This window comes from Vulpes vulpes, chromosome 3 (genome assembly GCF_048418805.1).
Source record: "Vulpes vulpes isolate BD-2025 chromosome 3, VulVul3, whole genome shotgun sequence".
NCBI classification, from domain to species: Eukaryota; Metazoa; Chordata; class Mammalia; order Carnivora; family Canidae; genus Vulpes; species Vulpes vulpes.
The window spans coordinates 115,979,360-116,123,538 of record NC_132782.1 but is presented as its reverse complement, the minus strand read 5'-3'; the positions used below and the strand labels follow the sequence as shown (position 1 = coordinate 116,123,538).

Genomic DNA, 144,179 nt, shown 5'->3' with positions numbered 1-144,179 from the left:
TGATACCTATTCAGTCCCTGTTTTGTGTATTTTTCCATTGGACTTCTATTAAAGAGGAATTTTAACAGTCCCCTTGGGCAGCCCCAGTGGTGCAGTGGTTTGGCGCCGCTTGCAGCCTGGGGTGTGACCCTGGAGATGCAGGATCAAGTCCCACATCGGGCTCCCTGCATGGAGCCTGCATCTCCCTCACCCTTTGCCAGTGTCTCTGTCTCTCTCTGTGTGTCTATGAATAAATAAATAGTCTTTTTTTAAAAAAAAAATTCCCCTTTAAATTTCTTGCAGAGTTGGTTTGGTGGTCACATATTCTTTCAGTTCCTGCCTAACTGGGGAGCTCTTTATCTGTCCCTGTATTCTGAATGAGAGCCTTGCTGGATAAAGTAGTCTTGGCTGCATGTTCTTCTCATTTAGGACCCTGAATATGTCCTGCCAGCCCTTTCTGGCCTGCAGGTCTCTGTGGAGATTTCGGCTGTTAATCTGATATTTCTCCCCATATAAGTTAGGGATTTCTTGTCTCTTGCTGCTTTAAGGATCTTCTCTTTATCTTTGAAATTTGTAAGCTTCACTATTAAATGTCGAGGTGTTGAACGGTTTTTATTGATTTTAGGGGGGGGGGGATCTCTCTATTTCCTGGATCTGAATGCCTGTTTCCCTTCCCAGATAAGGAAAGTTTTCAGCTAGGATTTGTTCAAATACATATTCTGGACCTCTGTCCCTTTTGGCGCCCTCAGGAACCCTAAATAAACATAGATTTTTCTTCCTCTGGCTATCACTTATTTCCCTTAATCTATCCTCATGATCTTTTACTTGTTTGTCTCTTCTTTCCTCAGTTTCCCTCTTTGCCATCAACTTGTCTTCTATGTCACTCACTCGTTCTTCCACCTCGTTAACCCTCGTCGTTAGGACCTCTAGTTTGGATTGCATCTCATTTAATTGATTTTTAATTTCTGCCTGATTAGATCTAAATTCTTCTGTCATGAAGTCTTTTGAGTCCTTTATGCTTTTTTCTAGAGCCATCAGTAGCTTTATAATAGTGCTTCTGAATTGGCTTTCTGACATCAAATTGTAATCCAAATTTTGTAACTCTGTGGGAGAGAGGACTGTTTCTGGTTCTTTCTTTTGAGGTGACATTTTCCTCAATAAAGGTCAATAATTTGTTTTTCCCCTATCCGTCTAGCTGGTCTTCTTGGGGAAGGGCCTGCTGTGCTGATTTTCAGGTGTTAGCCCCTGGGGGAGCTGCTCAGCCCCCTGCCTGATGCAGGGCTTGGTGAAAGTTGTTTAACCAGTTTATCCGGTGTGGCCACTGTGTAGCTCAGTGGGTTTTTTTTTATCCTGTGAGGCCCCAGGAGGAACAACAACAGTAGAGGCGGCCAGCTCTCCAGCTCTAGAGTCAGTGCCTGCAGTAACAATAGAGCTCTCAGTCTGCAGGGGCCTGGATGCTCCGGGGCCGACCGCTGATCTGCTCAGCTCCGGGCCGCCCAGAGGCTGGAGCATCCTTGCTGTCCTGGGCCCTCCTGGCTTCTGCCCGTCCTGGGAGGAACGAGGGATCCTGGGCTGTGTCTCCGGCACCCTGTACTCCCGGGCCTGTGCTGTTGGAATGGCGCTCATGGCGCAGCTCCCTCTGTGCGGAGTCTCTACCCGGCGTCTCTGCCTGGAGCCTCTGCCGGAGCCAGACCCAGCTGCTCCCAGGGCCGCGCAGCTCCCTCCACTTGGAGCCACCTCCGAGCTGCTCCCGGGTCCAGCAAGGTGCATGCTGCAGCCCTTTAGGGAGCTCGGCCGTGGGTTGTGGCCCGCTGGCGGTGGGGCGCAGGTGTCTGTTAGCGTCCCAGGGAGCCTGAGGGCATCCCTGCCCTCCTGGGGTCCTGCTCCAGCTCCCTGCGAGCGCCTTTCCGTCTGGGAAGGTTGGTGAAGCTCCTGCTTCTCCAGGCGGGGCTCTCCTGTCCTGGGGATACTTGCCGCGGCCTTAGCCCGGCTCCTCGGGGGCTCCTCCCCCTTGGATGCTTTTTGTTTCTTTATTTCTTTTTCCCCCGTCTTCCTACCTTGATATAAGTGTGAACTCTTTTCACTGTAGCATCCAGCTGTTCTCTCTTTAAATCTCAAGCTGAATTCGTAGGTTTTCAGGATGATTTCAAGTTATCTAGGTAATTTGGTGGGGACACGTGAGTTGGGGACCCTACTCTTCCACCACCTTGCCCCGCCTCTCGCTGCTACCAATTGTTAAACAACAAAATTTCAAGTAAGTAAATTTAAACATCTAGTTCGTTTTATTCAACAATTCCTGAGTCAGGTGGAATCCCATCTAGCAAATAAAAGGCACCTTTGATGAGCTGTATAAAATGGAAGGATTTTATAAGCAGAAACTGGGCAGGGCAAGGAGGTTATTAGCAAAATAAAGAATTGTTTCAGGCAAGGTCATCTTTCTGTAGGGAAAAAGCAGGGAGTCTCATTATACAGATGATCTAATAGTGGTACTCAGGAAATTCAGGATGATTGGTTTAAAATTCCACTCCTGGGAGAAGCTGAAACTGAAATAGGTCTTGGTAGGGCTTAGCACAAGTGACTCCATTCAGGGTCTGTTTTTTTTTTTCTTTACACTGTAAATAGTTATTATTTATTATGTGCTAGTTATTATCTACTTAATGGAGATATACACAGTCATCTGGATCCAGCTACAAACAAGATCCAGCTGGATCTTGCACTTGGATCCAGCTGCAAACAAGAAAGAGTTTCCTACAGTTCTGTGGGTGAGATGGTCAATAAATAAGTAAGCAAATAAACTGAATTCAAATAAAGATACCCAACACATCGACATAAAAACAGTGTAGAGTCTAGGCAGAGTTAATAATTACAAAGCCTCTGAGATAGAATGGGGCATGGGGTTCCTAAGGATGGGGACAAAGCAGAAAAAGTAAAAAGTAAAAGGCAGCCAAACATGCAGTTAATTTTATATTAGAGCCAAAAGTTACATTCCCAATTATGTTGATTATATAAGTAAAGTGAATACAGTAGGCTCAAGAATGCTTTATTTCAATGTTTTCTTTTTAGAATTTTTTTCACATTTTGAAGACTTATAGTATATAGACATTATAATTTAAGTCCTTCTTGAAGTCAAAGGATTTGAGTTAAAATTGCTTCTTGTGCTGTATTATACAGCTGAAGGTCTGAATCTGTACCAGCTGTAGAACATATTTAAAGTTTGCAGTCCTTTTACTTTGAAGTAAAGTTGATGATGTTACATTAGTTTCAGATATACAACATAGTGATTCCACAAGTCTATACACTATGCTATGCTAACCACAATATATCACTATTACAATACCATTGGCTATATTCCCTATTTTGTACCTTTTATGCTCATGACTTATTCATTCCATAACTGGAAGCCTGTATCTCCCACTCGCCTTCATAAATTCTGCCCATCTCCCCACTCCCCACCCCTCTGGTAACCACTAGTTTGTTCTTTGTATTTATGGGTCTGTTTCTGATTTTTGTTTTGTTTTTAGATTACACATATAAGTGAAATAATATGGCATCTGTCTTTCTCTGTCTGAACTTATTCATACATGTAGATGCAAATGGCAAGGTCTCATTCTTTTTGATAGCTGAGTAATATCCCGTTGTATATGTATACCACATCTTTATCTGTTCATCTATTGATGGACACTTGGGTTGCTTCCATATCTTGGCTACTATAAATAATACTGTAATAAACATAAGGGTGCACTATCTTTTTGAATTAGTTTGTTGTTTTCTTTGAGTAAATACCCAGTAGTGCAATTACTGAATTGTATGTTATTTCTATTTTTAAGTTTTTGAGAAACCTCTATACTCTTTTCCACAGTGACTGTACCAATTTATATTCCTACCACAGTGCACAATGGATCCCTTTTCTTCACATCCTCACCAACACTTGTCATTTCCTGTTTTTTGTTTGTTTTGTTTTTGACTCCAGTTATCTGACAGGTGATATCTCATAATTTTGATTTGTATTTCTTTGATGATTAGTGATGTTGAGTATCATGTCTGTTGGTCATCTATATGTCTTCTTTGGGAAAATGTTTATTCAGGTTTTCTGCTCATTTTTAACTGAATTTATATTTTTTGGTGTTGAATTATGTAAGTTCTTTATATATTTTGGCTATTAACCCATTATCAGGTATATCATTTGTGATTATCTTCTTCCCTTCAGTATGTTACCTTTTCATTTTGTTGATGATTTCCTTTGCTATGCAAAAGCTTTTATTTTAGTGTAGTCCCATTAGTTTATTTTTGCTTTTGTTTTCCTTATCTGAGGAGACTTATCAAGAAAGATGTTCCTAAGCCTAACGTTCAAGAGATTACTGCCTATGTATTCTTTATGGAGCTTTATTGTTTCAGGTTTCACATTTAGGTCTTTAATCCATTTTTATTTTACTTTTGTGTACAGTGTGAGAAAGTAATCTAGTTTCATTCTTTTGTATGTAGCTGTCCAGTTTCCCCAACACTATTTATTGAAGAGACTGTCTTTTCCCACTGTATATTCTTGCCTCCTTTGTTGTAGATTAATTGACAATATAAGTGCAGGTTTATTTCTAGGCTCTCTATTCTGTTCCATTGATCTGTTTCTATTTTTGTTTCAGTATCATTGTTTTGATTACTATAGTTTTGTAGTATATCTTGAAATCTGGGGTTGTGATACTTCCAGCTTTTTTCTTTCCCTAGGTCTTTTGTGGTCCTATAAAATTTTTAGTATATTTGTCCTAGTTCTGTGAGAAACATTGTTGTTATTTTGATAGGGCTAGCATTGAATCTATAAATTGCTTTGGGTAGTATGGAATTTTTACAATATTAATTCTTCCAATCCATGAACATGGAATATATTTCCATTTTTTGTGTCATCCTCAATTTCTTTCACCAATGTTTATATTATTGGTGTTTATATTATAGATCTTTCTATAATCCAATGTTTAGATTATAGATCTTTCACCCTCTTGGGTTACATTTATTTCTATTCCTAAGTATTTTATTCTTTTTGGTACAATTGTAAATGGAATTGTTTTCTTAATTTCTCTGTCTTTTACACTTATTTATTTATTTATTTATTTATTTATTTATTGAGGTTCAATAAAATACCTCAATTGAGGTATTTTTTTATTGAGGTTCAATTTGCCAACATATATTATAACATCCAGTGCTCATCCCTTCAAGTGCCCCCCTCAGTGCCTGTCACCCAGTCACCCCATCCCCTGCCCACCTCCCTTTCCACTACCCATTGCTCATTTCCCACAGTGAGGAGTCTTATGTTTTGTTTCCCTCTCTGATTTTTCCCACTCATTTTCTCTTCCTTCCCCTATAATCCCTTTCATTATTTTTTATATTCCCTGTATGAGTGAAACCATATAATGTTTGTCCTTCTCCAATTGACCTACTTCACTCAGCATAATACCCTCCATTCCATCCACGTCGAAGCAAATGGTGGGTATTCGTTGTTTCTAATGGTTGAGTAATATTCCATTGTATATATTGACCACATCTTCTTTATCCATTCATCTTTCAATGGACACCAAAGCTCCTTCCACAGTTTGGTTATTGTGGACATTGCTGTTATAAACATCGGGGTGTAGGTGTCCCGGCATTTCACTGCATCTGTATCTTTGGGGCAAATCCACAGCAGTGCAATTCCTGGGTCATAGGGTAGTTCTATTTTTAACTCTTTGAGGAACCCCCCCACAGTTTTCCAGAGTGGCTGTACCAGTTCACATTCTCACCAACAGTGCAAGAGGGTTCCCCTTCCTCCACATCCTCTCCAACATTCGTTGTTTCCTGTCTTGCTAATTTTCACCTTTTTTTTTTACTTCATTATTAGTGTATAAAAACACAACTAATTTCTGTGTATTAATTTTGTGTCCTGAAACTTTACTGAAATAATTTATTATAAAGCTTGTATTCTTGAATATTTTTGGATCAGTGGCTTGATTGCCAAAAAATAAGTATCTTTTCAAGAGTAGAAAATGGGTTCAAAATCCCGTTAGGGAATTAAAAAATCCCTTAGGGGTGACTGGGAGGCTCAGTCGGTTAAGACTCAGGTCATGATCCCAGAGCCCTGGACTGGAGCACTACAAGGGGCTCCCTGCTTAGCGGGGAGGAGCCTGCTTTTCCCCTCCTCTCTACCCTTCCCCCCTGCTTGTTCTCTCTCTCTCTCTCTCTCTCTCTCTCTCTCTCTCTCTCCCTCTCCCTCTCTCAAATAAAAAAATAAATAAATAATCTTTGGGGAAAAAAAACCTCTTAGAAACTGTAAAGTAGGCTTCCTGGCTTCCTGCAAAATAACTAATTGGCTTAAATACTGAAGCAGGCTTCTTCTAAATGACCTCATTCTAAATAAAGTTATCTTTGCTGTTTTTAATCAGTGGCCTTTTACTTTTTTAGGTATAATTTGCCATTTAAAAACAATCGAACTCCAACAAAAAAAAATATACACCCCCCCCCCCAACACACACACACATTTTTAGCATCAAGAACCACTTCCATAACCTATTCACAGTCTCAATTCAGGTACTAGAGCACCCTCCATCCCCATCCTTTCTTTAAGATAGAAATTTATCGAACACACCACCAGGGGGCAGCGGGAAGGACAGCAAGGGAGAGACTGCCCTACAGTCCCTTTTAAACTTGAGGGAGTAACAGCACCATTGCACAGTCTGGAGGAAGGGGCTTCCTAAAATAGAAAACCTTATATTTGAAGGCAGACATTTGCTCACATATTTATTCAGTTTGTTTATAAATATTATCTATATTTTATATTAAAATTTATAAATATTAATATAGTTGTTATAAATCTTAGTATATGTTAGGTTCTGAGGTATATAGAAAAGTGAAGACTCCACTGCTTTCATGGAGCGTTCAGTCCAATCACAGCCTCCTCATATTCTTCTGCTTGGGTAATTTTGAACAAGTAATTTCATCTCCCAAAGCCTGGATTTCCTCATTTGTAAGATGGGCAAAACACACAAAGGTTGTAAGGATTATAGGGAGTACAGGCTTAGCTGAAAACCTGGCATATATTGGTAGGCTATAGATTTCTAGGCAGTAGATTTCTATGAGGACATCCTAGCCAAAAGCCTCATATAATCAAATATGTGTTCATTCATGAGTTCAAATAGTGGCAAATGCCAAGGTTCAGGAAATCTGGGTAGTAGTCCATAGAAAAAATACTTCAGTTCTAAAGAACAAATGAGGTCATTTCAATTCATTGATTGTTTTATCATTTCATTTGTTATACTTATCAGATAGCTGTATTAATTTGTTAGCTGGAACAAATCTCTCTTCAGTTTGTGATGCCTGTCAGTAGATGATAATTTTAATTCCATAAGGTTGTCAATCACAAACTTACATTTCCCAGAACAAGGCTAGCCTTAGTTACAACTTTGCATAAATAACAAGTATCCAAGAGGACACAAGTTCTTTAGAATCATAGTTACTGGCTTTGACAATAAATGTTTGCTATTGTAGGTATGTCTCACTTCTCTACCAAATCTACATAATAAGGACATGCCCAGCAATTTTTTCCAGAGGATAGAAAAAAATTAAATACTTCTTTCAAAATATTGTTTTAACCCATTCTCCAAAGCATAATTATGCATTTTAATCACTAAATTAAAGCTCTTTTTTTAATAAATTAATTTTTTATTGGTGTTCAATTTACCAACATACAGTGCAACACTCAGTGCTCATCCTGCCAAGTGTCCCCCTCAGTGCCCGTCACCCACTCACCCCCACCACCCGCCCTCCTCCCCTTCCACCACCCCTAGTTCGTTTCCCAGAGTTAGGAGTCTTTATGTTCTGTCTCCCTTTCTGATATTTCCCACACATTTCTCCTCCCTTCCCTTCTATTCCCTTTCACTATTATTTATATTCCCCAAATGAATGAGAACATACACTGTTTGTCCTTCTCCGATTGACTTACTTCACTCAGCATAATACCCTCCAATTCCATCCACGCTGAAGCAAATGGTGGGTATTTGTCGTTTCTAATGGCTGAGTAATATTCCATTGTATACATAAACCACATCTTCCTTATCCATTCATCTTTCAATGGACACCGAGGCTCCTTCCACAGTTTGGCTATTGTGGACATTGCTGCTAGAAACATCAGGGTGCAGGTGTCCCGGCGTTTCATTGCATCTGAATCTTTGGGGTAAATCCCCAACAGTGCAATTGCTGGGTTGTAGGGCAGGTCTATTTTTAACTCTTTGAGGAACCTCCACACAGTTTTCCAGAGTGGCTGCACCAGTTTACATTCCCACCAACTATGTATAAAGCTCTTTATACAACTAATAGTAATACAAATAGTCATTATTAAAATAGAAGCTTAAAGGAAAGGAAAACAAAGGAAAAAAGATTTCCTTTAAGGTAAAGGTAACCTGGTTTCACACAATTTGCAAAGTAAACAGCAATTCCCCACTAGAGTCATTTGGGAAATGCCCATGAGCACCAATATCAGGGGAGGTGATGGCTTTGCCCACAGAGGAACTCAAGTTTACACAGAGAAATGTTGAGATGGGAGCAAAATTTAAGCGGCCTCCTAGGTTCATGTGGAAAGACAGCCCCAATTTAGTTTTTGTCAAGGGAGGTAGCTCTCTGGATAAAAGAAAGATTTCAGTTGTGTAGCCCAATTCTCTGAATCCAGGGGAGGTGGGTATGCCATTGTCTCTGTGGCCTGGCTCCCCAAAGTAGGAGTGGACCCCTCTGAGGCACAGGTAAAGCTCATCTATTCTGCTGGTATACACTTCCGTGTTTCCTGTTTTGAGTCTCTTCTTTGCTATATGAGGCCAGGGGTACAATTCCCTAGCACACTAAATCCATTATCAGTTTAGTAACAAAATCAAACTGTCTGTCTGGTTGACCAACTGATCTCCTGAATTCACCAGCAGCTGGCTATAGTCAACACCCTTATCAAAAAGCCAAATGTTGGCTGAATTGGTTAATTGACCACTTAATTTAGCTAAGAGAAAGGATCCCATTCAGATAGCATCTGAGTCACTTCCTGTTCCCCTTGCTTTTTTGTTTGTAGATTCCTTACTGAGTGTTTTTGCTTTATGAGAACGCTCTTTCCTACAAATTTGCTTTGTGTGTATCTTGGGGGAATGGAATGTTTCCCAGTTGGGGGGGGGGGGACCTCAACTCTGGAAGGGACGGAAAAATCATCAAATCACAATAATTCTCCTTAAGTCTTGTTTAATTGTCTTCATAACTTGAACATCTCCAGTGAAGGGAAGCAGATATCTTTCTAAAAGAGTTCATCTACATTTAGATAGCACTAATTGTGCTGACATAACTGGGGAGAAAAGAGGGAATAGCAGAGAAAGAGAGGAAGAGGAGGGAAGGGAAGGGGGGAGGGAGAAAGCTCTACCACTTACTGAGCATTGACTCCAACCCCAGCCCTATGCCAAAATGAATTACAGGTATATTGTGTTGTTTGGGCTTGTGGCTCTAGAGTCAATCAGTATATAGAAGCAGAGTTAACAGAGCATGATTTCCTCACTTCTGCTAAGGAGACAGAGCAAGAGATATTAGCCGCATGCTAGGGTGGGGAGGCCAGGATCACAGACCTCTCTGCTGCCCTATGAATCCTCATTTGCACCCCCTGAGGAGCATAAGAGCAGAGTTTCTCTTCCCTTAAAGGTTATAAAATGCCTTTGCTTAGACGTCTCTGTGGTTGGCAGGGATTGGAATCCAGGCCTGTTTACTGTTAGAGCCTGTGAGTTTAATAAGACATCACTAGCTAGTTCTGTCCTGCCTTTGCCTAGCTTTCTTTCTTTCTTTCTTTCTTTCTTTCTTTCTTCTTTCTTTCTTTCTTTCTTTCTTTCTTTCTTTCTTTCTAAGGATTTTGTTTACTTATTCATGAGAGACAGAGAGAGGCAGAGACACAGACAGAGGGAGAAGCAGGATCCCTGTGGGGAGCCAGATGCAGGACTAGATCCCAGGACTCCAGGATCATGCCCTGAGCCCAAGGCAGATGCTCAACTACTGAGCCACCCAGGCATCCCCTTGCCTGGCTTTCCATTCTTCCTCATGTCTCTGCACTGCATCGACTGGTGCAGCATCGTGGCGGCAGAAATGTAATGGTGTGGTAGAAGGAAGTGGTAATTCCCAGTGCACACATTCAAAAGTGTTCTTGGATTGTTTTCTTGAGGCAATAGGCTGACCTGATATATATATTTTTTAAGATTAAAGAAAAGACAAAAGTAGTAGTGTGAAAGCAAGTCCAGGTGACAGGTAGAGAAGATTATTCTATCCCTGTAAGGGATGGCTCCTTCAACAGCCGACAATGTAGACCTCTCTTTGAAGTTTAAACCATGATAGGCAGCGTTGTAGAAGCTTTCCTCTTCCAGCCTCTGTGAGACAATGCAAACTAGCTTATGTACTCAGGCCCCATGAAAAGCAGTGTCCATGCTTAGGAGTGAAGGATTGAGGGCAAATCTGAATCTCATCTCTGCCACTTTCTAGATGATGACCATGGGTAAGTCATTTAACTTCTCTGTGACTTCATCTGGGAAGGAAGGATAGGAAGTAAGGGTACTAACCTACCAGAGGGTTGTTGTGACGATGGAGTGACATTTTTTTCAGCACTTATGACATGCCTGGGATCAAATAATATCCTCATCACTGGTAGGAATAGCGGCAGGAACCAGAAGTCTGGCTGTGATCTGTCAGAACCAAAGCCCTCCCTCTGAGATCTCAGATCCTCATTTATGTTTTTCAGGGATGGAGAGAAGTTCTCTCCATGCTCTACTCCATGGGCTCAGAATCTGAAATCACCAGTTGCCAAGTGTTCCCTGGGCACCAGGACTCTCAGCACAAATTCCAGGTTAGTTCTGTGAAAACCACTTGGAAAGCCAGAACTAGGGCCCCACAGAATGATACCCAGGACACTGAGTCCATTTGAAAATGGGGTTAATGTACTGCCAAAAGCTCTTAGTATGATTAAGAGATCCGTGGAGGGCAGCCCTGGTTGCTCAGCGGTTTAGCGCCGCCTTCAGCCCAGGGTGTGATCCTAGAGACCTGGAATCGAGTCCAACATCAGGCTGCCTGCATGGAGCCTGCTTCTCCCTCTGCCTGTGTCTCTGCCTCTCTCTCTCTCTCTCTCTTTCTCTGTGTCTCTCATGAATAAATAAATAAAATCTAAAAAAAAAAAAAAAGAGAGAGAGAGAGAGAGATCAGTGGAAGAGCTTAATGACTCACACAGTTACATCCACAAACACTGGCAGGATGTGGCAAAACGAACTGGGGGACTCATTGCCAACACCCCCTTCAAAGGAAAGGCAATTTCTTGGTAAATTTACATAACGTGGGCAGCCTGGGAAAGCCAGCCATCTCACAATCTTTGTGTTTATGTTTTTGCATAATCTAGGCACATGTTAAGTTCTTCTCCCCCCTGGTATCCTATTTTATGGATGAGAAACTGTGTCTCAAAGATGTCAAACAACTTGTTCAAAGTCTGACTCTTATAAGGCCTCACCCTAGGCTTTGTATAGGGCTCTCTGGCTATGCCCTGCTAACTACCTCATTATTACCCTGGCCCGGTGCTTTCTGTACCTGCACCTGGGGTTTCCCATCTCTACCTGCAGCAGTATGCTACCTCCACAACTATCTAAGAAGGTAATGAATGGATCCAGTATAAGGTGGTTGAGAATAGTCAAATGGTTTCAGCCTCTGCCCTGTGGGAGGATAGCAGTATTTCTTGGGCAGGTTCTCTATCTGTCCTGAATTTCAGGGTAGGCCTATGGCTTGGACCTTGGATGGAACTAAGGAGGAGGCCTGGGTCTTCTTATCTCATTCAAAAGAACCTGAAGCTACCTTATACTCAGTTGGTTGGTTGCACACAGTGCCTTAGGCCACTTGGGTCTGACTCTTCTTCCATTTACTGCTGCCTAACATTAAATAGTTTTTTAAAAAAGATTTTATTTATTTATTTGAGAGAGAGATAAAGAGCTTGAATATGAGCACAAGCAGGAGGAGGGGCAGAAGAAGCAGCAGACTCCCAGCTGAGCAGGGAGTCCCACTAGGGGCACCATCCTAGGACCCTGGGATCATGATCTGAGCTGAAGGCAGATGCTTATAACCAACTGAGCCACCCAGGTGCCCCTCAACATAAAATTTTTTTAATGACCTGATTTTTAAAAAATATTTTATTTATTTATTTATGAGAGACACACAGAGATAGGCAGAGACATAGGTAGAGGGAGAAGCAGGCTCTATGCAGAGAACCCAATGAAGGACTGGATCCTGGATCCTGGGATCATGACCTGAGCTGAAGGCAGACACTCAACTAACTGCTGCGTCACTCAAGCCTAATGACCTGATTTTTAAGATTGTGAGAATGCACTCCTGCCTCTGAATTACACCAGCATGAGCACTCACATGATTTTCTCTTGCTATTGTTCTGGAAACTGTAACAGAAGTAAGAAACTCACTTCTCAAATCACTGAGAAGCTGAAAGGAGAAAAATTCATAGTAGATATGATAGGGACCATTTCCCTGCCCGTAACCAGTGTTTAAGGAGGGAGGGGAGGGTTCTTTGTCCTGGGCCCTTGATTGTCTAGGTTCTAAGAGTTCATACTCTTTGGAATGTGCCTATCTCCCTTTCAGACCTTTTCATTCTGTAAGTCCTCAAGCTACCACAGGATGAGCACAGAGCAGATGATTCTCCTTCCCTTTCCTTTTCCTTTGTCCTTCCTCCCAGTTTGTATTCTTTTTCCTCTTTCTTCAATTTCCTGCTTTCCCCAAAGCCTGACACTGCTCCTGATAAAATGAAAATACAGGTCGGAGAAGGAGGATTGGGATGGTCACAAGTTCTTACCGCAAATTCTTTTCTTTCCCATTTCAGGCTTAGGAAAAAAAGATGATACTCCTCCACCCAAATAAAAAAACCTTCCAAAAACATGAGTTGGGAATGAAAATCACCCACTGTCAGCTGCCCATTGATGGGTAAGCTAAGACTTTCTGCATTTAGCACTTCTGATCACTGGGTGTACTAGGGAAGCCAAGGCATGGTGATCCTGCCCTGGGAAAACCAAACAACCATAGTGGAATTTATGCTTCAAGGATTCTCCTCTATCCGACAGCTAAATATCTTTCTCTTTATAATGTTTTTAGTTTTCTATGTCTTAGTCATTTCTGGCAACATCCTCATTGTTCTGCTAGTTTTGTTCATCCATCACCTCCACACCCCCATGTACTTCTTCCTGGTGAACTTGTCCTTTCTAGAGATCTGCTATACCTCCAATATTGTCCCCAAGATGTTACTGATCATCATAGCTGAACAGAGGACTATCTCTGTTGCTGGGTGCATGGCACAGTTCTACTTCTTTGGGTCCCTGGCTGCAACAGAGTGTCTTCTGCTGGCTGTGATGTCCTATGACCGATACCTGGCCATCTGCCAACCTCTCCACTATCCCATCCTCATGACTGGCCCCCTTTGCATTAGGCTAGCTGCCAGCTCTTGGCTCTGCTGCTTCCTTCTTACAGCAATCACTATGGTCCTACTATCTAGATTGACCTTCTGTGGACCGAATGAAATTGATCACTTCTTCTGTGACTTCACCCCTCTCGTCCACCTCTCCTGCACAGACACCTCACTGACGGAGACCATCGCCTTTGCCACCTCTTCGGCAGTAACTCTGGTTCCGTTTCTCCTCATCGCAGCCTCCTACTCCTGCATTCTTGTTGCTATCCTAAGAATTCCACCTGGCACAGGTCGGAGAAAGGCCTTCTCCACCTGCTCCTCCCACCTCACCGTGGTCACAGTGTTTTATGGGACACTGATTGCCATGTATCTTGTGCCTTCAGCCAATTCTTCACAACTCTTGCGCAAAGGATTCTCTCTTCTCTACACCATCCTGACACCCATGTTCAACCCCATCATCTACAGCCTAAGAAACAGAGACATCCATGAAGCCTTGAAGATGTGCTTGAGTAAGAAGCCAGGATTCCTCCTTAGATGATACAAAAAGGAAAACTTTGATATTTGTTCAAGGGATGACGAACTGGATTGAGTAATTTAGATTCTGTGCGAAAGTACTACCTGTCATCAGGAGTTATTTTAAAGCCAGATCACCAGATGTCTCTGAGCATGGCTGTGAATGCTGCTGAGTTCTGACAGCCTTAGGTGAACTAGCGTCCCAGGAATGGCCTCAGTGGGTCAAAGTCTGATCCATAATCTTTAGTAGATCTGGATCCTTGTGTAAAAGCTCACCTGCAAAATGAGCTGCTAAGGCTGGTTGCTCATTTACTCAAATATTCATCAAGGTCTACTATGTCCAAGGCACTGTACTATAGATAGCTGATAAAACAGACAAAAAACAGAGTCCCTGCTTTCACTGAACCCACAGTCTATAGGGGGTCACAAACATTAATCAAATAACTAACATAAAACTACATATAAAATATAAAACTACACTTGTGTTTCAAAATCAAAAATGATAAGATGACTAGTACTTATCTAAAAGAATGGCCAGAATCTAGAACACTGACAACACCAAATGCTGGGGAAGACGTGGAGCCACAGGAACTCTCATTCATTGCTGGCAGGAATGTAAAACAGTACAACCACTTTTAAAGGACAGTTTGGAAGTTTCTTACAACTACATGGACTTTTAACGTACAATCCAGTTATCACACTCCTTGATATTTACCCAAAAGGGTTTAAAAGTTATGTCCACACAAAAAACTTCACATGGATATTTATAGCAGCTTTATTCATAATTGCCCAAACTTGGAAGCAGCTGAGATGTTCTTCAATGGATGAATGGAAAAATAAACTAGTACATTCAGACAGCAGAATTTTATTCAAAGTTAAAAAGTAATGAGCTATCAAGATCTGAAAGACATGGAGGAAACCTGAAATAGACATTTTTAAGTGAAAGAAGTCAATCATAGACATCATATGGTTGCAACTATATGATTTTTGAAAAAAGGCAAAACTATGGAGTCAGTAAAAAGATCAGTAGTTGCCAGAGGTTAGGGTCAGGGGAGGGATGAATGGAGAGCACAGCACTTTAGGGCAATGAAACTATTCTGTATGATACTACAAAGTGGACACTTGTCATTATACACTTGGAAGAACCAACAGAGTATACACACCAAGAGTGCACTCAAAAGTAAATTATGGACTTTGGGTGATAATGATGTATCCATGTAGGTTCACTGATTGTAACAAATGTGCCACTCTGGTGGGAAATGTTGATAATGGGGGGAGACTGCAAATGTGGGGTATTACCTGAAAACTAACACTGCCAATTGTCTTACCAGCAAAAATGGGTTTATTTGAGAAGAGCAGAGAATTGCAATCTAGATCAACCAAGCTATGGCAGAACTGTAGGCAAGTGTGCGGAACAGGAGAGGAATGCTTTTTTACAGAGGAAAGGGGGAAGTTGGAAAGGTTGTGAAAAACAAAATGTCCATGACAGTAAACTGGGAGCTCAAAGTATAGAGGCTTTTCATTAGCTGGACTGTTGCAGGAGAGGAAGAGAAGCTTCCTTCCTCCTGCTGAAGTAGTAAAGTAGTATCCATATGCAAGATCCATCTCTCCCTGTTGGGTCACCAATTGATGAGTGGTAGGGCATGAGTGCTCCCTCTGCTGGTTTCCCAACTCCATTCTAAATCATATTTTCTTTTGTTAATTTTCACCTTTCCCCCTTTTGATCAAGATCTCTCTTTGAAAGCATTGCTGATCAAGAGTCAGGTTTTCCATATTTAGTGGTTTTGTCCCTCAGTGTCAGGAATGACCTTTCCTGGTTGTCACGTCCTATATCAGAGGAAAAGTGCACAGCAGTTGGAAACCACATAAGGCCACATTTGAGTAACAAGGAAAGTTAGGAGGGAAGAACTCAGGTACTCCAACTTAAAGCCTGTATCTTGTCAAGGTCATACGTTTTGGAGATCATCTCAGAGCACTGAGATAGCTTATTGGGTACATCATTTTTTAGAGAGTTTGACGGCAAAAAAATATAAAATGTAAAATAATTATGAAAAATAAGAGACATAACATAACAATGCCAAACTGTGTGATGGTTCTAAACCAGGAGTCTAAATTTGAAAAGTAGCCAACTGAAATATTTATTGGCACTTATTCTGACTTATGGAAGAAAAGGTTCTCCTTATTTTTTTTTAAATTAATTAATTAATTTATTTATTTGTGAGTGTCACAGAGAGAGAGAGGCAGAGACACAGGCAGAGGGAGAAGCAGGCCCCCTGCACCGGGAGCCCGATGTGGGATTCGATCCTGGGTCTCCAGGATCGTGCCCTGGGCCAAAGGCAGGCGCTAAACCGCTGTGCCACCCAGGGATCCCAAAGGTTCTCCTTATAAAGGCAAATTCCCATAGTATGCATCCTGAAAGTCACAAAAGAAGAATAGTAAGTATTGTGAAAACACACTGAAAGAATTAACCAAGGGCATTTGGGAAGACACAGTATAGGTGTAAACATAAAGCAGCAGCTGATGAGCCTTTCTGAAAACTTCTAAGACATTTTAAAGAATGATGTTATCTCAAAAGAACTGTTTAGGACCAAATATATTATCAATAAATACAGTCAGTAAAGTTGAAAATCCAGAGACCATGAGTATGGAAAAGACTTTTAAGTCAGTTAATAGTTCAGATGAAAGAAAACTTTTGTGAACTGTTAACTTTCTAACCCTTCAGAGAAAGTAAGTGAAAGGTTAATTAGTCCCAGGATCACGAGGCTATTTCCAAAAGGCTATAATCAAAATAAAAGGTTTCCCCCCTTTGCAAGGGCTTGGGAAATGCAGACAGGGCACTGTCTTCTCATAAAGAAGAGAGAGGAAGCATAGGAATAAAAGGTATACAAGCCTGGTCTGGACACCTTGGAAAAGCTCTCATCAGATGCCTGCTTCAATTCCTAGGAATCTTTACTTCCAGATCACCAGATGGCATGAAGTTCCAGTCAGGCTTTGGTGCTTTCTTTATATGCATCACAGGGATCCATGATTCTATTCCTTGGAGTTTGGTGGCACAAGGGTTGGTTAGCAGTTCCTGGTAAGGACCACGTCCAGTGAAGTTGAAGAATCTTTCTGGAGGTATCTTTTCCAACAGATGAAATCTCCAGGTTGCAGGGTGTTTAAGTTCATTGTCTTCTAGGAGTCCAGTATGAATAGACTGCTCCACCAAGCATGGCTATTTTTTTTTTTAAAGTATGCTCTATACACAGGATGGAGCCCAATTTGGGGCTTGAAATCATGACCCTGAGATCAAGACCAGACCTAAGCTCAGGAATTGGATGCTCAACTGAGCCACTCAGGAACATGACTATTTTTAATAGAACCAATTAGGCCCTTACATTGTTGAAGTATATTCCTATGTTCTTTTTATCAACTGTGGGTTGAAGGAGGCAGAGACAAGTGCATTGGACACTCTGTGACTCTCTCAAAATAGGAGACTATAAGTTCCCAAGGGGATAAATCTGAGATGTAAAAGATCCAATGGCAATGCTTGCAGCCAAGGTATTTGGAGGGTCTCTACAAATTTCGCCAGTTGAATCCTAGCACATAACTTAGTGCATATATGAATAATTCTGAGGATTGAGGATGATATGCACAACAAAAGTGTAAAACCAGCCAAAGAGCACAGAACTGTCAAAGCACCTGACTAGTCAAATGGCTTCTGTGATCACTATGAGTTCTGAGAGAGTTTCCTCAGGTAAGGATAATCTTCTCTAACAGAAGCAGCATTGTCATGTCTATAGAGAAAGCCTTTTTTTTTTTTTTTCTTAAATCAAGTTTCCAATGTTGTTTTTTCTCTCTGGGGCCAACTGTTGGGTATCTTTTGTGAACTTTTCCAAAATTTATCATTTGGGAGGATATCACTTTTGACCATGACAGAGATTTGGCTATTGATTTCCTTGAGAGTAGTCATTTTGGTGGAAATATCAGTGAGATAAATTACTTTCAACGACTTTAAAAGGAGCTAAAACAGCATACCTAACCTATTGTTTAAGATTTTTATCCTTTAAATAAGAACTACCAGTAAACTATGAAAAATTTGCATTGGTTAGAGGAGTTTCCTATAAATTATCACAAGGATTCAAAAGGTAATCTGGGGATCCCTGGGTGGCGCAGCGGTTTGGCGCCTGCCTTTGGCCCAGGGCGCGATCCTGGAGACCCGGGATCGAATCCCACGTCGGGCTCCCGGTGCATGGAGCCTGCTTCTCCCTCTGCCTGTGTCTCTGCCTCTCTCTCTCTCTCTGTATGACTATCAAAAATAAATAATTAAAAAAAAAAAAACAAAAGGTAATCTGTCAGCATTAAGCAGTCGTAAGGGATTTTCATCTGAATCCAAATGCAGTCCTTATTCTGAGGTGTCATAGGAATCAAACCTGAGGTTGAGCAAACTATAATTTTTCTTTGGAAAAGAAAGGCCAAAGGTTTTAGCAGATGGAAGCTATCTTAACTGTGCACAGGTTTGAGAAGGGGAGCAGAGAAGCAAATCATGTAGTATTATAACCAAGTACAGCCTGCAGAAAACTTTCTATCATCCAAATCAGCTCCTAAGGTTTATGAAAAGTGAGGAGGATTCTTGGTCAAACCCTGAGCAACTACTGTCCAGGCTTATTTCCATTCTTCCCAAGTGAAAACAAAAAGATATTGGATATCTATATCAACTGGAATACTAAAAATGTACCACATAGATCAATTACAGTGAAAAATTTGCTTTTAGTGTGAGAATATTTGTAGCATAGAGTAGTTAGGAAAAAGAGTGCCAATGGATAACAGCAGTATTTATTGCTCAGCGGTCCTGGAAAAATTTCCATCTTCTGACACTGGGTTATTTCACAGGCAAAACAGGGCTATTACTAGTGCAGGGGATAATGAGGGCCTGAGACTTATAATCTTCTATTATGGGTTCGATGCCTTGAAGAGCTTCTTTATTTATAGGGTAGTGATCAATTATGGGAAGAAGTTTAGAGGGATCTATTTGAATCTTGATGGCAGGTGTGCCGTGAGTTCTGCCAATATCAGTTAAGTACTTTGCCCATAAAGAAAATGGTATCTAATTCAAACAGGAATAAATAATCAGTGTCCCTAGACTCAGCTATAGTGTCATCAGAGACATAACAAATAAAAGATGTCAAAGGATTATTTAATTCCCCTCATTGGCTATTTTGATGACTTCTGTCAAATCTAGAATTCCTTCCTCTTTCTGGGAGAAAGAAATTCTGGCATGATATATTCCTGAGAAATCTCAGTCCAATACTGGAAGGAGGTAGAGCAACTAAGGAGAAAGGGGGATGTATCTCTCAAAGAGTCTACACAAAAGGGAATCGTTTCAGAGACAGGAACTTGTTGAAGTTTATTGGAGAACCCCACAATTTGTTTTTTTTGTTTTGTTTTGTTTTGTTTGTTTTTTTGTGTTTTTTTTTTAAGATTGATTTTATTTATTCATGAAAGATAGAGAGAGGCAGAGGGAGAAGCAGGCTCCATGCAGGGAGCCCAATGTGGGACTCGATTCGGGACTCCAGGATCACGCCCTGGGCCGAAGGCAGGCGCTAAACCGCTGAGCCACCAGGGATCCCCGAACCCCACAATTTGAACTCCTAATACTTTGAGGCAGGGGCTAATTTATAGCAATGGGGTTAAGCACCAAGATGTAGCTTCCATGTCAATAGGGATAGAAACTAATTTCCAATCCAGAGAGTGACTTCTCTGAGCTGACTGAGAAGGAGGATTGGGAAGAGCCCCTGTAGCCCCATCACTGAGAATTGCGAGGCCACCAAAAAGGCTAACTAGCAGGTGGATGGTGCCTTGAGCACTTAAACTCATAATAATCTTTTTTTCTAATGCCTTGGCTTTTGTCTAGGGGCCTTCATTTACCTGAGTTGAAAACTGAGAATTTTTGCAGTCTTTCTTTTAGGTGACTCACCGAGGATATAAGAGAACCAGTTTGCGAAATGAACTTAATCTGGAGTGGGTAGTTTCCCATTCCATCCTGGCCCTTCTAACTAAAAGAGAATGAACCTGGTTCAGGCCATTAAAAAACACAGAGTTTGCTTCGACATGGATGGAATTGGAGGGTATTATGCTGAGTGAAATAAGTCAATCGGAGAAGGACAAATATTATATGGTCTCATTCATTTAGAAAAATTAGTGAAAGAGAATAAAGGGGAAAGGAGAGAAAAAGAGTGAAAATATCAGTGAGGGTGACAAAACATGAGAGACACCTAACTCTGGAGAACAACAAGGGGTAGTGGATAGGGAGGTAGGTGGGAGGTTGGGGTGACTGGGTGATGGGCACTGAGAGGGGCACTTGGTGGGATGAGCATTGGGTATTATGCTATATGTTGGCAAATTGAACTCCAATAAAAAAATTTTTTAAAAAACCCCACAGAGTTAAATGCCACCCGGGTGAATTCAACATCTAAAGGAAGACAAGAAATTTCTTAAAAGACAATTTAGAGTTGATCTAATAGTTATGGACAGGTTCATCAGACTTTTGTGTGTGTGTAAACCTGAATTTTGTTTCCATCAACAGGCTTAGGAAAAGCTCCTGCAATTGCTCAGTGTTTTCCAGCAAGTATTCTAACATACTGCCAAAAGTTAGGGGTTTGTTTCTCTAAATCTCCTTCAGGATGTTTCCTTCAGGCCAGTTTCATCCAATGTTTGGCCTGGTTCTCACCAACAAGCATGGAGACTAATGATATAAATCTGAGAAAACAGGTTGCTAAGTCTGAATAATGAGTTTCAGTTCTTGAAACTCTATGACTCACAATTTGGTCTTACTCCAGGGAATGTACAAGACTTGAGGTTTATCCTTAGGAGACTTAACTTTAATAGGCTCAGAAGAGGAGGGACCGGAGAAAAATTCAGTGGAAAACAGATATTTGGCAGAGATGGTGCCAGGGATGGGGCCTGAACGCAAGGTAACTGCTACCTGCCTGCAGATGAAGAAGATAGTGTGGTGGGGGAAGCAACGGGGGAAGCCTCAGAGGTCATTTTGATGTCTTTCAATTGTTTGCCTCACTTAATTTAGAAATAGTATTTTGCAGGAGGCAGACTTAGAATTCTGAAAGCATCTGGAAAGCCTCAAGGCACCATTTAAAATAGACACCCCATTCAGTTTTCTGTTTGCTTGATTGTTCTGAAACCACAGCTTTTCAATGTAATTTTGAGTAAAACAAGTTTGAGGAGACTGCAATTTTCCATAATGGCCATTGAAGTTCTAAATTATTTTGGTGAAGTCAATCCACTTAAGCCATAAATGTGTAGGAGGAGCGACCATAGTTTTTTGTTTTTTGTTGTTTTAAAATACTTTACTTATGAGAGACACACAGAGAGACAGGGAGAGACACAGGAAGAGGGAGAAGCAGGCTCTCTATGGGGAGCCCGATGTGGGACTCGATCCTAGGACCCCAGGATCACAGCTTGAGCCAAAGGCAGATGCTCAACTGCTGAGCCATCCAGGCATCCCAGGGGACCATAGTTTTTAAACATAAAACCAGCCAGTGCCCAAGGGGGCGAACACCCTCAAGACATACAGTGGGATGCTATTTGTCAGAGGTTTTTCTCTAGAGTAAAGAGACATTCCTAAACAGCACAGTTTCAACAGGTACAACCTGGTCCTAGAAGGAATCAGACCAATCATCAGCACAGTTCCCATTAGGAACAGTCTGATTCCTAAAGAGTCATCCTAAAGGCCAAGTGAGTATTCTCAGAGAAAATGTACACACACACACACACACACACACACACACACACACACACACCAAAAAGCAAAGCCTTAAAACAGATCCCAAATAAGGTTTTACACAGAGCAAGATGGAGTCACCCTTGCCAAGCAGTTACTCTTGTCAAGCAGTAACACAAGCAGCCAAACATGTTGCAGCTTTGGCTGGTCAGATATCACAGACCCCACACTGGATGGCAGCATCCAGACCTAATGATAACCAGCAAAGCCAAGAGAGCCTGGAAGACCTGAGAGTGATAATCACTAGAACCAGAAGAAACCTGCCAAGGCCCAAGACTGATTAAACCCCTTTAAAGGTGGAGGAATAGTGAAAGGGAATAAAGGGGAAAGGAGAAAAAATGAGTGGGAAATATCAGAAAGGGAGACAGAACATGAAAGACTCCTAACTTTGGGAAACGAACTAGGGGTGGTGGAAGGGGAGGAGGGCGGGGGTTGGGGGTGAATGGGTGATGGGCACTGAGGGGGGCACTTGGCAGGATGAGCACTGGGTGTTATTCTGTATGTTGGTAAATTGAACACAAATCAAAAATAAATTTATTATTAAAAAAATTTAAAAAATAAAAAGAAATAAAATAAAAAGGTAAAGGCTTTTAAAAGCTGGTAGGAAGTGCCAAGAGGTCATACACTATTACTTTGTATAGAAGACCCAGGGTACTCCATGGAGTTGGAAATCAGAAAGAAGCTCACAAATAGGACCCCTATGAGATGGAATCATAAATCTAAAACTCAGTGTTCTGAGTGCCCCCTTCACAGGTTCCCATCTTACTGATGAAAATCTTGCAGCAAGACTAGGACCAAAAAAGGGGCAAAGAGCTAGCTAACAGAGTGATAAGGAAGGCCAAATCAATGAATAATTTCAGTTTAAAGGACAAACCACCCTAGGGATCACAGGATCCCCATCCTGAGAACCCAGGAGACTGATGATAATCCTGAGTGTGTGTGGCAATTATAACACCATCAGGGACAGAAGAAATGCATCAGGTATCTTCTTTAGTGGAAACTCCCTCATTAAACCATGCAGTTCTGGAAATAACAGTGAAATACATCACAAAGATTCTATCTCTTTGGGACTGGATTGCCTTGGCATAGAAAGGGGTGAACTCCTATCTACATTCCACCAAATCTGGAGATAAACTAAATTAAATTGGACCATCTAGAACAGACCTGGTTACACTGCTGAAATTGGCTATTCTGGCAAAGATACAGAACACTCAGGAAAGATGACGACACTATTTGAGGTGCCGGTTACTGATGAGATCAAAAGAGCTCTTCTGTTAGGAGCCCTTGGGAATTAAACATTTCAATTATGAATGTATAACATGCATTTATGCAAGATGCCACAGGATGCCATAACATGCAAGATGTAATAGATACATTTAGATTGTCAGCTGAGCTATCAGGCACACTCAAGATAACATTATGGCCCAGAAAACCCCAAATACACCAGATGAGGACTGTAAGAGATATGAGAACATATACAGACTGTCACTGATACTTACATGCCTTGCTCATACAAATGAACATATACTCAATCATCCACTGAGAAAGACCACACTAGAAGATTTACATTTAACACTACTTGCAAGTGTATGGGAACAAAACAAACAGACCATTTGATAGATATAGAACACAGAATTATCAAAATAATCACAGAAGAGGGAATAGAGAGTATAACCAAAGGTATCCAGGGAGAAATCAACAAAGAAGCACAGGAAATAGAAATCAATATAGAAACAGGAAACAAAGAAATGAGAAAGTTACCAGAAATGCATGCAGAAATCAAGACAGAAGAGAGAGAAAAGAAATGTCTCATCTAAACCACCAAGAGAGGAGGAGAATTACTGACAAAAGGAACAAGAAGAATTTTCCCAAAACCTTTTTTTTTTGTAAAAACAAACAAACACTAGAGGATGTTCCAGGGTGGAACAGCAGGCCACCAAAATCAGAGATAATAGGCCATGCTTACAATTAGCATTGAGATTAGGAAAAGAACAGATACATTTTCAGTAGATACAAGATCTCAAATATCAAACATTATTAAGGAAAGAAAGACCCAATAAAGGAAAAACTATTAACACTGGAGAATTAGGAGGAAAAATAACCAAAGGAATACCCATAGAAAGAGAAGTGCTAATGTATGATGTGGAAGCCATAAAACACATCTTTGTGAATGTGCTGCTACTGGAAAGCATTATAGGAAGGAATCTGATCCCAAAGTTATATGAAGAATGTGCACCATTGAAAATAAATTAAAAATAAGAAGGCATGCTTAGCACAAGTGAAAATAGATCCCAAAGAACTCTCAAGACCTAAGAAAAGATCATTTGTTAAACAATACCCATTAAACAATAAGGAAATAACAGAAAAGATAATGGAATTATTAAAAAAGGAAATAATCATTTCAGGGATAGTTTTAATAGTCCATAAGACTAGTATTAAAATCTAATGGACATATGCTACTCAAAGCAATCTACACATTCAATGCAATCCCTCTCAAAATGCCACCGGCATGTTTCACAGAGCTGGAACAAACAATCCTAAAATTTGTGTGGAACCAGAAAAGACCCCAAACAGCCAGAGTAATGTTGAAAGTGAAAACCAAAGCTGTAGGCATCACAATTCCAGACTTCAAGCTGTATTACAAAGCTGTGATCATCAAGACTGGATGGTCCTGGCACAAAACAGACACATAAATCAATGAAACAGAATAAAGAACCCAGAAATGGAATCTCCACTCTATGGTCAACTAATCTTGGATAAAGCATGAAAGAATATCCAATGGTAAAAAGATAGTCTCTTCAACAAATGGTGTTGGGAAAACTGGACAGCCACATGCAGAACAATGAAACTGAACCAATTTCTTACACCATACACAAAAATAAGTTTAAAATGGATGACAGACCTACATGTAAGAGAAGAATCCATCAGAATCCTAGAGGAGAACACAGGCACCAAACTCTCTGACCTTGGCCAAAGCAACTTCTTGCTAGACATATCTCCAGAGGCAAGGGAGACAAAAGCAAAAATGAACTATTGAGACTTTCTCAGGATAAAAATCTTTTGCAAAGCAATGGAAACAAGACTAAAAAGAAGAAGATACTCACAAATGATGTATCAGATAAAGGGCTAGTATCCAGGCAGCCCAGGTGGCCCAGGGGTTTAGCGCCACCTTGGGCCCAGGGCTTGATCCTGGAGACCTACGATCAAGTTCCACGTCGGGCTCCCTGCATGGAGCCTGCTTCTTCCTCTGCCTGTGTCTCTGCCTCTCTCTTTCTCTCTCTGTCTGTCTCTCTCTCTCTATGTCACTCATGAATAAATAAATAAATAAAATCTTTAAAAAGGGTGGGGGCTAGTATCCAAAATCTCTAAAGAAATTCATTACCCCCAAAACAAGAAATCCAGTCAAAAATGAGCAGAAGACATAGACATTTCTCCAAGGAAGACATACAAATGGCCAATAGACACATGAAAAAATGTTCAATATCATTCACCATTAGGGAAATATAAATCAAAACCACAATGAAATATCACCTCACACCAGTCAGAATGGCTAACATTAACAAGTCAGGAAACAACAGATGTTGGTGAGAATGCAGAGAAAGGGGAACCGTCTTACACTGTTGGTAGGAAAGCAAACTGGTACAGCCACTCTGGAAAACAAGATGGGGGTTCCTCAAAAAGTTAAAAATAGAACTACCCTACAACCTAGCAACTGCACTACTAGGTATTTATGCAAATGATACAAACACAGTGATTCAAAGGGGCACATGCACTCCAATATTTATAGCAGTAATGTCCATAATAGCCATAATATGGGAAAAAAAAACCCAGATGTCCATCAACTGATGAATGGATAAAGAAGAGGTGATTATACACACACACACACACACACACACACACAAACACAAATGGAATAATAATAATTATTCAACCATCAAAAAAAGAAAATCTTGCCATTTGCAATGATGTGGATGGAACTGGAATATATTATGCTGAGCAAAATAAGTCAGTCAGAGAAAGACAAATACCATATGATCTCACTCATATGTGAAATATAAGAAACAAAACAAATGAACACAGGGGAAGTGAAGGAAAAATAAAATAAGATGAAAAGAGTAAGGCAAACCATAAGAGACACTTAACTATAAAAAACAAACAGGGTTGGTGGAGGGGAGGTGGGTAGAGCTGGTGATGGTCAGTTAGGACAGCATTTGATGTAATGAGCTCTGGGTGTTATACGCAACTGATGAATCACTAAATTCTACCCCTGAAACCAATAATATACTATATGTTAACTAAATTGAATTTAAATAAAACATTTTTACAAAAACCTAATAGACAATAAAGTAAAGGGTAATGGTAGATTATAAAATTATAAATAAAGCAACACCAAAATTAATGGGTACATTACTTGTCACATAAGAAGAGATGAACAAGATAACTAGTAATAATGGAAAATATCATGTGACCATAGATATGTCAGATACATTCTTTGCAATACGTATTACAGAAGAAAGCCAGGAATATATTACATTCCCATGGGAAGGCAAAAAATACCAATCCGTGAGGCTGCCTCAGGGTTATTTAAATAGTCCAATAACAGTATATACTCTATTATCCACTCATATAGATGAGTCACAGTACAATTCTCTAGTGATATCTTATACTGATAATATAATAATGGTAATAATAAGGAGCAATTATAACAGGAAGAGTAAAGACTGATAATCTATTTAAGGGAATAGGATGGACCATTAATAATGAAAAAACATCAGATTCAGACACTCATTGCAAGTTTCTAGGAATCCAATGGTCTTCTGAAGAAAGGAAAGTGCCAGATAAGGTAATAGATAAAATACTAGCAATAGGATCATCTAGAGATCAGACAAAATGATTTATAAGGCTTATTTGGATATTGGAGGCAACATATACAATACTTAAATATAATTCTAAAACCCATATACAAAATAAGTAGGAAAGCACAAGATTTTGAATGGATAGAACAAACAAAAGGCATTAGATACATTAAATTATTTCATCAAAACATTCCAAACAATACACTATCCAGTGCCAGGAGAGCCATTACAGATATAAATACTAATAAGTAGAGAATATGGCTCATTGTCCCTTTGGACAAAAAAATAACATAAGCCTAGTTTTCCAACAGTGGGTTTTTGGTTATAAAATTCCCATATTCAGAACATAAATATTTAATATTTGAGAAGTAAATATGATTGATATATGAGGCTTTAAAGAATACAGAACCCCTAGTGGGAACCCAAAAAATAGTATGGAGTCATAAACCTTTGTCCCATTGGATAAACTTGAGCCCAGAAGAACAAACAGCTACCTGAACATGATCCCAAATTGCCTGCTTGGAAATGGTATATCCAAGGGAGAGATACCTCTTTCCAGGGACAACCAGGACTTGTCACCAAGGGAATACATACGATAGAAGTGGACTTAACCAGAATTTATTCTGAGGGAAGGGCAAATCCATACTCAGAACTTAGGCAAATGGGGCTCATCCTGGTATAAAGATTTTTCAAATACCTGGTTAACAGATCAACCTCCTTAGTCTCTGGAAAAACAGAATGGACAGGCATGGCATTGACACCCTTGGACAATCTGATCCTTAAAAGAAAGGAAAGACATGCTTGGCACCACATGTGGAATTAATTGCTGTAATATTGGCTGAAAGAAAATCAAGAGGAAAATCAAAGTACCATATATATTGACTCATATGCAGTAGCAAATGGAATAGCCCCCATGGTCAGGAAAATGGAAAAGAAATGACTTTAAAATAAATGGCAAAGACTCATGGTCAAGAAAATATTGGAAAGAACTATATAAAGCCTCAGAGAATATTAAAATACATGTCACATGTGTATCAGCACATCAAAAAAGACAATACAGAGGTAATGAAATATAACAATGAGGTTGATGCATTGACAGGAATCACTAAGGTGACAGAAACAAAGAGGATTTAAAATTAAAGTTTAAAAAGGATAAAAAAGAATGGAGACACACTGCCACCAATAATCTTAAAAAGGGACATGGATGCATTCATCAGTTGATGGACAATTGGGCTATCTCTATACTTTGGTTATTGTAGACAATGCTGCTATAAACTTTGGGGTGCATGTATCCCTCTGAATTAGTATTTTTGTATTCTTTGGATAAACAAGATGTAGTATATACATACAATGGGATATTACTTGGCCATAAAAAAGAATGAAATCTTGCCACTTATAACAACATGGATGGAGCCAGAGAGTATTATGCTAAGCAAGATAAATCAGTCAGAGAAAGACAAATACCATATGATTTCATTATGTGGAGTTTAAGAAACAAAACAAATGAGCAAAGGGGGAAAAAAAGAGAGAGGCAAACCAAGAAATAGACTCTTAACTATAGAGAACAAACTTGTGGTTACCAGAGGGGAGGTGAGTGGATGAATGGGTCAAAAAGGTGATGGGAATTAAGGGGTGTGCTTGTTATGATGAGCATTGGATGTTGCATGGAGGTGTTGAATAACAATATTGTACCCCTGAAACTTATATACTGTAAGTTAACTAACTGGAATTTAAATTATAATTTTATGAAAGGGGATAAAGATGGAAAATGGGAAGTACCTAGAGTATCACTATTAAAACTAGAAAGAGGGACACCTGTGTGGCTCAGTGGTTGAGCATCTGCCTTCGGCTCAGGTCCTGATCCTGGGGTCCTGGGATGGAGTCCCATCAGGCTCCCCGCAGGGAGCCTGCTTCTCCCTCTGCCTATGTCTCTGCCTCTCTCTGTGTGTCTCTTATGAATAAATACACAAAATCTAAATTTAAAAAAAGGTGAAAGGTTAAAAAAAACTAGAAAAAAAAAGAGACCAATATCACATAAATAAGGAAACAAGTACAATTAACTCCACAAATCATTGTGGTAATGCATACACAGAAAGATCTCATGGAAATATATGCCTTATACAAGTGGTTCACAGAAATCTCAAGGCTACCTTTAAAAAGGCATTACATTGATTTATGTGTCTGTTTTGTGCCAGTAGCATACTGTTCTGATTACTACAGCTTTGTAATACAACTTGAAGCCTGGAATTCTGATGCTTCCATGTGTGCTTCTCTTTTAAAAATTTTACTTATTTATTCATTTATTTATCCACACAGGGAGAGAGAGAAAGGCAGAGACATAGGCAGAGGGAGAAGCAGGCTCCATGCAGGGAGCCCGATGTGGGACTCGATCCCAGGACTTTAGGATCATGCCCTGGGCCGAAGGCAGGCGCTAAACTGCTGAGCCACCCAAACGTCCCTATGGTTTTCTTTTTCAAGCTTGCTTTGGCTATTTGGGGTCTTTCATGGTTCCATAGAAACTGTAGGATTATTTGTTCTAGCTCTGTAAAAAATATTGGTGGTATTTTGATAGGGATTGAATTAAATGTGTAGATGGCTTTGAGTAGTATATACATTTTAACAATATTCTTCCAATCCATGAACATAGAATGTCTTTCTACTTCTTTGTGTTGTGTTTATTGTCTTTCATAGTGTTTTATAGTTTTAAGAGTACAGGTCTTTCACCTCTTTGGTTAGGTTTATTCCTAGCTATCTTATGGTTTTTGATGCGACTATAAATGGGACTGATTCCTTAATTTCTCTTCCTGCCACTTCATTACTGGTATATAGACTACTCAGTCATAAAAAAGAATGAAACCTTGCCTTTTGCAAGGACATGGATGGAGCTACAGAGTATTATGCTAAGTGAAATAAGCCAGTCAGAGAAAGACAAATACCATATGATTTCATTCATATGTGGAATTTAAGAAACAAAACAAATGAGCAAAGGAAAAAAAGGAGAGAGAAGAGAGAGAGGCAAATCAAGAAACAGACTCTTAACAAACTGATGGCTACCAGAGGGGAGGTGGGTGGGGGCTGGGTTAAATAGGTGATAGGGATTAAAGGGTGCACTTGTGCTGAGCACTGCATATTATATTAAAGTGCCGAATCGGGGGAGGGGCAAGATGGCGGAAGAGTAGGGTCTCAAGTCACCTGTCCTCAACAAATTACCTAGAAAACCATCCAATCATCCTGAAAATCTACGAATTCGGCCTGAGATTTAAAGAGAGACCAGCTGGAACGCTACAGTGAGAAGAGTTCGCGCTTCTATCAAGGTAGGAAGACGGGGAAAAAGAAATAAAGAAACAAAAGGCCTTCAAGGGGGAGGGGCCCGCGAGGAGCCGGGCTGAGGCCGGGGCGAGTGTCCCCAGGACAGGAGAGCCCCGTCCCGGAGGAGCAGGAGCTGCACCAACCTTCCCCGCGGAAAGGCCTCCCGGGGAATTGGAGCAGGATCCCCAGAAAGGCGGGGATGCCCTCGGGCTCCCTGGGACAGTAACAGAGGAACTGCGCCCCGGGAGATGCGCCGAGCTCCCTAAGGGCTGCAGCGCTCGGCGGGACCCGGAGCAGCTCGGAGGGGCTCGGGCGGCGGCTCCGCGGAGGGGGCTGCGGGGCGGGAGCGCGAATTCAACAGCGCAGGCTCCGGAGCACAGGGCGCCGGGACACAGCCCAGGATCCTGCCTCCCCCAGGGACAGGCAGAGGCCGGGAGGGCCCAGGACAGCAAGGACGCTCCTGCCTGGAACTGAGCAGATCAGCGGCCCCGCCCCGGAGCCCCCAGGCCCTGCAGACGGAGAGCCCCGGAGCTACTACGGGGGCTGACTTCAGGGTCCCAGAGCTGCCCCCGCCACTGTGGCATCCTCCCCGGGCCTCACGGGGTGAACAACCCCCACTGAGCCCTGCACCAGGCAGGGGCGGAGCAGCTCCCCCAAGTGCTAACACCTGAGAATCAGCACAGCAGGCCCCTCCCCCAGAAGACCAGCAAGACGGACCAGTTCCAAGGGAAGTCAAGGGACTTAAAGTATTCAGAATCGGAAGATACTCCCCCGTGTTTTTTTTGTTTCTTTGTTTTGTTTTTGTTGTTGTTGTTGTTGTTTTGTTTTGTGCTTTTTTTCCTCTTTCTTCTTGATTTCTGATTGCTTCCCCCACCCCACCCCCCCCCTTTTTTTCTTTTTTCTCCTTTCTTTTTCTTTCTCTTTTTCTTCTCTTTCCCCCCCCTTTTTTATCTTCTTTCTCTTTTTTCTTTTTCTCTTTTCTTTCCTTCTCTCTCTTTTTCTCCTTTTCCCAATACAACTTGTTTTTGGCCACTCTGCACTGAGCAAAATGACTAGAAGGAAAACCTCAGCTCAAGAGAAAGAATCAGAAACAGTCCACTCTCCCACAGAGTTACAAAATATGGATTACAATTCAATGTCAGAAAGCCAATTCAGAAGCACTATTATACAGCTACTGGTGGCTCTAGAAAAAACCATAAAGGACCCAAGAGACTTCATGACTGCAGAATTTAGATCCAATCAGGCAGAAGTTAAAAATCAATTAAATGAGATGCAATCCAAGCTAGAAGTCCTAACGACGAGGCTTAACGAGGTGGAAGAACGAGTGAGTGACATAGAAGACAAGTTGATGGCAAAGAGGGAAACTGAGGAAAAAAGAGACAGGCAATTAAAAGACCATGAGGATAGATTAAGGGAAATAAATGACAGCCTGAGGAAGAAAAATCTACGTTTAATTGGGGTTCCCGAGGGCGCCGAAAGGGACAGAGGGCCAGAATATGTATTTGAACAAATCCTAGCTGAAAACTTTCCGAATCTGGGAAGGGAAACAGGCATTCAGATCCAGGAAATAGAGAGATCCCCCCCTAAAATCAACAAAAACCGTTCAACACCTCAACATTTAATAGTGAAGCTTGCAAATTCCAAAGATAAGGAGAAGATCCTTAAAGCAGCAAGAGAAAAAAAGTCCCTGACTTTTATGGGGAGGAATATTAGGGTAACAGCAGACCTCTCCACAGAGACCTGGCAGGCCAGAAAGGGCTGGCAGGATATATTCAGGGTCCTAAATGAAAAGAACATGCAACCAAGAATACTTTATCCAGCAAGGCTTTCATTCAAAATGGAAGGAGAGATAAAGAGGTTCCAAGACAGGCAGGAACTGAAAGAATATGTAACCTCCAAACCAGCTCTGCAAGAAATTTTAAGGGGGACTCTTAAAATTCCCCTTTAAGAAGAAGTTCAGTGGAACAATCCACAAAAACAAGGACTGAATAGATATGATGACACTAAACTCATATCTTTCAATAGTAACTCTGAACGTGAACGGGCTTAATGACCCCATCAAAAGGCGCAGGGTTTCAGACTGGATAAAAAAGCAGGACCCATCTATTTGCTGTCTACAAGAGACTCATTTTAGACAGAAGGACACCTACAACCTGAAAATAAAAGGTTGGAGAACCATTTACCATTCAAATGGTCCTCAAAAGAAAGCAGGGGTTGCCATCCTTATATCAGATAAATTAAAATTTACCCCGAAGACTATAGTGAGAGATGAAGAGGGACACTATCTCATACTCAAAGGATCTATCCAACAAGAGGACTTAACAATCCTCAATATATATGCCCCGAATGTGGGAGCTGCCAAATATTTAAACCAATTAATAACCAAAGTGAAGAAATACTTTGATAATAATACACTTATACTTGGTGACTTCAATCTAGCTCTCTCTATACTAGATAGGTCTTCTAAGCACAACATATCCAAAGAAACGAGAGCTTTAAATGATACACTGGACCAGATGGATTTCACAGATATCTACAGAACTTTACATCCAAACTCAACTGAATACACATTCTTCTCAAGTGCACATGGAACTTTCTCCAGAATAGACCACATACTGGGTCACAAATCGGGTCTGAACCGATACCAAAAGATCGGAATAGTCCCGTGTATATTCTCAGACCATAATGCCTTGAAATTAGAACTCAATCACAACAAGAAGTTTGGAAGGACCACAAACACGTGGAGGTTAAGGACCATCCTGCTAAAAGATGAAAAGGTCAACCAGGAAATTAAGGAAGAATTAAAAAGATTCATGGAAACTAATGAGAATGCAGATACAACCATTCAAAATCTTTGGGATGCAGCAAAAGCAGTCCTGAGGGGGAAATACATCGCAATACAAGCATCCATTCAAAAACTGGAAAGAACTCAAATTCAAATGCTCACCTTACACATAAAGGAACTAGAGAAAAAGCAACAAATAGACCCCACCCCCAGCAGAAGAAGACAGTTAATTAAAATTCGAGCAGAACTAAATGATATCGAGACCAAAAGAACTGTGGAACAGATAAACAGAACCAGGAGTTGGTTCTTTGAAAGAATTAATAAGATAGATAAACCATTAGCCAACCTTATTAAAAAGAAGAGAGAGAAGACTCAAATTAATAAAATCATGAATGAGAAAGGAGAGATCACTACCAACACCAAGGAAATACAAACGATTTTAAAAACATATTATGAACAGCTGTACGCCAATAAATGAGGCAATCTAGAAGAAATGGACACATTCCTGGAAAGCCACAAACTACCAAAACTGGAGCAGGAAGAAATAGAAAACCTGAACAGGCCAGTAACCAGGGAGGAAATTGAAGCAGTCATCAAAAACCTCCCAAGACACAAGAGTCCAGGGCCAGATGGCTTACCTGGAGAATTCTATCAAACGTTTAAAGAAGAAATCATACCTATTCTACTAAAGCTGTTTGGAAAGCTAGAAAGAGATGGAGTACTCCCAAATTCGTTCTATGAGGCCAGCATCACCTTAATTCCGAAACCAGACAAAGACCCCACCAAAAAGGAGAATTACAGACCAATATCCCTGATGAACATGGATGCAAAAAATCTCAACAAGATACTAGCCACTAGGATCCAACAACACATTAAGAAAATTATTCACCATGACCAAGTAGGATTTATCCCCGGGACACAAGGCTGGTTCAACACTCGTAAAACCATCAATGTGATTCATCATATCAGCAAGAGAAAAACCAAGAACCATATGATACTCTCATTAGATGCAGAGAAAGCATTTGACAAAATACAGCATCCATTCCTGATCAAAACCCTTCAGAGTGTTGGGATAGAAGGAACTTTCCTCGACATCCTAAAAGCCATTTGCGAAAAGCCCACAGCAAATATCATTCTCAATGGGGAAGCACTGGGAGCCTTTCCCCTAAGATCAGGAACAAGACAGGGATGTCCACTCTCACCACTGCTGTTCAACATAGTTCTGGAAGTCCTTGCCTCAGCAATCAGGCAACAAAAAGACATTAAAGGCATTCAAATTGGCAAAGAAGAAGTCAAACTCTCCCTCTTTGCCGATGACATGATACTCTACATAGAAAACCCAAAAGCCTCCACCCCAAGATTGCTAGAACTCATACAGCAATTTGGTAGCGTGGCAGGATACAAAATCAATGCCCAGAAATCAATGGCATTTCTATACACTAACAATGAGACGGAAGAAAGAGAAATTAAGGAGTCAATCCCATTTACAATTGCACCCAAAAGCATAAGATACCTAGGAATAAACCTAACCAAAGAGGTAAAAGATCTATACCCTAAAAACTATAGAACACTTCTGAAAGAAATTGAGGAAGACACAAAGAGATGGAAAAATATTCCATGCTCATGGATTGGCAGAATTAATATTGTAAAAATGTCAATGTTACCCAGGGCAATTTGCACGTTTAATGCAATCCCTATCAAAATACCATGAACTTTCTTCAGAGAGTTAGAACAAATTATTTTAAGATTTGTGTGGAATCAGAAAAGACCCCGAATAGCCAGGGGAATTTTAAAAAAGAAAACCATATTTGGGTCATCACAATGCCAGATTTCAGGCTGTACTACAAAGCTGTGGTCATCAAGACAGTGTGGTACTGGCACAAAAACAGACACATAGATCAATGGAACAGAATAGAGAACCCAGAAGTGGATCCTGAAATGTATGGTCATCTAATATTCGATAAAGGAGGAAAGACTATCCATTGGAAGAAAGACAGTCTCTTCAATAAATGGTGCTGGGAAAATTGGACATCCACATGCACAAGAATGAAACTGGACCACTCTCTTTCACCATACACAAAGATAAACTCAAAATGGATGAGAGATCTAAATGTGAGACAAGAGTCCATCAAAATCATAGAAGAGAACACAGGCAACACCCTTTTTGAACTCGGCCACAGTAACTTCTTGCAAGATACATCCACAAAGGCAAAAGAAACAAAAGCAAAAATGAACTATTGGGACTTCATCAAGATAAGAAGCTTTTGCACAGCAAAGGATACAGTCAACAAAACTAAAAGACAACCTACAGAATGGGAGAAGATATTTGCAAATGACATATCAGATAAAGGGCTAGTTTCCAAAATCTATAAAGAACTTATTAAACTCAACACCAAAGAAACAAACAATCCAATCATGAAATGGGCAAAAGACATGAAGAGAAATCTCACAGAGGAAGACATGGACATGGCCAGCATGCCCATGAGAAAATGCTCTGCATCACTTGCCATCAGGGAAATACAAATCAAAACCACAATGAGATACCACCTCACACCAGTGAGAATGGGGAAAATTAACAAGGCAGGAAACAACAAATGTTGGAGAGGATGCGGAGAAAAGGGAACCCTCTTACACTGTTGGTGGGAATGTGAACTGGTACAGCCACTCTGGAAAACTGTGTGGAGGTTCCTCAAAGAGTTAAAAATAGACCTGCCCTACGACCCAGCAATTGCACTGTTGGGGATTTACCCCAAAGATTCAGATGCAATGAAATGTCGGGACACCTGCACCCCGATGTTTCTATCAGCAATGGCCACAATAGCCAAACTGTGGAAGGAGCCTCGGTGTCCATCGCAAGATGAATGGATAAAGAAGATGTGGTTTATGTATACAATGGAATATTACTCAGCCATTAGAAACGACAAATACCCACCATTTGCTTCAATGTGGATGGAACTGGAGGGTATTATGCTGAGTGAAATAAGTCAATCGGAGAAGGACAAACAGTGTATGTTCTCATTCATTTGGGGAATATAAATAATAGTGAAAGGGAATATAAAGGAAGGGAAAAGAAATGTTGGGAAATATCAGGAAGGGAGACAGAACATAAAGACTCCTAACTCGGGGAAACGAACTAGGGGTGGTGGAAGGGGAGGAGGGCGGGTGTTGGAGGGGAATGGGTGACGGGCACTGAGGTGGACAGTTGACGGGATGAGCACTGGGTGTCTTTCTGTATGTTGGTAAATTGAACACCAATAAAAATTAATTTAAAAAAAATAAATAAAGTGCTGAATCACTAAGTTGTACACCTGAAACTAATATTATACTATGTTAACTAATTGGTATTTAAATAAACCTTAAAAAAAAGAAAATTCTTACTGGAAACAAAAAGGGATGGAAATACTGTCTCTCAAAAAATAATTTTGAGAGTATATAATCTATCTTTGAAAAAAATAAAATTTTCAGAATCAGAAAAAAATTAAATAGTACCATCCTACATAATTTCACCACACAAGCATATGTACCCAACATAGAGCTATACACACTGCAGGATGTCCAGACATCACATGCATTAACTTTATAATACACTTGTACAAATCTTCATCAACACATGGTATGAATTTGGGTACTAACCAGGTATGGGACAAAGGATATATATAATGAATATAAATATCCTGAAAATACTCCTAGTATTAATGAATATGATAAATATGAATATCTTGAAAGTACTATTACTACTAAACCCTCATTATATCATTTACCATACTTTAACCCACCTCTAGACAAGGTTCCAATGCCAACTGGAAACCCAAGGATTACAACATCATATCCACAAATGAAAACATTGCATATTATGATTATTATTTAACACATTTTCCAGGTTTTCCATCTTTTGGCAATTTTTGTGTGAGACATAAAGGTACACAATGTAACAACACACATGGCACTTGATACCCCAAGGCTTCATCAACCTACTTAACATCTGAAGAATTTTAGAAAAGAGGAAATGGAACATTTGTACCTACAGAATTAGATTGGAAATTAAAAATAGGACCAACTTGCTTACATAGCCAGATCACTTCATACATCAAGCTAGACCTGATTTACATGTACCAAAAACACACATTATTAGATGAAGCCATTATGCCATAATTGGCATTGCCTAAGGGGCTTTAAAGGTAATTTTACCACCCACTTACACAGGGAAAATGCTACAAGACCAATGCTTTTAAAAAACCAATTTGTGTATGCTTTCTATTGAACCTCACAACAGGACACATGATGGAACACTTTTATGCAGCATATTCAGAACCAGCACCTAAGCTAACCATCTGGAACAATTCACACTTTAAAACATTGGTTTACAGGGCATAGATATTACCCTGAAGGATAAACTGCCCTAAAGTAAGAAAGATAACCTCAAAGTCAGTCTTTGAAACTTTCTGCATATCAAATCATAATGGGACAGAATCAAAACTCTTGAGCAATACCATGATTGATCAACTTCTGCTTAATGGGATAGCTGAATTTGTTACACTTCATTAACATGGAATATAGTACACAATGGCATGATGACACAAACAAAGGTTATACATGGATACCAAATGACACCTCAATCCTTTTTTTAAATTAAATTAAATTAAATTAAATTAAATTAAATTAAATTAAATTATTAAAGAGAGAGAGCAACAACACATAAGCAGGGGGAGTAGGAGAGAGAGAGAGAGAGAGAGAGAGAAGCAGGCTCTCCACTGAGCAGGGAGCCTAATGCAGGGCTAGATACCAGGGCCTGGAATCACGATCCTAGCTGAAGGCAGACACTTAACCGACTGGGCCACCGAGGTGCCCCAACACCTCAATCCTTGAAGACATCCTCACAGGATATATCATTATTATACCACACTCTCATGGAGTTGACATCTCTTCCAATGATAACACTTCTAGATATGATCCAAACTTATCAAAAATTGAATGCAGTATTACATAGTGGAATATTTCTAGAGATAATGTTTATGGCTTTAGGGATTACTTGTTATGGAGACCCCTACTACAAGCTAATATCACAACTTACAAACTACCAGTTGATAAAACTAATTATTGGAAATCTGGTCACCCTGTAATTAAGGCAAAACAGTTCCCAAAACAGTCTATGACACCTATACAGTCATACCTAAATAAGTTTCAGTACAAGAAAGGTAAATGGGGTAATACAGTTTTCACCTGTGATCACAGGCTAGATCATTTTAATAACCTTGTACCTATGAGTCCAGTCATCTTAGGTCCTTTCACACCTATGTAGTATAAGATACAGCTCAACTGCCAACACTATAATGCTATCTTAATATCAAAATCTAAAGTCAACCTATATAAGAAAGGAAGTCATCATATTTTTATGTCCATTAGAACAATTAGATTCAATATATTTTTTATTATCCCTTGGTTAATAAGACTCAATTATACATGGAAGATCATAAGCATGGTGGGAAACATTAGGAACTGATCTTAATGCAGACCTAATGACACAGATTGATCCAGGTATACAACAGTATTACTTTTCATTGATCCAACCATCAGATGCACAATGGGTAGAATACACATGGCTGGCACAGCACCCTATCTATGAGAAATAACCATAAATGACTCATCAATACCAATCTACATAGTGAAAGGAGTTACCTTTGACCAATGTGATGTATCACCCAATGGTGCAGGCCCATCCATGCATTATTGAGAGGGGATGTTGGAATACTACACATCGTATGAAAACTTTTCAATGGAAAGCATAATGGCCATGGACACATAGCATTAGCAACCCAACACCAAAAATTCTCAAACCAAATATGTTTGAACCCATATTACTTAATGCTAGGAGAACTGCATACAAACCTATGCCACAGAAAGTTAAAATAAGCTTCCAAAAGGAACAATTCAATTTGCTCTATATACAACCTAAATGTAAGATTTGTGCAACAGAGGTGGGAACAGCCACCCAGGAATTGCCCGACTTACCACCCATTGACAGGATTAGGTTTAGAATACCCCTACAATCCTGGTAAGACAAGGCATCATCTCTAAATTATTTCTAGAACTCAAGAAACAAAAATTTAGGCCATTAAAAAGGTGCTATTAAAAAGGAGCTAAAAAAATTAAAAAATAAAAATAAAAAGGAGATATTTGCATTTTTAAAAAAAACATACGAACCCTCTACTTAATGCAGTAGGAAATTTGAGTTTCAAAATCTCTCCAGCGCTCAGAGAACTACATCCCATTGTCTCAACTATGCATGGTTACTATGCCTACCAACTGGAGTTTAACTATAACATTGACCATAAGGTTCAGGCCCTCCAACAGAATTTACTCTATCTTAGAAATTTCTACATAAGAAAACAATTTAAAAATCACTGCTACAAAATCAATAACCTACTGGAAAGAACACGGAATGATATGAGAAACATTATTTTGACAGGTAAAATGTGTTTTTTAGACTGGTCTCTCTGACAGACACCTCCAGACTATCCGGTTGTGATAATACAGGAGTTTAATTGTTAAGATTTAGGAGGAAGTCAAAGTCTATTAGCATATGACACATACACATAGGATGAGTATACCAGCACAGCTCTTTTGGCAACCCACACACCCTTATGAATTGATGGATATTTACTACCCAAAGAGATGATATTTCAACAGTCTAATGACATGTATTATGCCCGTCATGAATTAGAAATCAATGCTAATCTATATTCTTAACAAGAACATCCATGGAAAAGTTTTTCTTAGACATGGGACATTTTAACTGGACAATGTATGCTAAGAACTTCTCACAGGTCATGTACTTTAATCACATTAGGATGAAGGATGTCCCTCACCATGCAGTGTCCATCACCATGAGTGTATAAATATATTGTATGCTATTAAGGTGATATTTAATGTTACCAAGATGGGTACTTTTATCTCAGAATATTCATATAAAGATTTCCCAACATCCTATCATAATTAAATAACAGAACTACCTTGAGTAAAAACTGACAGAATAAACTTTCAGATGAAAGCTTCTAAGGGCTCAAAGTGGCTCATGAAACCTGACCTGCAAGCTCACCCACTTTGAAAGGGCTGCACAAGCTACTCATGCGGCCTAGGCACTCGTCAACACCAACCTAGCTGCAGGAAACAGAGATATACAAAATTTACATAAGAAATGTTCATTTCTAGAATTGTCATTTTAACATGTGATTTGTTCTGGCTGATGGTCGACTAGAATCTTCTAAAATACTTAGATATGAGATGGAATTATTTCTTGCTCACGTTTGGGAATCCATTAAGGAAATCCTTCTATTGCTTTTAGCTATTATTTATACCCCATATATTATTAAACATGCTATTAGAATGCACCCTCAGGATAAGAAAGGAAAATTACAAAAAAAACCCAAACTATTTTTTTTTTTTAAAAACCAAACTATTTTTAACCACACTCTTGCCATTGTTTTCTGTATGCACTAAGAGCCTATGCTGAAGATTTCATATGAATTTTTGGACTTCTACCTACCTGTACTTGATAATGATTCTCATTTGATTTGATTGCTTTGTTGATACCTTACCATAATTAAGTTCAGATTTAGTTCGGCTTTTTTTACTTGACTTCTTATTAAATGTGACTTTGGGTTTGAGTTTTGATTCTTTTTTTTTTGTATGTTTTTTTTTTATTAGAGTTCGATTTGCCAACATATAGTATAATACCCAGTGCTCATCCCGTCAAGTGCCCCCCTCAGTGCCTGTCACCCAGTCACCCCATCCCCCTGCCCACCTCTCCTTCCACCACCACTTGTTCATTTCCCAGAGTTAGGAGTCTCTCATGCTTTGTCACCCTCTCTGATACTTCCTACTCATTTTGTCTCCTTTCCCCTTGAATCCCTTTCACTATTTCCCCGTATGAGTGAAACCATATAATGTTTGTCCTTCTCCAATTGACTTACTTCATTCAGCATAATACCCTCCAGTTCCAACCATGTTGAAGCAAATGGTGGGTATTAGTCATTTCTAATGGCTGAGGAATATTCCATTGTATACATAGACCACATCTTCTTTATCCATTCATCTTTCAGTGGACACTGAGGCTTCTTCCAGTTTGGCTACTGTGGACATTGCTGCTATAAACATCGGGGTGCAGGTGTCTTGGCTTTTCACTGCATCTGTATCTTTGGGGTAAATCCCCAGCAGTGCAATTGCTGGGTCTAGGACAGATCTATTTTTAACTCTTTGAAGAACCCACACACAGTTTCCAGAGTGGCTGCACCAGTTCACATTCCCTCCAAGAGTACATGAGGGTTCCCCTTCCCCCACGTCCTCTCCAACATTTGTGGTTTCGTTTCTTGTTAATTTTCCCCATTCTCACTGGTGTGAGGTGGTATCTCATTGTGGTTTTGATTTGTATTTCCCTGATGGCAAGTGATGCAGAGTATTTTCTCATGTGCTTGTTGGCCATGTCTGTGTCTTCCTCTGTGAAATTTCTGTTCATGTCTTTTGCCTTTTTCAGGATTGGATTGTTTCTTTGCTGTTGAGTTTAATAAGTTCTTTATAGATCTTAGATACTAGCCCTTTATCTGATACGTCATTTGCAAATATCTTCTCCCATTCTGTAGGTTGTCTTTTAGTTTTGTTGACTGTTATTTTTGTTGTGCAGAAGCTTTTTATTTTGATTAAGTCCCAATAGTTCATTTTTGTTTTTGTTTCCCTTGCCTTCATAGATGCATCTTGCAAGAAGTTACTGTGGCCAAGTTCAAAAAGGGTGTTGCCTGTGTTCTCTTCTAGGATTTGGATGGATTCTTGTCTCACATTTAGATCTTTCATCCATTTTGAGTTTATCTTTGTGAATGGTGTAAGAGAATGGTCTAGTCTCATTCTTCTTCTGCATGTGGATGTCCAATTTTCCCAGCACCATTTATTGAAGAGACTGTCTTTTCTTCAGTGGATAGTCTTTCCTGCTTTGTCGAATATTAGTTGACCATAAAGTTGAGGGTCCATTTCTGGGTTCTCTATTCTGTTCCATGGATCTATGTGTCTGTTTTTGTGCCAGTACCACACTGTCTTGATCATAGCTTTGTAGTACAACTTAACATCCGGCATTGTGATGCCCCCAGCTCTGGTTTTCTTTTTCAATATTCCCCTGGCTATTCTGGGTCTTTCCTGGTTCCACACAAACCTTAAGATAATTTGTTCCAACTCTCTGAAGAAAGTCCATGGTATTTTGATAGGAATTGCCTTGAATGTATACATGGCCCTGGGTAGCATAGACATTCTCACCATATTAATTCTTCCAATCCATGAGCATGGAATATTTTTCCATCTCTTTGTGTCTTCCTCAATTACTTTCAGAAGTGTTCTGTGATTTTTAGGGTATATATCCTTTACCTCTTTGGTTAGGTTTAGTCCTAGGTATCTTATGCTTTTGGGTGCAATTGTAAATGGGATTGACTCCTTAATTTCTCTCTTCAGTCTCATTGTTGGTGTATACAAATGCCACTGATTTCTGAGCATTGATTTTATATCCTGCCACACTGCCTCCGAGTTGGGGGTCTCCTCTGGATCCTGCTGCAGATCAACAAGTAATGTGAACCTTAAATATAAAACTTCCAGTTATCTTGCCAGTAAACATGGGTTTGAGACTAGTGCGGAATTGACATCCCCTACGAGCCAGATACGACACAACCATGCATGGGCAAGTCCAGAGAACAAGGCAGAGGCAGCCTCTTCTATAGAGGAAAGTGGGAAGTTGGGAAGGCCCTTCTAAACAAAAGACTCATTTAGGGTAAACTCGGAGTTGGAAGTGTAGTGACTTTTCATTGGCTGCCTTAGCATAGTCTGTCATTGGGTGGGCTGTTGCCAGGCGAGGGGAGAGCCTTTTTTCTTACTGCTGGAATGGTAAAGTATCCAAGCGCAAGTATCCAAGTCTTCCTGTGGGGGCGGCAGTGGACAGAGGTAGGGTGTGAGAGCTCCTCCTGCTGGTCCCCGACTCCGTTCCAAACAAGGTTTCTTTTTCCTAATTTTCACAGGGGCCAGGAGATAAATAGAGCTCTCTGTACTTTCCGCGCAATTTTGCTGAGAACCTAAAACTCCTCCAAAAATCAACTTACTTTAAAATAATAATAGCAATAATTATAAGAAATCAATTATTCATCAAGAATGTGGAGCTTCAATTTCTTTCTCTAGACAGCCACAGTAGATTTGGTGGATGCAGAGCATTTTCTAATTCCTTGCACTCTAGAACTTCACAGTGGGAAGTGAAGGTTTGGGGAGATGCGGCTACGCAGAGGATCCACAGCACCTTTCGCAGCGCAGCGTCTCCCGTGGCGCTCTAGTGGCAGGTTTAGGGGAAAGCTGGGGCTTTTCTTTGAGTGCCGCCTCCCCTGCCAGGCCCTCTGCCAGGCTCTGGCCCACACTCCCCTTTCTGCTGGCATGTGCTCTGAGTACTTAGAACATAGGGTGTGGTGAGCATGTGTTTGTCCTTCGGTCTATGCAGCTCTAAAGAGCTGAGTTGACTTCAGAGTAGAAAAACTGAAGTCAGCAGCACACTCAGATGCTGCCTGCCTCTGGCTCCTCAGATTATGCTTCCCCAGTGCTGAGGATACAAATATGTCTTGCCTGAATCTTTCTTTTGAAGCATTTTGGGGTTTCTTTCTGACGTGAGCAAAGAGATTATGCTCACTATTCATTCATGGAGTTTAGTCAAAGCCTAGGAAATAGCACAGAGGAGTCTGTGTGGGGTGTCTGAAAACATCCTCAGGCTTTGCTTTATGAACTGCTTTATGGAGAGAATTGCCCTCTTCTTGCTCCTCTTATAAACCTGGGAAATACTGAGAGATCACCTTACCGGGTGTTCCTGGTGAAAGTAAACATTGTAAGCTTGCAATTATCCACAGGTGCAACAAGGGTTACACTGATTAGCTCCCGCGCCAGCTGGGTTGCTGGAGAAGTGAGCAGGCTTTTGTGTCATGGGCATGCTTTTCATTCGGGCTTTGCCATTTTATAGCAGTGTGCTTTGGACAGGTTAGGGGGACTCACTGATCCTAACCTTTCTCTAGTAAAGGAGGAAATGCCATGTTTATTCCCCGCTACTGCTAAATAGGAACATGTAGAGCACACTGTCTGACCCACAGGAACAGCTCCGTAAATGGTAGCTCTTCTAACCCTGCTTCTAGGCTCCACTCTCTGCACCAAATGCTAACCAAACCACTATATTTTAGGTATTCATATTCGATATTATAAAGTAATAAATGTGCAGAAATTTTAAGGTCCAGAGAGAATGTGTGGATTACCTAGTCTATTTTCTTTCACAGACAGGGAAGTGATCCCTTAGGGGATTAAATGGACTTTCCCTGAGTAATTATAGAACAAAGACTAGAATCCAGCACTTCTGTTTCTGAGTCCAGGCCTCTCTCCCCTGTACCACACCACCTACCAACTCTGGCTTTTTTCCTTGCCCTAGACCAGAAGGAGCCTCCTGCTATACGCCAGAATTGCCTGTAGGAATACCATTTTGCTATACTTGGCGAGGAGAGTGTGGTGTATCACAGTGCACATAGCTGTTGACATCCCACACCAGCCCCAAGCCCCACCTTGTGTCTGCTACAAGTTCATGGCCTCAGATCAGGTGAGGAGGCCTCAGGGTGTTTGTGGCCAGTACAATTGCTGTCAGCTGAGAGAAACATGTCCGCATTATCCTTTCTGCAGGCAGCCACAACTCCCAGCCTTCCCATAGGGAATAAGAGCTGTAGAGTTAGAACTGGCCTCCTATTTGCGTTGAACCTTGGCAATGGAACTTTCTCCAAGCTAGTGAGGTCCAGCAGGGCTGCAGGAACAACAGCCCTGGTCCCACAACTGAAAACAAACCCCAACACTGGCAAGAGAACCGGGGACCGGTGCTTTTCTATCCTTAGAGTTGGTCAAAGAAGCCAAGAAGCCACCAAAGGGGGAGAAGGATGAGCCCCACCCCTGTGTTCTCCAAGCAGTTCTGCTTTCATCTCTCTGAGTTATGGCTGTTCCATTTTCAGCTTTATTTGAATAAAGAGTTTTGCTGCTATATATGTATACTCTACATACACATATATATACACACAACTTTTTTTTCGGCTAGATCTTTTCATTTTAGCTTCCCTTACTTTTCCTACTGGAAAGATACACAAAAAGAAGGAGCTCACAGTTGGAATAATTTATGCCCTGTAAAGCCAAGGGCAGTTGGTGTACCCTGAGAGGAGAATAAGGGGAGAGTATTTAGAGACAGCCACAGCTTCTGAGGTAACCAACTTCTATAGATGATTTTGTGTCATTGTTACTGGCCCTGCATTTTTTAAGCCTCTAAATATCTGTAACTGACTTGTCATCTACAAGTCAGGTCTCAAAGCAACACTTGCCAGTGACACCTCCAGGCTTATCAAGGGATGCCTGTCCTTGTAGGGCCCTGGATACCCCAAGTTAGCATGCTGACACCCTGACACATTTGTCCTTCTAGCCTCAGGAGTTAATTGGCCTGCAAAAGGAGTCTCTTGTCACTCTGATTTAGATCATTTTGGAGGAGAAGGGAAGGGAATGCTGCACAATGAGCTGATTCTTGGCCTAGGGCAGCGCAGTCCTTTGCTGATGGATAGGAAGAGATATAGACGTACAGTCAGGGTTGGATGAGGGGTCAGGAGAGGAATTCATAGCCACTTCTGACAACACAGAGAGTAGCTATGTTTTCAGAGAGACCTGTCACCCTGCTTTCTCTGAGGTCAGGCAGGAGGGCAAGAAAGCCCATTTTGTCTGTGCTACAGTGTCATACAATCTTGGTAGGTTCTCATTTATCCATACTCACTTGAACTCAAAGAAGATAGAACCTTAGCAAGAGAGTCCTTTCATGTGGAAATTATGAGTCTTCAGCAAAAGATGCCACTTCTGATGCATCCTCCTGGAGCCCAACCTCAGAGTGAGCTAACAGTTGTGATATCTGCTTAGTTCCTATCTAAGGAACTTTCCCACTGGCAGAACTGGGACAGGAAACAGACTCTTACCAGACACCAAGTCTTCTGGTGCCTTGATTTTGGACTTTCCAGTCTCCAGAACTGTAAGAAAAATATTTATGTTGCTTATAAACTACCCAATCTATGTGGTATTTTTGTTATAGCAGCCAGAATGGACTAAGACAGTATGTTATTTTATTATAGTTATAATACCAATCATGATATTGCCTTGCTCTTGGAGCTTAATGTAATACTACATAGATTGGCAAGCTTGCATGCAGGGTAGCCCCCCACTGATATCATTGTCCCACAAGCCATACTGCCAAACGGTTACATAATGCCTGTGATATAGCTACTTAATTTAAACCCTAGGAATGATATGGGCACTGATAATATATATCCAATTGCTGAAACCCAGATTTTGAATTTGCTTCTCAGTATGAATGATTTTTTGAAACTCCAGAAATATCCAAAATATATGAAGCCAAATGTTAGAATTTTGAGTATTTATATTCACTTCTAAGCTATAATAGCAATCAAATTGTATGAAGAATTCTCTTTCTATAAGTGATATTCTGTTGTACTGTCTTCAAAACTCTAACCTGAGTTCATAAGCAAAATCCACTGTGCCACTAGTTTAATCCTCCATTTGGAGGAGGATTAATCTTATAATTCTCAAGCATCTATCCCTCCCAAACTCTAATATTCTTGCATATCTGAGTAATTTGAGGAGAAAAACTTAGGACTTTCGTTTTCCTCTTCTATTTTAATAGTGACTTTTTTCAATAATAGCAAACTTACTCTGCTAGAAAGTTAAGGGAAAAAAAAGCCCAGAAGAGAACCAGTGATTTCTCTCTGTCTATATGAGATTCAGCATACATTTTGGCAGGTACTATTGTGTGATAATGCAACATTCATAATTTGTATTCCCACTCATTGGCTGGCTGAATGCAGGTCTCCTAAACTCCCAGGCACCACTGTTACTCCGACACTTGATCCAATATACCATGCATCAAGAAGACCAAAACATGAGTCTAGGCTTCTGCAAATCCCTTTCCTGATTTCATTTTTCAAAGTGTTGGAGCATTCTCTAGGACTATTCAACAACACAGTCTGCCCTGACATTACCTTATTCTTGTTTTTTTCCCCCTTGTCTCCCCAAATGGATTGTCAACAGCTGATGGTCAGAAATAGCGTTGGTTCCCAATAGAATCTTGTAGATTTGGGTCTAAGCAGATATGCAATTCTCTACTCTTACCTGATACCCGATATCCTGATTACCTGATATCCTGATATTCTCAGGCACAGCAACTTCTGGTTGTCAGGCACTTGGACCAGCCCTTCATTGGGATGCAGAGAGGAGTACGTTAAAGGAAAAAGTTTTCTCCATTAAAACAGTCATCCAGTTCTGTGAGCAACTCTTATCTTGAGATATTCTTCCTGATAATCCTAAAATGCCCTCTTCTCCCTCAGATGTTCACTCTACTACGTCTCTCTTTCTGCTACTCTCTCCTCCCATCCAAGTTTCCAGTTCCCCTAATTTTCAGACCTTACACTACCAGAAGCTATTCAAATATGTATAATGCACCTCTGATGCACCAGACACCATCACCCAACATCCACAGAGCAACACAGAACCTACCTTTGGAACTTTGTGTCAATATGGAAAGGAGACAAGTAGGAAAACAATGAATGATAAAAGGGTGTATATGGGTATGAGAGCATGTAGTAGGAGTATCTAGTCCTGTTTGGAGGGCTTCCCAAAGGAACTGATATGTGGAGAATGTGGAGGAATTAGTCAATTGAAGAGTTGAGAAGATATTCCAGAGAGAGATAGAGAGAGAGAGATACTGATTTGTTCAAGCAACTCAAAGTAATTCAGTATCTAGTGTTGCAGGGCCTTGGTGTTGGGAGTGGGCAAGGAGAGGCCAGCTATGAGTACTAGGTATTAATGGGGCTGCTTAAAGCCTAAGGCAGCTCCTGGCTGGTTCAGTTAGTGGAGCATGAGACTCTTGATCTCAGAATCATGAGTTTGAGCACCTTGCTGGGTATAGAGCTTACTTAACAAAAACAAAACAAAACCAAAAACCTAAAGGGAAACCATTGAAGAGTTGTAAGCTGGGGAGTGACATGATTAAATCATCACTTTTAAAAGGCTTTCCTTGTCTGAGCTGAGTGAAAAAATATCCAAGCTGATCTTGAAAAAGGCTGGGGTGCAGTGAAACAGGTGAGAGATAAGGATTAATGTGTGGCTTTCAAGTTAGAAAGAAGTTGCCCGATTTGAGAAGTATTTAGGCAAAATTACAATCTATAGGACTTGGTGGTTTGTAACATTCCATGATGTGGGTAGCCTAAAAGAGTAGCCCAAGAGGATACAACAGGGAAGTAGTGGGGCCTTTCCCTGTGATGGCGAATATGGGAGAAGAGCAGGTTTCAGCAGAAGAATGCCCAGTTTCCTCAGTTGAATATTGTGTACCGGATTTAAGGTAACTGCATGGAGCTCAATGAGAACTCGAATTATGTATATAGATTTGTGAATCTTTGGCACAAAGAGATACTAATGGAAGCCACAGAAAATGTGAGCCAAGCAAGAAGTCTTTCCTCAGTTCCTCTATATCAGGGACCTGTCATGGTGATAACAGCCTGAGTGAGGGGCCCTGACTCCTCAAACTGATGCCACACGAAGATAGGAGAATTTACAAGAGCATTGCCTAAGGTGCAGTTAGGCTGAAAAACTGTTCCCCGAAAAAAAATCATACACCCCCCCACACACATGTTGTTCAATGATCAAATAAATTTGGAAAAATCTGTGCACTTAGAGAATATTAATGACTGACAAGTTCTTCAGTAAAGATCCATTTCCTCTTTAATTTAGCATTTTCCATAAGCCAGCCCTGGTCACAGGTGATTCCAGAATCTGAGTGTGTCAGGTTGAAGGAAGACAGAGAAAGCTAGCTTTTCTAGATACATGTTTCTTTTCACCATTGTCGTCTTCTTTCTTTCTTTCTTTCTTTCTTTCTTTCTTTCTTTCTTTCTTTTTCTTTCTTTTTAAGATTTTATTTGTTTGAGAAAGACAGAGCAGAGAGAGAGCACATGAGAGGTGAGGAGGGGAAGAGGGAGAGGGAGCAGCAGACTCCTCACTGAGCCGGGAGCCTTGACGTGGGGCTCCATCTCAGGACCCTGGGATTGTGCCCTGAATCAAAGGCAGCCACTTAACTGACTGAACCACCCAAGTGCCCCCCCCTCCCCGATACATGTTTCTAAGTTGAGGATTGGGGAGAATGTCTAGTTCTTCATTTATCAGATAAAAAAATTGTGACTCAGTGGTAGGTTCCACATCTCACAGCTGGCTAGGGATTTGTTGGGGTTATCACTTAGCCCTTTACCATTTCAATCTAAGAAAATCCCAGTAGGCACAGCAGAGAGAAAACTGGATATATAATTTTCAAAATCTACTGGATATATAATTTTCAAAATCTACTGGTCATAGGTTTTTTTAAAAATAGCAGTCTCTATGACATTTTTTTAAAGATTTTATTTATTTATTCATGAGAGAAACAGAAAGAGAGAGGCAGAGACACAGGCAGAGGGAGAAGCAGTCTCCATACAGGGAGCCCGACGTGGGACTCGGTCCTTGGTCTCCAGGATCACGCCCTGGGCTGAAGGCGGCACTAAACCGCTGAGCCAACTGGGCTGCCCCAATTCTCTGTGACTTTGAATTTGAGTCCCAACTGCTGTTTTTTTCATTTTTTTTGTTTATTTATTTAAACTTTTAAAAATATTTTATTTATTTATTTAGAGAGAGAGAGAGAGAGAGAACGCACAAGTGGGGGAGGAGCAGAGGGAGAGGGATAAGCAGACTCTGCACTGAGCATGGAGCTGACATGCACTCCATCCCATGATGCTAAGATCATGAACTGAGTCAAAATCAAGAGTGGGTTGCTCAACTGATGGAGCCACCCAGGCACCCCCAACTGCTATCTCTTAGCTGTATAATCTTGGGCTAAATATCTAACCTATTTGAGCTCTGTTTTCTCATCTATTAATGGGGATATAACAGTAACTAGCAGGATTATTATTAGATGTTACTATTAATAAACTGAAGCTGAGAGGTTGAGATTTGCTCAGTATCACACAGCTAACAGAGATGAAGCTGGGATTGAAACTCAGAACTTTGGGGCTCTCTTTACTAAACAAATCATTTTTACCAGTGTCCCTTGGATTGTACCTTGGGGTTTATCCTTGACAATATCCTTACATAAGTAAAATCCAACTGTGGAGACAGAAGTCTGAAAATGGTATCCCAATCCAACAGGAAACCAGAGATCTTCTGGAAGGCAGCTGGAGGGAGGGTGGGGAGAAGGTCAAATTAGGCTTAAAGACATTCCTGTCTTAGTCCTAGAAAACCTTTAAAAATAATTATTTTGGGGTTCTACTCCAGTTTCCAGCTACCAAATGGGGGGCCAGGCATACTTATTCTTGAAAAGACCCACAGGTAATTCTGAGGCACCACTTTGATTGAGAAGCACTGCCTTTTACTAGACAGAAATCAAGGCTGAAATCACCCCAGAACCTACCAGTGCTCACTGATTAGTACCTGAACCACTTTGGTCTTTGACTTTTCCTATGTTTCATAGAAGCAAGTTTATCTTTTTGGGTGGGTCGTGGGAGTAGATGTTTAAAAAGCCACAGGGGAAGGATTGCACCTCTAAGGCTAAAGAGGGCAGGCCAAGCCTCACTTCCTCCCTCTCTTCAACTGGGCTTCCTGTTGTCACAGTGTGAGCACATTTATTTTCCCTTCACTTCTCCTTTTACACAAATAGCCCCTGACATCCGTGTTACCAGCCTTATTGTGACCTCCTCAAGAATAATCACCAAGCCTGCCTAAGGAACTGAAGAAAAGTGCCTGCAAAAGGTAAGATTGGCTTGACAATCTGGCTTGACAGCAAAGACCTGAACCATATTATGTAAGATAGAGTATTTTAGGATTGTCTGCATACCTCTTAGTAGGCCTAAAATCTCCTGCAACTTCTATTTTTCAAATATTTAATGCAGGAAAGTAAAAAGATCAAGATCCTAGAACCCTTCTAAAGACAAGCAAGCCCTAAAGACTTTTCATTAACCAGGTTCCTGTTGTCTGATGCCTCACTGGGCCAAGGCATTCGTGCTTTAGAACCTAATTGCTTAATTGCCTCAGAACTTGAATTTCTGTGAGTTGTCATTTTTGATGCCTGGAGCCTTCTGTGTGATATGATATTGGGGAGATTTCATACATGCTCAGGTCTCTTAGAAGCCTGATTTTGTGATTTTAAAGTGAGGAGAAAACCAACAGCCAGAGCCATTTAGAAAGGCAGCTGGGAGATGGCAGTTCTTAATTCAACAAGTTTTCATGTTGAATTCCTCACTGTGATTCCTCAGAGCCACTAAAATAGGACAGCTGCAAATGACAACACCGAGTTCAGAGTCAGGAACATAGGGCATGCCCACTGCCTGTATATCAAGAAGTAAAAGCTGAACACCCCTAAAAAGATGCGTAGATTGTTTTCAGACAGAAAGAACATTGTGGTCCTAATGGTTCTGCTGAATAAGCTCGTTCTTGGTATACAAAACATAAATATTGATAAATGTATTATGACATGCACCAACCAACAAAATTTGATATTGTAATGAGTTCTAATTCATGCCCTGTAACTAGTGACTGGGGTCTTATGGACTCAGAAGGTCATAGTCAAGCTTTTGGTCTTGACTTTCTGTGACCACCATAGTCATTACTGGAGGTCAGGAGACCACGGGAAACACTAAATCAGAGCTTTCTCCTTCCAAGACTTGCAAGCATCTCAACTGATTATGCCCTGGGGGAGAGGAAAATCCTCCAGAAAAATACTTACACACCTAACAATGGAGGATGGCAATGCCACTGGGGGCTCTAGATTCCCAAAGTATCTCAGGGACCATTGAGCCATAAATTTAAAAATAAAGACCAGACTTTTTATTTTATTTTTAAAAGATCTTTGAAAAGATTTTTTAAAATTTATTTGAGAGAACAAGAAGGAGCATGGGGAGGGGGAAGGAGCAGATAGAATTTTAAGCAGGGGTTGAGCACAGAGCCGGATGTGGGGCTCTATCTCAAAACCCCAAGATCATGACCTGAGCTGAAACCAAGAGTCAGATGCTTAACCAACTGAGCCACCCAGGTGCCCCTTAAGATTATATTTTTAAGTAATCTCTACACCCAGTGGGGGTTCAAATTTACAACCTCCCCATCAAGAGTCCTATGCTCAACCATCTGAACCAGACAGGCACCCAAAGACCAGACTTTTTAATGAATTCATTTACTAATCCTATGTTAAGTGCCTCCTGGGGCCAGGCACTGTGCTTTGGAAGATTCTGGTGGAGAGACAAAATAGCAAGGTAGAGATTTGTCCCGAAAATAGTCCTGCCCTTAAGGAACTCCTGTGAAAGATAAGAGGTATTGGTGTTTTGGAAGAGGATTGAGCAAAAGCATTCTTAGCTGCTGGCTGAACAAAAGTTTTGCTTTCTCAATCTCCACCGGAATCTGCACTGTTTTGAAATTGTGGTTGGTTTGGAACAGAGACTGAACTGAAGATTGATTTCCTGTGTTTTCTGTGTGGGCCACAGAAAGAGTACTTAGCTTATAATGAAAGGATCGGACACCTTTATACCCAAAGGGAATGATTCAAAGCCCATTCTGTCACAGCTAGTGCTGCCTAAGCCACTTCACCTTTGATAATTTTCCAGCATAAACCAGCAAAGTCAAACTCCAATGGTCTTTGGTTTCTGATGTCCTCAGGTTGACTTGTGACCACCCAGAGGGCTTCAGACTCCAGATCTGAAGCCCTTCCTCAGTCCCAACCCACAGCATTTGAACAGGAAGGCATTGTGCTGTGTCCCAGAGAAACAGGGATAACCGATGTGCTTATCAATCTCAAAGCATTTGTAGATTCTGGTGTGGAGTACAGACACAACACACAAATACAGCACAATGCGATCTTTTCTATAATGGAGGTAGGATGTGCACAAAATGTCGGAGATGTGTAGGAGTGTGCCTTGGAGAGGAAGTGACTGCTTTCATTCATTTACAAAGTACAAGTTTGCTATAGAGACTGGAAGTAACAGCATTCCAGATGGGGCACTGTACATACACTCAAAGAGTGTGAGTTGCCCCCTAGACTCCTTTGAGATGAGAATAAGCAAGCAAGACCATAGTACAGGCTTTGGCTGCAGGAGCACAGGAGGCAGAAATCTCTTTCTCCTGCTTGGTTCTAGAAACAGCACCTGAAAGTGAGAGGAAAGATCAAACAACCAAGCGGGTCCAAGGTCTAGCCCTGGCTGTGGCTATGCCTGAGACATCAGAACTGATGAGGTGTGGCTTGAAATGAGAGTGAAGGGGCAGATTTCTTACTCCTTAATTTCAATTTCCCCCAGATTAGGGTAAAGATTGGAGCTCTCTGTGAGGTTATGATCACTGTCTCTCAGCTTCTGTTCCAGGAAACGCTGTATTGATTTAGTTACAGTGGTTTGGTTTGTGTTCCTACATTAGTCCTCCCCCAGTACCTCCTGTACTGAATGAGCATCCAGTGTGTGTAGATCACCCTGGGCCCACAGACTGGGTATCTGCCCTCAGGAAGCTCTGGGACTGAGCTGCCACTGCAGGTACAGAGCACTGAAGCAAATTAACAGAGAAACAAGACCACTACACAGAGCAGGCCTCCCAGGGTGGCTGTTGGACTAGAGGAGGCAAGGATTGCAGCTAGAGTGTGAGTGTGGGAAGGCTGTCTGGACATAGGCTTTGGGAAGAAGGAAGCCATTTCCAAAGGCACTGGGGGAGCACTCAGAGTAGAGACCATGGATCTCTGTGTTGGGATACAGAGGCAAGTCCTCTATTCATTCCCCACATCACCAGCACACAAGACCCTTCCTGCCCAAGCAGGAACCTCAATACATCATAGCTTCAGCCATGAACTGTTGTAAAGGAGAAAGTGCCGCAAGGACATATTTCTACAATCATTTAAAATAAGAGCACTATTTTCCAAGTGTTAGAATGCTGTTACTTAAATAGAATTTGGGATTATTTAGGTTCAAATAAAATGTTCAACTTGTAGTGAGAGCCCAGAAAATATCAGCTCTTCATAGAATATTCCAAACTGCTTATTTCCAGGTAAGATGAAACTTGTCCAAAGTCATAAAACTAGTTAAATAGTAATTCCTGATTCCCTATGGAATGCTCTTTTCTCTCCATTATACTATATTCTCTTTTCTTATAAACTTCCTATTAAAAGAGCATCATCAGACTGTTCTTTGTCCATAAATTTTCAGTGCATTTTAACATATGCAAACATTTAAAAATGCAACTTAGTCATAAATCTAATTGGTCTGAAGTCAATATGCTAGCAAATGAAATATTTGAAATATATTTAATTTGTCACACTTTCATTTGACATTTTATATTTCAGGAGAACTAGATTGAGGCATAGGATATTTTGATGCCTCACATCTTTTAAATTTGAATTCATGGGTTAATACTCACTCTATTAGGAGCAACTAGAGGCCTTAAGGAATTATCCCATGGCTCTTCTAAAAACAGCTCTTGTAGAATCTCAGAATTTATGCCATCAGGGAATTATGATGTAATGATTTAAAGATCAGAATTCCTTAGATCATGTATTCATATTCAATGTTCTCTCTCTGTCTCTCTTTAAATTCAGACTTACAGAAAACTTGCAAAACTAGTACCAAGAATTTCTGAACCCTCTTCACCTAGATGTCCCAAATATAACCATTTTGTCACATTTTCTTTATCCTTCCTTGGCTTTCTCATTTGGGAGTAATTGCTGGTATGATATCCTTTTCCACAGAGTGGTTTACTACGTATTTTCTTTTTTTTTTAAAGATTTTATTTATTTATTCATGAGAGACACAGAGAGAGAGAGAGGCAGGGACATAGGCAGAGGGAGAAGCAGGCTCCCTGTGGGGACCCTGATGTGGGACTTGATCCCAGGACCCTGGGATTGCGACCTGAGCCAAAGGCAGACGCTCAACCACTGAGCCACCTAGGTGCCCCTACTATGTATTTTCTAAGAACACAAATGTTCTCTTACATACCACTGTATAATAATCAACATCAGGAAATTGACACAATTACAATACTGTTATCAATCTATAGATTTTATTCAGATCCCATCGGTTGCTGATTGATATCCTCATAGTGACTGGAAATCTCTGACCACACCTTGCTTTTAACTGTCTTATTTCTTTAGTCACCTTCTACCTGGAGCAGTTCCTGAATTTTTCTTGTGTTTCATGATATTGATATCCTTGAAGCATACAGACAAGCTATTTTCTAGAATGTCTCTCAGTTTGTTTTGTCTCATATTTCTTCATGACTAGATTCAGATTATTCAGACTTTTGATGGAAATGCCACAGAAATGGCTTTGATTAGCCCACACAGAGCCTTGCTCATGCTAGATATAGCTTGCTTGAATGCACCATAGGTGGGTCTCCAGGACAGGGACCATCCACAGCAAAATTCTATGTATTTTTATTTTTTTTTTAAGATTTTCTTAAAGCTTTCATTTATTTATTTAAGAGAGAGAGAGAGAGAGCACGAGCCAGGGCAGCAAGGGGCAGAGGGAGAAGCAGACTCACCACTGAGCAGGGAGCTGGATGCAGGGCTCGATCCCAGGACCCTGAGATCATGACCTGAATCGAAGACAGACACTTAACCAGCTGAGACACCCACATACCCCAAATTCTACATATTTTGGGAGTAAGGAAAGAGAACCTCTAGAAAACGAGCCTCCAAGATTATCTGGATTTGTCTTTCTTCATTTTTTCTCTCCTCTTCACTTCTTCCTTTCTCTCTTCTACAAATCACCAATTTCTCTCCCTAATAGCAGCTTTGAATTTCACCAGACCACAATTTCAGGGAGGACTAAGATGACAAACACGTTACTTTGACAAAGTGATGGAGAGAGACAAAATTAATGCATAAATGTTGACAGTTTGGTTTTGTTTTATTTTTGTGCCACCTTTCCCTGGCGATTATTACTCCCTCTGAGAGAGACGTATTTGCATAACCCCCATTTCTCCTCAGCCACTGTTCACAGGGATTCACACTGAAAACTGGATGGAATCCTCCTGCGGCTCACACTGCAGGGGGTGTGTTGGGTTGGGAAGTGGGAGGCACAAAATGGAGCCCGGGGAAGCGGAAGAATGGTCGGCTGGGAGGCTGAGAGACTTTGTCTTGTGCCGTGTGCTTTGCTATTCATTAGCTGGGTGAACAGTGCCAGTTACACAGACTGTTTGAGCCTTGGATTTCTTGTTTGCAAACCGAGGTTGTTGACATCTAAGTTACAGGGTTGATGAGAGGATTATAAATAAGACACATTCATGAAGAATTCAATATTTTGCAGGGTTCAATGAACTCTATCATCTGTTTAAATTTATTTTGCCCTTATATAGGGGACCCTTGTAGAGAACAGATTTTCTTTCCTATTTTAGAAAAATCTTTTGTGGGACGCTTGCATGACTCAGTGGTTGAGTGCTTGCCTTTGGCTCAGGATATGATCCTGAGGTCCTGGGATGGAGTCCTGCTTTGGGCTCCCTGCAAGGAACCTGCTTCTCCCTCTGTCTGTGTCTCTGCCCCTCTCTGTGTCTCTCATGAATAAATAAATAAAATCTTAAAAAAAAAAAAGAAAAATCTTTTGTAAATAAAGGTCCCACTGTTCTACACTGACGAACCAAACACCTTCACAGGCTCTGTAGAAGTGGATAGGAAGCCAATAGTCACCTTACTGAATACTTCGTTCATCTGTGTAAATTGGCAAATAGATCCATATATATAGAAATGTCTAGAAAGGTGTTCACCAAAAATGTCAATGGTGAGTATAGGGAAGTGGATTTCAGAAGATTTTATGCTTTTGACTTTGTATTTTCTTTATTGTTTGAATTTTTTATAAACAGTGCATAAAACTTTTTAAAGTATTTACCAAAAAATGAAACAAGCAAAAAATTATTAAAGGCCTTCTGGCCCCTGAGGTATTTTATTCCTGAAAATCTAGCAGAAAGCCCAGGGTTGCCCGTATGAATGGACTGGTAGTAAAGCTCTAACATAATCTTTTTTTTTTTTTAAGATTTATTTATTTATGATAGACATAGAGAGAGAGGGTCAGAAATACCGGAGGAGGGACAAGCAGGCTCCATGCCGGGAGCCCGACGCGGGACTCGATCCGGGGACTCCAGGATCGCGTCCTGGGCCAAAGGCAGGCGCTAAACCGCCGAGCCACCCAGGGATCCCCCACCAAACATGATCTTTTAGTCAGTGTTCATTGAGCCAGGCACTCATCCTGAGCCACCCAGGAAATGTCATCTCGTTTAACCCCCTGAACAACATGTGAACTGCATGTAAATATCATCATTTTAAAGATGAGGGAAATTGTGAAAGAGAGGTTACACAAGTTGCCCAAGGCCACATTTCTGGCATGTGGCATGGTTTGAATTCAAAACTAGATCTGTCTGATTCCATTACTAGTGTTTATCAAATTGTGTTTTGTAGAACAATGTGTTCTCTGAGCTGTTTAGCCTTCAATATAAAAATAGGTTTATAGTGACAATGTACATTAGTATATAATGAGCTTCTCAGAAGTCATTCATTAAAAGAACTGTATTGCTTTTTCTTTTACTTTTATTTAATCCTATTTACTTCCAAAATTATTTGATCATGGATTCCTTTCATTCCCTATGGTTCTGTTTGGTTGCTTGTTTTTGTTTGGGGAACACAGATTAATATCTCATAAATATAATAGTATATGTAACACCAAAGCTGTCTTGCTGTGGCACCAAGATTGGGATCTCATAAGGCTGGATTGAATTGGTAGCTTCTTGAAAGTTCTATCCCAACTTTAGCTACTTCTAAACTCGATTGCATTCAAGACTAGATTTGATGGCTCTGAAAGAACAGGCCAAATAAAAAGGAAGGATTGAACTAGAAATCCACAAGACAATTTATTAGCCCAAGATCTTTGCTTGGAAGGAACTGAAAAGTGAACTTTATCCCTGGCCTGCACGAGGAGCTGTGGAAGGTTGCCACAGCTAACTGGAGTTTGGTCACAGAGGTTTCCTGGAAGCTGACGTCAGGGACTTTCTTCACAGAGCCATGAATCATGCAGCAGATTTTGACTGCAAAGAGGTGTCATTTCTTCCAGACAGGGGGGTTGAAAGGGGCAGGAGCCCAATAACTGACGAACTTAAAATGAAGAAAGGAAGAGGAAACAGTGCCATTCAGTCTGGTTAATAGGAAAACTGGGACATACACGTGGTAAAAGTAGTGACAATCTTTACCAAATGGGCAGATTTTCTCCTTCAAAAATCTGGGGATCTGGGGGAGTCTGAGCAAATGAAAAGTCAATGAAGGAGAAAGAAGAGGCTCTTCTTCCCATCTGTGAAAGGAAAAAACTCAATAAGGATATCCACATGTCTGTGGGCACTTCATTAGTTGGTGTTCTGTGGACCATTTGAATAGGAGCCTAAAGCAGTGATCATAGGATCCTAGGATTTGGGGGCTGAGGTGACCCTAGGAGGCATCTGGTCCAATCTTCTGTGTAAGTTATCTGTCCACATCCAAAAGATTAGTTTATTGGCAGGATAAACTCAAACCCAACACAGTGTAATGTTCATTCCACTATACCAGATTATGTAGAATTAATTGACAAAAGCTTATTGAATAATCTTAATTTTTTAGTGTAATCAGGGGACTGTGTTGGATTCTCGAGGATTCAAAGATGAATAAACTAATTCCTACCCTCAAGGAGTTCACATTCTAGAGAGGAAAGAGATAATTACAAAATAAAGAGGCTAGTGCAATAACAGAGATGTGCAGGTATTACGGGTACTCCTTGTGGGGAGTGGGGTTGGGTGTGGAGAAATAGACCCAATCAATGAGGGCTTACTGGAAGAGTGACACTGGAGCTGAGTGTCAGGATAAATAGTGGCTAACCAAATTAAGGTGTCAGAGGGGTAGAAAAATGGTAAATTCCAACAAAGAATCCCATAACCACAGGTAAAAAAAAAGGAGGCACTGAGACAAGTGGTCAATGTTGCTTCCTAGATTTTAAAATAGCAGCATTATCAAAAATAGCCAACTTATAGAAAGAACCCAACTGTCCATCAACTGACAAATGGATAAAGAAGATGTGGTATATATATCAACGGAATATTACTCAGGCATCAAAAAGAATGAGATCTTGCCATTTGCAATGACTTGGATGGAGCTAGAATATATGATTTCACTCACATGGAATTTAAGAAACAAAACAGATAAACAGGGGAAAGAAGGAAAAAAAAGAGAGGGAGGCAAACGATAAGAGATTCTTAATGACAGAGAACAAACTGAAGGTTGATGGAGGGGAGGTGTGTGAGGCATGGGATAGATGGGTGATGGCTATCAAGGAGGCACCTGTGATGAGCCCTGGGTGTTCTATATAAGTGATGAATCACTGAGCTTTACTCCTGAAACCAATATTATACATATGTTAACTAACTAGAATTTAAATAAAAGCTTGAAACAAACAGAAATTAATATTGTTCTTCTTCTACCATAAAAAAAATAAATGAATATTTGGAAAAAAAAAAAAGTGTTGGCAAGGATGTGGAGAAAATGAAGCTTGGTGCACCGTTGGTAGAAATATAAGTTGGTACAGCCCTTATGGAAAACACTCAAAAAGTCCAATATAGAACTACCATATGATCCAGCAATCTCACTTCTGGAATAAACTGGAGTGAATTGAAATCAGGATTTCAAAGAGATACCTTCATTCCATGTTTATTGTAGCATTATTCACAATAGCCAAGGTATGAAACCAATCTAAATGTTTATCAATGCATGAATGAATGAAGGAAATGTGGTACATACGCACAATGGAATATTATTTGACCTTAAAAAAACAAGGAAAAAAAAGAAAAAGAAAAGAAGGAAATCTTGCCATTTGTGACAACATGGATTAACCTGGAGGACATTATGCTAGTGAAATAAGCACAGCAGAGAAAGACAAATACTGTATTGTATGACTTATATGTGGAATCTAAGATAGTCAAACTCATGGAAGCATGGGGTCAAATGGTGGTTGCTACTGGCTTAGAAGAAAGGTAAGTAGGGAGATGATGGTCAAAGGATACAAAGTTTCAGTTGTGCAAAATAAATAAATTCTGGAAATCTACTATACAGCATAGTGACTATAGCTAACAATATAATATTGTACATTCAGAACTTCCTAAGAGGGTGGATCCTATATTAAGTGATCACAAAAAATAAAAATAATAAGAATGGGGATGGGAGGAACCTTCAGGAAATGATGGATATGTCTATGGTCTTGATGGTGGTGATGGTTTCATAACTGTACATTTACCCCAAACTCATCAAATTGTGTATGTTGGTATGTACATCATTTTTACATGTCATGAATATCTAAAATAAAGTGCTTTTATAAATAAAATAAATAAATAAATAAAAATTAAAAAAATAAAATATAAGACACAGGATGTTGCCATGAATTTGGAGAGATAGGGCAAATTAGGAAGAGCTTTATGACATATACATACATATATAAAACCATCACTACAGTCAAGATAATACACATTCATCACTTCCAAAAGATTATTCATGGTCTTTCATCATCCTTTTCTCCCACCTCTCCCTACTCTCCTTTTCTTTATCTAAACCCCCGCCACCATGACCACTTTCCTCTACCTCTATCTCCAATCGTTGATCTGCTTTCCGTTGCTATATGTTAGTTTTCATTTCTAAAATTTTATATAACTGGAATCATACACTATGTACTAATATTTTTGGTCTAGCTTTGTGTATCCACCATAATTATTTTGAGATTCATCTATGCTGTGTTGTGTAGCAACAGTTCACTTCCTTTTATTCCTGAGTAGTACACCATTGATAGCTATATCTCTGTTGTAAGATCATTTAATCTTCACATCCATCCTAGGAGATATAAGTATTAGTCCCATTTTACATAGGAATAAATTGTGACTAGAAATGTTAAGTAAGCTTCCAAATCTAGTGTAGCTGTTTAATGGCATATGAGAGAGTTGAATCCAAGTTTGACTTCAAAGCCTATGTAGTAAATCATCATACTTTTCAAAACTTTATTTATTTATTTATTTATTTATTTATTTATTTATTTATGAGACACATAGAGAGAGAGAGGCAGAGACATAGGCAGAGGGAGACACAGGCTTCCTGTGGGGATCTGAGGAGGGACTCAATCCCAGGACCCTGGGACCATGACCAGAGCCAAAGGCAGATGCTTAACCACTGAGCCACCCAGGTGCCCCATCATACTGTTTTTTAACTTCGCAAGTATATACACACACTTATAATCAAATGAATTTTATTTTAACTTAGCTAAAATATTGATGAAGAATTAAGAATAATCCTGAGGGTCAAGACAAGAAGGAGAAAGGGATAGAGAAGGACATAGTAAAGGAAAAGGAAAATAGTATGAGATAAATATACGTATTTGGTCTATTCAACAGAGATTATTGTATTGTGGAACACAAATAGCTCATCACACAACTGCCTACATAACTTATCCCTCAAGACCATCTGATTTCTGGATATCTTGATACTGTTAAAAGGGTACAGGCAATGGATAGTGTAGGCAATCTATACACTAGAAAAGGCATAGTTCTAACAGGGAAAAAAACAATAAATTGACGTTCTGCTTTATATAGCAGTCTTATGTGCAGTTTTAAAATGAGTGACTCTATAGAACCTAATTGTGTCTGAAAGAAAATTCAAAATTTGTATCCAGATGTCTAGAATTGAGGAAAAGCCTCAATTTCTAGTGTCCTTGCTGAGAAAATGAAATTATATATATATAAAATTTTATATATTTTTATATATATAAAATTTTATATATAAAATATATATTTTATATATAATTATATATATATATCAAAATTCCATTGCTATCTCTTTTCTTTCTCCATTGAATATTAGATAGCTAGTTTTATCTCTGCTATCAGATTGATATCTTCTGGAAGATAGCTACTGCTTAGTCACAGTTATATCTTCCACAGAAAACATCATAAATGTTTCTTCAGTAAAAGAATGAATCATACATAGGTATGCTCCCCCATTTTCATCTGGAGAGATTTATAGACCAAATGTAGTATGTACATGATCAGGAATTGGCTGATCAAGTCACTGAGTTCTCCACAACTGATGAATTCCTGACCCCTGGGCTGCCTTCTTGAATAAATGCCCAAGCATTAGTCTCTGAGCATTGGCCTAGAGACCAAATGTGATAGAGACTGTGATTCATTCTCCTCTACAGTGCTTAATTCAGTGATAAGCGTTCTTGGCTTGCTGAATTGGAATGAAAGTGAGTGTCCAAGATAAGCCAATTGATACCTTAGTTTAGAAACTGAGAGAACAGGGAGTTTGGAGAAATTTCCTAGAGGAGAGTTACAGCTCAAACCTGAGGTGGTGCTGGAGCTCTTGAACCCTGAATATATCTGTCCTCCGTTCACTGGTGCCACCTTGCAGAACCAGGTCACTTACTTACTCTTTTCTTCCTTTTACTTTTTAGAGCAAGGATTTCCCAGCATGGGCATGAGTGGCTTGAAGTTGCTGAAGTACGTTCTGTTTTTCTTCAACTTGCTTTTTTGGGTAAGTGTGCCTCTTCTGAACGTGGCTGAGCTCATCAAATCCAAGCTACACTCTATTTCTCTCTCCTCTGCTGAAGAGCCTGCTATGGAGAGCAACCCATGCATGTCTGAATGGCATACCCCGCTTACAAGAGAATAATAATTTCCTCCCCTCTTCTCATCCCACCACAGTGTAAGCCTGTAAAATTGAAAAGTACTAGTGCAGTTATTTATAGGCATGCTATTTCTCTCTCTGGGAACTTTAGGCTACTAAGGCTCACTGCTGACATCTATTGGTGAGAAACCTGAGACTCTAAATTCTGTGCATAAATGACACTTTCTTACTTCCCTCCTCCTCCGAATCCGTTGGATGAATAGCTGATTGAAAGGGAAGTCACCTTTTCTGGGAAGGTTTCACTATGCCAAATTCAGCAACTGAATTTCAAATATAGGATGTTTGTACTCATGTGTCTATGAGAAGATCCTTAAAAGTTTGGCTTCTCTAGTTTTCTTCCTAGCAGGATAAACTTCTCAAACAGGGCATCATCCCCTGTACATGATTGTGGTTTCCAAAGGGAAGACCATTTATAAGCTATTGTGGGAACAAGGAGAATGGGATCTGAAGCATGAAGATACTATATTACTCACAGTGAGCTTCCTCTGGTATCTGATATGGGTAGGACGAAGCATGAGTGGGACATCATGACAGTCTTGATAGAGCTAAGGAAAGGTGTGATTCTATTTTCAAGTGATAATGTGAACAGATATTCAAGAGTATTGTGGGATTCTTTCTTTCAGTTCTGTGGCTGCTGCATTTTGGGCTTTGGGATCTATTTCCTGATTCACAACAACTTCAGGCTGCTCCTCTCCCTCACACTGGGCAATGTGCTTGTCATCGTGGGCTCCATTATCATGGTGGTTGCATTCCTGGGTTGTATGGGCTCCATCAAGGAGAATAAGTGCCTGCTTATGTCGGTGAGTCTCTTGCAGCCGTTGTGGTACCCTAAGTAGAGAGACATGATGCCTGAAGCCCCAGGCAAGATGTTTCTTGGTGGCTAACCTATGGGCACAAGGAAATCATAGGATCATAGGTTTGACACCTCAGGCCAGCCAAGTCTATCTAGATCAATAGTATTTTGTTTCTGACTTGGGTCACAGGATAGGTAGAAGAGGACATTGCTATCTTCCTTGAGATTCATTTTACAGTGTTAATAATGACCCTTGTCATAATTTCCCTTTATGGCATTTCATTTCTTCATATTTGGTTGAAATCAAATGTCATTCATCTGCCTAAATGCTTTTCACATTGGTATGTATTTTTAGGATCTGTGTCAGAATCACCAACTGATGGAAAATCTAGTCTCTAGATTCTTCTTTGTACTGTGACCCTTCTAAAATGGCAGAAGATATTTCTCTATCTCAAATCTGCACAAGATACATAACAGAATGATGACTCAACTTAAGCGAGGTCTTAGGTGGCAGCTATTATGTAACATGAGAGATGCTAGAGCTTTTCAGTTGTTCCCTGTCAGTTAAGTGTCCTGAAGAACACATTTAGGCTTAGGTTTTGCCTGTAAACTCTATGAAAGAAGAGCTCCTTGTATCTCTAAGTGTACCCAGAACACTGCTTGATATAACAGTGTCACCCATCCATAAATAAGGGTTCCCAGTTGCTTTGGTTCTTCCTTAAGTCATTTGATTAATCTTCTTTCCCTTATGGATCAACCCTTAAACCCTTAAACTGGAGCCAAGAGATAGAGCAAAAACATTCCCATTCTCAGTTCCTGGATTAATGGCAAAATATGGGGGATGTTAGACATAGGGAAAGTGTTAAACAGATTTAAGCAGTCAAAATTAGTGTTGGGATAAAAAAAAATGAAGGAGAGGGAATCAGTGAAAATGTGTTTTCTGTAGTATGTGATTAGCATAAAGGGAGTAAGCATCTACAGGTGGAGATAAATAAAAGTTAGGACTGTGATTAGAATACCTCTTCTCCCCATCTATAAAGAGCTCCTTTCAACTTCCACCATCACCTGTCCCCCACCACAAACTAGCCTTGATCTTGCTGAAACAACCAGGACCCAAACTCTAAAGACACATAGTTTAGTTCAATGCTCTTTTGCTCAACTGTTTCAAAAAGCTGATGCCAAAATTGCTTCACTGATTTAACAAATAATGTTGCATACTCATTATGTGCATAGAGCTGGATAGGCACAATGGGAAGGGAAACACAAAGTTAGAAGACAGCTGATCTGCCCTCTAGAGATTTGGAATGCAGTTGTAGAAAAACATCACATATATTCCTTACAAAACAAGAGGCTTATGAAGATCTGGGCAAGCAGGAGTAGGAACCTCTGCACATGTGCAGAGACACACCTGGATACTGCCTGGGTGGAGTGGGAATGAGGGAAGAACTAGAATCGTGCTGTGAGCATGTCTCTGCTTTGCCTCAGTTCTTTATCCTGCTGCTGATTATCCTCCTTGCTGAGGTGACCTTGGCTATCCTGCTCTTCGTGTATGAACAGAAGGTAAGCTTTAAGGAACACAATTCATTGTTGTATTTCTGACTATGGAGAAGCTGGCACAAAATAAGTCCTGTAATAGAGATACAGGCAAACTGAAAGGATGGAAAAAAATTAATTGTAAATGGAGAGAGGAAAAAAATATCATCAAAGAAATTGTAATTGAGTCATGCTTTGAAGGAAAAATAGAAAGAGAGGTAAAAACAAGCTTATTTTCCTCCGACTTCTTTTTCTCCATGTGTTTGGAAGTAGAAAATGTCTGCTTCCATGCCTTAAGGAGCCCATGTTTTGATTATCTGTCCTCTTGTGAAAAAACAGAGTTCTGGAAGGATGAGAGACTACTATGTACTCCTTCCTACAATGCCATCTCAGTCTCAGCACTTCTCCCTGAATATAAACTCCTTCTCTGCACGTCCTTAGCTCTGAGGAGATCATTTGAAAGGGAGGAACAAATGGAACCACCAATCTATATTAGAAATTGCTTATTCCTTGAACTTACCTGCTTTTTATAATGTCTTCTCTGCTGGCATATGCCCTACCTAGCTGAATGATTATGTGTCTGAGAGCCTGACTGACAGCATCAAGCAATACCACTTGGACAACAGCACCAGAGCAACCTGGGATTCCATCCAGTCAGTTGTGAGTACAGATGGACTCCTCCTCAGCTCAGCCCAGACTTAATTTTCCAACCTCAGTGCCTGGGGGTTAATGGAACTTACTTTCTTGAAATGTTTAGAATCTAAGGTCTACAACTCTTAGGTCCAAAATAATGTCTAGCAGTCACAAAGGGGAAAGCACAGGAATCAATCTGATTGGTACAAAGTTGTCTACACTCTCTTACCCTTCTCTTATTTCCAGATAGGCTCATTATCTAAGCCCTACTTAGATCTAAGGAAGACCCAAACATGTCAGACTGAATCCCCTGAATGCTGTAAAATGCAAATAAGTTAAAGCCGCCCTTTCTACCTCAAGGAGTCTTATGTGAATGAAATGGTATAATAGATTTGAAAGTATTTTGTTCTAAGGGGCCATAGTAGTCAAGCCAATTCTGTATTTTCTGCTAGAGTCAGATCTGAAGGGACCACCTTTTCGCCAAGTTCTAGTTTTCTTTCTGTTGACTTTCTAACCATCAAATTTTGGGGGGATTTGGCTTTTAGCTGCAATGTTGCGGTGTAAATGGCACAAGTGATTGGAATGGTCACCCACCAAAATCTTGCCCCTCAGATCCACAAGTTCAGGTAATTTTTTGTCAACTTTTCTGTTATTAATCTCTTTGGTTAAACTTTCAATTATCTTAGAAACTCCAGTCATATAGGACTTAGTCCTCCCAACCAAAAACAAGGAACATTGGACAAAATAGAAGCCAGGAGGACAACCTAGGTAACTAGACAAATTAGACAAAAGTTGTCCAGACCACTAGATAAAACTAAAAAAAGGAACAAGCTCATTTAGACTAGAGATGGCATCACAAATCTTGCTACCCTAAACTATTACATTAGAGTAGAAAGTTTATGTGATAGTGACAGAGAATTATATCAATATTTTTCTTGAGCAAGAAGTTGGTCTTGGGGCAGCCTGGGTGGCTCAGTGGTTTAGCGCCGCCTTCAGCCCAGGGCCTGATCCTGGAGACCCGGGATCAAGTCCCACTTCAGGCTCCCTGCATGGAGCCTGCTTCTCCCTCTGCCTGTGTCTCTGCCTCTCCCCCCCGCCTCTCTCTCTCTCTCTCTCATGAATAAATAAATAAAATCTTTAAAAAAAAGAAGTTGGCCTTATGATTGAAAGTAAAAGTTATAAAAGCTTCCCTTCTTTCTGTTTCTCTGCTTTTCTTCCTTGAAATGGCAGCATCCAGCACCTTGGTGAAACGAACCATAAGTGAAGGAGACTGGAGTTAGGGGAGAGACAGTTGGTAGAACTGTTGAAACAACCTGCCCACTTAATTCAGACCTTCAGACTAGGTCCAGAGAAGAAGCCAAGATTATATTTCGACAACATTAAGTTCCTAAATTCCTGTTACCCCATGTTATCCACCTTGGGATTGTTGGAAAATCTCCAAAAATTTTTAGTTCTATGAAGAAAGACTAAGACACTCACTAACTAGCACTGCCCTGGAGTTTGGAAGGGCCATGATAGGTTTAGGTTTTAGCAGAAGCTGAAATGCAGCCAATCCTAGAATTGCATAGGCCATATCCCCATTTATTTGTCCCAAGTCAGCAGAGGATATTCAAAGAACATAAGGACATCTATTGCTGAAAGGCCTCTGAGGAGCTAGTTTAACTCAGTTTGTAGAAATCTCAGACTTTTGCATTAGGTGCCACTGTGATAATAACAACACCAGAAAAGTCTCTGGTTTAATATTCTCTACTTTATGCCTATTTCTTCATCCATAGGAAGAAAATAAAAATGGCCTAAGACTCTTGGCATAAGGCAAAATATAAACTATCTTCTGAAATTATCTTCCTGATAAAGTTGAATAATACAGTGGTATCATTTGTACTTGTAATTTTTTTTAGGGTTGCTATGCAAAAGTAAAACTGTGGTTTCACTCCAATTTCCTTCATATTGGGATCATCACTATCTGTGTATGTGTGATCCAGGTAAGAACTTAATCATGGGACTTTTGTGAAGATTAAATTAGTTAAGTCACATAAAGTTTTAGAACAGTACCAGTTACATAGTACATGCTCAATAATATGAGCTTCCCTAGTCATGTAGCAAATGATGACATTACCAATTTAAGGCATACAGAAAATATGCTGCAAGATCTACACGGTCAACTTATCCCTAAGATATATGAGTGCTTCATAGTCAAATTAGTAGTCATCAAGCAGACCCCTACTTTGGTCATTCACTCAGCTGGTAAAGAAAAGCTTGTGAGGATAATCATTCTATGTGAATAATTGGCCTTGTATGCCAAGCAGGAGCTGTTGATAAAAACTATAATCAATTTCCTCCTTGTTTCTCTGCTTAGTATGGTAAGTCAGGGGTGAATTTGGGATAGCTTTGTGTTCTTTTTTTTATTAGCTGACATCTCTACTATTTTTACACCCAAGTGTTTTGGGTATATCACAGAATAGCTAAGATTTAATCAAGAAGCTCAGAAGGAAACAATTTATCTCTGCTTAGAAACCAGTCATTCTCAAGGCATGGATAGAGATGATTCATTGCACAAAGTGTTGACTTGTGCAGAACTTGACTATACAAGTGACTTCTTAATGATACATAGATGTCCCAACACTCTATCCTCTTACCCTCCTGACACCATCACCCCCACTACCATTCTAAAGCTAAAGGAGAGAACAGAGAAGGAATTGGAAGTAATGGCAGGAAGGGTGGTTCCAGTGTGATAGACACTTTCTTTTTGTCTGGGGCTAATCTCAGCGGTTGTGGAAGAGATGCCTCCTCCTATGAAGACCTCACATTTTCCCATCTCTTTTCTCAGGTGTTGGGGATGTCCTTTGCGCTGACCTTGAACTGCCAGATAGATAAAACCAGCCAGACCTTAGGGCTGTGACATCCTACTGCCTTGTGCTGGAGAGGCTTATTTCATCTCGGGAAATGCAAAATCACTTATAGCACAAAGCCCTAAATGATCACCTCCTGGCCTAGTGTCTTTGTCCCCCTCTCATCTTTTCCCTGTTTTGGTCCCTGTTTCAGTCCCTGTTTCATAGAACCAGAGAAGAGGGTGTTGGCCAGGCATTTCTCATCTCAGGCACCAGAACAACCATCTACCCACTCCTGGGGGCAACTGTGTCCCTCAAGGTGGTGACACTAATACCTGAGCAGTTTTGGACATGAGAGGCCAAGAGAACCTGTGGCACTAATGAGTCAAGATCAAAGGATGGGTCTGGGACTTTAATTTTTGCATCTTCTTGTTGTCAAATAAGGCTCTAGTTTAAATCATGCCCAGTACACTCTCCACCACCAAGCAAAAGGCAAGCTGAAGGGAGCTCTGGAGCCAGACTCATTGGATCACAGTTCCAACCCTCTGCTTCCTTTTGGCTGGGCCTAGGCCTTGGGTACAGGAATGACAGAGTACTCTTTCTCCAAATGGTAAGGTTTCTTGCAACTTCCTTATTAAAGGGCCTTATTGATTCATTCTGTCTTTCCAGAAGAAACTGTCCAGTGATTCATATCCTGCCTTCAGCCAATTTCTTAGCCTTTGAGTTTTATAGCTATGGAAGAACTCAGCAAAACCAGTATTTCTGGTGGTTTAGCTGATAATCACATTTATAAGAATTCTGGTATTATTTCTCTATCAAATAAGGTTTGTTAATGTACTATTTTAATTCTTCAATAAATAAAATAGTTTATGATCTTAGTCATTACATTTTCATTTCTATATCTCAAATATATTGTCTGTGACTCAAACTGGTTGCCCTGCCAGCAAGGCAGGTATATTAATTATACATTATTGTATAACAAATAATTCCAAAACTTAGTGGCTAAGAACATACATTTATTATCTCATATTTTCTCTGAGTGATGAATCTGGGAGCAGCTTAGCTGAGTGATTCTGGTTCATAGTCTCTATGACAACAATCAATATGTCAGCCAGGGCTGCATTTATCTGAAGGCTCAACTGGAAAAGGATCTACTTTAAAGATCTTTCACATAGCTCTTGGTAGGCCTCAGTTCTTTGCCACATGCAACTTTCCACAGGGCTGCCCTATTATGATATTAGTTGGTTTCGCCCATTACAAAACACCCAAGAGAGAACATGAAACACAGCACCCCAAACAAACCACAATCCTTTTATAATCTGACTCAGAAGTGCCATCTCATCAATTCTGCCATATTGTGTTCCCTAGAAGGAAGTCAAAAACTTCAGCCCACAATCGAGGACAAAGGACTATACTGTGTGTGAATACCAGGGAGTGAATATCATTGGGCGCCGATCTTAGAGGTTGCCAACAACATGTCTTTTGGGCCACGGAACACTTAATTGGATTATCTATAAGCTAAATTACATCATCTGATAACCATATGTTATAAGGGATAAAATCAGAACATATCTAATACAGAACCAAATGTAGAGAAGGCAGAGAAAAGGACAGAAGAATTGGATTTTGTTCTTGAAATTTTGTGTAGGATCTCCCACCTCACTTTAAGGAAAATCGGTCATTTTAGTGGTAGTTATAGGGAAACCTACATATTTTGCACTTTCCTGAGGGAAACAAGGAACAGAGGATACATTTTTTTTTTTGCATATAAGTATCAAAAGTATCCTACATTCAACGTGAACAAAAAAAAAAAAAAACTTATTGTATCTTCCAAACCTGTTCCTTTTCTTTGATCCTCCTATCAGTAGATGATCCTATCACCCACCCAGGTGTCCTAGCCAGAAGCCTGAGCTTTGTCCTTAACTCTAGTCTGTCCTTCACTCCCAACATCCAGTCAGTTATAAAGTTCTAAGGATTCACATACCAGATGTTAAATTCACCCATTCTTCCCATTTCATTTCTTGCCTGTATTCCTTCAATAATCCACTATCTGTTCTCCTAGTATCCATCACTGGCCTCATCTAAGACATTCTCCATATAGCAGCCAAAATAATATTTCTAAAACATAAATATAAATATTTTCCTGCTTGAAATCTTTTGACACTGTATTTCTCTTCGGATAAAATTCAGATTCCTTATTATGTCTCTCAGGACCTACAAGATATGTCCCACTCAGCTCTCCAGCTTCACCTTTTGCTGTTCCTATTCTTTTATTCTATCCCTCAGTTTTATGTAAGTTTATTTAGTTGCTCTAAGCTTTATCTATACGAACTTATTTTTCCCATTAATCGAATGATCCCTTTGTCTGATAATTCTTACCTTTGCTGTAAGGAAGGTTTCCTTAGTACTACTAAGTTTAACATCTGTTGAAGTCTTTACAAGTATGAGATAGTGTGCTAAGAACTTTACACACATTTCCCCATTTAAATCTTGACAAAATGTCTTTTGTGAGTACCTCCATAATACGCTCATAGAAACTTTTACAGGTCTTATTACACTTTATTTTAATTGCTATTTATTTGTCTCTATTACTCATTGGCCTGATCAAGTTAGAAAAACAAAAAGAAAAGGTAAAAAATAACAATAAGCCCAGCACATGGCGTTGGCCTCCGTCCTGCAGGCTTGCCCCGCCTGGGCCCCCACCAGCAGCCTGAAGTCTTCTACAACCAGATCTTCATAGACAATGAGTGGCACGATGCTGTCAGCAAGAAAACATTCCCCACCATCAATCCATCCACCGGAGAAGTCCTCTGTCAGGTAGCTGAAGGATACAAGGAAGATGTGGACAAGGCAGTAGAGGCTGCCCGGGCTGCCTTCCTGCGGGGTCACCCGGCGCTGCATGGACGCATCTGAACCGCCTGGCGGATCTGACTGAGCGAGACCGGACCTACCTGGCAGCCTCGGAGACCCTGGGTAACGGCCAGCCCTGTCACCTCCTACCTGGTGGATCTGGACACCATCCTCAGATGCCTCCTCACTATGCTGGCTGGGCTGATAAGTACCATGGGAAAACCATTCCTATCGATGGGCACTTTGGCAGGTCATTCTATGGAACTTCCCCCTCCTGATGCAAGCCTGAAACTGGGCCCAACCCTGGCGACAGAAATATGATTGTGATGAAGGTAGCTGAGCAGACTCCACTCACCGCCCTCTATGTGGCCAACCTGATTAAGGAGGCTGGCTTTCCTCCTGGCGTGGTCAATAACATTCCTGCATTTGGCCCCACAGCTTGGGCTGCCATCGCCTCCCATGAGGATGTGGACAAAGTGGCCTTCACAGGCTCCATCGAGGTTGGCCACCTAGTCCAGGTTGCTGCAGGAAATAGTAACCTCAAGAGACTGACCCTGGAGCTGGGAGGAAAGAGCCCCCAATATCATCATGTCAGATACAGACATGAACTGGGCAGTGGAGCAGGCCCACTTTGCCCTGTTCTTCAACCAGGGGCAGTGCTGCTGTGCCAGCTCCCGGACCTTTGTGCAAGAAGATGTTTACGCTGAGCTTGTGGAGCCGAGTGTTGCCAGGGCCAAGTCGCATGTAGTTGGGAACCCCTTTGACAACCAGACTGAGCAGGAGCCGCAGGTGGATGAAACTCAGTTTAAGAAGATCCGTGGTTATATCAAATCTGGGAAGGAGGAGGGGGCGAAACCATTGTGTGGTAGAGGGGCAGCTGCTGACCGAGGCTACTTTATCCAGCCCACTGTGTTTGGAGATGTGCAAGACAGCATGACTATCGCCAAGGAGGAGATCTTTGGGTCAGTGATGCAGATCCTGAAGTTCAAGACCATAGAGTAAGTTATTGGCAGAGCCAATAATTCCAAGTATGGGCTGGCTGCAGCTGTCTTCACCAAGGACTTGGACAAAGCCAATTATCTGTCCCAAGCCCTCCAGGCTGGCACTGTGTGGATCAACTGCTATGATGTATTTGGGGCCCAGTCACTATTCGGTGGCTACAAAATGTCTGGGAGTGGCCAGGAGCTGGGAGAGTATGGTTGCAGGCATACACAGAAGTGAAAACTGTCATGATCAAAGTGCCTCAGAAGAACTCCTAAAGAACTCCACTAGCTCCCTCACTCATCCAGCGACTGAGGTCAAGGACATCAGCAGCAAAACCAAGAAAAATGACGCTTGCACACAAAAAGTCTCAAGAGAGAAATTCACTCATAGAATCTCTTGATCAAGAAAGTCCCAGATTTTGAATTGGTAAATCGGGGTGGGTGCGGGGCAAAGAGTATGGGGAGAGCCTTTTACCCTGCAACGGTACTACTGCTAGGTTTCAGGCTGATTTTTCAAAACTAGATTCATATGTCTTATCTTGTCCATCTGGTATTCTTCTGTAACTTGCCCTTGTGGGGGAACAAAAAGCTATTGTTTATCCCTGTACTAACAAGTTGGGTCAACAACTAGTGCCTCCCTTTGTATTCTGGACTTTAGTCATTAAAAACTCATTAAAAACTCATAAACTCATAAAACTCATAAAAACTCATAAAAAACTCATTAAAAACAATACTGATGTTCAAAAAAAAATAACTATAAAGATTGTGCCATGGACACAATACAGTTCAGATTTTAAGATCCATGAAACTTATATGATAAAAATAACTCTAGGTCAATCATTTTGAAAAGAAAATGTAGTTGCTATAAACATTTTTCTAAAATAATAGGAACCATCCAAATTGACTCACATAGAAAAAGGAAATTTCTAATTCTGATAAGATAGACAGTATTATCAGACTAAACTTTCACTATAGACAACTAAAAGTGCTAGATAAAAGTTTTAAAACATTTTATTAAGAAGGTTGTTGAACTGGAATGAAAGCAAGGAATACTCAAGCCAGAGGCTTTGTGATGATGGGAACCAGAGAGGCAAGAGGAATTTGAGGGCATTTGCCAAAGTAGGTGAACTTGAATTTCAGTTTTCATGGCACATGGGATACATAGCAAATTTCAAGGCCTAAGGCAGAGTCTAAGCAGAGATCTTACCTCTTTGAAGTCAGAGGCACCAAAGTGCTATACCTTAGTAGAAGAGTAAATTAGAAATGCCATTCACTTTCACCAAAGATTACATGAAAATCTGTCTGCAACTTGGCAATTTCGCTGAGGAAGGCAATGTCCTTGAATCCATAATTTGGTCATTATGTTGATGTAAAGTACAAATTTATACTGTCTGAGTCATCAGCAAACTCTCAAACTAAAATTTAGCTTTAAGTAGTTCCAAACAAGAAGTTATTTCAGGCTTTGGCAGAAGCAAAATGCACACTTTCTGAATGAACCCATGATAATATCAGGTCTACTGTGACAAGCAGTGGGTGTTTACCTCTCTAAAAATGACAAGCCTCTGGCGGTGAGACTGGGAAGTAGAAGGGTGGGAGAGTGAAGGAATTGAAACACGGACATCATTGCAGATGCTACAATGACATTAAACAGAAAATAAGAGCATCATCTATCAGAGTAACCTAGAAAATGATGCAGTAACAGAAAACAACAAAGATATATTTTTACTTTTGTTACATGTGTATTATTGGGAGAGGGCCTTTCCTCAATGAAGTCACTCAGATACCCTGGCTAATAGAAAAGATAGTACCAGAGAAAAGGGGGAGCTCTGAAGGCTCTTGCAGTAATTATATGCTCTAGCCTATAATCAATAGACATCACTTTAACTCATAACTCATTGAATTAAACTAGTCACATGGCCCCATCCAACCACAAAAGAGTCAGGAAATACAATTGTACCATGTGTCAAGCAGATTAAAGAAGATAAATTTGGCAAACAACTCTAATGACTATTACAAAAAAATGTTATGACCAAATTATACCAATTAGTCTGAATATCTAGGTAAGATTAATTAATACATTTTTTTTTAAAAAATGTATTCAAGAGGGACACCTGGTGGCTCAGTGGTTGAACATCTGCCTTCAGCCCAGGGCGTGATCCTGGAGTCCCGGGATCGAGTTCCCCACCAGGCTCCCTGCATGGAGCCTGCTTCTCCCTCTGCCTGTGTCTCTACCTCTCTCTCTGTGTCTCGCATGAATAAAGAAATAAAATCTTTTCAAAAAGCATCTGAAAACCCAGACACATAATCATATAATCTTATAATTTATAAATTCACTTATAATTGAGTCAGTGCTCAAAAATCTATCTTGAACAAAGCAGGCAAAAACAACTTCCCTGTTAAGTTTCAACAAACATTCAAGGAAGAAATTATTCCAATTTTATACAAACTCTTCTAAAAAATATTAGAGGAGGGACACCTGGGTAGCTTAGTGGTAAAGCATATCCCTTTGGCTCACAGTGTGATCCTGAGTCCAGAATCGAGTCCCACATCGAGCTCCAAGGTAGTGGATGCCTGTGGATCCTGCTTCTCCCTAGCCTGCTTCTCCCTCTGCCTAGGTCTCTGCCTCTTTCTGTGGGTCTCTAATGAATAAATAAATAAAAATCTAAATAAAATAAACAATAGAAGATAAAATAGGACAACTCAATGTGAGATTAGCATAAATTTGATACTAAAACTGAACAAAGAAAAGTTTATAGAAGAAAATTTTAGGTCAATCTTACAAAAATAGATACAAAAATCCTATAAAAGATGATAAAATTGAGAAGTATATAAAAATGAACATATATGTTATTATAATATTATTGACTATATTCCCCATGCTATACTTTTGATCCTTGTGACTTACCCATTTTTTAAAGTTTTTATTTAAATTCCAATTAGTTAACATAGCATAATATTATTTTCAGGTGTGCAATATAGTGATTCAATAATTCCATACAATACCCAGCGCTCATCACAAGTGCCCTTCTTAATCTCCATCCCCTGTTTAATACATTTCCCCACCCACTTCCCCTCTGGTAACCATTAGTTTGTTCCCTATAATTAACAGTCTGTTTTTTGGTTTGCCTCTTTTTTTTTTTTTTCTTTGTTCCTTTGTTTTGTTTCTTAAATTCCACATATGACTGAAATCATACTGGTATTCTTTTTTTCTCTGACTTAACTTGCTTAGCATCATACTCTCTAGATCCAACCATGTTGTTGCAAGTGGCAAGATCTCATTATTTTTTATGGTTGAGTAATATTCCAGTGTAGGTATATACCATATCTTCTTTATCCTTTCATTGTAATAACATTGCATAATGACAGATGGTAACCACACTTATTGCGGTGAGCTTTTGTGATTCATATAATTGCCAAATCACTATGGTTTACACCAGAAATTAATATAACATTTTTTAAAAGGTGTGATTTAAAAAAAAAAAACATAGTGCTATGACTCTTCATAAAGTATTATTAAGAAAGCAAGTAGATAATTGACTACTGAAAAATGAAAATATATCATAACCAAAATGAATTTATCGTAGGAATATGGATTGTTTAACATTAAAAATCAACGAAAGTCAACACATTATAAGATTTAAGAGAAAACGAGAGGAAAAAGTTACTCTTATAAAGTCAAGGTAGTGGATGCCTGTGGATGAAGGGAGCCAGTTTTGATTGTGAAGGAATACACAGGGGTTCCTGGGATGGCAGCAATCTTTTATTCTTGATCTTGTATCTGGTAAGCAATAACCAAGAGAAAGCTGGTCAGACTAGATTAAATACACCTCAAGGCAAACAGCCATTTATAGAAATGAAGACAGTTACTTTATAATGATAAAACTTTCAACACATGAAAATATAAAACTTTGAATTTGTATAATCCTGCTAAAATTGTGTTCAAAACAGTCTAAGCTAAACTACATCCTACAGTTCTGGTCCTGTGTGTTTCTGGTTAGAGTGGGACACAAGAGAAATTTTTTTTAAAGATTTATTTATTTAGTCATGAGACACAAAAAGAGAGAGGCAGAGACACAGGCAGAGGGAAAGCAGGCTCCCTGTGGGGAGCCCAATGCAGGACTGGATCCCAGGACCCCTGAATCATGACCTGAGCCAAAGGCAGATGCTCAACCACTAAGCCACCCAGATGTCCCCACAAGAGACATTTTTGCATAAGGTTTGGAAGACGATGGAGAAGCAGCAGTCATATTGTTTTTACACTGAAAAGTTCAGAGCAGACTCACCAAATGTTACACATTTGCTAGTTCACCTCATTATTGGTATTTACAGCAGCCAGTCCAGCAGCTCTCACCTTCCACTGGATCCTCTTTCAGCTTCTTCAACTCTTGAGCCAGGTAAATGTTAAGCTTCAGGACAAAAGGCACTAGTTTTTCCTACAGGACACTACAGTATTATGCCTGGAGTAGTGAGAACTGACATGGGTTCCAGTCTGTCCATGTAAGTTCCAGCTCATGTTTAGCTTGTCCCTGCTACCTCCCACTTTACTTCCATCTTTCCTTCCCAACTGTCTGCCCTGCAGACTTCAAGCTCTAACATCAGATGAGAAGGAAACATCCTTTCAGAGATTGTTTAACCAGATTGTGAAAGTGAAATCCCTGTAACAAATTGATACATACACACACACACATTTCAAGTGGTCATGGGACACTTGTGAAAATTGACCGAATAATATCATTTATTTAAGATATTTTTCCAATTTTATTGAGCTATATTGACATATGATATTATATAAGTTTAAGGTATACAAAGTACTGGTTTGATATATGTATATATTGTGAAATGATCACCACATAAAATATTATTGAAAGCATATGATATGCTAGGAACTTGGGTGCTTGAGATATATGCATGTAACAAAAATTCCTGCATTCAGGAACACTTGGGTAGCTCAGCGGTTGAGTGCCTGCTTCCAGCCCAGGGCATGATCTCGGGACTCCAGGATCAAATCCCACATCAGGCTTCCTGCAAGCCTACTTCTCCGTCTGCCTATGTCTCTACCTCTCTCTGTGTGTGTCTCATGAATAAATAAATAAAATCCTTAAAAAATCCCTGCATTCAAATAGCTTACATTTTTCTGGAAAGAGGTTAACATTAAAAATAGATGTAGTATACAATTAAGCTCCATAGCATATTATGAAGTGACATGTGCTGTGAAAAAAATTAGATTGGCTAAGGGGAAATGAAAATAAGAGAGTAGAATTACTTTGATACATATACTTGACAGGAACAATATGAGAGAGAAAAATTAGAGCTCAATCTTATTCATGAACATAGATGCAAAAATCCTAAACAAAATACTAACAATCCAGCAACATATAGAAAAGATATTTTGTGCTCAAATAATTTTATCTCAGGAATTAAATAAATGTATGTCATTTAGAAAATCAATAAATATAATTTACTTCATACTTAAAAAAGAAATATTAAAAAAGAAAATATATAGTTATTTCAAAGTAAAAAAGTGTTTGAAAAAATTAAAAAATACTCCTAATAAAAATTAAGCAGTGAAATTATCTAAATTGCTACTGGTAAAATTCCTACTGATACCTTTTATTGAAGAATAGTTGGCAGATATAATTGTATATATTTGAGGTGTACATTATAATTTGATATACATATACATTATGGAATAGTTACTAATATCAAAAAAATGGACACATCCATCATCTCACATAAAAAAGAAACACCAAAGAACAAAACACACTTCTAATAAAAACTTCTAATAAAACTACAACAGAAAGGTAATTTATTAAACTTTTTCTATGGCAAAAGCAGAGTATAAGAATTAGGTAAACAAAATTGGGCATAAGAAGTAGGGCCCACAGTTGGGCCTCACTCAAGTTTACACCTGAGTGAACCATAGCTTAGATCCAGGCTGTAGAGCTACTTTGGGGTGGTTCCTGACTAGTGATAACTACAAGGACCAGGAGATAGTAAGTAATAAAGCAAAGTGGATGGAACTTATATCTCAGATCTTAAGGATATCTCAAAGCTAATTTTTTCAAGGTTATTTACCAGTTATTAGCCAAAGATAAAAAGACACACAATAAACATGGCAATATGAGAGAGAAACAGCAAAAACAATAAATAGCACAAATTTCAGATATTGAAGTTTCCAGTTACAGATTTTAAAATAACTGCTTACCACATTCAAAACATAAATTATAAACTTTAAAATGCCTACAGAGGGGATCCCTGGGTGGCGCAGCGGTTTGGCGCCTGCCTTTGGCCCAGGACATGATCCTGGAGACCCGGGATCAAATCCCACATCGGGCTCCCGGTGCGTGGAGCTTGCTTCTCCCTCTGCCTGTGCCTCTGCCTCTCTCTCTCTCTCTCTCTGTGTGACTATCATAAATAAATAAAAATTAAAAAAAAAAAGATCAAATCCTGGATCGAAGTTAAAGCTCTTTTAAAAAAAAATAAAAATAAAATGCCTACAGAATATGGGAAAATATAACAGAATATATGAAACAGGAGGAGTATAACTTTTTAAGTTAAAAATAGAATAAATAAAGTGTAAATCTCAGTGGATTTACTTTGAAGCAGATTGATTATAGCAGACTGGATACAATAGACTGGAAAACAGGTGAACTAGAAAATAGAATAGGATTTATCATTCAGAAATTGCATTGTAGTCTCTATCAAAGCTAGACATATAAAAGATATTTTTAATATGAAGGATTCAGCAAAAAAAGATTTAGCAAATGTTTAATCAAAATTGTAGGAGATAACAGCAAAAATAGTAAAAGTAATAGTAAAGAAAATGGGATGCCTAGGCACTCAATGGTTGAGCATCTGCCTTCAGTTCAGATGGTGATCTCAAGGTCCTGGGATCGAGTCCCATATCAGGCTTCCCACAGGGAACCTGTTTCTCCCTCTGCCTGTGTCTCTGCCTTTCACTCTGTGTCTCTCATGAATAAATAATGAAACCTTAAAAAAAAAATCTGAAGAGAACTCCTAGACAAAACTCTATGTCAAATGAAAAATGTTCTTTTATCTTTTTATTTAAATTCAATTTGTAGTACATTTGTATAGTACATTATTAGTTTCAGATGTAGTTTTCAATAATTCATCACATAATACCCAGTGCTCATCACATCATATACCCTCCTTAAGGCCTGTCACCCAGTTGAAAGTGACCAAAAGAATAAGAAAACAAGCCACAGACTGGAAGAAAATATTTGCAAAGATACATCTGACAAAGGATTATTATACAAAATATTTTTAAAATCTCTTAAAACTCAGCAATATGAAAATGAGAACCTGATCTAAAAATGGGCAAAAGAAAAAAAAAATAAAAAAAAAATAAAAATGGGCAAAAGATCTGAGCAGACATCTCACTAAAGAAGACACACAGGTGGCAAAGAAGAAGAAGCGGAAGAAGAAGGAGGAGGAGGAGGAGGAGGAGGAGGAGGAGGGGGAGGGATGGGAAGAAGGAGGGAGGAGGAGGAGAAGGAGGAGGGGAAGGAGGAGAATGCATACAGATGGCAAATAAGCATATGAAAAGATTTTCAACATCAGGAAATTGCAAATTAAAACAACAATAAAGGGCACCCGGGTGGCTCAGTTGGTTAAGTAGTTAATTGGCCAACTCCTGATGTCAGCTCAGGTCATGATCTCAGGGTCCTGGGATTGAGCCTCACATCTTCAGGCTCTGAGCTCAGCAAGGAGTCTGCTTGAGGATTCGCTTTCTTTCCCTCTCTCTGCCTCCCCCCTCAAGTAAATAAATAAATATATCTTTAACATATTGTTAACAACAATAAGATACTACCACACATCTATAGAATGGTCAAAATCCAAAATACTTGCTAACACCAAATGCTGATGAAAAAGTGGAACAAGGGGCACCTGGGTGACTCAGAGGTTGAGTGTCTGCCTTTGGCTCAGGGTGTGATCTGCATCAGGCTCCCTACAGGGAGCCTGCTTCTCCCTCTGCTTATGTTTCTGCCTCTCTGTCTCTCATGAATAAATAAATAAAATCTTTTTTAAAATGTGGGACAATAAGGAGTCTCATTTATTACTGATAGGAGTGCAAAATATTATAACAATTTTGGAAGACAACTGGCAATTTCTTGTAAAACTAAACATACTCTTACCATATGATCCAGCAATCATGCTCTTTAGTATTGATCCAGAGGAGTTGAAACTTACAATGTTCACTTAAAAATCTACACATAAATGTTTATAGCAACTTTACTCAGAATTGCCAAAAGTTGGAAGCAACGAAGATGTCTTTCAATAGGTGAATGAACAAACTACCATATATCCAGACAATAAAATATTATTCAGTTCTAAAAAGAAGTGAGCCATTAAACCATGAAAAGACATGGACAATACTTAAATGCATATGACTAAGTAAAAGTAGCCAATCCAAAAAGGATATATACTGTATGATTCCAGCTATATAATGTTATGACATTCTGGAAAAAGTAAAACTATGGGCATGGTAAAAAGATCAGTGATTTCTGGGAGTTAGGAAGGAAGAAGGAATAAATAGAGCACAGGCTAGTTTTAGGACAGTAAAACTATTCTATATGATATTGTGATGGTAAATTATTCATTTGTCAAAACGCATAAAATGCACAACACCAGGTGAACTCTTGTCAGCTATGGACTTTGGGTAATTATGATGTTGTCAGTGTAGGTTCATCAAATATCACTGTAGTGAAAAATCTCAATAGCAAGAGAGGATATGTGTGGATGAGGACACAGGGTATATGGGAACTCTCTGTACCTTCTTCTCAATTTTGCTATGAATCTAAAATCCAAAAAAATAATGTTTGTTATTTTAAAAAATAAGTGAAATAAAGGCAGTTTGAGACAAAGATAAGAGGAGCACTTATCACCAGCCCCAGTGGTTCAGTGGTTTAGTGCCACCTTCAGCCCAGGGCATGATCCTGGAGACCCAGGATCGAGTCCCACATAGGGCTCCCTGCATGGAGCCTGCTTTTCCCTCTGCCTGTGTCTCTGCCTCTCTCTGACTCTCTGTCTCTCTCTATGTTTCTCATGAATAAATAGATAAAATCTTAAAAAAAAAACCCTCATTAAAAGAAATTCTAGATTGGGAGTCCACCACTAATGGTGACATAAGAGGCTCCTGAGCTTCCCTCTCCCCACAGATACACTAAATGCACAACTACACACAGAAAAGTTCCCTGAGAAAAGGATACAGAAGCAAGATGAGTGATTCCTATACATCTACAACAAGAAAATACCCACATCATAATGGATGGGAAAGGCTGAGACACACACTCACCATAAACCCCACCCCTGGCACAGTGTCTTACAATTGGAAGGGAACCCTCAACTTCCAGCTTGTCCTTAAAAAGCAAAGGATTTAGACCCTGCAAAAGTTTGGGTCCCAACCTTTAGTACTCCCACCAGAAGGACAGACTCCCAAAATTTTAGCTCTGAAACCCGACGACAAGTCTTGTGTCCAGGGGACCCATAAGACTATAGCAAACAAAAAGCAATTCTTAACAGGTATGCAAACACTCACCCCGGAGCTGAGCACAAAAGGAGCAGGTGAAATTGCCCATCTCTCCGTCTTTCCCAGAAGGAAGGTTGTCTTCATGCTTTAATAGCTACTGTCTGAGGGCCAGGATTCCAATTTAGTGGGTACTATGGTCTGGCTGCACTCATTCCCAAAGCCCAGGGAAGGTGGCAGTCACCTATCTCTCCTTCTCATTCCAGATCATTGCAACTTACCAGTATCTGATTGCAAGGAGCTTGCACACATGTATACTCTCTGGTTTTTACAGCTTCTGCCCAAAGAATGTGTCCTCAAATAGCCTGGCTCTGATAGCCAAGGGCCATCATTCCCGAGTCCCACGTGACTAGCAAACAAACAAAAAAAATTTTAAAGAGGCTATTCCACAGGGTTTACAGCAGAGGGAGCCGGCAAAATTGCCCATCTCCCAGTCTTTGCCCGGAAAGGGTTCATCCGTATACTTTAAAAACTACTGCCTGAGGGCCACCTTTCTAATTCAGCAGGCAGTAGGGGCTGGCTGCAGTCTTCCCCAGAGACTGAGAAAGCCAGTGGATCCCTCTTCCATGTTCTCCCTCCAGCCTGCTCCAATCATAAAACTAAATCAACAATATCTCACTGGAAGGAGTTACATACATATCAGATGTCCCAGTTTTTGTGGCTTCCACCGGAGGGACAAGTCACTGGATCCCCAGGCTCTGATAGCCAATAGGAGTTGCATTCATGAGTCCCACAATATCATAGCAAACAAAGAAACACGAGTTAAGCACAGGAGCACCCCCTTCTTCATGGCTATGCACATTGGATCAGCAGAAAGGGAGTAGGCAAAATGGCCACCTGCCCTCTCCCAGTTTGTTTTTGTGTTACCATCTGATTTCCCTTTCCCCAAAAAGGGCTTGGGATCCCTGGAGAAGCCCACTGCCTCTCCTTGAGAGTCTTCACCATATGGTATCTCAGGTAAAATATGAAACAGAAGCTGAGCTTTTGACAGCACAAGCTTTACTCAATGGCCAAGAATAAAGAAATGGAAAGTAAGTTCACAAATCAGCTTCTCAACAAAGGTGCAATTGAGGTAGAGTTTTATGCGGTCTGGATAACAGGGGAAGATTATGCAAAAGCATTCCTGGAAAGAGGCAGGCTTTTCTCAGAATCTCTATTCCACCTCTTTTTTCTCTTTATATAGTTTTGATCAGAACTGCCATAGCACTGGTAGATGTGTCATCTAGCATATAATGTATTATAACAGCATATAATTAGGTTTGGGGTTATTTTTTCAGTTGAATTGGTCATCATCTTGGATGTAACTTGCCATGGTTGGTCCTTTGCAGTTTCCTGCCACCATCTTGGATCCAACTGGTTATGGCTGGTTCTTGTTTTGTCTGTAACTGAGGAGAAGAAAAGAGATAGAGCTAGCTTCTGCTCAGTGGGATGGGGTAAACCTTAGTAACACTTGAATAGGCTTAAAACATACTTTGCCTGCTGTTACCTGAGGGCTCAGCTACTAATCAGCCTTCATCTAGGTGCTATGATCCTTCTTTGGGACACACACCATAAACTACTGGGAGCCACTGAGAACAAAGAAGGAGGCCTGGACAATCACACAAGTTTAAGAGACAACTAGGAGAGCTCAGGCCAAGTTTATCATTGAGGTTTATACCTCCAAAAGACTAGTCTGTTAAGATTGAGAGGAGTGGTTGTTTTATCTAAAGCACAAAGACCAACACATAGGGTAAGGAAAGTGAAGAAACAGAAGAATATGTAACAAACAGAACAAGAAACAAAAATAAGTTGTTTCTGTATACCAACAATGAGCTATCAGAAAAATAAATTAAGAAAACAATCACATTCATGATGGCCTCAAAAATAATAAAATACTTAAGACTAAATTTAACCAAGGAGTTTAGTATCTATACACTAAAAACTATAATACATTGATGAAAGAAATTGAAGAAAAATCAAATAAATGGAACATTATCTTGTGTTCATGGATTGGAAAAATTAATATTGTTAAAATCTTTATACTATCCAGGGATTCCTGGGTGGCTCAGTAGTTAAGCTTCTCAGTTCAGCTCAGGTCATGGTCTCAGGGTCCTGGGATCAAGCCCTGAGATAGGCTCCCTGTTCAGTGGGGAGTCTGGTTGTCCCTCTCCCTCTGCCCCTCCCCCCACCACTTGTGCTCTCTCTGTGTTTCAAACAAATAAATAAAATCTTTGGAAAAAAACTTTATACCATCCAATGCAGTCTACAGATTCATTGCAACTCCTATAAAATTCCAATGGCGTTTTTTGTTGTTGTTGCTTGTTTTTTACAGAAATAGGAAAAAATAATCCTGGAATTTATATAGAACCACAAATACCTGGAACAGCCAAAGCAATCTTAAGAAAGTGAAATAAAGCACCTGGGTGGCTCAGGGTATTTGTGGGATCAAATCCCACATCAGGCTCCCCAGGGGGAGCCTGCTTCTCCCTCTGCCTATGTCTCTGCCTCTCTCTGTTTATTATTTATTATTATTATTTATTTATTAACGAGAAACATGTTTATTAATAAATAATATTATCGTATTATCATTAATATTATCGATATTATCATTAATAAATAAGTAAAATCTTTTACAAAAAGAGGAACAAAGATGGAGGCATCAAATTCTCTACTTCAAACTATACCACAAAATTTAATAATATAAAGTACAGTATTAGAATAAAAACAAACACAGATCAATATAATATGCATATATTTTCAACTAATTTATAACAAAGAAGCCAACCATACAGTGGGGAAAGATAGTCTCTTCGATAAATATTATTGGGAAAACTGGATTGCCACATGCAAAATAATGAACTAGACCACTATCATATACCACACACATAAATCAACTCAAGATGCATTAAAAATTTGACTGTAAAACTGCAAGCCATAAAACTCCTAGTAGAGAACAGAGTAAACTCCTTGACATTGGTCTTGGCAAGGATATATTTTTTTTTAACTTGACAGCAAAAGCAAAGCAATAACAATAAAAATAAAGAAGTAGAACTACATCAAAGTACAAAGCTTCTCTTCAGCAAAGGGAACTACCAACAAAAGGGAAAGGCAATAGAATCAAAAATATTTTCAAACTACATATCACACAAAGGATTAATATCCAAAATATACAAGAACATCATACAACTCAACAAAAAAATAACGAAATTAAAATGTGGGCAAAGGTTGCATCGATTAACATTCCCACCAACAGTGCATGAGGGTTCCTTTTTTTCCACATCTTCACCAACACTTGTTATTTATCTTTTTGATACTATCCATTGTGACAAATGTAAGGTGATATCATTGTGGTTTTGATGTGCATTAGGTTCTGAGCTCTGCTCTCTGCATTTTGAGCTCCCCAATTTTATTGTGCATATCTGTATTTTGTTTGTTAAAGATTTTTTGGTAGGTCACCCTATTCTGTTGGGGTGGAGGAGGCACCATGTAGATTCATTGTGTCTTGGATAGCTGATGGAAAACAGAGGCTTTCATAGTTAAGATGTCTTAGGAAATGTAAAGATTGGTTCCACATGGTTGATGGACAAAGATTTTGTTTTTTGTTTTTTGGGGGGGTTTTTTGGGAAATGGGTGAACTTTTGGAATTGTAATGTCCATTTTGGGGAATTTTGACTTATATAAATCCTCCATAAGGAGCACACTTAAAACAGAGGATTTCAAACCTTTCAGAAGCAATGGAATGCTTTCTTTGGGTATTCTGTAGAAACTTATAAAGGACAAAATAACCACAAAAAACAGCTCTAAAAGGATTCCTACAGCACACAAATACATAATCTTTAGTAAAAAACTTTGGCCATCTGAGCTGGTTAACTTAACTTAATCTACCTATCTGAAATACAATTCAGATGCAACTGTTCTTTTGAGTTTTGTACCTGAGATGTGGTTTAAAATGTTAAGGCAACAGCTATAAGATATCTGTTTGTGTTCTTGCAAGATACATCGATGAAGGCAAGGGAAACAAAAGCAAAAATGAATTATTTGGACTTCATCAAAATATAAAACTTCTGCACAGCAAAATAAACAGTCAACAAAACTAAAAGACAACCTACAGAATGGGAGAAGATGTTTGCAAATGACGTATCAGATAAAGGGCTAGTTTCCGAGATCTATAAAGAACTTATTAAACTCAACAGCAAAGAAACAAACAATCCAATCATGAAATGGGCAAAAGACATGAACAGAAATGTCACAGAGGAAGACATAGACATGGCCAACAAGCACATGAGAAAATGTTCCACATCACTTGCCATCAGGGAAAAACACATCGAAACCACATGAGATACCACCACACCAGTGAGAATGGTGAAAATTAACAAGACCGAAACAATACATGTGGGAGAGGATGTGGAGAAAGGGGAACTCTCTTGCACTCTTGGTGGGAATGTGAACTGGTCCAGCCACTCTGGAAAACTGTGTGGAGGTACCTCAAAGAGTTAAAAATAGACCTGCCCTATGACCCAGCAATTGCACTGCTGGGGATTTACCCCAAAGATACAGATGCAGTGAAACGCCGGGACACCTGCACCCGGATGTTTATAGCAGCAATGTTCACAACAGCCAAACTGTGGAAGGAGTCTCGGTGTCCATCAACAGATGAATGGATAAAGAAGATGTGGTTTATGTATACACTGGAATATTACTCAGCCATTAGAAACGACGAATACCCACCATTTGCTTCGACGTGGGTGGAATTGGAGGGTATTATGCTGAGTGAAATAAGTCAATCGGAGAAGGACAAACATTGTATGGTCTCATTCATTTGGGGAATATAAAAAATAGTGAAAGAAAATAAAGGGGAAAGGAGAGAAAATGAGTGAAAATATCAGTGAGGGTGACAAAACATGAGAGACACCTAACTCTGGGAAGCGAACAAGGGGTAGTGGAAAGGGAGGTGGACGGGGGTTGGGGTGACTGGGTGACGGGCACTGAGGGGGGGCACTTGGTGGGATGAGCACTGGGCGTTATGCTATATGTTGGCAAATTGAACTCCAATAAAAAAATATATATATATTTTTGAAAAGATATCTGTGTCTGTGTGTATATTTATGTGTATCTACACATGTATGTTATAGACATGTGATATTTTTCTACTTCCAGATGGTATTACCAAAATTCATCTGTAAAGAGCTCTATCTGTCTTAAAAATAGTGAAGTATTTTTATAAATCAAGTATAATATCAGAAATATAGACTAACTCAAATATGTTTCATGTTCATGGGCCTGGGGTAATCTTTGACAAATAAAAGTTTGTTTAATAAAAGCAGTCATGTCTTCAAAATTTGTCAACAAGAAAAATAACTTAGATGATGATTAGCTGTTTAATGTTTAATACAAGCATAATTGTTTTTTTGTATATTTTTTATTGGAGTTTGATTTGAAGCATAATTGTTAAAAGCAAGTAATTTAAAGAAATTTAAATAAGATAAAAATTTATACTAAGTTAAACTAAACAATGATTATTCATTGAATATCTAAATCATTTCAAAACAAGATAAATATCAAATGCTAAACATAAGTCTAGTTTTGGCTTTTAATTTTTTGGAAAGACAAAAATATTTGGGTCTATTAATAAACATGTTTTGTGCTACCCTGAAAAATTTGCTATGAGGAAACATATAATTCTAGAAATTATGCTAAGTATTTACAAATTTGTCAGTCCACAATTGCTTACTTCTTAGTTTTCACTAGGAATTATGGATTCTAAGTATTAAGAATTCTAATTAACACATGTAATGAAAATCACTAGAAAGAATAAAGGTGAATGAAAACAACCATACATGAAAAGTAGGCATGGAAAATAGAATGTGTTGATGCAGTAATCCTTTGGACACTGTCCTTAACAACATTTTTATGAGTATATATACTCAGGCAAGGGAAATAAAAGCAAAAATAAACTATTGGGATTACCCCAAAATAAAAAGCTTTTGCATGGCAAAAGAAACCATCAACAAAACAAAAACACACCGGTGAATGGGAGAAAATATTTGGAGAAAACTATAAAACCTTATTTAGAGAAATTAAGGTAGACCTAAATAAACTGATAACCCATTTCATGGATTAAAAACACTAATAAAAATGTAAATTCTCCCCAAAATTGATTTATAGTTTAAATAATATCACAATCAAAAGCACAATATTGTGTATGTGTAGGTCAACAGCTAACAATTATTCCAAAATGTATATAGAAATTCAAAAAAGCAGAAATTGCCAAGATATTCTTGTAGGAGACTTGACTTATGAAATATAAAGACATTATAAGTATTTTAAGTAATAAATGAATTCAGTAAAGTTGCAGGATACAAAATAAATATACAGAAATCTATTGGTGTATTGCTATTACACAATAATAGTGAGTAGCAGAAAAAAAATTGTAAAAACTATCCCATTTACTATTGCAAGGATAGTATATATACTATTATATATATATATATAACAAGAATATATAGTATATATACTATTATATATATGTATATATATACACATATATAACAAGAATAAAATACCTAAGACTAGGAATAAATTTAAACAAAGAGATGAAAGACCTATAGTCTGAAAACCATAAAACATTAATGAAAGAAATTGAAGATGACATAAACAAATGGAAAGATATACTATGCTCATGGATTGGAAGAATTACTAGTGCTAAAATGTTCATATGACTCAAAGCAATCTACAGATTCAATGAAATCTTTATCAAGGGGAGGGGCAAGATGGCTGTGAAGAAACCCCCCCCACACCCCCCCACACCCCACCCACCCCACCCCCACCCCCGTGAGTGGGCCCAGGCCTAACCCTGAGGCAGCCCATCCAGGCGCCTCCCATGAATTCAAACAACGAAAACATTCTGTTTTTCCGAGATAAGAAAACTATCCCCCGCCTCGCCCTGACTGGAAAACTCCCTGAACACGGTCGTGTTGACCTTCAAAGAAATCAATCACGTCATAACCCGAATGCTATGCTACTCCCGCGTTTTCTTTGCCTTTAAAAGATGCCTGTAATTGCTAATCGGGGCGCTCTGCCACCTCTGAGGCGGAGAGCCCATTTGCACAAACGTTCAATAAACCCTCTTGCTTGTTGCATCTGCCTGTCTGGGGTCTGAGTCTCTGGGGCGTCCCCCAGGACACGTTGGCACCCGTGAGCAAGGGTCCAACATTTGGGGGCTCGTCCGGGATCCGAGACGCCCCCAGGCTCAATCCTAAAACAGGTAGGAGGTAAGATAGAGCTCGCTAAATGTCATATCTGTCTCGTCCGTCTGTCTGACTGGCCAGGTCTGTGCCGGGTCTGTATTGTGCCTGCAGGACGCTGTACTCTGTATTTGGACCAGCGGGGGAGGCAGACGTGCCCTGAGACCCCTGGTCCCCCTCCAGAGTCGGACTCCGGAGTGGTCTGAAAGAGGAACGGAGCCCGGCACTCCCTCCTCTTCCGGGACGGTCGTTGTTCGCGACCGCTCCCATCCGTATCTGCCGCGCCAGTCCTGTCATTCGTGTGCGTCTGTCTGTTCTGTGTCTTTCTCTCTGTCCTCTTCCTCCCCACTCACCTCTTTTCTACACCCATGGGACAGACTGTAACCACCCTTCTAAGCCTCACTCTAGATCACTGGAAAGAAGTCGCCGGCTGGGCACACAACCTTTCAGTCGAAGTCAGAAGACGAAAATGGGTCACCTTCTGCTCCTCAGAATGGCCGACTCTCAACGTCGGGTGGCCCAGGAATGGAACTTTTAATATTGGTGTTATCTTGCAGGTGAAAGCCCTGGTCTTTCAGCCAGGACCCAATGGGCACCTTGATCAGGTGCCGTACATCATAGTTTCGGAGGATCTCGCTAAAAACCCACCCCCCTGGATAAAATGCTTCACCCCTTCTCAGGGGGGACCAGGCCGAGACCCCCACCCTCTCCCTGCGTCACTCCCCTTATTCCCCGCCCTACCTCTCCCTCCGCTCCCTCAGCTCCTTCCCCCGACTCTACTGGGGTAGAGAGGCGACCCCTCGCTTCACCCCCGCTCTCCAGTCGCCTCCGCTTTCGACGAGAGCGCGAGGGGGAGTTGAAAGACGTCTGGACCGCCCAGGCACGTCCCCTCCGATCAGTAGGCGGCCAGATGCAATGCTGGCCGTTCTCTGCCTCTGACCTTTAGAATTGGAACACTCATAACCCCACTTTCTCCCAAGACCCCCTGGCACTAACCGGGTTAATTGAGTCAACCCACCAGCTGACCTGGGATGCCTGCCAACAGCTCCTGCAGACTCTCCTCACCACGGAGGAGACAGCGTTTCTACCTCAAAGCACGGAAAAGCGTCCCGGGGGCGGATGGGAGGCGGACCCAGCTGCCTAATGAAATTGAGAATGTTTTCCCCTTGGTTCGCCTGACCTGGGACTGTGACACTGCTGCCGGTAGGGAGCAGCTCCGTCTCTATCGCCAGGTACTCCTAGCGGGTCTCAGAGGGGCAGGGCGATGCCCCACCAATTTGGCAAAGGTACATGCTATAGTGCAGGAAAAAGATGAGACGCTGGCAGGTTTTCTGGAAAGATTAATGGAAGGCTACCGTATGTATACTTAAAGAGAGAGAGAGAAAGTGAAAGAGAAAGAGAAAGAAAAAGAGAAAGAAAAAGAGAGAGAGAGAAAAAAGAGAAAAAAAAAGAGAGACACCCCAGAGGAAAGGGAGGAAAGGATCCGTAAAGAGCAAGAGGAACGAGGGAATAAAAGAGATAAAAAAAAAAAACGCAATAAAGAACTGACTGGGATACTGGCCACCATAGTACAGGGCTCAGGGCAGAGTAAGTCAGGACAGAGTAAGGACCTGGGAGATAAAAGAAAACCACGGGTTGAACGAGACCAGTGTGCCTACTGCAAGGAAAAAGGACATTGGGTTAAAGATTGTCCAAAGAAGGGCCAAACGCAGGGACCTAAGAAGAAGCCCATTGCCGTTCTGTCCCTAAAAGATAAAGATTAGGGGTGTCAGGGCCAGGAGCCCCCCCCCCCGAGCCTTGGATAACCCTTAAAGTGGGGGGCCAGCCAGTGACCTTCTTGGTTGATACGGGAGCTCAACATTCAGTTTTAACTGAGGCAAAAGGACCCTTGAGCTCTAAAACGTCTTGGGTTCAGGGAGCAACTGGAGGCAAGTTATATCGATGGACAACTGAACGGAAGGTCCACCTGAGCACTGGGCAAGTAACACATTCCTTCCTACTGGTCCCAGACTGCCCCTACCCCCTCCTAGGCAGAGACCTTCTTTCAAAACTAGGGGCTCAGATCTATTTTCATCAGAAAGGGGCCACCATTACTGGCGCAGAAGGGCAGCCCCTCCAGGTATTGACCTTGCGCCTAGAGGATGAACATGGGCTACACGAGGACTCTCCACCGCCCCTGCAGCCCCTAGATTCTGAATGGCTCACTAACTACCCTCAGGCCTGGGTGAAAACAGCCAGAATGGGACTAGCTGTTAACCAGCCACCCATAATTATAAACCTAAAATCCTCGGCCACCCCTATATCGATCCGGCAATATTCAATGAGCAAAGAGGCCAAAGAGGGCATTTGGCCACATATACAGAGACTATTACAGTTGGGCATCTTAATACCTTGTCAGTCGCCCTGGAACACTCCTCTGTTGCCCGTAAAAAAAAAAAAAAAAACCGGCACAGGAGATTACCGGCCGGTACAAGACTTATGGGAAGTTAACCAAAGGGCGGAGGACATACACCCCACGGTGCCGAATCCCTACAACTTACTCAGCACCTTGCCCACGAGCCACGTCTGGTATAAGGTTTTAGATCTAAAAGATGCATTCTTTTGCATAAGATTAAGCTCTCAAAGCAAGCCTATTTTTGCCTTTGAATGAAAAGATCCTGAGACGGGATTCTCAGGACAACTCACTTGGACAAGGCTGCCACAGGGATTCAAAAACTCCCCCACCTTGTTCGACAAAGCCTTGCACCAGGATTTGGCAGACTTCCGAGTTGGCCATCCGGACCTCATCCTCCTGCAGTACGTGGATAATTTGCTCCTAGCGGCTAAGACAGAACAGGATTATGTAAAAGGTACGGGGGCCCTGCTCGAGAGACTGGGAGGACTGGGGTATAGGGCCTCTGCCAAAAAGGCCCAAATAGGCCAGAGACGAGTGACCTATCTGGGATATCTCCTGGAAGGAGGCCAGAGGTGGCTGACGGAGGGCCGCAAAAAGGCTGTAGCCCTGATCCCAGCACCAACTAATGCCAGAGGGCTACGAGAGTTCCTCAGCAGTGCCGGGTTCTGCCACCTCTGGGTACCCGGGTTTGCAGAGCTGGCGGCTCCCCTATATCCTCTCACAAAATCCAACACGCCCTACCACTGGGGAAAGTAGCAACAATTGGCTTTTGACAAAATAAAAAGGGCCTTATTGACCGCCCCCCCCCCCGAGCCTCCCAGATGTAACCAAGCCATTTGCGCTATATGCTGATGAACGCCGAGGAATAGCCAAAGGGGTCCTAACTCAGAAACTGGGACCCTGAAAAAGGCCTGTGGCATACTTTTCAAAAAATTAGACAGCGTGGCTGCAGGATGGCCCCCAAGTCTCCGAATAATAGCGGCTGTGGCAGTCCTGGTAAAAGACTCAGATAAGTTGGCCTTCAGCCAACCCCTCACTGTGGTGGCCCCCCCACGCCATAGAGACAGTCATCTGCCAGCCCCCTGATCAATGGCTCTCAAATGCTTGGGTCACCCATTATTAGGCGATGTTACTGAATTCCGAGTGGATACGGTTCGGAACGGCTACATCCCTAAACCCAGCCACCTTGCTTCCAGAAACCGAGTCCCCCTCCCTGATAATGCATGATTGCCACCAGATCCTAGCCAAGGTCCATGGCACCAGAGGGGACTTGACGGACCAGACTATGCCAGATGCTGAAGCAACCTGGTACACAGATGGGAGTAGCTTTCTACGAAATGGTGAACGTAAAGCCGGGGCGGCCGTGGTAAATAAAAAAAACTGTCATCTGGGCCAGTGCCCTAGAGCCTGGAACTTCAGCTCAAAGGGCGGAGCTTATAGCCCTAACTCAGGCCCTAAAAAAGGCTAAGGACAAAAAGGTCAACATTTATACTGACAGCAAAAAATTGAGTATAATTCACTGTCCTGGACATCAGCACGGCAACGACCCAGTAGCAGAGGGGAACAGGATGGCCGATGAAACAGCACGAGCCACTGCACTAGGCCCACAGGAAGATGGACAAAAGCATCCCCCACCAGACGAGAAACTGCCCAGGTGGTTGTCAAGAAAATCCTAGAAAAAATTTTCCCCCGGTTTGGACTGCCCAAGGTAATAGGGTCGAACAACGGCCCTGCCTTCGTCTCCCAGGTAAGTCAGTTACTGGCCAGATTACTGGGGATAAATTGAAAATTACATTGTGCATACAGACCCCAGAGCTCAGGGCAGGTAGAAAAAATAAACAGAACAATTAAAGAGACCCTAACCAAATTGACATTGGAGACTGGCACTAGAGACTGGGTCCAACTCCTCCCCTTGGTCCTGTTCCGAATCCGGAACACTCCTACGCGCCATGGACTAACTCCTTACGAGATTCTCTATGGAGGTCCCCCACCAGTGATGGACTTACTAGATTCTGCTATTGACCCTCTTGCTAAAAAGTTCCCTAAGATTTTAAGGTTAAAATCAGTCCAAACAAAGAGGAGGGAATGAAGAAACCCCCCACCCCCCCCACCACCACCCCACCCCACCCCCGTGAGTGGGCCCAGGCCTAACCCTGAGGCAGCCCATCCAGGCGCCTCCCATGAATTCAAGCAATGAAAACATTCTGTTTTTCCGAGATAAGAAAACTATCCCCCGCCTCGCCCTGACTGGAAAAGTCCCTGAACACGGTCGTGTTGACCTTCAAAGAAATCAATCACGTCATAACCCGAATGCTATGCTACTCCCGCGTTTTCTTTGCCTTTAAAAGATGCCTGTAATTGCTAATCGGGGCGCTGCGCCACCTCTGAGGCGGAGAGCCCGTTTGCGCAAACGTTCAATAAACCCTCTTGCTTGTTGCATCTGCCTGTCTGGGGTCTGAGTCTCTGGGGCGTCCACCGGGACACATTGGCACCCGTGAGCAAGGGTCCAACAGCTGAAGAGTAGGGTCCCCAAATCACCTGTCCCCAACAAATTACCTAGATAACCTTCAAATCATCCTGAAAATCTACGAATTCGGCCTGAGATTTAAAGAGAGAACAGCTGGAACGCTACAGTGATAAGAGTTCGCGCTTCTATCAAGGTAGGAAGACGGGGAAAAAGAAATAAAGAAACAAAAGGCATCCAAGGGGGAGGGGCCTCGCGAGGACCCGGGCTAAGGCCGGGGCGAGTGTCCCCAGGACAGGAGAGCCCCGTCCCGGAGAAGCAGGAGCTGCACCAACCTTCCCAGCAGAAAGGCGCCCGCAGGGAGTTACAGCAGGACCCAGGAGGGCGGGGATGCCCTCAGACTCCCTAGGACACTAACAGACACCTGCGCCCTGGAGAGAGTGCGCCGAGCTCCCTAAGGACTGCAGCGCGCATGGCGGGACCCAGAGCAGCTTGGACGGGCTTGGGCGGCGGCTCCGCGGAGGGGGCTGCACGGCTCCGGGAGCAGCTCGGAGGGGCTGGGGCGGTGGCTCCGCAGAGAGGAGGCTGCGCGGCCGGGAGCGCGAATCCAACAAGGCAGGACCCGGAGCACAGGGCGCCGGGACACAGACCAGGATCCGGCCTCCCCCCGGGACAGGCAGAGACCCGGAGGGCCCAGGACAGCAAGGACGCTCCTGCCTGGAACTGATCAGATCAGCGGCCCCGCCCCGGAGCATCCAGGCACTGCAGACGGAGAGCCCTGGACTTACTGCAGGGGCTGAATCCAGGTTTCCAGAGCTGGCTGCCGCCACTGTGGCTGTTCCTCCTGGGGCCTCACGGGGTAAACAACCCCCACTGAGCCCTGCACCAGGCAGGGGGCAGAGCAGCTCCCCCAAGTGCTAACACCTGAAAATCAGCACAACAGGCCCCTCCCCAGAAGACCAGCTAGACGGACCAGTTCCAGGGGAAGTCAAGGGACTTAAAGTATACAGAATCAGAAGATACTCCCCCGTGGTTTTTGGTTTTTTGTTTCTGTGTTTTCTTTTTTCTTTCTTTTTGATTTCTGATTGCTTCCCCCACCCTTTTTCCCCCTTTATTCCTTTTTCTTTCTCTTTTTCTTCTCTTTTTTCCTTTTTCTTCTTCTTTCTCTTTTTTCTTTTTCTCTTTTCTTTCCTTCTCTCTCTCTTTTTCTCCTTTTCCCAATACAACTTGTTTTTGGCCACTCTGCACTGAGCAAAATGACTAGAAGGAAAACCTCACCTCAAGAGAAAGAATCAGAAATAGTCCACTCTCCCACAGAGTTACAAAATTTGGATTACAATTCAATGTCAGAAAGCCAAATCAGAAGCACTATTATACAGCTACTGGTGGCTCTAGAAAAAGCATAAAGGACTCAAGAGACTTCATGACTGAAGAATTTAGATCCAATCAGGCAGAAATTAAAAATCAATTGAATGAGATGCAATCCAAACTAGAAGTCCTAACGACAAGGGTTAACGAGGTGGAAGAACGAGTGAGTGACATAGAAGACAAGTTGATGGCAAAGAGGGAAACTGAGGAAAAAAGAGACAGACAATTAAGAGACCATGAAGACAGACTAAGGGAAATAAACGACAGCCTGAGGAAGAAAAACCTACGTTTTATTGGGGTTCCCGAGCGCGCCGAAAGGGACAGAGGGCCAGAATATGTATTTGAACAAATCCTGGCTGAAAACTTTCCTAATCTGGGAAGGGATACAGGCATTCAGATCCAGGAAATTGAGATATCCCCCCCCCCTTAAATCAATAAAAACCGTTCAACACCTTGACATTTAATAGTTAAGCTTGCAAATTCCAAAGATAAAGAGAAGGTCCTTAAAGCAGCAAGAGACAAAAAGTCCCTGACTTTAATGGGGAGGAATATTAGGGTAACAGGAGACCTCTCCACAGAAACCTGGCAGGCCAGAAAGGGCTGGCAGGATATATTCAGGGTCCTAAATGATAAGAACATGCAACCAAGAATACTTTATCCAGCAAGGCTCTCATTCAAAATGGAAGGAGAGATAAAGAGCTTCCAAGACAGGCAGGAACTGAAAGAATATGTGACCTCCAAACCAGCTCTGCAAGAAATTTTAAGGGGGACTCTTAAAATTCCCCTTTAAGAAGAAGTTCAGTGGAACAATCCACAAAAACAAGGACTGAATAGATATCATGATGACACTAAACTCATATCTGTCAATAGTAATGCTGAACGTGAACAGACTTAATGACCCCATCAAAAGGCGCAGGGTTTCAGACTGGATAAAAAAGCAGGACCCATCTATTTGCTGTCTACAAGAGACTCATTTTAGACAGAAGGACACCTACAACCTGAAAATAAAAGGTTGGAGAACCATTTACCATTCAAAGGGTCCTCAAAAGAAAGCAGGGGTAGCCATCCTTATATCAGATAAACTAAAATTTACCTCAAAGACTATAGTGAGAGATGAAGAGGGACACTATATCATACTTAAAGGATCTATCCAACAAGAGGACTTAACAATCCTCAATATATATGCCCCGAATGTGGGAGCTGCCAAATATTTAAACCAATTAATAACGAAATTAAAGAAATACTTAGATAATAATACACTTATACTTGGTGACTTCAATCTAGCTCTTTCTACCCTCGATAGGTCTTCTAAGCACAACATCTCCAAAGAAACGAGAGCTTTAAATGATACGCTGGACCAGATGGATTTCACAGATATCTACAGAATTTTACATCCAAACTCAATTGAATACACATTCTTCTCAAGTGCACATGCAAGTTTCTCCAGAATAGACCACATACTGGGTCACAAATCGGGTCTGAACCGATACCAATAGATCGGGATAGTCCCCTGTATATTCTCAGACCATAATGCCTTGAAATGAGAACTAAATCACAATAAGAAGTTTGGAAGGACCTCAAACACGTCGAGGTTAAGGACCATCCTGCTAAAAGATGAAAGGGTCAACCAGGAAATTAAGGAAGAATTAAAAAGATTCATGGAAACTAATGAGAATGAAGATACAACGGTTCAAAATTTTGGGGATGCAGCAAAAGCAGTCCTAAGGGGGAAATACATAGCAGTACAAGCATCCATTCAAAAACTGGAAAGAACTCAAATACAAAAGCTCACCTTACACATAAAGGAGCTAGAGAAAAAACAGTAAATGGACCCCACGCCCAGCAGAAGAAGAGAGTTAATTAAAATTCGAGCAGAACTCAATGAAATCAAGACCAAAAGAACTGTGGAACCGATCAACAGAACCAGGAGTTGGTTCTTTGAAAGAATTAATAAGATAGATAAACCATTAGCCAACCTTATTAAAAAGAAGAGAGAGAAGACTTAAATTAATAAAATCATGAATGAGAAAGGAGAGATCACTACCAACACCAAGGAAATACAAACGATTTTAAAAACATTATGAACAGCTATACGCCAATAAATGAGGCAATCTAGAAGAAATGGACGCATTCCTGGAAAGCCACAAACTACCAAAACTGGAACAGGAAGAAATAGAAAACCTGAACAGGCCAAAGAGCAGGGAGGAAATTGAAGCAGTTATCAAAAACCTCCCAAGACACAAGAGTCCAGGGCCAGATGGCTTCCCTGGGGAATTCTATCAAACGTTTAAAGAAGAAATCATACCTATTCTACTAAAGCTGTTTGGAAAGATAGAAAGAGATGGAGTAATTCCAAATTCGTTCTAAATTTCCAAATTTAGAACTTCCAAATTCGTTCCAAATTCTTCCAAATTCATCACCTTCATTCTGAAACCAGACAAAGACCCCACCAAAAAGGAGAATTACAGACCAATATCCCTGATGAACATGGATGCAAAAATTCTCAACAAGATACTAGCCAATAGGATCCAACAGTACATTAAGAAAATTATTCACCATGACCAAGTAGGATTTATCCCCGGGACACAAGGCTGGTTCAACACTCGTAAAACAATCAATGTGATTCATCATATCAGCAAGAGAAAAACCAAGAGCCATATGATCCTCTCATTAGATGCAGAGAAAGCATTTGACAAAATACAGCATCCATTCCTGACCAAAACACTTCAGAGTGTTGGGATAGAGGGAACTTTCCTCGACATCTTAAAAGCCATCTATGAAAAGCCCACAGCAAATATCATTCTCAATGGGGAAGCACTGGGAGCCTTTCCCCTAAGATCAGGAACAAGACAGGGATGTCCACTCTCACCACTGCTATTCAACATAGTATTGGAAGTCCTAGCCTCAGCAATCAGACAGCAAAAAGACATTAAAGGCATTCAAATTGGCAAAGAAGAAGTCAAACTCTCCCTCTTCGCCGATGACATGATACTCTACATAGAAAACCCAAAAGCCTCCACCCCAAGATTGCTAGAACTCATACAGCAATTTGGTAGCATGGCAGGATACAAAATCAATGCCCAGAAATCAATGGCATTTCTATACACTAACAATGAGATGGAAGAAAGAGAAATTAAGAAGTCAATCACATTTACAATTGCACCCAAAAACATAAGATACCTAAGAATAAGCCTAACCAAAGAGGTAAAGGTCTATACCCTAAAAACTATAGAACACTTCTGAAAGAAATTGAGGAAGACACAAAGAGATGGAAAAATATTCCATGCTCATGGATTGGCAGAATTAAAATTGTGAAAATGTCAATGTTACCCAGGGCAATTTACACATTTAATGCAATCCCTATCAAAATACCATGGACTTTCTTCAGAGAGTTAGAACAAATTATTTTAAGATTTGTGTGGAATCAGAAAAGACCCCGAATAGCCAGGGGAATTTTAAAAAAGAAAACCATAGCTGGGGGCATCACAATGCCAGATTTCAGGTTGTACTACAAAGCTGTGGTCATCAAGACAGTGTGGCACTGGCACAAAAACAGACACATAGATCAATGGAACAGAATCCAGAATCCAGAAGTGGACCCTGAACTTTATGGTCAACTAATATTCGATAAAGGAGGAAAGACTATCCATTGGAAGAAAGACAGTCTCTTCAATAAATGGTGTTGGGAAAATTGGACTTCCACATGCAGAAGAATGAAACTAGACCACTCTCTTGCACCATACACAAAGATAAACTCAAAATGGATGAGAGATCTAAATGTGAGACAAGATTCCATCAAAATCCTAGAGGAGAACACAGGCAACACCCTTTTTCAACTTGGCCACAGTAACTTCTTGCAAGATACATCCATGAAGGCAAAAGAAACAAAAGAAAAAATGAACTATTGGGACTTCATCAAGATAAGAAGCTTTGGCACAGCAAAGGATACAGTCAACAAAACTAAAAGACAACCTACAGAATGGGAGAAGATATTTGCAAATGACAGATCAGATAAAGGGCTAGTTTCCAAAATCTATAAAAAAAACTTATTAAACTCAACACCAAAGAAACAAATATCCAATCATGAAATGGGCAAAAGACATGAAGAGAAATCTCACAGAGGAAGACATGGACATGGCCAACATGCACATGAGAAAATGCTCTGCATCACTTGTCATCAGGGAAATACAAATCAAAACCACAATGAGATACCACCTCACACCAGTGAGAATGGGGAAAATTAACAAGGCAGGAAGCCACAAATGTTGGAGAGGATGCAGAGAAAAGGGAACCCTCTTACACTGTTGGTGGTGAGAATGTGAACTGGTGCAGCCACTCTGGAAAACTGTGTGGAGGTTCCTCAAAGAGTTAAAAATAGACCTGCCCTACGACCCAGCAATTGCACTGTTGGGGATTTACCCCAAAGATTCAGATGCAATGAAACGCCGGGACACCTGCACCCTGATGTTTCTAGCAGCAATGTCCACAATAGCGAAACTGTGGAAGGAGCCTCGGTGTCCATCGAAAGATGAATGCATAAAGAAAATGTGGTTTATGTATACAATGGAATATTACTCAGCCATTAGAAACGACAAATACCCACCATTTGCTTCAACGTGGATGGAACTGGAGGGTATTATGCTGAGTGAAGTAAGTCAATCGGAGAAGGACAAACAGTGTATGTTCTCATTCATTTGGGGAATATAAATAATAGTGAAAGGGAATAGAAGGGAAGGGAGAAGAAATGTGTGGGAAATATCAGAAAGGGAGACAGATCATAAAGACTCCTAACTCTGGGAAATGAACTAGGGGTGGTGGAAGGGGAGGAGGGTAGGGGGTGGGGGTGAATGGGTGACGGGCACTGAGGGGGACACTTGACGGGATGAGCACTGGGTGTTATTCTGTATGTTGGTAAATTGAACACCAATAAAAAATTAATTTATTAAAAAAATAATAAAGTAAAATTCTAAAACTGTTAGAAGAAATTATTGGAGAATTTCTTTATAAACTTCAGAGTAGTGTATCAGTCAGAGCTCAAAGAAGCAATTCTCCCACAAGAATCTCTTTGTAACCCTAACTGGAAATAGACACCAAAGGAAATTCTGGGAAATGTAGTTCAGCCTAGCCAAATTGACATACTGCAAAGTGACCAAAAGTAGGAATATTTTTCTTAAAGATGACACAATGAGCAGTTGTAATAGTACATGTTTAAGTAATTTTATTCAAGAAGAAAAAATGAAGTGTATATATTCTGGGCTCTCGAATATATGAGAATACATTTTTGTTGATATCATACATCATTCAAAACTTAGATGTGCATGGGTGTCTGTGCGGTGTAGTCAGTTAAGCTCTGGACGCTTGATTTCTATACAGGTCATGAGATCAAGCTTGCGTTGGGCTCCACACTCACTGTAGTCTGTTTGAGATCTCTTTCCTCTTCCTCTGCTCCTCCCACTCGTGCTCTTTCTCTAATAAATCTTTTCTTTTTTTAACTTGGATATGTAGAAAAATCTTGATTTACATTTTTTTTCTCCTCAGAACTCTAAAGGCTGTTTTTTAACCCTTAGTATCTCTGAAACAAAAGTAGAAATTATGAAAGTTTTGGGCTAATTCTTTTGTCTGAAGAGTTACAGTTTTTATTGTCCTTATCACCTAAACTTTTTGTGAAAATGTGGTAGATATGGTTCTTGCGGCAGGCATTTTCAGCAATCTACCCAGCAGTCATTCTCTTTCTTCTTTATCAACAGAAGGTGAATTTTGTTTTGAACAGTAATATTCTCAACCTTCATGGTAGTTAAAGGTGGCCATGTAACACAATTTGGCCAGTGATCTAATAACACATGAAGGAGGGTTTTATTTTCTTCATATATCTCTTCCTTATTGCTTCTTTCTTCCTGCTCTTGAAACTGGAATGAGACATTGGAGATAAAGCAGCTTCCATGTAGCCATTCTTCATTCATGTTTACTGGCAACACATCAGTGAACAAAACAGTCAAAAGCCTCTTTCCTAAACTTAGGTGCAGTATATCAACATATAATAATAGAATTAAATAAATGAAATGTGCAGAATACTGATAAGGGTTATGGGAAAAAATATCAGAGTTTGGATTCGCAGGAGGTGGCGGTTGGTGCAACATTAAACAGGGTGATGAGGAATGCCTCACTGATGAGTTGATACTTGAGTAAAGTCAAAAAAAGTGAGGGTGCAGGTCATGCAGTTAGCTAGAGGAGAAACAGCCAATGGGGTTGGGAAAAACCAATGCAAGGACTTGAGCCAGAAAGGTGCCTGCTATATTTAAGGAACAGCAAGAAGCTGGTTTGGCTAAAGTTCCATAGGGATAGGGGTACTAGCAGGATATGAGGTCATAGAGAAAACAGGGAGTCAATTAGTACAGAATTATTAGGCCATTGTGTAGAATTTGGCATCTAATTTTGAGTGAGATAGAAAGCCACTAGAGGATTTTGAACAGGGCAGGAAACGTTCTGATTTACATTTTTAAAAGATTTTCTGTTTTTAAACTTTTTTTAGACTTATAGAAAAAATGCAAAGCTAGTACAAAAATTTCCCTTATATCCCTTACCCCACTTCTCAATTTAACACCTTGCAACAAGAACAAGAAATTAACATTGGTGCAATATTATTAGCTAAACTACAGGCCTTAATCAAATTTCACATACTTTTTCCACTTATGTCAACTTTCTGTTCCACAATCCTATCCTAGGTCCCATACTGCATGTAGTTGTCCCCCCCCCCCCCCCATCCTTAGTCTCTTCCAGTCTGTAACAGTTCTTCACTCTCTTGTCTTTGGATCTTGACACTTTGCAAGAATACTAATCCGTAATTTTGAAGAATGCCCCAGAAAATGAGTTTATCTGATAATTTCTCGTCCTTGAAAGTGTATTAGTCTGCTAAGGCTACCATAACAAAAGACTAGGTGGTTTAGGCAACAAAAATATTTCTCACAGTTCAAGAAGTCCAAGATCATTGTTCCAGCCAATTCAGTTTCTGGTAAGAGTCCTCTTCCTGGTTTGTGGATGGCAGCATTCTGTGTCCTCATATAACATTTCCTCAGTTTCAGCATACTGGTTTAGTGCATTTGTGCTTGGGTGAGTGTATCCAGAGGAGGGTTGCACTCTGATGTCTCCTCTTATAAGGACACTAATCCTGGGACGCCTGGGTGGCTCAGCAGTTGAATGTCTGCCTTCAGCCCAGAGTGTGATCCTGGAGTCCAGGGATCGAGTCCCACATCAGGCCCCTGACATGGAGCCTGCTTCTCCCTCTGCCTGTGTCTCTGCCTCTCTCGAATAAGTAAATAAAATCTCTAAAAAAAAAAAAAAAAAAAAAAAGGCACTAATTCTATTGGATTAGGGCCCTATCCTTATTATCTCACATAACCTTAATTACTTCCTTTTTTTTTTTAATTTTTATTTATTTATGATAGTCACAGAGAGAGAGAGGCAGAGACATAGGCAGAGGGAGAAGCAGGCTCCATGCACTGGGAGCCTGATGTCGGATTCGATCCCGGGTCTCCAGGATCGCGCCCTGGGCCAAAGGCAAGCGCCAAACCACTGCACCACCCAGGGATCCCCTTAATTACTTCCTTAAAGCCCCCGTATCCAATACAGCCAAACTGAGGGTGAGGGCTTCGTATGTATGAATTTTAGGGGGAAACAAACACTCTTAGCAGAAAGGTCTTATATTTTTGGAAAGACTACCACACACACTTTATGCATCATACAATGGATTTGTGGTATCAGTATGTCTTATTACTGGTGATATTTACCTTGATCATTTGCATGGGTTGGTGTCTTCTAGGTTTCACCATGAATAGTTACTATCTTAAATTTACAGTTAATAATAAACATCTTTGGAGAGAGACTCCAAATCCTGTTTCCTCTCAAACTTTTACCCACTCATTTTAGCATCCATTGGTGAATTTTGTCTGCAATAGTTATTGGGGCACTTGCAATGATGATTCATTAACTTAGAGAAAATCTTGGTTGAGGTAAATTTTGGGTGTGGATGATAATCAAAAGCTGGGTCCGATCCATTAGTTAATTTTGAGATGCCCAACTTCTAAGTGGTAATGCAAGAAGACAATTGGATATATAGTGTTGAAGTTCAAAGGAGAGTTCCTGAAGATACTATGCAGAAGTACTGATGCATAAGAATTAGATGAGATCAATACAAGTATAGACATAAAAGACATAGAAGCACTAAGCCATATAAGTAACTCCAGCAATAAGGAATTATGGAGAAAGTGAGGAATCAGCCAAAGAGACAGGAGCATCCAGTAAGGTAGTAGGAAAACAAGAATATGGTGCTTTGGATGCAGAGTGAAAAACACATTTCACTGAGAGACTGGTAAAAATTGTCAAATGCTACGGACAGGTCAAGTAAGATAGAGACTAATAACTGACATTAGAATTAGCATATTTTTAACGTTGTTGGAGAAAAAACTGTTAAAAAAAAGTCTTGGTGGAGTGGTAAAGATAAAACTCTAATTTGAGTGAATTTCAGAATGAGAAAGTAGGAGTCTGAGACCATCAGTCCAGACAAACTTTGGAGATTTTGCTGTAAAGGATTCAAGCCACTTTCAGTATAATATCAGAAGAAATGTAGGTGCTTGATGATTTCATGATCAACAAAACCTTAAATATAAAGCAGAAAAATCAAAGGAAAAAAGCTAAAACAAGCAAGAAATTGAAATGAAATGGGAGATGAATGCAATATATCAGGGTGATTTTAGTTGAATTTATTTAATGAATACTGATATATTGTTTACTGTGTCAGACACTATTCAAGGATTTACAAATACAATCCACTCAAAATACATTTCTTCCTCAAAATTCATAAATGTCCTTTCCCTAACCTTTAAATATACTCAGACACGAGTCCACAATTTTACCCTCTGTTTATACCATCTCCTTAAGTGATGTTATTCAGACCTATGACTTCAAATATGTACTAAGAGCCTTTAATTTTGTATCTCCAATCTAAAGGAGCTGGGAAAGAACAAACAAAGCATAAAGCCAGAAGGAAATAAAGATCAGAGCAGAAATAAATGATATAGAAACTAAAACAAAACCAAACCAAAATCCAAAACCCAATAGAACACATCAATGAAACCAGGAGATGGTTCTTTGAAGATTTAAAAAAAAGAAACTGACAAACCTCTAGCCAGACTTATCAAAAAGAAAAAAAAAAAAAGACGCAAATAAATAAAATCACAAGTGAGAGAAGTAACAACCAACACCATAGAAATACAGAAAATTATGAGAATATTATGAAAAACTATATACCAATAAACTGGACAACCTGGAAGAATGGATAAATCCCTAGAAACATATAAACTACTAAAATTGAAACAGGAAGAAATAAAAAACCTGAACAGACCTATAACCAGCAAAGAAATTGAATCAATAATCAAAAACTCCTAAAAAATGTAAATCCAGGGCCTGATGGCTTCAAAGGAGATCTCTACCAAACATTTAAAGAGTTAATATGTATTCTCAAATAATTCCAGAAAAAATAAAAAAGGAAAAATTCCAAATTCATTTTATAAGGCCAGCATTATCCTGAAATCAAAACCAGATAAATACACAACAAAAAATAAGAGTATATATAAGCCAATATTCCTGATGACCACGTATGCAAAAATTCTCAATAAAATACTTGCAAACAGAATCCAATAGTACATTAAAAGAATCATTCTCTGCGATAAATGGATTTATTCCTGGTTTGCAAGCATGGTTCAGTATTCACAAATCAATCAATGTGATACACTACATTAATAAAAGAAAGGATAAGAACTATATGATCACTTCAATAGATGTAGAAAAAGCATTTCATAATGTATAATATACACTCATGATAAAAGCCCTCAATAAAGTAGGTTTAGAGAGAACATACCTCAACATAAAAAAAAAAAAAAAAAAAAACAACCCACAGGTAAAAATCATCCTCAATGGGGAAAAACTTAGAGCTTTTCCTCCATGGTCAGGAATAAGACAGAGATGTTTATTCTCACCACTGTTATTTAACATAGTCCTGGAAGTCTTAACCACAACAATCAGACAACAAAAAGAAATAGAAGGCATCCAAATTGGCAAGGGAGAAGTCAAACCTTGTCTATGGATATACAGAAAATTCAAGACTCCACCAGAAAACTGCTAAAACTGATACACAAATTCAGTAAAATTACAAGACACAAAATCATTGTAGAAATCTACATTTATGTACACCAATAAAAAGAGAAATTAAGGAATCTACTTCATTTACAACTGCACTGAAAACCATCAGATACCTATGAATAAACCCAACGAAAGAGGTAATTATGTATCTCTAAGCCCCAACATTAGTGTTTTATATTAGAGCTTCATTTTTTAATACTTTTAAGCTCACTGTATTTTAAAATTTTGTGCAAAGCACATATACTGCTTCTGTAATAAAATGCTTTAAAATTTTTCAAAGGAGGTAATGAATGATTCATGAAATTATACTTTCCCCGAAAGATAGACAACTGATAATGGGACTGCTAGACCTAGCAACATGGGAAGTCACTGATGTGCTTGACAAGATCCATTTTGGTGGAGGGTAGAAAAACCTGACAGGGATAGTTTGGCAGTTCCACAAAATGTTAAACAGAATTAGGATTATGACCCAGCAATTATACTCCTCTAAGTATACACTCATATGTTCACATAAAAACTTATATCCAAACATTCACAGCAACATAATATCCTAGGAGCCAAAAGTGTAAGCAATCCAAATGTCCATAAGCAGATGAGTGGAAAACAAAGTATGGTATATTCAAACAATGGAATATTATTCAATAATTTATAGAAAGAATTAAGTACTAATACATGCCACCGCACAAATGAACTTTGAAAACATTAAGTGAAAGAAATCAATCCCGTAAGAAAACATACTGAATGATTTATACCATGCTTATGAATTTCCACAAATCCACAGAGACATAAAGTGTGATAGTGGTTGCCTACGGCTGAAGGGAGGAGGGCCTGGGGAGTGACTGCTAATGGGTATAAGGTTCTTTGGGGAGTGATGAAAATGTCCTAAAATTAGGTCACGTTGATAATTGCACAATTCTGTAACTATTATAATAAAACCCACTGAATTGTACACTTTTAAAGGGTGAACTGATGGTAAGTGAATCATCTCAACAAAACTACTACAATAAACAAAAGGCAGGAGAAAGTTAGTTGATCAGTTTGGATTTGCTCTACTTCCTTCTCAGTGTGTATAGATTTTATGTGACCTTACTTCTGGAAATTCGTTCATGGGGGGGGGGGGGTGTTTCCTTTTTGGGGGACAAACTTTTCCTTCTTCCCATTAATCCCTATCGCCACACAACTCCCGAACTGTCCAAATCAAACATAACTAGACAGAAAAATGTTTGCCTCCATTAAGAAAAAGTATACTTGACAATTTTAAAAAGTATTAAATGTGGCCATTGATCAGATTTACTTTTCACAGTTACATATATACACATTCCAAAAAAGGAGAAGAGGAGGAGGAGAAGAAAAAAAAACCATTTACCTAAGAATAATAATGCATAACTTTAAGCAAATACATTAGACAGCCTGGATTCTAAAACCCATTTTGGATTATATAAAACTACTTTGTAAGAGCCACAAAACAAGTACCCCTCCCTCTTGAGAAATGTTTGCATTTTTAAATAATACTGCTATAATACATTTTCTTTTAGGAAATAAAAAAAAATACAACAATGGTATCATTTTATGAATACAGACTAAGTGAGTACATATATAAGCCAATTGGCAAAGCTAAGTTTAGAGCTGATTTCCTCCCTTGCATTGAATAATTTCAGTAGTATACAATAATTATCTACTGTTGAAATAACACCTGAGCAGTTCAGCTAAAGATGCAAATAACAAAAACCTCGCACAAATATTCAAATTTCAGGAATTCTAATTAAAATAGAAAAATAGAACATAAAAAGTATCTAGACAAAGATTCAGATACCCCAGGTAGATTATTCACAAGAGTCATGTGTGAATCAATCTTTTTTTTTTTCATAGTGTGTGAATCAATTTTTTTTGTAGTCCTTAAATAAAATTTAATCACCAACTGATGAAAGAACAAGTTTCATATTCAAAACACTTTCAGAATGCATCCATAATTAACTTAATGCAAAACTATATGAAAGAAACACACATATATTTCATTGCAGTCTTTAGGTACAGAAGTATTTTATTATTTTTGGTGCATCTTCTTACGCATTTCTTCAAGAGCCGCTTCCTTCTCTCTCAGCACCTGCTTAAGTCTTCTTATTTTTTCATCTCGAATGGTTTCTTCTAACTCTGGTGGCATTATGGGAAAAATATCTTCCGTATAATTTTTATTAAAGGAATGACTTTGTTCAAAAGCTGCATTTGAACTCAATGTGCCTTTTTCCTGGTTCTCTGGGGTATAGTGTTCAACCTCAGTTCTCTTTTCTTCTCTGGTTTTGTTGTGGCCTGTGAGAATGTTATGATGTGATACATCTGAAGCTGGTAAAATACTGCTGACAAGTTGGGACATGGTGACATTATTTCCTCCATTTACAGCTGTGTTATAAACACTCTCTGTTTTTCTCTTCTTTGTGTGATCCATCTTCTTAACGGTTTTTGCTTTTCTTTTCTTATCAAAACCCTGTTGAGTAAGATTCCAAAACAAAAACAAATTATTGCCATATAGACAGTGTGTTCTCAAATTTAAGTCTGCAAGTAACAAATACTTACTAATTTCAACAAAACATATTAAAACTACAGCAAAAAATTGTTTACCACTGTACAGTACTAAAATGAATAGCAATGTCCTAATGATATTCCCAGAGAATAAATTGCTTAATTTACATTTTCCTGCTTAAGTATTAGATGAATTGATCTATTATCAAAATATCAAAATATTATCAAAGTATCAAATTTGATGTATCAAAAATATCAAAATATAACAGCCATACGTAAAGAACTTGTTCACTGGTCTCTGACCTAAAGTTCAGGATATTAAACAGTATAATGATATATTTCTAAGTAGAATAACAATAGGCAAAGTTATAGGGATGTTTCTTTTCATCATTATTGACCAAGTAGGTTTCTTAAAATGTTTGTATTAAGGGTGATACTACAAGGAATATCTACACTTTTCCCCATTTTCCCTACACTTGGATTATTTTAGATAGTGTCTTCAAAGTAGGGTAACTAGTTTAGAAAGTGATGGCTATTTTAATTATTTGATGAAAAAAAATACAAACAGATGAATAGAAACACTTAATGCAACATCTCTAATTAACTAGGGATGCATTTTTACATTTATATATATGGTTCTCTTTAACACTGATTTGGTATAAAATATACATATATGCAAGTTTGATAACAACTATTATTCCTATTAATGCAAAGACTAAAAAAAACCCAAATCAATAAATACATCCATAAAGCTTTGGAGTAACTACAAAGGACACAAAAATCTATTACCTGTTTTTTCTTTTCCTCCTTCACTATCAACTCTGTCTCTTTGTAAGTATCACTCTTGCTAAAGGAGTCAAAACCTTCTCCAGAGCCCAAATTATCAGGAATCCGAGTAAGGCACACTCTTAAATCTTTAGTGAGACCAAATATCTTTTTAAATTCAGCATCATTCTTCAGATATGATGTCTTATTGCTTCCTCCTTGGGAATGGTTCTTGTCATTTCTTTCTTGAGTAACTTTTTTGAATGTTGATGCCATCTCATTCTGGATCTGGAATTAGGAAAACAAAACACACAAACAATACTGCTAATTACTTAAGCTATTTTATCAGACTAGCAACTAAGTGTTCATCTCATCTTACTCAAAACATCATGCTCTAAAGTCCTAAGTGGTTGGTTTGCATTACCCTTGCCTTACCACCCACACTCAAAAAAACGAACTTAACTGAGTACAAACTTAATTGTTCCCCTAAAATTTCTCATGTTGCTTTCTTGCACTAGAAAAGTTAACAAATCGTTGATTTCCAAACAACTGAAATAAGAACACAGACTAATGACAAGTTAAAAATAATCTATAAAACATTAGTTGGAAATTGCAGTCTTCTGGAAAAGTCTTATGCCTTCAATCAATCTTATACTTCAGAATTTACCCTCTTACATATCTGGAATTCAATGAATTCCATACCAAAGGGGAGAAACACTGACATTATTAAGTAGACCTCTATGAAAGAAAAGAACAGGCACAAATACTTAGCACAGAGAAACATTTTTTAAAAGAACAGAAAGGTAACTATGTGGATATGTTGAATAAATGAAGAGTCAGAAAGGGTTTTAAAAAAAAGGAAACGGTCTACTAAAAAAAAAAATGTTGATAAATCCTATTTCTGCAAATGAAAGGTATTAAGCCCCATTCTATCCCTTCTACCATCTATCTAAAATTGCCAGGTATCTCCCTACTATCACAAAACCAACAAACAAAAAACCCAGCTCTCCTAGATGCATATTGATCTTTTCATATGCTAACAATAATCTATTAATGTACATATGTATATATATATGTGTGTTCACATATATATATACACACAGATACAGAATTTTACCAAGCTTTGAATTCACATTATCATTCAACAACTCTCTTAAACCTTATTGCTCTGAGGTTTTTGTTTGTTTGATTTTGTTTTAAAGATTTGGCATGCCAAATGATTTAAGAGAAAGATGCTGCTTGGACTCTATTATGTTCCTCAAACATTTCCTTCAAATAAAAGCTTTGACTTAAGCATTCATGTGTGTTCAGTATGTGTGTGATGGAGTGGAAGATGGGAAAGGAGGTTGCGGCGGGGGGGGGGGGTGAGAGGTGTCATAGGTAACTAACTTTGAGAATTAAGAAAGAAAAATTTTCTATATAAATAGATAAAAAGAACACCCTGACATGGGAAAATTACCTTTGGTTCTTGGTCTCTGAAAACACACTGTTGTGAAGTAAGAGTTGTTGCATCAACAGAGGAACTTATTTTCTCTCTGCTCTGGATGGTATTTCCTTTTCTGGGGGCATTTTGTACTGTACTAAATCCATCTGGAAAGTCTGGCTTTGTGAATAAAGTCTTACTCTGTTTTAAGTAGTTAATGGATTGATTCATATTATGTGGGTTTGGGGTAGAAAGAGATGATTTCTCCACTTTTTTATTCTTCTCTGCCCTTAGATTGATCATGGAAGCAGGCTGAATATTTGAGAGTGATTTTGTCTCCATCTGGTAAGATTTACTTTTAGCCAAAACAATATTTACAACCTCTCTGGATATTTCTGTCACTGCACTTGAACTCACTATTTGTGATGTATCATTTCTTGGTGGAATATCAGGAGTAACAGAATTCTGTTGGTCAATTTGTGATGGCAAAACATCTGTCCCCTTTTTAGCCAACAGATAGACTTTCCCATTAAACATAACCAAAGCATTATCTTTAATAGGCATACTTTTGGATTGTGTCCCACTAGGACTCACAGTACTCAATGATGGCATATTTATAGTATTATCTCCCAAACTTTTCCTATCTACAAAAGTTTTTAAAATCTTTGAAGCCACATTATTTGAAGACTTAACAGGAACAAGAGATGGAGTGCAAGGCTGTAGATTTTCTTGAAAAATCCATTTCACAGGAGCAGCTTGAGAATGCTGACCACCTTTTAATTGTGTCTCTTTAGCAACATTCATTGGAATTTGTGTATTTAGTATCACTGGCTTTGCTATTTCTGTAACAGGTTTTGGGTAAATGTTTTGAAAGTTCTTGGTAACTACATTTTTCACTGTGTTTACAGGAGATACGTAAATAACAGTTGGTATTTGGGAGGCCTCAACTGTTCCTGAGGTACTTGTGGTTGCAGTTGCAAGTATCTTTTGCTGAACTGAAGGAGGCAATGAAGACGCTGGTACAGATTTCACTTCAGCATGGGCAGGAATCTGTAAATGATGCCCAGAAGGCAAAACTGGAGACTTCACAGTCATTGGAAGACTCTGAGTATTTACTAAAATATAAGGTGAATCATTTTGTGTTGAGGAGGGAGAAACAGCAAATGTTTGCATGGTGAGTCCATCAATTTTCACACCATGACTCTGAACTTTAGAAACTGATGAGGTAAAACTTTCAGTTCCCACAGAAGTAACTCTAACTTTTTCTGCTGTATCTACTGTTCTTGTAAGAAAATAGTTTGAAGAACTGGCTGGCTGAAAAATGGGCAATTGAACTGATGCACTTGTGGAAGAGCTGGAAATCTGAGTCTGAATAGTAACTTGAACTGGGCTTCCTGTATTCCCTTTCAAAGCATCAGACATGACTGAAGATTGAACTAGCGGTATAAGATTTCCAGAAGAATTAGGAATTGGAAGTAATTGCAGAAGATTTTTTCCATCCGAGCCAATCGTCTGAACTACTTGGTACATGCAGCCTGAAACACTTAAAAGAACATTGAGTAAATAAATACAATATACTAGACGGTATATACATTTTATTTAAAAACAAATATTTACAAATATTTTAAAAGATACAAAATTATAAAATGATATGTAATTTGTCACTTTGAGTTTTCAAAGTGAAATATTGTAAAACATATTTTTAAGTAGAAGAGATAATCAAAGATGATCAGCTTTGATTTAGAATTTCTCCAATGACTAGGCAATGGGTGAATTAGACTTTTCTAAGATTTTACTCTGTATAAAATTATGCCTATTAGAATATTTTCCTCTTAAACTATTAGCATCCTCCCTTCCTTCTTTACTTGAATTCTTTTTTCTTGTCCTCCTCCTTTTACTCTGATTGCCCAGGATTCCATTTCACCTTGTTTTATGCTTATTCTATTTCCCTCATTCTTTTCTACCCTCTTTCCAATCTGTTGTGCTCTTCCCACTGACAATGACTCAGAAGTCCTACTGTTAGGCCATCCTTCTTTTGCTTCAGGCATCTCTTACGGTGATAACCTTAGTGTGGTACATTTCAGAGACTAAATGGAATTACTCAAGTAGGAACCATTTTCTTCTTTGACTTATTATTTCAGCACATGTGAAGTTTGGTGCTGAACAGCCCTTGGTATGGGAATTACATTAGTTTCAGCTGCCTGTCAATCCATATAGATAATAGTAATATCATTTCAGCTAAATGGTTTTCAATGAACATGGAATGCATTGGAAATTTTCCTTTTAGCCTAGCCAATTTTGATCCTGATACTTATGAGCTATATCTTACTACAGATTGTCTGATTTTTTAAAAACCCAAAATATATCAATCTCTGTTATATAATCAATTATTTGTACATATCTTAAATGCAGATACCTCAAGTTATTTTGGCCTAAAACCACCTTTCAGTTCCTGGAAAATACTCAGTTCTCATGGGTCTCAGAGTAATCACACATGCTATCTCTACCTAGGTACTCCTCTCTTCTCCCACTCATATAACTCAAGTCTCAACGTAAATAATACTTCCCAAGAGATACATTGTCTGAACACCATAACTATCTCTGCCCATCTTTCATAATGAGTCTCTAATATTACACCTGTTAATTTCCTTCATGGTACATATCACAAGTTGTCAATATATATTAATCTATTTGTTCACTTGCCTCTCATGCTAAATTCTAGCAACATAATGCAGAGTTCATGCCCTACCAACAGTATGCCCTTATATGACTAAGATCAAATGAAAACAAAAATTCTAGACAATAATTAGAATTCTCAATGATGTAAAGGGGTGTTTTACTGCCTATTGGTGTTTTTAAAACATACATATCAATAAATACCAAAGCCAAAAATTCTATGCATTCTAGGAAGCCCTGGAACTCAGTTTTACCTTTCTGCAACCCAAAATAATATAATTATATCCTTTTAAATATTTAAAACTACTTTCTGGCCACTTGACAGTGTCTCAAAATGTTAAATTTACTTTTAGCAAATTAAAAGTTAATCTCTAAAGAGAAGCATGAACACAAATGTATGAATTCTCACTTTCAGGACTTAAAAGAAAGTCTACCTTTACCACCTCCCTACCCCCAAGAAACATAGAAACTGGACCAGAACTAATTCAGCTTTAATTTATTCAACAAACGTTTACTTGAATGTCTCTTATGGTTCAGGTACCAGGCTCGATTATGGGAAAAGGGTCAGTAAACTACAGCATTGGGCCAAATTTGCCCCCTCCCTGTTTTTGCGTAGTCCACAAGCTAAGAATCTTTTTTCTATTTTAAATGGTTTTAAAAGTCACAAGAATAGTATTTTGTGATATGTGAAAATTATGAGAATCAAATATTAGCATCCATAAATAAAGTTTTATTAGTACACTGTAGCACTCAACTTTAATGCACTGTATAGGGCTGCTCTCATGCTACAGTAGCAGAGTTGAGTAGTTACACCAGAATTGGTATGGCCCACAAAGCCTGAAAGATTTACTATTTGGCCCTTAACAGAAAATGTTTGCTTGTCTTCAAGCTAGTTCAACCCACAATCCCTAAAAGGACTTATACTGCTGGTTGTATGCACAATAGGCAATTATCATTAAGTGAGATAAATGATATACTATATTTGGATGAGAACAAAAATACTTGCTCCTTTTCTTAAAACATTCTCTTCCCAAGGCTTAGCTAGGACATTCTCCCACTTTTGCCATGATTCCTTGGTCTTCCTTGCCAATTCATCCTACCAGAATAAACAAACCTTCAAGTGCTGGAATTCACCAAAGCTTAGGCTGAGTTCTCTTCCTACTCTTAAGCTTTTCCCAATTATTTCTTTATGTGCATTTCTTTTATGTGACTTCAATTAAATCACCACTTAAACAGCAACAATTAAAAGATTTATAACTTAGTTTTTTTGAGATTCGGGCTTACATATCCAACTTCCCTTGTGATGCTTCCATTCAGAATCTCAAATGCACCTATAACTCAACATGGTCTTTTCCAATGTTTTTTTTCCCCTTTGATAAATGGCATACCATCTATCTTAGATGCCTAAGTCACAACAAGCAATTTCCTGCTTCATAACCATCTATTTTTAGTCTATCACAAAATCCTGTTGGTATTACCTTCTAAATTTTCCTTAATCTTTTCAATTTCTTCCAAACCATCTGTCTCCATTCTAATCCAGGCAAATACCATCTCTGGCTTAAGACTATTATAGTAGCTTCAAAACTGGTCTTTTCTTCAGCCAAATCCTCTCCCTTTGAAAGCTTTAATCACATTAAAACTGATCTTTCTTTGCTTAAAATACTTCAGTAGCTTCCCATTTTCTTTAAGCAACAGAAAGAAAACCAAGAGATTTTGATGCAATGGAAGCCAAAGGAAGAGAGTTTTAAGAAAATGGGCAAGTCTATTTACAAGTTTCTGAGAGGCCAAGTAGGATGTAGATTAAAAATGTATACTTGCATGAGGGTCACTGATGGCTTTAAAAAAAAAAGCAGTTTGGTGGGGAAAAAAATTGTAGAGGAGTGAATATAAAGAAAGGATAGTAAGATAGAAAGTATGGACAACTCTTACTTTGACTGTAAAAGAGAAGATAAAGACTGTCAAATAGAGGTTCAATGGGGTCAAGAAGAAATCTGTTTTCTTTTTTCTAAGGTTAGATGAACTAGAGCATATATTAAGGCTCATATGAGTTATCAAGAATAAGAGGATAAAGAGGGCTAATAAGCGCAAGGTTTGATAAGAAGATAGGAAATTGGAACCAGCAGCCAGGTAGAGGAATTGAACCTTGAAGAGACGTGGAGAAATATCTTCTGCTATTGACACTGAAAAAAACAGGTTAGGCAGATCTGCAGTATAGCTTTGATAGAGAAGGGTTGAAGTATTCTGATCCAAAGGCTTTAATTTTCCTGTGAAAAGGACATAACATCATCTGCTAAAAATAGGAGTAAAAATACAAATTTGAGGCAAATCAAGAAGATCTGAGTCTTTGAGAAAGAACAACTTGAGTTCAGAAAATATTAAGAGTCATCAGACAGTGCTGTTGGCCTAAGGATATAAGTAGTGATTATGAGTTTATAGTGAGACCAATCTGTGCTCTTGTGAGATTTTCCTTATTTCACCAGGCATAAGCAAAGAGAAAGAAAATCGCTGAGTTCGTCCAGGGTTGGAGTAGCTTCAGAAGAATTGTGGAAAAAAAAAAAATCAAAGAGAAAATAGTTTAGGATACTGGTAAAAATTATTAAAATGATGAAACATAATCTAACATAAAATCTGAACAGGATGAGAAGAAAATGAGAACACAAAAGACAAAAGTATAAGCAGAAAATAAAGAGATTATTGGACTGGAGGTCCAGATAAAGTTAAAAAACAGAGTGGGAATATTTAAACAAATAAGCTAGAAATACTGAACTGGTGTTTAGAAAAGAAATTGCCTGAATCAAGAATTTCATAAATGCAGCAATTTCATCTGACAACAAGAACTACAGAAGTGGATGGATAGTTACAGAATGGAGAATAAAATCACTGAGAAAAAGAACTACACACAGAAAGACTAGATGACAATGAGATTATCCATATAGATACTAAAGTCACATAAGATTAGAGATAATTGTGATCTAGGTGCTAAATTCAATGACAGGAAGTTGGGAGATAATGTTCATGAACCACAATTAAGACAACCTACCAACTTCCTGTTACTGATATGCTAAAAAGCTGTCTCGAAATTCACTTTTTTGCAGTCTATTTTCTTTCCCACTCTTCTACTGTATCTCATTCTCAAAGATTACCAAATATGTTCTCACAATTAAATGTCTTTATCGTCATTCTCTAGGTGCTCCCCACTGATACTGACGTTGCTAATTATGAACTATGAATCTCTACCTAACATGATTTCTGATGTGCACAACTTGCTTATTTTTCTTAATGTTTCCTTTCTTACTCATTTTCTGCATTTTAAGCATCCATGACTATTCCCCAAAGCACAATTTTTTTTTTAAGATTTATTTATTTATTCATGAGAGACAGACTGACACATAGGCAGAGGCATAGGCAGAGGGAGAAGCAGGCTCCTTGTGGGGAGGTCGATGCGGGACTCAATCCCAGATCTCAGGTTCACGACCTGAACTGAAGGCAGGCACCCAACCGCTGAGCCGCCCAGGTGTCCCCCAAAGTACAATTCTTGAGTCTGTTTCTTTTTCAAGTCATTCTTCCTTAAAAGACTGTACCAATTGTTTCAACTATTGTGTCAAGTGCTTCATTTTTCTTTGCAATGACTCCTAGTTATATCCTTTATTCCTTTCCTCTAATATTGACCTCAGTTCCATATTTATGTTGTCTTACCAAACACTTTCACTTTTAAATACCATGACTGTTTTTTAAACCACGACTTTAAAGTTCAAATTAGGGCAGCCTGGTGGCTCAGTGGTTTACCGCCGCCTTCAGCCCAGGGCGTGATCTTGGAGACCCAGGATCGAGTCCCATTTCGGGCTCCCTGCATGGAGCCTGCTTCTCCCTCTGCCTGTGTCTCTGCCTCTCTCTCTCTCTGTGTGTGTGTGTGTGTGACTATCATAAATAAATTAAAAAATTTTAAAAAAAATCTTAAAAAAAAAATAAAGTTCAAATTACTCTCTACTGAAAACTAGTATGCTAATCCTATCACCCAGTCATATGTCAGCACCATTTCCCAAGTCACTTAGGTTTTAAGTCATCTAGTCATCTCTGACTTACCTTTATCACCCTTCTGATATTTACCTTTGACTCACCCACAGCACCTTGTATAGATGCTTACAAAGGGCAAACATTCAATAAATGTACAGTGAATCACTGAGTCTGTAAAGGTTTTTTTTTTTTCCCTTTTTACAGCTCTTACTCATTCTTCTCTTTCACCACTGTCACTTCCACTACCCAGATCAGACCTGTATCACCTTGTGTCTAGTCCTCATTATCTAATTCCTCTATTTTGCTTGCCTTTTAAACTAGTTTTTCTGACTGCAGCAACTATTATAATGTATGTCTGGCAGATTAAAGCATTGTTTTCATCCTGTTACCTCCTTTCCCAAAGTTCCAATAATTCATCATTGCCAATTCAGCTTGATTTGAAAATCATCTAAAATAGACAGTAACAATCTCTGTAACAGTACTGTCTATAACTTCTTGATGTAAAAATCTCTGATCTTCCCAGAGAAGTCTCTTTGCTATTCTGGATTATCCCAAGTATTCTTCAGGTTATTTTTTTTCTTCTCCAACAAATTAAAACACAATGATAAACTGAGGATCAACTCCATCTTCTCTATGAAAATATTTGCACGTCCTCAAACTCACATTAATTTCTTCCAACCTAAAATCCCCAAAGCACTCCCACTGGTGCCACTAATGCTAAGAGTTACATGATGCCTTCTATACAATGTCTTCTAAAAAATGAGTATTGTTTTTCTCATAGTCAGAGACTGTACTGTTTGCTTTGTAATCATTCTCCCAATGCCTAGTAAGCCCTCAAAAAAATTATATGCTCTTTCAAATCTCCATTTTAACTATTCTCAATACTTTTCTTTACACTTCTTCACACTTCTTTTCTTTAGTCTCCTTGGGTGTATTTAACATACTTTTGTCAATGAATCTGTTGATAACATGTGGTTCACACATTAGAAGCTTTAACAGAACTTTTATAATGCTTTTATAGTTATTTGCATATGGGAATGTACATTTTTAATTGTTATGGTTTTTAACCAAAGGACTTTAGGCTTCTGATACTTCATTCACATACTTCATTATATGGCCTCTATGTTTCTGCTTTACAGAAAACATTTATATTGTACAACATGTATACTGCACAAACTATTTTCAAGTCTACTCATTGATTTTTTTTTTTTTTTTTTTTTTGCCTTTCTTCTCTTCCATTTCTCCTTCAAAAATTGAAGGAAAATACAGCTCTTCTATATCAGTATATTAATAAAGATTCACATCGGGCAGCCTGGGTGGCTCAGCAGTTTAGAGCCGCCTTCAGCCCAGGACATGATCCTGGAGACCCGGGATCGAATCCCACATCAGGCTCCCTGCACAGAGCTGCTTCTCCCTCTGCCTGTGTCTCTGCCTTTGCCTCTCATGAATTTAAAAAAAAAAAAGAGAGAGAGAGAGAGAGATTTTCACATCATCTGCCACAGACCATAAATTCCTTAAGGGTAGGTTATTCCAATTCATGTGTATATCCTCTACACCTAATAGAGCAACTGGCACATTGCAAACAATGCTATTGGCTGAATTAATTCTTACAAATCATCATTAAAAACAAAAAACACCACCACCATGATTTCCTAGTAGCAAATGGAATGAGTTCTAAAAATTAAACTGAAACCTCTCTATAGAATGCTAAGGAGAGAAATAATAAATCGGGGTGAAATTCACACTTCTTCAATCAATATGCTTTTTTTTTTTTCAGATCCAGAAGAGATCTTCCATTTAAAAGAGTAACTATAACAAAAACATTTTAAGGATTCTGTCTTCTTAAATGTCATATTCTGCTAGCTAATATTAGAACAAAAATTACAATCAGATTCTCCATCCCATGCTCTGGTTTGGTCACTTAAAATTTTAGAAAAATCATCAATGTGCTAATTACTTTAAACCAGTTGGTATTTGAACTGAGAACTATACTGCAAAAACAGTTAACAATTTAGACTTGAAAAAATGAAAAGAGAAATAGATTAAAAAGTTTACAGGCTTCTCTAATCTTAGTTTTTCCAATTGTTAATTAATTTGAGTAAATTTACTTCTCTGAATCTCTGTTTCTTCATTTGCAAAATGGAGACAAGAAGGCTTGCTATAAGTAAATGAAATAAGTGGCCAGAATTATGATAAACTTCCAATATATGCTAGTTATATTATATTAAAATATAGAATTGGCATCTAAGAATAAGGAAATGAATCTGATAGTTTTGGCAATGTAAGAACTTGAATAAAAAGGCACGATAATTTTAAAAGTATATTAAACATACTTATATAACTTCTGACATTTTTGATTATTCTAATATTGACATAAAATGTTCAAGTGTAGAAATGAAATGATAAAAATTTTGCAGGCTGATGGGCACTTTGCAGATATTTTTGCAAAACATACCTTTTCAACTGCCAGACTTTTTTTTGCATCTCACTATATGGGACTTAACATTATGTGACTACACAATATATGCAATGAATTACGTACAATAATATATACTACATAATATCATATACCTAGTAGATACATTATCATAAATAGTTGTCATTAACTCTAATTCTGATAAACTGCCCGGCAATGTGGGTATTGCCATTACTATTTTATAGCTGGAGATTCAGTATTAAATAACTTATTCAGAATTACATGCTCTCTTGGATAATCCCATCCACTTTCTTGAATTTACTTTAGCATATATCAAACATAACATGGTCCAAAAAATTCAACTGCATGAAGTGAGAGATTAAGGAGAAACAGATTTCAGTTAGCCTGTAAGGTATACATCTCAATGTCTCTGTCTTATTTACTCAACCAGTAAAGATAATAGACACTTATATTGTACAAAACTAAATGCACAATAAACTGATAATGAAATATCATGTTTCTAACCAAACCAAGCCCACTGCTGAGGACATTCATTTTTAGCTCCCCCTTTAAGGACAAAGGCTTAAAAGCAGACAGAAGCCAGTTGCCAATCACATCCTAACTTATTATTATGAGATCTATCATCACAGGCTTTAATTATAATACCTCTAAGCTTATGACTCAAGTCTCTATTTTCACGCTTGACCCTGCCTTTCAAATTCAAATACCTCCCCGATTATTTTTTTGGTAAGTTCTCCTCATCTCAATTAATTTACCAACATCTATTCAGACAACTGGCATTATAATTGATCCTCTTCTCCTCATGTCAACTCGCTGAAAGTCTGCCTATTTTCCCTTCTGTATTTCTTTGAATCCCACCCTTATTCTACATCAGCTAGTTCAGGCCCTCAAAATCCCTGAAAGGACAACCTACATAGAATCTTTATATGCCTGGATCCCTCACCCTCAAATCAACACTACCACCAGATTTCTAAAATGCAGACAGGAACATGACCTTTTCTTAAAATCCTCTGAATGTTCTCCAGTAGATGAAGTCTAACCTCTCTAGCACAGCAAACCAAACCCATCTATTTGTCCTGTAGTACAGAACCAAACAAAAATATGGACTCTTGGTAATAAGTCACACTGGTGCTTTATTAACCAATTCCCTCTGCTTGAGCACAGCCCACATTCATCTTTAATTAGGCAGCTGATACTTAACATTCCCAAACTCAGGTGCTCCAGAAACCTTCCCTATGATTTCCTTTCTTAATGCCTTCACAGCATCCTGTGCATAATGCTATTTAAAAGTGTCTTACATCACCTCCCCTCAGACTATAAGGTTTTTCACAAGCATGGTTCATATCCTCTTCTTTAGTCAGTCTCTCCATTTAGCACAGTCTGTCATGTAGGCACTCACTGAATTTTCTAACCAAGTGTTAGAACTATATGGATAATAGTGGTAAACGAGGATATGAACCTAGACTGCTGTAACTCCAAAGCTTACTGTCTTCTACTAAACCATTCTAACTCCTGCTTTGTTCATTGCAAATAAAGCCCCAATCTAAATGAACTGAATGCCAGCTATCACAAATATCTTCCAGATTTTTCCTTTGTATTCTAAGATTAGGTCTGATTCTTATACTTTATGCCATGATGAACTAGACACATGTTAAACAATAAACCTGTAATGCAATCGTGAAAAGCTTTACAAAAGAAAAGCAGCAGTAACTCGAGAAAAATCCAAGCATCTACAGAAAATAAGAAAATCATACTCATTTTAAGTTCATGAAAATAATGATTTAGTACCATCAAAATTATCAAAAAATCAAGAAACTGTGCTTCCAATTAAGGAGCTGAAATTAATCAAATGATTCATAAAATTATACTTGCAAGTCATGAAGATTATTACTTACAAAACAGAACAGAATCAAACACGCAAGCAATAACCAAAACAAGAGTCAAATGGCATCAAAAAAACATCTGGTAATGTTCAGAATATGTGATGTCAAATCTCAGTGATTTGAAGAAATAAATGCATTTGAAGATGATGTACACAATTCATAAACCAATGAGTTAATGAACTCCCAAAGACTTACATACGTAAGTAACCAAAACCTAATTCATTTTGTAAAGTCTTTAAAAATGCCAAATACATATAGCCGAAGGCTTAGAAATTGGGTAAAAGAGTTAAAGTCACAATAAGTAAAAAGGTTAGGTTCTTATACTATCTTATTTCTAACATTGCAGAACAATGCATTCTTAAGACAAATTGTATTAAGTTAGACGTCATCAAATACCCAGGCCAAAACAAAGGTAGAAGAAATGAACAACCATCAGAAAGTATTTTTACTTTTGCATTATCTATACAGAACACTACATCTGCTTCTCCTCCTAGCTTCCACCAAAAGTAAACCAAAACGTTATACGTACACACAAGCTGGCTCTGTTTACGATTTGAATCCCAATGGTTCTTGGCAGCTCTTCAATGCTGTTTTGGCTCACCGCATTTAGTGACCATTTCTTCTTAAGATGCCGTGCATGCTTTTTTAGTCCTTCTTACAATTCCATTTTGCATATACTTGTAATTAAAATAAACCTTACTGAGCTAAAATTTGTAGAGAAATAAACTCGTATTCTCATAATAATAGCTAACACATAAGTACTGCTTTTTTTTCTATACTAAGTATTCTACATATACTCATTCTTTTAACTCTAAAAATATCCTAGAGATATTTTTGCGCTCTAATTTACTGGAAAGGAGACTGGAGAAAGGCACTTGGTCTCACGAACTGTTAACTGTCAAAGCTAGGATTAAATTTAAGCAGCTTGACGTTCTTCAAATATAAATCCTCTTCCATGAATTCTACCTCTCAATTTCCATCTTTCTTCACATTTTCCTTCCGCAGAGACCCATTAAGTTTTTTCTCACCGCTTACTATATCCACTAACCATGGAGTCTACAACTTAAAACAGTCGATCTTCCCTAACAGTTTTGTTCCCCTTTTATTTCATGTTGACTAACATAACTTTAAAAAAAAATTGACTTAGTGATAAACTGTTTTGTAAATGTGCAACCACGTACGTCTTTTTAAAAGAAATCCTGGATCTCCCTATGTCACATAGGGAGATATCCAACGAGAGAGGGCGTTCTCATTACAGCTGCTTCAAAGACGCTGTTCCCAACCACCGACCTCACGTGGCAATCATTCTACTTTTCTTCCTTTCCATATAAAACTACTATTTAAAATTTAGAAACAAAATCCAGGGCCGCCTGAGTGGCTCGGTGGTGGAGCGCCTGCCTTCGGCTCAGGGCAAGAGCCCGGTCCCGGGATCGAGGTCCGCATGGGGCTCCCCGCGGGGAGCCTGCTTCTCCCTCTGCCTGCGTCTCTAACTCTCTGTGTCTCTCATGAATAAGCAAAATCCTTTTTAAAAAAGAAAAGATCCATTCCCTCAGTCGAGATCAATTTTTCAGGTTCTGGTTTCATACCCTAAGCATCCCCTGCACACATTCTTCCTTTCCTTCTCACTCCTCTGAAGGAACAGCCGTCCGCACGGGAGGTCCTGCGCCACCTGGGCCGCACCACCTGGGCGGCACCTGCTGGTCCGCGCTGCGTGTTTTCCGGCGAGTGCGCGAGAACCTTCCAGAAGGCTTCCGTCCACGGGGGCGCGCCGGCCATGTTGGTCTTCCTCTCCCGTGGAGAGCTGCTCCGTCGCAGGAGTCGTGCGGGGCCGGGGCGGGCCGAGGCTGCACGTTTCCAGGAAGGGCGCGCTCGAGCGCTCGGAGGGCTCCAGGGCCGTGAGCGCCCCGCCGGCCGGCGCTCGCCCCCCAGGCGTGCCCACTACGGGGCCAGGGCGCCCGGAGACGAAGGCCGCCTGGGCACCCTGCTAAGAGGTGGGCCGGGGCAGGCGTGTTGAGGGGGAGTCGCAACCAGTACTTACCACTGCGAGGCGTTGCCCGAGCTTTCCTCTGCGGGTTTCAGGAAGACCCTCTGGAGGTGATTGGACATTTTAGAGGGGCGGGAGGGGCCGGCACCTCCAGGGAAGTGGGCAACGAGGGGCCGAGGGCCTCCCGAGGGGCGAGACCCGGAGCGACCCGGTGTTGGGCTGGACGGCGCCCCGGCGCGACCCACACGGGATCGCTGCGAAAGGAGGACCCTAGCCTTCGGAAGGAGGCGACGCGGCCACCAAAAACCGGAAGGACCGCAGCGGCTGACGACGCGACCCGGCCCCGGCCTCTGGGAGGAGCGGCCCGAGTCTCCGCCCCCCGCGAGCCGACGGGGTCGCGCCAGAGCCAATCAGAGTCGACACGGGAGGCGGGGCCTTGATGGCGCCGCCCCCAGCAGCTCCTGGTCGGTGGGGAAGGCCGCGCCGGACGGGCTCGGCCGACCCCGCCCACCGCAGCCGCCAGCCGGGCCCAGCTCAGTCAGCGGCTTCCGGCATCCTCACATCCGGTCGCCGAGGTGACTGGCTCGCTAAAGCACCGCCCCGATGCTACGATCCAATCGCAGAGGACGTTTGGTATCTCTTCTTCCGGATCAACGAACGAATCACGAGAGGATATGCTCAAGATGCCTACGCAAAATAAAACGTTTCCGGGGTCATTGGTAAATTTTCTGCCAATGCGCTCGCCGCTCCTGCACGTTTCTCTTTCCCGCCAGCGCCAGAGGAGACGTCGGCGGCGGTTCTGGACTCGTGCCTGGCGCTGTGCGCGCCTCTTAGACGCCTGCCCGTGGGCAGCGCTCTGTTTATTGCCGCTTCCTGCGCTTTCTCGTTCATTTCCTCTTTCTTGAAGTTTTGCCTCTCTTCTTAACCTGACCTTTCCCTCCACCGCGCGTTCATCTCATGCCTCGGTAAAGGCTTTTATCGTCAGAGAGTTCGCCCTCCATAGACATCTTTTTTCCTCTTCACTTGGCTCTCCAGAGAAATTCTTTTCAGAAGTCTCCCGGCTCCCGGTGTTGAATCCTGCATCCGAGAGACCGGCCAAGCCCCTGGTGGAAGGGCGGGCGGTGCCGTTCAGCCGGGGCTGCAGGGAGGCGGCGGCAGGAGCGGCCGACGAGGGCGTCTTAGGAGGGACGGGCGGTGGAAGTGTGAACTGGCGCATCCTGACTGTCCGGCCTTGGGGGCCGAGTCGCCTGGCCCCTCATCCCCTAGCTCCGTGGTGAGCGCAGTGAAACGACAGTGTTCCAACAGGTTAAGAGAAAGCACGACTTCCTGAGCGCGGTGCTCTGTGGTAGTTTCGGTGGCACAGAATCCTGCGTGTGTAGCTGGCGTCTGTCTTTCAGTCGAGTATCTCCCGTACTAAAGGGGGGCGAGGTGCTCAGCCCTTCATAGGGCCTGGGTTTCCGTCATTCTCCGATCTGAATAAGTTGCCCATTCTTGGCTTCTTCCCTGCTTCATCATTTATTTCTTACCTTCCACACTCAATTCTCCTCCTACCCATCATCTCTTCCTATGTACGAAAACTCACTGTCACAGGTTGGTTTCCCTGGGAAACGAACTTTGTCCGGTGTATTTTGGCGTGAGGGAAGTTTATGAGGGATCAGTATTGGGGAGGGGAGAGAAAGGAAGTGAAGCTGGGAAGACGGAGAAGTTCGGTTGTGGTGCCTCCTCTCAACAAAGGCCTTAGCCTATCCCACAGAGACCTCTAGAATACGATGGACTTTCAACGGTTTCCCCAGTAGGAATGCAGGCCTTGCCAAGGAAAGCTGTGTGACCTTAGGCAAGGAGGTTCTCTTCAGCCAAGGCAATTACTCAAGGAGGCTGGTAGCTGAGACGTGTCTGCTGGCAGCACTCCCAGCAACCGGTGAAATAAGACCTTTAGTCCTCGAGGGAGGCCCCAGAAATACATCACAGCATCCGCAGTAGTCATTAAATCCCTCATTCAACTGTTGTAATTAATTCCATTTATCTCACATTCATTCGGATCTGTACTCAGAAGCACTATTAATTATTCCTTCACTCTGGGTGCATTTGGGAATATGCTTCTTTGGTTTTCCTCCTCCTTTTTCGTCTACTTACTCCTCATTCTTGTTTGGAGGTTTATCCCTTCCTTATCAGCCATTAAATAAAAGAGTTTCTTAAGTCTTGATCATTGATCCCCTTATTTTCTCGAACTGTTGTGTCTCACGTGATTTCAGGCATGCTCAAAGCTTCAATCACCACTTCTACGCATTGCTATACTGACTAAACATTTATGTAATACTACGTGCCAATTAAGAGAAGTTAGAGTGTGTTAAAGTATGTATCTTGATAGCAAAAGATAGTGACAAATTTAAGGAACAACTGACAGAAATGAGCAGATTCATAAGTCAGCACATGTAGAGGATGATTTTACATACATCTCTGAGAAATTAATAGTTGAAGCAGACAAAAAAATGGCATAAGTATCAAATTTCTAAACAAAAAACGAGATCAAGCCAGTAGATGTGTAAGTAACTCCAAGGTAGATAGTTCACTATTATTTTTAAAATTTATTAAGTAATTCTTTCAGCTGAGGTTATGACGTCAGGGTCATGAGCTCGAGTTCTGCATCAGGCCCTGTGCTTGGTGCAGAGTCTGCTTGAGATTCTCCTTTTCCCTCTGTCACTGCCCCCCAAAATAAATAAATAAATAAAATCTGTAAAAAAAAAAAAAAAAGATAAACTGCTAGCAAGATTGATAGAGCAAGAAAAAAAGAAGATACAAGTAAGCAAAATCCAGAATAAAAAGGGAAAATAGCTATAAATACTATAAATACAACAGATTTTTTTTTTTTGCAAGTATTATGAAAAGCAGTTATAACACACCACTTGCTGAATCCTGCTACAATGATTAACTACCATTAGCTGCTGGTTCCTTTATCTAGCTTATAAAAGGGAAACATTTTAAGAACTAAGAGAAATTTTGAAAACTGAGGGAGCTGAAGGCTGTTTTAAAGAAATGAGTGTATACGGCAAGGGAAGAAGGTAGCTGCAGTCTGGGGTGGAGAACAGAGGACACAGTGAAAGAACAGCCTAGAGAAAGGCTGCTCACATTGTCTTGGGACAATCAATGTCTCCTCAGAAGAAATTTAAGGAAATAATCCAGACCTCTGGGAAAGTCAGCAAAAGAAACTGAAGTGAAGCATTGAATAAAATAAATTAATTTTACCGAGAGACTCAGGCATTCATTTTTCTATATCTCTCTTCCTCAAAATCCTAAGACAGTACACAGGGACACACAGCCTGTTTCAAATTTCCGTCTTTAAATCCAGCAATACCTTGACTGGAGGAGTTGGTTTGGGGGTAGGCAGCAAGTAGGAATTATTAACTGATTTGGAGACACCTAGAATTCTGTGTCCTAGAGCTCAAACTCACCTCCCCCATTTTACTAGAAAATGGCATAGATAAGGGTCAGGCCATTGGCCCTTGCCCAAAACACATTACCAGGTAAAGCAGCCAAAATCAACAGGAAACTAGGACATCACAAACCAAAGTAACAAAAACTGAAGGAGTACAAGCCCCTCAGAAGAAAGAGGTTGGAATGATTGAAACACAATACCACCTGAAGAAGAGTTACTAAACCATACCAAAATTTATAATATGCATTATCAATCAAGTTAAGATTATAAGGAAAATTAAAGCAATAGGAAACTGCCCCAAATAAAATACAGAAAAAGAACAAAATGAACAATACAGGGTATAAGACATACGAGTTAAAAAATAAAATACATGAGATTAATGGTAGATTGCATACAGATAAAGAAAAACTTAGGAAACAGAGGAATGGAAATGTTGAAGGGCAGTAGGGAAGGATAAAAGAAAGCAAATATAAAAGGAAAAGTTAATATCTGTGTAAGATAAAAGTACAAGTGGAGCAATCGGCTGGCTCAGTCAGCAGAGCATGAGACTCTTAATCTTGGGGTTGTGGGTTCGAGCCCCATGTTGGGTGTAGAGATAACGTGGGAAAATAAAATGTTTAAAATAAAAGATGAAAGTAGAAGTGCCAATATCTAGATAATATGAGTTGCAGAAGGAGAAAAAAAAAAACAATTTTTAAGCTCTAAAAACTAATTTTCCAGTATTAAAGAAAGTAGAAAGCTGTAGATGAAAAGAGCCACCAAGAAATGAGTAAGGGAGGGACACCTGGGTGGCTCAGTGGTTGAGCGTTTGCCTTTCACTCAGGTTGTGATCCTGAGGTCCTGGGATCTGTCCCACATCAGGCTCCCCGTAGGGAGCCTGATTCTCCCTCCGCCTGTGTCTCTGCCTCTCTCTGTGTGTCTCATGAATGAATAAATAAAAGCTTAAAAGGAAATGAGTAAGGGAGATAAGAAAAAAATGAATAAAAATAGTGAATATTTTAAAAATATATATGTCTTAATTTTTTTATTTTTTTGAGGTGGTGTGCAGAGGGAGAGGATCTTTAAGCAGACTACCCGTGGAGCACAAGCCTGAGGTGGGCCTGATCCCACTACCCATGAGATCAAAACCAAAACCGAGAGCTGGACACTTAATCAAGTGAGCCACATAGGTGCCCCTAAAAGTAGTGAATATTAAGAATATTAAAAATAAAGAGAATTTTGTAAAGCTTCCAGAGAGGAAGAATATGTTAGTTATATAATGCCGCATAACAAATTACCATAAATTAAGCAGCTCAAAAACTCCCACACAATTATTATCTCACAATTCTTGTGGGCCAGAAGTCCAGGCACAGCTCAGCTGACTTACCTGTCTTCAGGTCTCTCACAGAGCTGCAATCAAGGTATGGGCCAGGACTGGGGTCTCACGTGAAGGCTCAATTAGTCAAAAATCCAAATTCAAGCTCCTAAGGTGGTTGGCAGAATTCAGTTCGTTGTGACTGTTGAACTAAGGACCTCACTTTCTTGATGATTGTTTTGCCAGAGGTTTCTCTCAGTTCTTTGCTATGTGGACTACCAAAAAGATTTTATCCAGTAACTACTGATAGTACGAGAAAGATCTGAAACCCACTCCAATTTGTGCAGAAGTGATTGGTTATTTTAAGAGAGTGTGGGGGAGGGGTGAGTGAAGGCTCAAGGGGGGTCAATGAAGTGAAAAATTACAAAAGGTGGGTCAGAGTAAATGCAATTAGGCTAGCCGGTCTGCTAGCTGGGAATGACCAAAGATAGAATTCTATGCCCCCACAGAGACTGGGAGACAGGGGCCCTATACTTCCTGATGATTATATCTCAAAGCAGTGACTTTCAGGTCCTGAAAAACACACATCTGAGTTGTAGAAGATACATATATATCTCAAAGAGACAGAGGAATGATTCGAAATTGTAAGCCCTTTTTAGAAAATGCTATAAGAGGGACGCCAGGAACCTTCATTAGATATTGGTTAGAACAGAGAGTAAATTCTTCTGGTAGTATAACGTTTTCTCAGGCAGGCATTTTAAGGGGTAGTTAGAGTCTTCCTAAGGACACAGCTTTGGTCATGTTGTTAAAGTCATACTAGGGTTTGGCTGTCTCCTAGTGCAGAGATTTGGATGGAGTCTTTATGTTCTGAAAGCTCATCCGCACTCAGAGCCTCCCAAACTGGCAGGCTTGCTTTACCAAAGTCAATAAGAAAGAGTCAAGTAGCAAGATGAAGGTTATAATCTTACCTAGCCTAAACATAGAAGTGATATCCCATCACACTTGATGAATTCTCTTGGTTAGAAGAAAGTCATTAGGCCAGCCTATACTCAAAAGGAGTTGATTACACATGAATGTGAATATTAGGAGGTGGGGATCATTGGAGGCCATCATGCAGTCACCTACGAATGAGCAAGCATTAAAAAAATTGTATTGGCAAAAAAAAATTGTATTGGCATCGGATATCCCGATAAAACGTTGATAAAAAAAAAAAAAAACCAACAACAATGGAATTTTGAACTGCTAAAGGACAATTGAAAAGGTGAAACTATGGCTCTTATGCAAAATTAAATGAACCCATATTTATGATTTCACTTAATTCATTAATTAATAAGGGAACCATTAGGATGTTAAAGTAGATCCAAAACAAAACAAAATCCCAAGAACAGACATCTATTTAGGCAATGGATAATGTTTAAATGCTAATAGATATAATTTAATAATAGGTGTAGAACTGATCAATATCCACAGGGCAGTAAAATTAAATGTAACATTTAAACCATTTTAATTCATCTCTTCCACAGAGGCTTGGGGAGGAGCATGGAATCAATTGCACCTCCACCATATAAAATTCATTTGCATCCTTGTGAACAGGAACCATCTGTATCATCACTACCACCCCTCCACAAGTTAACTTATATCACTTAAGATTGACCAAAGATAATGGAAAGTGCAAACCCTATAGAATCTGATAATCCCAAAACATGTTCTAGAAAATATCCAGCACTCCAATAAAAGAACACCATTTTTTCTTCCCTTTTAAGGGTTTTGCAAAATTTTCTGAAATAACCAAGAAATTTGTATGCAGCAAAATGTCATTTAATATGACATCCAAAGCTTCATAAGATCTCTAGCACCACTAGGTATTTGTCCAAAGGATACAAAAATTGTAAGTAGGAGGGGCACATGCACCACAATGTTTATAGCAGCATTGTCAATAATAGCTAAAACATGGAAAGAGCTCAAATGCCCATCAACAGATGAATCGATAAAGAAGATGTGGTATAAGCGGAATTTATATATATATACATATATATATATATGAATATTACTCAGCCCTTAATAAGAATGAAATCTCACTACTTGCAACAATGTAGGTGGAGCTTGAGTGTATTGTGCTAAGGGAAATAAGTCAGAGAATGACGAATACCATATGATTTCACTCATCTGTGGAATTAAGAAGCAAAACAGATGAACATATGGGAAAGGGAAAAAAAAGAGGGGGAGGGATGCGATAAGAGACTCAGCTACAGAAAACAAACTGAAAAGTGCTGAGGGGAGGTGGGCAGGGAGATGGGTTCAACAGTTGATGGGTATTAAGGAGGTCACCTGAGGTGATGAGCACTGGGTGTTATATGTAAGTGATAAATCACTAAATTCATTCTATTCCTGCAATAATATTACACTATATGTTAACTAAAAACAAAAAACACCCTGCAACATAAAAAAAAGAATTTTTTACTCTAAGATATAAATTTAAGATATTTCTTAAAAGATTGTATTTATTTATACGTGAGAGACACGCAGAGAGAGGCAGAGACAGAGGCAGAGGGAGACATAGGCTCCCTGCAGAGAGCTGATGTGGGACTCGATCCCAGGACCCTTGGATCATGCCCTGAGCTGAAGGCAGACGTTCAACCACTGAGCCACCTAAGTGTCCCTAAAATATTTTTGATTAAAACCTAAAATAATAAAAAAAACTAAAATAATAATAAGATAAATGATTTTGAAAATATGGAAAAAATAAGGAAAGTACAATTAGTTCTTCCATAATGCTTGTTCTGAACACATGATTTATTCCTATGCAGTTGACACATTATAGAAGAATTGAGCATGACATTAATTTTCTAATTCCTTAAGCACTGTTACATACCTTAGAAACACTAGGTGAATGCATAAGATTATACTCAGCTGAACTGAGAAGTGTAAGACCATAAAACATGCCCCCACATACTTCAAGGGAATGAGTCATACGCATCCACATCTGGTATTACAACTTTCCATCTTAGATCAAATACCCTTCTTCCAGACTTAACAATGGTACACAAGTTGCAGTCCTTCAGATGGCCATCTGGACTGCTCAGCCCTGCATGTTCTCCTTTTAGTTTTCTCGTTTCCTGTCAGCCTATTTGTACTTTTTTTTCTGTATGTTCTCCATTATTTCTCTCTAAATTCAATTTCTTTCCCTTTTTTTGGACTCTCAATTCTTTTTAAAAAAAGCTTAAAGTTTTAATTCCAGTATAGTTAACATGCAGTGTTATATTAGTTTCAGGTGTACACTATAGTTTCAAGTATAAATTCCATGCATTACTCAGTGCTCACCATGATAAGTGTATTCTTTTTTTTTTTTTTTTTTGATAAGTGTATTCTTAATCCCTATCACTGCTTCCTCCTCCCCCTCCCTTCTGGTAACCATCAGTTCTCTATAGTTAAGAGTCTGTTTCTTGGTTTCTTTCCCTCTTTCTCTCTCTCCTTTGTTCATTTGGTTTTTTTAAGAATTCTTTATTTGGGCAGCCCCGGTGGCTCAGCAGTTTAGTGCTGCCTTCAGCCCGGGGCGTGATTCTGGAGACCAGGGATCGAGTCCCATGTCAGGCTCCCTGCATGGAGCCTGCTTCTCCCTCTGCCTGTGTCCCTGCCTCTCTCTGTGTATCTCTCATGAATAAATAAATAAAATCTTCTTAAAAATTAATTAATTAAAAAAAAGAATTCTTTATTTATTCATGAGAGACACAGAGAGAGGGAGAAACAGAGACATAGGCAGAGGGACAAGCAGGCTCCCCATGATCCTGGGATCACACTCTGAGCTGAAGGCAGATGCTCAACCGCTAAGCCACCTGTTCATTTGTTTTTTCTTAAATTCCACATATCAGTGAAATCACATGGTATTTGCCTTTCTTGACTGAGTTACTTCACTTCGCACTAGCCATGTTGTTGCAAATGGCAAGATTCCATTCTTTTCTATGGTTGAATAGTATTCCATTATATATACATACACCACATCTTTATCCATCCATCAGTGGATGGACACTTGGGCTGCGTCCATGATTTGGCTATTGTAAATAATGCTACAATAAACATAGGGGTGCATGTATCCCTTTGAATTAGTATTTTTGCATTTTGTGTGTAAATACCCAGTAGTATGATCCAGCAATATTAAGGTGGCTCTATTTTTAATTTTTTATTTATATTCAATTTGCCAACATATAATGAAGAACCCCCACCCCCCCCACCCCCCACCCCCCCACCCCCCGTGAGTGGGCCCAGGCCTAACCCTGAGGCAGCCCATCCAGGCGCCTCCCATGAATTCAAGCAACGAAAACATTCTGTTTTTCCGAGATAAAAAAACTATCCCCCGCCTCGCCCTGACTGGAAAAGCCCCTGAACATGGTCGTGTTGACCTTCAAAGAAATCAATCACGTCATAACCCGAATGCTATGCTACTCCCGCGTTTTCTTTGCCTTTAAAAGATGCCTGTAATTGCTAATCGGGGCGCTCTGCCACCTCTGAGGCGGAGAGCCCGTTTGCGCAAACGTTCAATAAACCCTCTTGCTTGTTGCATCTGCCTATCTGGGGTCTGAGTCTCTGGGGCGTCCACCGGGACACGTTGGCACCCGTGAGCAAGGGTCCAACATTTGGGGGCTCGTCCGGGATCCGAGACGCCCCCAGGCTCAATCCTAAAACAGGTAGGAGGTAAGATAGAGCTCGCTAAATGTCATATCTGTCTCGTCCGTCTGTCTGACTGGCCGGGTCTGTGCCGGGTCTGTATTGTGCCTGCAGGACGCTGTACTCTGTATTTGGACCAGCGGGGGAGGCAGACATGCCCTGAGACCCCTGGTCCCCCTCCAGAGTCGGACTCCGGAGTGGTCTGGAAGAGGAACGGAGCCTGGCACTCCCTCCTCTTCGGGGACGGTCGTTGTTTGCGACCGCTCCCATCTGAATCCGCCGTGCCGGTCCTGTCATTCGTGTGCGTCTGTCTGTTCTGTGTCTTTCTCTCTGTCCTCTTCCTCCCAGCTCACCTCTTTTCTACACCCATGGGACAGACTGTAACCACCCCTCTAAGCCTCACTCTAGATCACTGGAAAGAAGTCACCAGCCGGGCACACAACCTTTCCGTCGAAGTCAGAAGATGAAAATGGGTCACCTTCTGCTCCTCAGAGTGGCCGGCTTTCAACGTCGGGTGGCCCAGGAATGAAACTTTTAATTTTGGTGTTATCTTGCAGGTGAAAGCCCTGGTCTTTCAGCCAGGACCCAATGGACACCTTGATCAGGTGCCGTACATCATAGTTTGGGAGGATCTCGCTAAAAACCCACCCCCCTGGATAAAATGCTTCACCCCTTCTCAGGGGGGACCAGGCCGAGACCCCCACCCACTTCCTGCGTCACTCCCCTTATTCCCCACCCTACCTCTCCCTCCGCTCCCTCCGCTCCAACCCCCGACTCTACTGGGGTAGAGAGGCGACCCCTCGCTTCACCCCCTGCTCTCCAGTCGCCTCCGCTTTCGACGAGAGAGTGAGGGGGAGTTGGAAGACGTCCGGACCTCCCGGGCACTTCCCCTCCGATCAGTAGGTGGCCAGATGCAATACTGGTCGTTCTCTGCCTCTGACCTTTAGAATTGGAACACTCATAACCCCACTTTCTCCCAAGACCCCCTGGCACTAACCGGGTTAATTGAGTCGACCCACCAGCTGACCTGGGATGCCTGCCAACAGCTCCTGCAGACTCTCCTCACCACGGAGGAGACAGCGCTTCTACCTCGAAGCACGGAAAAGCGTCCCGGGGCTGGATGGGAGGCGGACCCAGCTGCCTAATGAAATTGAGAATGTTTTCCCCTTGGTTCGCCCGACCTGGGACTGTGACACTGCTGCCGGTAGGGAGCGGCTCCGTCTCTATCGCCAGGTACTCCTAGCGGGTCTCAGAGGGGCAGGGCGATGCCCCACCAATTTGGCAAAGGTACCTGCTATAGTGCAGGGAAAAGATGAGACGCCGGCAGGTTTTCTGGAAAGATTAATGGAAGGCTACCGTATGTATACTTAAAGAGAGAGAGAGAAAGTGAAAAAAAAGAGAAAGAGAAAGTGAAAAAAAGAAAGAAAGAGAGGAAAGAGAGAGAGAGAGAGAGAGAGAAAGAAAAAGAAAAAAAAAAGAGAGAGAGAGAGAGACACCCCAGAGGAAAGGGAGGAAAGGATCCGTAAAGAGCAAGAGGAACGAGGGAATAAAAGAGATAAAAGAAACTCAATAAAGAACTGACTGGGATACTGGCCACCATAGTACAGGGCTCAGGGCAGAGTAAGTCAGGACAGAGTAAGGACCTGGGAGATAAAAGAAAACCACGGGTTGAACGAGACCAGTGTGCCTACTGCAAGGAAAAAGAACATTGTTTTAAAGATTGTCCAAAGAAGGGCCAAACATAGGGACCTAAGAAGAAGCCCATTGCCGTTCTGTCCCTAAAAAAATAAAAATTAGGGGTATCAGGGCCAGGAGCCCCCCGAGCCTTGGATAATCCTTAAAGTGGGGGGCCAGCCAGTGACCTTCTTGGTTGATACGGGAGCTCAACATTCAGTTTTAACTGAGGCAAAAGGACCCTTGAGCTCCAAAACATCTTGGGTTCAGGGAGCAACTGGAGGCAAGTTATATCGATAGACAACTGAACGGAAGGTCCACCTGAGCACTGGGCAAGTAACACATTCCTTCCTACTGGTCCCAGACTGCCCCTACCCCCTCCTAGGCAGAGACCTTCTTTCAAAACTAGGGGCTCAGATCTATTTTCATCAGAAAGGGGCCACCATTACTGGCGCAGAAGGGCAGCCCCTCCAGGTATTGACCTTGCGCCTAGAGGATGAACACCAGCTACACGAGGACTCTCCACCGTCCGTGCAGCCCTTAAATTCTGAATGGCTCACTAACTACCCTCAGGCCTGGGTGGAAACAGCCAGAATGGGACTAGCTGTTAACCAGCCACCCATAATTATAAACCTAAAATCCTCAGCCACCCCTATATCGATCTGGCAATATTCAATGAGCAAAGAGGCCAAAGAGGGCATTCGGCCACATATACAGAGACTATTACAATTGGGCATCTTAATACCTTGTCAGTCGCCCTGGAACACTCCTCTGTTGCCCGTAAAAAAAAAAAAAAAAAAAAAAAAAAAAAAAAAAAAAAAAAAAAAAAAAAAAAAAACCGGCACAGGAGATTACCGGCCGGTACAAGACTTATGGGAAGTTAACCGAAGGGCGGAGGACATACACCCCACGGTGCCGAATCCCTACAACTTACTCAGCACCTTGCCCCTGAGCCATGTCTGGTATATGGTTTTAGATCTAAAAGATGCATTCTTTTGCATAACGTTAAGCTCTCAAAGCCAGCCTATTTTTGCCTTTGAATAAAAAGATCCTGAGACGGGATTCTCAGGACAACTCACTTGGACAAGGCTGCCACAGGGATTCAAAAACTCCCCCACCTTGTTCCACGAAGCCTTGCACCAGGATTTGGCAGACTTCCGAGTTGATCATCCGGACCTCATCCTCCTGCAGTACATGGATAATTTGCTCCTAGCGGCTAAGACAGAACAGGATTATGTAAAAGGTACGGGGGCCCTGCTCGAGAGACTGGGAGGACTGGGGTATAGGGCCTCCACCAAAAAGGCCCAAATAGGCCAGAGACGAGTGACCTATCTAAGATATCTCCTGGAAGGAGGCCAGAGATGGATGACGGAGGGCCGCAAAAAGGCTGTAGCCCTGATCCCAGCACCAACTAATGCCAGAGGGCTACGAGAGTTCCTCAGCAGTGCCGGGTTCTGCCACCTCTGGGTACCCGGGTTTGCAGAGCTGGCAGCTCCCGTATATCCTCTCACAAAATCCAACACCCCCTACCACTGGGGAAAGTAGCAATAATTGGCTTTTGACAAAATAAAAAGGGCCTTATTGACCGCCCCCCCCGAGCCTCCCAGATGTAACCAAGCCATTTGCACTATATGCTGATGAACACCGAGGAATAGCCAAAGGGGTCCTAACTCAGAAACTGGGACCCTGAAAAAGGCCTGTGGCATACTTTTCAAAAAATTAGACAGCGTGGCTGCAGGATGGCCCCCATGTCTCCGAATAATAGTGGCTGTGGCAGTCCTGGTAAAAGACTCAGATAAGTTGGCCTTCAGCCAACCCCTCACTGTGGTGGCCCCCCCCCCACGCCATAGAGACAGTCATCTGCCAGCCCCCTGATTGATGGCTCTCAAACGCGGATACGGTTTGGAACGGCTACATCCCTAAACCTGGCCACCTTGCTTCCAGAAACCGAGTCCCCCTCCCTGATAATGCATGATTGCCACCAGATCCTAGCCGAGGTCCATGGCACCAGAGGGGACTTGATGGACCAGACTATGCCAGATGCTGAAGCAACCTGGTACACCGATGGGAGTAGCTTTCTACGAAATGGTGAACGTAAAGCCGGGGCGGCCATGGTAAATTAAAAAAAAACTGTCATCTGGGCCAGTGCCCTAGAGCCTGGAACTTCAGCTCAAAGGGCGGAGCTTATAGCCCTAACTCAGGCCCTAAAAAAGGCTAAGGACAAAAAGGTCAACATTTATACTGACAGCAAAAAATTGAGTATAATTCACTGTCCTGGACATCAGCACGGCAACGACCCAGTAGCAGAGGGGAACAGGATGGCCGATGAAACAGCACGAGCCACTGCACTAGGCCCACAGGAAGATGGACAGAAGCATCCCCCGCCAGACGAGAAACTGCCCAGGTGGTTATCAAGAAAATCCTAGAAAAAATTTTCCCCCGGTTTGGACTGCCCAAGGTAATAGGGTCGAACAACGGCCCTGCCTTCGTCTCCCAGGTAAGTCAGTTGGTGGCCAGATTACTGGGGATAAATTAAAAATTACATTGTGCATACAGACCCCAGAGCTCAGGGCAGGTAAAAAAAAAATAAATAGAACAATTAAAGAGACCCTAACCAAATTGACATTGGAGACTGGCACTAGAGACTGGGTCCAACTCCTCCCCTTGGTCCTGTTCCGAGTCCGGAACACTCCCACGCGCCATGGACTAACTCCTTACGAGATTCTCTATGGAGGTCCCCCACCAGTGACGGACTTACTAGATTCTGCTATTGACCCTCTTGCTAAAAATTTCCCTAAGATTTTAAGGTTAAAATCAGTCCAAACAAAGAGGAGGGAATGAAGAACCCCCCCACCCCACCCCCACCCCCCCGTGAGTGGGCCCAGGCCTAACCCTGAGGCAGCCCATCCAGGCGCCTCCCATGAATTCAAGCAACGAAAACATTCTGTTTTTCCGAGATAAAAAAACTATCCCCCGCCTCGCCCTGACTGGAAAAGTACCTGAACATGGTCGTGTTGACCTTCAAAGAAATCAATCACGTCATAACCCGAATGCTATGCTACTCCCGCGTTTTCTTTGCCTTTAAAAGATGCCTGTAATTGCTAATCGGGGCGCTCTGCCACCTCTGAGGCGGAGAGCCCGTTTGCGCAAACGTTCAATAAACCCTCTTGCTTGTTGCATCTGCCTGTCTGGGGTCTGAGTCTCTGGGGCGTCCACCGGGACACGTTGGCACCCGTGAGCAAGGGTCCAACAATAGTACATCATTGGTTTCAGATACAGTTTTCAATAATTCATTGGTTGTTTATAACACCTGTGCCCATCACATCTTTCCTACAAAAAAAGGTTGTTTGAATTTTTATAGGGATTATAATCATCTGTAAACCACTTTGGGTGGTATTAACATCTTAACAATATTTGTCTTCCTATTTAGGAATACAGGATGTCCTCTTTGGGTCCTCTTTAATTTCTTTCAATAATGTTTTATAGATTTCAGTATACAAGTCTTTCACCTTCTTGGTTAAATTCATTTCCAGTATTTTATTCTTTAAATGTTATCATAAATGGGGTTGCTTTCTTAATTTTCTTTAAGGATTACTGTTCGTTGCTGGTAGATAGAAAGAGAACTGATTTTTGTGTGATCATCTTGTACTCCACAATTTTGCTGAGTTCATGGTTAGCTACTGTGGATTTTTGGGATCATGTCATCAGTGAATGGAGACTATGATTTTTTCCTTTGCTTTTTGATGGTTAGATTGATGTTTCTTGTCTAATTGCTCTGGCTAGAACATTCAGTACAATGTTGAATAACATTAGTGGTGAGAAAATCATACTTGATCTTAGGGAGAAAGCCTTTTCAGTCTTTCAGCATTGAGGATGATGTTCACTGTGGGTTTTCCATAAATGCTGTTTGTCGTATTGAGGAAGGGCATGCTGTTTTTTAAAGTTTTATTTCAATTTAGTTAACATATAGTGTATTATTAGTTTCAGGGGTAGGATTTAGTGATTCATCAGTTGCATATAACACTAAGTACTCATTACATCCAGTGCCCTTGTTAATGCTCATCATCCAATTGCCCCATCCCCTCACCTACCTCTTCTTCAGCAGCCCATAGTTTGTGTCCTATAGTGAAGAGTCTCTAATGGTTTGCCTCCCTCTCTGTTTTTATCTTCCTTTATTTTTCCTTCCTTTCTCCTATGTTCATCTGTTTTGTTTCTTATATTGCACTTATGGTATTCGTCTTTCTCTGACTTATTTTGCTTAGCATAATACCTTCTAGTTCCATCCGCATCACTGCAAATGGTTAAATTTCATTCCTTATCATAGCTGAGTAATATTCCACACACACACACACACACACACACGCACTCACGCACAGTTTCTTTCCTTTTAAAAAATTCTCTCTCCTTGTCTCTCCTGAAGCATGGTGGAGTCAGGAGATGGACTGCCTGGCAGGAGAATGAGCATGGGCTTCCACAATAAATCTCAGTTGTTTTAGAAGATAAAGTACAATATTTATTATACTATTTGTGTATTTATTAACCATTTTACCTGTTAAAAAACAGCACTTCCATTTTTATTTCTTCCTATCTCTTTGTTCAATGTCTCAGATTTTTTTAGTGTGCTGGTCCTCACCTCATTTTCCCATGAGCATAATGGGATTTTAATTTTGCATAGTGTGGTGATTTTAGTAATGTAATGTTATGTTATATAAAAACTGCAAAGGTAATTAAAAATAAACATCTATAAGGCTTCCACAAGACAGAGTACCAGGGACTGAATTTATCTTCCTACTTCAGGCAACAATAACAACAACCTTTCAAGAATACATGAGACACTTTTCAAGACACTGGACTCAGACAATGAAGAACAATATCTTACTCAGTTCAGGCCATTTATAACAAACTGCCATATATAGGGCAGGGCCAGATTGTGGAAAGAAAGGGTCCTCAACTCATCTGGTCCGCCCAACTTACATGGATAACTTTCAAATCATCCAGAACATCTACAAATTCCACTGGAGATTTAAAGATAGAAGAGCAGAAGCCCTAAAAAGAGAGGTGTTTTCGCTTCTAGGAAGTGGAAGGCAAAAAAATAAAATAAAATAAAAAAGAATCAAGCAGGGGAGGGGCTCTGCGAGGATCCCCGCTAAAGCCAGGTGGCAAAAGCCTCTGGGACAGGAAAGCCCAGCCCTGGAGAAGCAGGGAGGGCACAGGACAGCGAGGAGTATCCTGCCGCTGGGTGCCCCCAAGCTGTGCAGGTCAGCACCCCCGCCCCGCGCCTGGAGCATGTACGCCAGTGTGGACTGGGAGGCTGCGGTAGTTACTGCGGGGGAGCTGACTCCAGAGCTGGAGACTTGGCCGCCACCAGTGTTGTTGTTCCTCTTGGTGTCACTGTGTGCCTGGGAGGGGCGGGGCCACCAGGGAACAAAGGCCTCAGGGGGTCAACAGCTCCCACTGAGCCCAACATCTGGCGGAGGGTGGGGCAGCTCACCCAGGTGCACACTCCTGAGAATCAGCACAGCAGACCCCTCCCCCAGAACACTAGCTGGAAGGACAGGGGAAGAGCAAGTTCTGGACCAAGCAGCGCTTTAAAGCTCCAGGGGAAGTCGAGGGATTTACAGTATATAGAACCAGAGGGTACCTCTCCTCCCCCCCCCTTTTTCCAGTACAACTCGTTTTTGTATCAGACTAAAAATTTCCAATATTTGTTCTCTATTCCCACCTTAACTACAATATTTTATCACCTCCTTATTTTTAAGTTTCCTCCCTTTTAACTTTCATATTTCTACAATTACATGTCTTACATATATTTTCCACTTCTAGATTCCCTTCAACATACTCAATTTCATTTTGGGAGATATACAAGATATGGTTTTTGGTTTTGTGTTTTTTGTTTTCTCTGCCTCATTTGATCTACAATGGCAGAAGTTAATACCTTCTTTTTTTTGTATATTATTTTATTGGAGTACGATTTGCCAACATATAGTGTAACACCCAGTGCTCATCCCGTCAAGTGCCCCACTCAGTGCTGGTCACCCAATTACCCCACCCCATCCCCTTGTTGGGTATAGTATTCTTGGCTGCATGTTCTTCTCATTTAGGACCTTGAATATATCCTGCCAGTATTTCTGGCTGCCAGGTCTCTGTTTAAAGGTCTGCTGTTAATCTAATATTTATCCCCATATAAGTTAGGGATCTCTTGTCTCTTGTTGCTTTAAGGATTTTCTCTTTATCTTTAGAATTTGCAAGTTTCACTATTAAATGTGGAGGTGTTGAATGGTTTTTATTGATTTTGCAGGGCGGGGGTCTTAATGCCTATTTCCCTCCCCAAATTAGGGAAGTTCTCAGCTATAATTAGTTCTCTTGGGTCTTAATGCCTATTTCTCTCCCCAAATGAAGGAAGTTCTCAGCTATGATTTGTTCAAATATGCTTTCTGGCCCTCTTGGGGCTCTCTGAAACCGCAACTATATGTAGATTTTTCCTTTTGAGGCTATCGTTTATTTCCCTTAACCTTTCCTTATGGTCTTTTAAATGTTTTTCTCTTTTTCCCTCAGCTTCCTTCCTTGCCATAAACTTGTCTTCTATGTTACTCACTCTTTCTTCTGCCTCATTAACCCTCGTGGTTAGGACCTCCAATTTGGATTGCATCTCATTTAATTGATTTTTAATTTTGGCCGGATTAGATCTAAATTCTGCAGTCATGAAGTGTTGGAATCTTTATGCTTTTTTCCAGGGCCACCGGTAGCTTTATAATTGTGCTTCTGAATTGGCTTTCTGACATTGAATTTAATCCAACTTCTGTAACTCTGTGGCAGAGAATACTATATCTGATTCTTTCTTTTGTGGTGAATTCTCTTTCTAGTCATTTTGCTCAGTGCAGAGTGGCTGTATGAGTAGACTGAGTCAGAAATATCAACCACAACCTAAGTAAATTTACCCTAGATGATTCTGATGAGGTCAGAGACCAGAAATTGAAAACAAAGATCAGCGAAGAGGGAGAGTTTGACTTCTTCTTTGCCAATTTGAATGCCTTTAATGTCTTTTTGCTGTCTGATTGCTGAGGCTAGGACTTCCAGTACTATGTTGAATAGCAGTGGTGAGAGTGGACATCCGTGTCTTGTTCCTGATCTTAGGGGAAAGGCTCCCAGTGCTTCCCCATTGAGAATGATATTTGCTGTGGGCTTTTCATAGATGGCTTTTAAGATGTTGAGGAATGTTCCCTCTATCCCTACACTCTGAAGAGTTTTGATCAGGAATCGATGCTGTATTTCGTCAAATGCTTTCTCTGCAAATAATGAGAGGATCATATGGTTCTTGGTTTTTCTCTTGCTGATATGATGAATCACATTGATTGTTTTATGAGTGTTTAACCAGCCTTATGTCCCGGGGATAAATCCTATTGGTCATGGTGAATAATTTTCTTAATGTACTGTTGGATCCTAGTGGCTAGTATCTTGTTGAGAATTTTTGCATCCATGTTAATCAGGGAGATTGGTCTGTAATTCTCCTTTTTGGTGGGGTCTTTGTCTGGTTTCGGAATTAAGGTGATGCTGGCCTTATAGAACGAATTTGGAAGTACTCCATCTCTTTCTATCTTTCCAAACAGCTTTAGTAGAATAGGTATGGTTTCTTCTTTAAACGTTTGATAGAATTCCCCTGGGAAGCCATCTGGCCCTGGACTTTTGTGTCTTGGGAGGTTTTTGACTGCTTCAATTTCCTCCCTGGTTATTGGCCTGTTCAGGTTTTCTGTTTCTTCCTGTTCCAGTTTTGGTAGTTTGTGGCTTTCCAGGAATGCGTCCATTTCTTCTAGATTGACTAATTTATTGGCATATAGCTGTTCATAATATGTTTTTAAAATCGTTTGTATGTCTTTGGTGTTGGTAGTGATCTCTCTTTTCTCATTCATGATTTTATTAATTTGAGTCTTCTCTCCCGTCTTTTTAATAAGGCTGGCTAATGGTTTATCTATCTTATTAATTCTTTCAAAGAATCAACTCCTGGTTTTGTTGATCTGTTCCACAGTTCTTCTGGTCTCGATTTCATTGAGTTCTGCTCGAATCTTAATTAACTCTCTTCTTCGTCTGGGTGTAGGATCTATTTGCTGCTTTTTCTCTAGCTCCTTTATGTGTAAGGTTAGCTTTTGTATTTGAGTTCTTTCCAGTTTTTGAATGGATGCTTGTATTGCAATGTACTTCCCCCTTAGGACTGCTTTTGCTGCATCCCAAAGATTTTGAACGGTTGTATCTTCATTCTCATTAGTTTCCATGAATCTTTTTAATTCTTCCTTAATTTCCTGGTTGACCCTTTTATCTTTTAGCAGGATAGAACTGGAGGGTATTATGCTGAGTGAAGTAAGTCAATCAGAGAAGAACAAACAGTGTATGTTCTCATTCATTTGGGGAATATAAATAATAGTGAAAGGGAATATAAGGGAAGGGAGAAGAAATGTGTGGGAAATATCAGAAAGGGAGACAGAACATAAAGACTCCTAACTCTGGGAAATGAACTAGGGGTGGTGGAAGGGGAGGAGGGCAGGGGGTGGGGGTAAATGGGTGACGGGCACCGAGGGGGCCACTTGACGGGATGAGCACTGGGTGTTATTCAGTATGTTGGTAAATTGAAGACCAATAAAAATAAATTTATTTAAAAAAGAAAGAAAAGAAAACAAATATCAGAACAAAATAAAAGAAAAGGACCACTAAAGTGGAAGACAATTTTTTTTTAATTTTTATTTATTATTTATGATAGTCACAGAGAGAGAGAGAGAGAGGCAGAGACATAGGCAGAGGGAGAAGCAGGCTCCATGCACCGGGAGCCCGATGTGGGATTCGATCCCGGGTCTCCAGGATCGCGCCCTGGGCCAAAGGCAAGCGCCAAACCACTGCGCCACCCAGGGATCCCGGAAGACAATTTTTAAATAAAGTAATAAAAAATAAAAGGCCAAGAATCCCAAAACAGAAAAAAAAGAGGAAAAAAAAAGAATAGAAAAAAAAGCAAAAGTAAAGAAGAAAAAAAAAAGAAAAAAGAAAAAGAGAAGAATAAAGGGAGTGGGACTGGGAGATGGTGGTGGTGATGAAGTTGTAGTGGAGGGAGAATGTAGTCTACCTGAGGGGTCCTAGATGGTATCCTCTTGGTTCTGAGGGCATTAAGTTCTGTATGTTAGAAGATGCTCAGTCCCAAATTTACATAAACCAGAAATAGTTGTGGAAGACCCAACATTGACCACTAAAACATAAATGAGATAAAAAGGGGGGGCAGAATGGGAATGAGGAATCTCACAGAATGAACAAGCACAGTATGCCACTTGTTTCTGGATGGATGCTGGTCATGTTTTAGAAGGTATTAACTTCTGCCATGGTAGAACAAAATGAGACAGAGAAAACAAAAAACACAACACAAAACAAAACATATCTTGGATTTTTCCCAAAATTAAATTTAGTATGTTGAAAGTAATCTAGAGGTGGAAAATATATCTAAACCTATAATTGTACAAATATCAAAGTCAAAAAGAAGATACTTAAAAATGAGGATGTGGTAAAATATTGTAGTTAAGGTGGAAAAGAAAAAATATTGGAAATTTACAGTATGATATAAAAACGAGTTGTACTAGAAAAAGGAAGAAAAAAAATAGGAGGAGTACCCTCTAGTTCTATATACTGTAAATCCCTTTACTTCCCCTGGAGCTTTCCAGCACTGCTTCATCCAGAATTTGCCCTTCCCCTGTCTTTCCATCTGGTCTTCTGGGGTAAGGGCCTGCTGTACTAATTCTCAGGTGTGTGCACCGGGGTAGATGCCCCCTCCCCCACCCACCCCCCGCTGGTTCCAGGCTCAGTGGGAGCTGTTGACCCTATGAGGCCTCTGTTCCCTGGTGATCCCGCACCTCCCAGGCAGAGGATGACAACGGGAGGAACAACCCACTGGCAGCAGCCTGCTCTCCAGCTCTAGGATCAGCTTCCCCAGTAACTACCATAGTCTCCCAGTCTGCACTGGCCTAGATGCTCCGGAGGGCAGGGCAGGGGCGCTGATCTGCACAGCTTGGGAGCAACTGGCAGCAGGAGAGTCCTCGTTCTCCTGTGCCC

The 144,179-nt window shown here is 40.3% G+C and overlaps 3 protein-coding genes and 2 pseudogenes across 4 annotated transcripts; 4 read left to right on the top strand and 1 right to left on the bottom strand.

The window, feature by feature from the left end:
• The first annotated feature begins 13,025 nt into the window (after positions 1-13,025).
• Positions 13,026-13,979, top strand: LOC112918414 (olfactory receptor 11A1-like). Its single transcript, XM_025996478.2, has one exon. The coding sequence runs from the start codon at positions 13,026-13,028 to the stop codon at positions 13,977-13,979; it is 954 nt and encodes a 317-aa protein (XP_025852263.1).
• A 36,461-nt stretch (positions 13,980-50,440) lies between these two features.
• Positions 50,441-69,191, top strand: CD53 (CD53 molecule). The gene is made up of 8 exons (XM_025996404.2): positions 50,441-50,585; positions 62,294-62,373; positions 63,150-63,326; positions 64,805-64,879; positions 65,417-65,512; positions 66,031-66,111; positions 67,384-67,467; positions 68,313-69,191. Exons 2-8 carry the CDS (start codon positions 62,311-62,313, stop codon positions 68,382-68,384), a joined length of 648 nt encoding a protein of 215 aa, XP_025852189.1. The 5' UTR covers positions 50,441-50,585; positions 62,294-62,310; the 3' UTR covers positions 68,385-69,191.
• A 1,759-nt stretch (positions 69,192-70,950) lies between these two features.
• On the top strand, positions 70,951-72,557 carry LOC112918406 (aldehyde dehydrogenase, mitochondrial-like; annotated as a pseudogene).
• Positions 72,558-76,374: 3,817 nt separating this feature from the next.
• LOC140598075 (uncharacterized) lies at positions 76,375-93,061 on the top strand (annotated as a pseudogene).
• A 10,817-nt stretch (positions 93,062-103,878) lies between these two features.
• On the bottom strand, positions 103,879-123,586 carry LRIF1 (ligand dependent nuclear receptor interacting factor 1). 2 transcript variants are annotated; one of them, XM_025996405.2, is made up of 4 exons: positions 123,091-123,586; positions 110,079-111,585; positions 108,644-108,907; positions 103,879-107,819 (listed from the first exon to the last, which is right to left on the bottom strand). In XM_025996405.2, exons 1-4 carry the CDS (start codon positions 123,156-123,158, stop codon positions 107,382-107,384), a joined length of 2,277 nt encoding a protein of 758 aa, XP_025852190.2. In that variant the 5' UTR covers positions 123,159-123,586; the 3' UTR covers positions 103,879-107,381. The 2 variants fall into 2 exon arrangements, with proteins under 2 accessions (XP_025852190.2, XP_025852191.1); XM_025996406.2 differs by lacking the exon at positions 110,079-111,585 and having other exon boundaries at positions 123,091-123,389.
• Positions 123,587-144,179: the final 20,593 nt, after the last annotated feature.

Coding starts and splice junctions, on each gene's coding strand:
- LOC112918414 (XM_025996478.2), top strand. CDS start 13,026: ATGGTGATCCTGCCCTGGGAAAACCAAACAACCATAGTGGAATTTATG.
- CD53 (XM_025996404.2), top strand. CDS start 62,311: ATGGGCATGAGTGGCTTGAAGTTGCTGAAGTACGTTCTGTTTTTCTTC. Junction 62,374..63,149: donor TCTTCAACTTGCTTTTTTGG/GTAAGTGTGCCT, acceptor TCTTTCTTTCAG/TTCTGTGGCTGCTGCATTTT. Junction 67,468..68,312: donor TCTGTGTATGTGTGATCCAG/GTAAGAACTTAA, acceptor CTCTTTTCTCAG/GTGTTGGGGATGTCCTTTGC.
- LRIF1 (XM_025996405.2), bottom strand. CDS start 123,158: ATGTCCAATCACCTCCAGAGGGTCTTCCTGAAACCCGCAGAGGAAAGC. Junction 108,908..110,078: donor TCAGAGACCAAGAACCAAAG/GTAATTTTCCCA, acceptor TCCTAATTCCAG/ATCCAGAATGAGATGGCATC. Junction 107,820..108,643: donor AGGAGGAAAAGAAAAAACAG/GTAATAGATTTT, acceptor CTTACTCAACAG/GGTTTTGATAAGAAAAGAAA.